This window comes from Microtus oregoni, unplaced genomic scaffold (genome assembly GCF_018167655.1).
Source record: "Microtus oregoni isolate MIOR12 unplaced genomic scaffold, Mior012 000007F_ref0000211, whole genome shotgun sequence".
NCBI classification, from domain to species: Eukaryota; Metazoa; Chordata; class Mammalia; order Rodentia; family Cricetidae; genus Microtus; species Microtus oregoni.
The window spans coordinates 29,737,194-29,881,372 of record NW_024543066.1 but is presented as its reverse complement, the minus strand read 5'-3'; positions in this window follow the sequence as shown (position 1 = coordinate 29,881,372).

Below are 144,179 nucleotides of genomic sequence, written 5' to 3'. Positions count from 1 at the left end.
AGTAAAGTTTGAAGCCAGGAAGAATGACACCTATAGGCTTGTTTGTTTTGATAGAGTCTACTTTTGCACAATTGGATAGTATATCATTATATGAATATACATTTGTACTTACTTTATTACTTTCTAAATTGATGTCTATTATCAAATAGTGGTACCTTTGACCCTTTTAATGTTTTAATTTCTAAATCTATTTTTTTTAAAAACAAGAATAGAGTCAGGTAGTCATGGTGTGTGCCTTTAATTCCAGCACTCAAGAGGCAGAAATAGGCAGATCTCTGAGTTAGAGGGCAGCTTGGTTTACAGAGCAAGTTCCAGGACAGCCAAGGCTACCCAGAGAAATAGTTTCTTGATAAGAACAAACAAACAAACAAAAACAAAAAAGAATAGGTACCTTTGATTATATATTATTTTGTCTTCATAGAATATTTTTTTCTTTCACTGTCAGGTCATGTGTTCGCATAGCTTTTAAAGTTCAGAAGCATGATTTGTCCTGGAAATTTGTATTACAAAAGCATCTATTCAGTATAAATCAATTAATAAAGACATTTACTTAAATATCTGCCTACATTATTACTTAAAGATATGTGTCGTTTTGAGCACAAATTGATTACAATGTATAGTCATTTTTACTTGTATGCCTTTTGACAAATGGTTCATCAAAATAAGAATATTTTCCTGTTACCTGAAAACATTTTTTGCAATGCGAATAATAAGAATGCTTTTCAGACTTGTATAGCAGATAATATGACAAGTGGCTAATAGATTATTTTTGAAGATTTATTTGATCCTATTAATTAAAGTTAAATCCTAGATTTGGAAAAAGATGAGATTTTAACATTTTCCTTTCAACCTTCAGATGCAGTGACAAAATATTTCATATGTAACATCCATGGTGTATTAAAAGAACAATTAAACCTCATCTTTTAAAGATTCATTTTTATTTTGAATTATGAATATGTCTCTGTATGTGTTTGCTGTGTATACAGTGATCAGAAGAATTCCATGTAGTTGGTATTGAAGGTGATTATGAACTACTCCCACTGCAAGAGAAATATCTACCTGCCATTAACTGCTGGGCCATCTCTCCAGTCTTGGAAGCACAGCTTTTAGAAATGGAGAACTTACTAAGTAGATAAAGTCTTTTTTTGCCCTTCCTAATGTACACAAACTAGATCAGAGTAAGGACACACAGAACTCCCCAATTTACGGTGATAAGCATGCCAAATGTTGACATTTGTCTCAAGCAATTTATATTAAAGTTAATAGGAACCAAATCTCTGAAAACCAACATTTGTCATTTTCTGCATTGTCTGACACATTTTCATTACTCTTAATTTTCATGCTGTTAGGTTATAGGATATTTTTTCCTTTCCAATTTGCTAGTCATACAAAGGAGAGAGGATTACCTCCACTGGAAATTTAACTGAGGGTGATTTGGCTCTCTGATATGACTGAATAACAGCCTGAAAGAAGTTAATGATTTTCAGAAAATCATAAGAGAAAGAAATCATACCTCTAAATTCAGTACAAAATAGCAAAAAAGCAATGAATCTCTGATTACTAAGCTGTATCTAAATGTAACACACTCAAAAGAAAGAAAATCGGGTGGATATATATTTATGAGTATTTTATGCAGCATTTTCTGTTTATTCACTATTTTCATTTTTGGCATTTTTTTTCCTTTCTTTTAGAGGCAGGGTCTCACTATGCTGCTAGTCCTGGCTGTCCTGGAACTGACTCTGGAGACCAGACTGACATTGAACTAACAGAGATTTGTCTGACTTGGACTTCCAGACTCCCAAATGCTGGGAATAGTCAAGGTCTGTGCCACTGTCTGTCTTACTTATGGAACTTGATGTAGATATAAGCTTCTGTCCCAACTCAGTCCTGCAGTCATTAAGTCCCAAATAAACACACTTGAGACTTATATTGAGTATGAAGTATTTGCTATATTACTCAGGATTATTAATAATGAGCTCCTACATCTTAAAGTCACCCATAATTCTTGTCGATGTTAGCCATGTGGCTTGGTACCTTTTCTCAGTAAGACAGCCTCATCTTGCTTCCTTTGTGCCTGGCTGATGACTGACTCTCTGACTTTCCTCTTCCCAGAATTCTCCTAGTCTGGTCACCCTGCCTATACTTCTTGCCTATCTACTGCTAATCAATGTTTTATTAAACCAATATTACTGAAAATATTTACAGTGTAGAAGAGCATTATCCCACAGGAACTTGGAACCTAATTTTGAAAAAAAATATTAGAAAAGAAAACATACAATCTTTTCATTTTTTGAATTTTTAAATATTTAATTACTTATGTTTGTTTATTTGTTAAATTTAGTTTTTTAGAAAGGGTTTCTTTGTGTAGCCTTGGCTTTCCTGGAACTAGCTAGACAAGAACTGTTTCAATCTCAGAGGTGGATACCTATCTCTGCCTCCTCAGTGCTGGAATTAAAGGCATGTGCCACCACCATCCAACTGAAATATACATTCTTAATATGAACTATATCGATAAGATTATTCTTATGGGACATGAGTAGATATTGGATTTAAGAAGCTGCAGCACTTTCAGAATTGACTTGAATTTAGTCAAAAGACCATGTAGCCAAGGCTGTCAAAATAAAGGGAATTCTAATGAGCAGACAGGACATACCATCATTTGCTAATTTCTAAAGCCCAGACTATTTAATGGGTTTCTATAGACCTTGAAGTAGATAATGGTGTTTCATCCCTATAATCCAAATAATCATGAGCAAGAGAATTGCCATAAGCTCCAGGATAGCCTGAGCTACACAGTGAATTTCAGCTAGACAAAACATATCACAGCAATGAAACAGAAAGTAGCTCTGTGATGTGTGATTGATAAAGAACAATTATATTACAATATTAAATTGACCTCCCTGGGTTTTTACTTTCCTAGGGTTGATTTGATACATGTCATTTATCAGCTCTTTTTATCCTCTTGTCTTTATGCCATATGCTAAGTATCAGATGCAGAGTCTCCTGACACTTGGTATGTAGATAACATTACATACAAAGCCATTTTTAGACTCTATGACAGTTGTACATTATTCAAAATATTTTTTACTTCTGAACTCTTTCTTCATTGTTTTGTTAAAGGTGATGATTGCATACGTTATATAATAGATCTTTTTCTAAGTCATTTCATCAAGTTCAATCCTTACCTCACTACCTCTACCAGGTACATCCCTCACAAATACCATATACGAATTCAGCAGTAAGAGAGGACAAGGCTTAGGGATAGGTCACATTTCATCTTTTGCTCTATTTCTCTTCTTTATACCATACCTAGAGCTAGGATGCATTTGATATTTGTCTTTATCTTTGATATCTTATATAAATGCGTTCTGTAAAAGAAAGTAAATTTTACTTTTAAAAATGATTGTTATACAAGTGTAGTTCACAACTCAGTACTGTGGAAATTGAGCTTTAAAAATTTTGAATTTGAGGTCAGCTTGTGGTGTATAGCAACACAAAGATCTTATCTAAAAATCACATAAACCCAAACCCATTTGTGTGTGTGAGTGTGTTTGTACATATGTGTATGTAAGTATGTGAGTGTGTGTTCATGTATATATGTATATATATATGTATATATGTACACAAATGCACACATAATATAAAATATCACATGAGAAGGTAGATAGTTAGCTTAGTAGTTAAAAATGCAAATATGCATTTTTCTTGCAGAAGACTAAGGTTCACTTACTAGCACCCATATCAGCTGGGCCACAGCCACTTGTTGCTCCAGTTTCAGGGGATCTGGCACTCCCCTCTGGTTCCCAAAGTCATCTAGATTCATATTAGAAAATAAAATCTTTAAGGAAAAAAATCAAAATAGTCCATGATTTTTTTCAAGTGACTTTTGTTAGTTAATAAAATGTGATGTGGAATTCCCCCTCTGTATGCTGTGAATACTATTGGTTATAAAAAAAAAAACTATCTTGAGCTTGTGATAGGGTATAGAGCTAAGTGGAGAAAACTAAACTTAATGCTGGCAAAAAGGAGGTGGAGTCAGGGTGAAGCCATGGAGCTGCCTCTAGAGACAGACACACTGGAACCTTGCCAGTACGCCACGATCCTTGTAGTAAAAGATAAAATAATGGAAATGGGTTAAATTAATATATAAGAGCTAGCCAACAAGACATTTACTGCTAATGGTCAAGCAGTGATTTAATTAATATATTTTCTGTGTGGTTATTTCAGGAACATGGGTTACCCTTCTCAGCTGTGTTGGGAGAACACTCTTCCCTTTCTGGTGGTAGTGCAATCTTGTACAGCCACTAAGAAAATCAATATGGTGGTTCCTCAGAAAATTAGGAATTGATCTATCAAGATTCAACTACACTATTTTTGGGCATTTATACCCAAAGTATGATCCGTCCTATCACAAGGACAGTTGCTCACCTGGTCTTGATTTAATTTTGGTATGTGGTACCTATTCATAAAATTGTCTATTTCTTTTGCATTTTCCAATTTTGTGGAGTACAGATTTATATAGTATGGCCTAATGAGTCTCTGGATTTCCTCAGTGTCTGTTATGTTATCCTTTTCATATCTTTTTTTTTTTAAATTTGGATGTTCTTTCTCTGCCTTTGATTAGTTTGGATAAGGGAGTGTCTATCTTGTTGATTTTTTAAAAAATAACTTCGTTTCATTGATTCTTTGTATTGTCTTCTTTGCTTCTTTTTTATTGATTTCAGCCATCAATCTGATTATTTTCTGCCATCAACTTCTCTCAGATGAGTCTGCTTCTTTTTGTTCTAGAGCTTTTAGGTGTGGGGTTAAGTCACTAATGTGAGCTTTCTCCATTTTCTTTATGTAGGCACTTAGTGCTTTGAACTATCCTCTTAACAATGTTTTCATAATTTCCATAGGTTTGAGCACATTGTGCCTTTACTTTTGTTGAATTCTAAAAGGCCTGTAATTCCTTTATTTTGTTCTTGACCAAGGGATGATTCAATTGTGCATTGTTTAATTGCAATGCATTTGTAGGTTTTTTTTGGATTTGGTGTTATTCTCAAATTCTACCTTTTAACCATGGGGATCAGATAAGATAATTTGGGTTATTCCAATTTTTTTGTATCTGTTGAGGTTTGTGTTGTTAACAACTATATGGTCAATTTTAGAGAAGGTTCCATGAAATGCCGAGGAGAAGGTTTATTATTTTGTGTTTGGGTGGAGTGTTTCGTAGATGTCTGTTAAGTCAATTTGAGCTATGACATTTGTTAATTCTCTGTTAAGTTTCTATCTGACTGATCTGTCCATTGGGGAGAGTGGGGTGTTAAAGTCTCCAACTATTAGTGTGTGCAATTTGATTTCCAATGTAAGCTCCATTTCTTTAAGAGAATTTTTCATTTCCTCTTTAAACATCCTCATAAACTTATGTTTAAAATTGTTTCCTTGTGCTCCTTCTGGGTTAGGATGATCAAGTCTTTTTGTTGTATGACCACTGGATTCTGATGTTATCATGTTACTTTTTAGGTTCTTAAATGAATTTTTACATGGGCACCTACCCATCTCTTCCTCCAGTTGGTGAAGCAGTGTCTTTGCCTCTTGCTCCAGTCCTTGCAATGGCTGTCTGTATCTTTGGGAACTATTCTTGGTTTGCTTTGTACTATCACTGTCTGTGTCTCAGACTATAGTAGTAGGGTCTCCCCTGGGAAATATGATGTCTAGCCACAGATTCTCTGGTGGAAGGCTTTTGCTGACTGGTAGAGGTTGCAGTCTTCCTATGGCCTGGCAGCTTATCTCAATAGTTCTGAAACATGGGGCCACCTCCCTTCAGCAACACTTCCTGCCTCTATTTGCCCTTCTCTGAAGAATGTCCCTGAGTCTAGATAATTGAATTTATCTGAAAGTTTTCTCTAAACATTATGCCTGATTTATCTTTAGCTTCACTTTTAACACAGATTTCTTCTAATAAGACTTGTGCTGGAGTTATGCTATAGGAACCACGTACAAAGATTGGTGACAGAAGCATGTTACTTAGTGCAAATTAGAGATTGTCCCCAGACTCCCTCATCCTATATATTCCTTATACTCTGAAATAAATGGAGCTGATTCACCAAAGTCTGTCTCCCAGAGGGCTGTCTCCATTCCCACCCACAGAAATCTTCAACATTATTCCCTGCTTCTGTTCTCTTCACTCTTGTGGACCAATGGAGTCAAATATCTGGAGGGAGAAGCAGAGCCACAGTTCTCCTCTTAAAAACACTGTTTTAGAACAAAAGTATGGGGTTATGTCTCATGAAACCAGCTTTAAATTTAAGCAGAAAGTGGATCATTACTACTTTCCATTCTAACACTATTGTAGCAGTGGGTATGGTTTGACAGTTTAGGAGTGATTGTATTTCTCAGAATGTACAACTGGGTTACTCTTCTCCTTTTTGCAATACCCATAGCAAAAAGCATTTTATAGCATTATGAAAGCTACCATGCACGGCTGACAATATTCTATGCCTCAACTACGTGATGTCTCCTTAAATGAGTCTTACCCTCAAGGTCTAAAGGATAAGTAAGAGAATTTTCAATAGCCCTCTCTGCTACGTAGTCATATGTAACAATTCATAATGAGCTAGCATTATAACCATGCATTAATATTGATTAATCTTTAATCAATCTTGATCAAAGAGTTTTGTCTATTTTAGTTATCAGTTAATAGAGACATACAACTAGGTCACAGGGCATAGCATAAGAGACTGTAGAAGACAGCCATAGATAGGATAACTGTGTCATTCCTCATCCTCCCCAGTGTTGGGATCATTGCACATGATGAAGAAGAAAAATAGTAAAAGCTAAAGGTAGTGGATCACTATAAGGATGCAGTGTTATCAGGAAAAGCAGGGAAGTAGTACATATTATCTTACAGTGGTTGCTTGTGATAGCATGAAAAAAAAACCTGTATAAGATCAAAGAAATCAGCATCTCAGCATCTATAAGGGAGTTCAATAGGAGATGAATTCTCTCCTCTTACTCAAGAGTTATTAATAAGTGATAACTTCTGGGAAACAAAACTCAGTTTTGTTTGTTGTTTTTGTTTTGTTTTAATCCATGGTGTGGCCCCTGGAATTCCACATATACAGTAGTGTTTAGCCAAGAGCAACCGGACTAGATTTTTTTTTAAATAAATAAAAGTGGGTCAAAAAGTTGCATTAATAGGTAAGGTGGGTGGATCTCAGATGAGTAGGGAAGGGGTGAATATGATCAAAATGCATTGTAAAAAATTCTCAAAGAACTAATAAAAGTTGGAAAGAATTAAGAACCAACAAAATAAATAAAAGAGCAAATGAAGTTACCTACAAGCAAACAGTAATGTGAAAAAAATCAATGGTCCATTTTTATCTTATTGATTTCTACTCTTCTCCAAATGATATCAGAGTGTTCATCTGTGCTTGTTATTCTTTCTCTCAGCAGCAATAGATTTATGCTCAGCATCAACCATGCTTGTGGGCCCACTGAGCTCCTGACACTGAAGACATTGTGGACCTAAGTGTAGTCTCCACATTGATGAGGTTTCCATGCCAACAATAGGAAGACAGATCCTGATTCATACTATGCCTTTACAGACATCATCAGTGGTCCAGACCTTAAAACCTGAATTCCTGGGTTAAACTCTTGACTCTGCCTCCTAGTTTCACTTTATGCATGTTGCTTAGATCTTCTCTTTATGATTCTTCATGTGGTATTTTGTTGCCAAAAACTGAATTATTTTACTTAAAATTCCATTGTTATTCATGACAAATGATACTTATTGAGCACATTTTTTATCTTGTTGGGAATTTGGCCAGTCCCAGTAAAACTTAATTCACCAAAATATGCGATGCAAAGCAGGTACTAGGAGCACTAATTAAATTTAGTTTTTTAATGGCAATATCATTAGAAATTAATGCTTTATTGAAACTAAAATAATTAGTGCAGTATAGGACAAAAGCCCTAAATTTATTCATTCATCTATGTAATTAGTAGAGATGCTTGGAAATGCAGTATCTGTGTGCACTCCTTTTAGTTCTGCTCACTATCTGCCACACACTCCTGAAGGCCAACAGTTTTTATAATATTAATGTAATATTTGAATTCATGCCTGTAAGTATTTTAATGTATTCTAACTATGAGGTTTAAACTTCATACTAACAAAATCTGTGCCATAATTAAAAAACAAAATTCGGACATCATTAGCCAAAATCTATATTTTGGGAGATATGTGTAGTTTCAATTAATAATAAATACAAGTCACATGGATGAAATTTGAGATTCTGATATTTTTTATAATTTGCTGCAAATAGTTTCTAAGTAACTTTTAAAATAAAAAGAGAGAGCAGAGAAAACTATATAGTGTACAAATTAAACAACAATGCTTCAAACTGGAATGCTATTTGGTAGTTTTTTTCTATCCCAAACTTTTCAAATATAGATTCCTACCAGGGAATCCCAGCTCTTCTTCTCAGATACATTTTCTTCCTAATCCAATTTATTTTACAGAGGCAATTGAACCCAGGTGTTAAAGGCATTGCTGCTATGATATGACATGATGAGTTCCTGCAACTCATGGATTTCAATTTACATAACTAAGTTAAATAATAGTGGCACTCAAATAACTTTATCTCATTTTTATAAAGAGTAATTAGCTCCGAGGAATTGCACCCATGCTGTTAGCTCTTCTTTCCATTCACTACTATTAAGTGGAAGTACTTTATGATTGATGACTACAGGCAATACATCTTCCTACCTGTGTTGGTGAGTGACGGGTGCTTAGTAGTTGTTCAGTTCATACAGTGGCAACATTTGCAGTTGTGTTATCTCCTTGCCTTATGGCCATTGACAAATGGGAATAAAATAGAATTAAAAATAAACAGAATCAAAGGATGAAATTTTCTACCAAAATTTGAAAAGACTATGCCTGTATCCAGAAGGAGTTAGTGAAGGTGAACTTAATGATATAAAGGAAGAAAGAAATTGTGATAAAAAGGCCAAAAGTTCCTCAGAGGAGTGGTTGCTGGCAGCAATGTTCCATCAAAGCCACACAGGGCTTTCACAATAAAAACTCAAACGACTAAATAATGGAAACTAAACAAAATTGGAAAATGTATACGACAATTTACTATCACATAGAAATCATGGGAGCTACATAGATGCTATATGATGCAAAGAAGGGAAGCACTGTTCAGTGTTCTTTTAATAGTATCACAAAGGAATCAAACACTAATTTTCAACATAACAGAATACAATGGTGTTCACTTTCATGGATTTCAATTGTTAAGTTGCTTTATTATATATACTTTTTATTTTCATTTCTGAAATACCTGTCTAGTCAACAGGATCTGTTTTAAACAGTCATTATAGTTTGTTTATTAGAGTTGATATGTTAATTGTTGCATTCACTATAGATTTAATATTAAGATTATTTTGAAAATTTTTGTCATATATGTAACCACACAGATAGGACTTTCTTCATAGGAATCCAATAAACTTTCTGAAATGACAAATAATGAGGGTGGGGGTGTCCAGCCATGATCACTTAACATCTGTGAAACTTTTTCCTGAAAATTCAAAAGCAAAAGTTAATATCCAGAAAACTGCCTGTCTAATTAATCTACTGTAGTCAGCATGAAGGTAGTAAAGTTCAAGTTCAATTAGAGCCAAACAAAGCCCCAAGCCAGAGTTTTAGATCTAACTGTAGTATAATTCATCTCAATTGTCTAGTGATTGTCATGTTCAGATATTGAGTCTTACTGGTCCAGATATTAATTGTCTGGTAATTTACAAAACAATGCAACTTCCACTTAATATAATATTCTATCTTACTGAACACACATGAAGCCCCAAAAAGGTTTAAAAAAGCAAATTTCCGTTTATATTATTCTAGTTGTGATATTACTAATGCTAATATTTTTTTAATTTTGATGCTCTAACTTTTATAAAGTTATAGTCTTTTGAAAATTATCTTATTCGTATATGTTTCTGTGTATGTAAACGAAAGGGAAAGAAAAAGAGACAGAAAGATTGTGTGAGAAAATAAGCTACACTACGATATTGGAGGTCAAAGAGCAACACTTGGAATTGATTTTCTCTTCTATCATGGGTTCTAGGGATCTCAATCTGGATGTCAAGCTTACACAGCACATGCTTTTATCGACTGGATTGTCTACTCAGCCTCAACACTATCTTACAACAGAGATTTCACTTGCAATATTTAGACTTTATAAACCATAGGCTATTTTTTTATAACTTCTCTGGATATAAAATGAACATGTAAAAAAGTCAACAACAAAATAAATGATTTGATTAGTGTATTCTTTCTTATTTTTCACCTTAGAAGCTTTATGCCTAGTTGTTTTATTTTTTTTAAAGATTTTATTTATTCATTATTTATGTAGTATTCTGCCTGCATGTATGCTTGCATGCCAGGAGGGGGCAACAGATATCATTATGGATCGTTGTGAGCCATCACATGGTTTCTGAGAACTGAACTCTAGAAGAATAGTCAGTGCTCTTAAACTCCGAGCCATTTCTCCAGCCCAGTCTAGCTATTTTTTCCTTAAAAGTCCTTGATGCTTTGAAGAATTACATACCCCCTTGTTTCTTTAAAGTATTTGTGTTTCTGCACTTCTTTGCAGAGTCTCAGAAGAATTCGACATATGTCCTGAAGTTGCAGCATTACCTTGCTTTTACTATTTTCCAGGGAGGGTTCAGAAGCATCACTTAATCTGGTTTGCCTCCTCTAACCCCAATCATCTAGGACTAAAAATGTGCTCTACTCTTTTCCTGGAGGTTTTCTTTTCAGCCATTGATTTTTCTTTTTTGGATTTTGGGGAATAATCATTTTGTTCACCTTTGTTTCTTACGCTAGAGAAGTTGAATAACAACAGGAGAAAATATTATTTTGAACTAAGAATTTGAGATAGTTTAGACAATGGGAACTTCACAGAGGAATCTAACTAGGTTGTGACACCCGAAGTTTGAAAGAGACTGCTCGTGTTCTTTTGCTGTGAAAACAATGCTAACATTTCTTTGACTTTTATTATTTTTGAAACAAAAATACTGGTTTAAATATTCTATTAAGATTTTTTTCATTTAAAAATTATGTTATTGAAAATATTTGTGTCTATGTGTGTGTGCACATGAAAACAGAGGTCAGCCTCTTGTGCAATTCCTCTATTTGATTTTTCTCACAGACTTACTATTCTAGTATGTTTCCTCTTTAAATTAGGCTTGCTTGTTTAAGAATGGCAGGGAAATTCCTGTCTCTTGATCCACAGTACATGTGCCACCACTCTTTATAATTATTATAGATTCTGGAAGTTGAACTCAGTTCTTTGAACTTGTAGCGCTATCTTCCTTACTGTAGTCTAACTCTAGTCAGTTTAAACTAAGTTCTTGAAGAAATAAGATGATTCTCTTATTAGAGTCTGAAAAAGCCTTTAACAAATTCCAAAACACCTTTCATGAAAAAGGTCTTAGCAAGATCATGGATACAAGGTACATACCTAAACATAATAAAGACATACATAGAAAACAAACAGCGAACATCAAATTAATTGGACAGAAACTCAAAACAATTCCACTGAAATCACGAACAAGACAAGACTGTACAGTCTCTCCCTATTTATTCAACATAGTGCTTGAATTTCTATCTAGAGCAATAAGACGGCAAGAAGAGACCAAGGGGATAGAAATTGGAAAGTAAGAAGTTAAATTTCATTATTTGTTGATACTATCATAGTATACATAAGCGATACTAAAAATTCTACCTACCAGGAAAATCCTATAGCTGATAGACACATTCAGTAATGTGGTGGGATACATGAGTAACTTTAAAAAAATCAGTAGCTCTCCTTTATACAAATGATAAAGGGATTGAAAAGAAATCAGAGAAACACCACAATAGCCACAAATAACATAAAATATCTTGGGATAACACTAACCAAAGAAGTGAAAGACCTGTTTGATAGGGAAGCCTTGTTAACCAATTATCTTTAAGTGATAGGACCAATTTAGGGTATGGCTTTCAGGGACCTGGACAAAAACGGGTGCACAGGCTAGGTGCGCTCTCACCGTTGTTCCCTTGCCACACAGCTGAGCTTGAGCTTCTTGTTCCAGTTTTATGAGTTTCCCCCTTATAATAAACAAAAATATAATTGTTTATCTTTTAGCTAGACTGGTTATTTCCCAAATTGACTTGAATTCTACAGTTGGTGCCTGATATGTGAGGCTCAGCACTCTAGAGGCTCTAGCCAACAGCTGTCAGGCTTCACACCGTTGATTTGGATATAGAATTCCCGTGCAGCAGCCCTGAGTAGTCACTAGACATGATCCTTCCTATTTTCTCATTAAACATCTCAGCTGACTTCTGGTTCCAGTTTTCTGGTACTTGTGTATGCTCAGGCATGATGCAGGCTTCCCTGATTGTCTCTGTTAGGCATTTGTGCGTGTGTGGCTGCAGACCAATCAGGGTCCTCCGAGGAGCACACAGCCTGTGATTTATAGTAAAAAACTCTTTTTTTAATCTGAGCGTATCCTTTAACACTTAACGCTAAAATTCAGATTCAAACTGGCCACACAGCTACAAGTGCACCACAACACCTACTGTTATTGCACCTACTCCAGCTCAAACTCAACCACAGGTAATATTTATAACTTAAAAGGTAAATCATAAATTTATAATTTAAAAAGGCAAGATTAGGAACAATTTAACCATTCAGGAGTTCAATAGCCTTTTTACTTACACCATTTATGATGTTATGCAAGGTTTATATAATTTCCCTCCTACATCCCTCTATTTAATTCTGGGGATTAGCTTTGTCCTTCATATTTTTTCCTTAAAAATATGGTTTAATACTAGGGCCAAGAGTGATGCACTTTTAGAAATGATACAGTCTTTACAGACTGATAATGATCAACTTAAAAGGGAAATTCAGCACTCTGGAGAAGGAAATAACTAATTTTACAAACAAAACCCAGTCAAATGAGGCACTTTTAGAAATGATACAGTCTATATAAACTGAAAATGATCAAATAAAGGGAAAATCAGCACTCCGAAGAAGGATACAGCCAATTTGACAAATAAACCCAGTCAATGACTGAGGGTGCTGAGATATTGTCTGAAAGAATTCATACTGTTGAATGTATTAATCAGACTCTGTCAAAGGGTTGTGATAGATTGACTGATAGAATGTCTCTCCAGGAAGGTAATATGCATGCTATAAAAGTTATATCCAAGGATGAGACCTCATCAATATGTAGCAAAATCTGAGATAACTTACCCAAAGTTATACCCACTTTTCTGGTGATATCATCACAAGGAACATCTGGCACTAAATATCCTATAGTAGTCAAAGAATATACATAAAAGCCCATACATATGACTTATCTAAAGGAAATTAAACAAGCAATTGTATCTTATGGAATACATTTATCCTTCATTAGGGAAATGGTCAAAATATGGACTTCAAGCAACAAAGTAACACCACAAGACTGGATTCAGTTAATCTCAGTGGACCTAGAAAATGGACCATAGTAACTTTGGATGTGTTTCAAGAGAGAAGAAGCAAAAATTTTAGAGCAACAGGGAAAAGGAAAAGGACTTGAGATTTCCCAAGATCAAATTCTGTGCAAGGGACTTTACTATGTCCTTAGGATCAGGCTATTAACCATGCCCCTATGTAGCACAACAGCTTTAAAGTCTTGGGACAGGATTCAGGAATGAAGAAAGAGAAATGAATTATATATTAGGTTTAAACAGGGTCAGAGAGAACCCTTTAGTGACTTTTTCAAAGATTAACTATGGTTGTACAAATAGACCCAGAAGCTAGACATATGCTAATTGAGTCTTTATTTTTGAGAATGCCAACTTAGAATGCAAGAAGATCCTTGAGCCTTTAAAGGCCAGATCAGCACCAATGGATGAATGGATCTTGCATACAATGAATGTTGAGACACTTAACTATAGTACTAAAACTTGGGTAGGAGAACAATTTCCAATGGTATAAGAAACATCAAAATGCCAAATGTTTTAATTGTGGTAAAATAGGACATCTGAGAAGGGATTGTAGATAAGGGATTCCTAGGAATAACGTCTCCTCTGGAAATGGCAAGAATGGGAGGACTCAGCCTTCAGGCATATGTAGGAGTTGTGGCAAAGTTTGACATTGGACCAATGAATGTGGTCAACAAAAGATAGATAAGGGAACCCAATGTCATTGGGAAACTCTTTGGGAGGCTGCTCATAAGCCCCCATTGATGAATGTGGTCCAATCATTTCCAGTTACTGTGGAGAACTAAAAAAATCCAGTGCCTACTCTAAAAAAGAAAAAGAAAAAGAAACATACTGTTCTGGATGATAGAATAGAAGTGGAGGATGAATCAGACACTCCAGTAGGATATAGAAAATGTAAATTCTGGCAGAGTTCTATGAATAATCAAAGACCAAAGCTAAAAGTGTGTATAATGACATTTTTGTTGAAGGCTTACTAGACATTCATGCAGAAGTAAGTATCATTACTCCAGAATCTTGGCATCCAAATTGGCCTCTTCAAGAAGTAAATGTTTAGTTCCTAGGAAATGGAACCATGTCTCAAGTGAAACACAGCAAATGCATAGGGTCAGAAGGACAGAGAGGTGGCTGGGGCCATATGTAGCTAATATTGCAGTGAATTTTTGCGAGGTCATGACATATAGCAGCAATGGAATATAAAGATTAACATTCCTGCAGCCTTCAATACTTTAGTTTCTAGAGAAGATATTAGAAGATATTAGAGACAAAGGTCACCAGCCCTTCAGGCTGTACAAGAACACAAAACAATTGACCAACCCCACATTTGACAAAGGAATGGTCTCCAAAATATATAAATAACTCATGAAACTGTACATCAAAATACCAAATAATCCCATTAAGAGATTGGATACAGATCTAAGCAGAGAATTCTCAACAGAAGAATTTCAAATGGCTGAAGGGCATTTAAGGAATTGCTCACATCCTTAGCCATCAGGGAAATGCAAATCAAAATGACACTGAGATACTATCTTACACCTATCAGAATGGCTGAGATCAAAACCACTGATGAACGTTTATATTGAAAAAGATATGGAGTAAAGAATTCCTGATGGGAATCCAAACTTGTTCTGACACTCTGGAAATCAGTATGGCAGTTTATCAGAAAATAAAAAATCATCCTACCTCAAGATCAAGTGATCCCACTCTTGGGAATATACCCAAAGGATGCTCAATCTTATCACAAGTTTACTTGTTCATTTCAATTATATTCATAGCAGCATTATTCATACTAGCCAGAACCTGAAAACAACCTAGAAGCCCCTCAATAGAAGAATGAATAAATATGTGGTATGTCTACAAAATGGAATTTTATTCTTTGGGGAAAAAAAGTGAGAACATGAAATTTGTAGGCAAATGGACAGAACTACAAAAAAATCATCCAGATTCAGGCAGCATAGACCCAGAAAGACAAACACATTATGTATTCACTCATAGATGAATATTAGATACAAAGCAAGGAAAACTAAGCTACAATCCACACCAGAGACGCTAGATTAGAAGGGGAATCCTGAAATCAAAACACGTGGTGGGTCTCAAAAAGGGGAAATGCTTAAGATCTCATGTTAAAATGTGAGGGGTAGTAGGGAGGAGGTGGGGGGATGGGAACATGAGGGTTTGAGATGCCCAAGTGGGTGGAGTGATGAAGAGAGAGTAATGAAAGAAATACCTTGATGGAAGAAGCCATTATGAAATTAAGAAGAAACCTGGTATTAGGGAAATTTCCAGGAACCCACAAGGGTGATGCAATCTAAGATTCCTAACAATAGTGAAGAGAGTATCTGAATTGGCCTTCCCCTATTATGAGATTAGTGACTACCCTAATTATCATCATAGAACCTACATCCAGTAACTGATGGAAGCAAATGTAATGATTCACAGCCAAGCACTGGTCTGAGCTCCTGGAGTTTAGATGAAGAGAGGGAGGAGGGATTATATAAGCAAGAGGGGTCAAGATCATGATGGAGTAAACCACAAAGATAGCTGACCTGAGCATGGGAATTCACAGGCCCTGGACTGTCAGCTGGGGAACGTGCATGAGACTGAACTAAGTCCCTCTGAATTTGGGTGACAGTTATGAGGCTTGATCTATTTGATGGGCCTTTGTAAATGGGACCAGGACTTATCCAGGGTATATGAACTGACTTTTTGCAGCCCAGTCTTTATGGTGAGACACTTTGTTTAGCTTTGATGTGTGTGTGGGGGGGGGGTGTCTTGCCTCAACTTTGTATGTCAGATTGTGTTGACTTCCCAAGGGAGACCTTACCCCCTCTGAGAAGTTGATGGGGCTGGGATGAGGGAAGGTGGGGAGGGAACAGGTGACTGGGGTTGCTTTGTAAAACGAGAAAAATAACAAAAGAAAGATGATGTTGCATTTTCATTCTAACACTTTAATTGAAAGCTATGAGACATACATTTGATGGATAACTCTAAGACACGTTTCTTTTAAATATGATGCTTAGTTTAGTATGTTTATGAAAATGTATTTAGGTGACACATTCAGAGAATTGTGTTTTAAGAATAATTGCATGTCACATATGTCTTACTGTAAGTATTTGAGTATTATTTCACGACAATCTCAACTTAATTGACTAAAATGATTAATTAAAGGCAACACAGCTGTACTAATTATTTTATATAGCTGTGACACAAGAGAATGTCTTACAGGATAGGATTATATATTTATTTGTTCATAGTTTAAATGGGTTGTCTCTACAATAACAGGCAGTTCACATTATGTCAATTAGGAGATAAAGGAAAAGGAAATGAAGGAGGGTGTCAGATACAGAACACACTTTTAGTGAGCAATCTCATCCAAATTGTCTGCATATATATCTATATGTGTGTATGGGTTTATCTACTCCTCTTTTCCCTTCAGCTTACCCCATATCCCCCATCACCACACACTTTTCTTTACTGTCTGTCTGTCATAGAGTTTTTATTGCTGTGCAGAGACAACATGACCATGGCAATTCTTATAAATGAAATCATTTAATTGGGGTGACTTGCTGACAGTTTCTGAGTTTCAGTCTATTATCATCATGGTAGGGAGCATGGTGTCCTACAGGAAGATTTGGTACTTGAGTGTCTGAGGTAACGGGGAGCTGACTGAGATACTAGGCGGTATCCAGAGAATAGGAAATCTCAAAATTCACCCCCACATTGCACAGTTACACATTTCCTCCAAAAAGGCCATACCCACTACAACATAGCCAATCCTCCTAATAGTGCCACTGCCTAAAGGAATATGAGGCTCAATTACATTCAAACTATCACATATCTATCTATCTATCATCTATCTATCTATCTATCTATCTATCTATCTATCTATCTATCTATCATCCATCTACCTACGTACCAACCCATCTTTCTACCAATTAAATCTGGTTAGTGCTGTCCTGCATAGATGTGGAGCCATCTACTTGATGATGGAAAAGTTACCAGGTTATTGTCATGTCCTCAATAAAAATTATTTTCTCTTGCCCAGCAGCTATATATTGCTAATAGTTTCTCTGTAAGAAGTGGGAACTAGAGATCATCTTCCACATCTACACTGGAATTTTGAGGGCTTGATCTATGTAGGTATTCTACAAGGAAAAAATGGCTGTTGTAATTTTATGAATATAGCAGTCCAGTCATGTTCAAAAGACAAGGTGTCACAGCATTCCTTCCCATCCTACAGCTTTTTAAATTAATCAGTTAATTAATTATTTTCAGCCTGATCACATTTTCCCTTTCCTTCCTCTTCTCCTCCTAGTCCCTTTACATAACCTCTCTCCTCAATCCACTCCTTCTCCTTGCTTTCCAGAAAATGGCAGGCCTCCCGTATATACCAGCTAGTCATAATATAACAAGTTGCAGTAAGACTAGGCACCTCTTCTCCTATTAATACTGGATGAGCCAACTGAGTATTCACTTTTATAGTCTCTCTGTCTACTCTTCAATTGCATTCCCCAAGTCTTTGTGGTGATGGAGTTACTGTAGCTTTTTTTCAAGGCTGAACACCCAATCTCTTATTTATTTTTTTTTTTAGCATTTTCAACTAGTAATACATGTCTCCATTGGTGTTGCCCACTATAAAAAAGAGGTTTCTTTAACCAAGTTTGAGAGTAGCCCATATCTGTAAGTATATACATAAATATTCAAAGAGCAATGTTGACAGCATGACTACTTAGTAAAATAACAAAAGCCAGTTCTACTTTGGAGCCTATATCCTATGCAGTCTTGGACTTTTTGACAAGAATTACAATTCCCTTCTTTTGATCACGCCTCAAGCCCAATCAGAAAATTGCTAGCTGCTTTATCTCTATACTATTGCTCCAATAGACACAACTTGCCTGTCAGGTCTTCATTGTAATATGCAGGATGGAGCATAAAATAAGAAATTAACATTGTCTCTTTTCCAGTAAAGGAATATATTATTATTGTTTTATAATATTTCCTTCCTTCCTTCCTTCTTTCCTTCCTTCCTTCCTTCCTTCCATCTTTCCTCTGTCCCCCCATCCCTCCCCTTGCCCCATCTTCTTTTTGTCTAGACAGGTAGTGGTGACACAGGTCTTTAATTTCCATCACTCAGGAGGCAGAAGCAGAAAGTTATTTGAGTTTGAGAGCAGCCTAGTCTATAAAGCAAGTTTCAGGACAGACAAGACTATACCAAAAAAACCCAGTCTTGAAAAACAAAGCAATAAAAAACAATGAAATGAAGTAAAATATATCTCTGATAACCTAAAATCAATTTTAGTTGAATTAGAATTATATCATTTTTCCTCCCTCCTAACATTCCAGTTACCCTCTCTATAACTTCTCCCATGATGCCCAACTTTCACATCGATAGTCTCTTTTCCTTTGAGTATTATTATAGTATGTGTATATTTGTATGTGCACATTTATGTGTTTATATTATGTATTTACACATACTTATTTATATAACATACAGAATCTTTTTGTTGCATGGATATTATTTCATTGTTAAGAGAAAGGAAAAACATGTTGAAAACCCTTGTTCTTAACTAGTGATTGGATGAGCAAATTGGTACAACCATACAACAGACCAAATGCAGTAATCAAAGGAAAAAAATCATTTATATAAACCACTGGATATATCTTTAATCGATAATATAATTTAAAAGATATTTAAATGCTTTATATGTTTGATAATTTCTCAAGGGCAGGACTACTGAAACATAAATCTGCTAATTGGATTTCAAGGACCAATGAGAAGGGGAATAATTTTTGTCGGGGGGTGAAATTCAGTTTTTGTTAGTTTTTTGTTCTTTTGTATGGTATCGTTCTGTGTAACCCAGGCTGGTCTAAAGTTTGAAATCTTCCTGCCTCTGTCTCCCAAGTGCAGGAATTATAGGAAAGTACCAACATACAGGGTCTCTTTTGGCTGTTTGTTTGCATATGACTTTAGGGCTCACCACTCTCCACTGAACAACAGATGAGTGGATTTACTTTTTGGAGACTAAATCCCATTAGTCAGTAATTGCCTGGCGTAAACTGTCCAGAAATGGGACCCCGATAAATTAACATATCCATTAATACCATCATTGTTCCAGTCTTATTTATATAGCCATTTCTAAGAAAGACTACAGCATATTCTCTTATATTCTGGCTATCAATACTGCTGAAAATGTGAAAGCATTCATTGTAATATTACAACAGAAAGAAAAGAAACCCACAAATGCAAAATTTGTAGTTTGACATTGGCCAAACAAAAAACACACTTAAAATAAATGAACAAACATATAAGGTGTTATGATTTTTTTTAATTTAACAAGACAAATACATATAAATTGTTATTATTTCTAAAAGGAATGTTAAGCTGCTAGTTACATCCTTTAAATATACTTTACTAAATGTTTTTGAAATTGGGCAGGGTGTTTTAAATTACACCTTAGTTCAAATTCCATGTGCTCAGACATGTTTAGTGTGTACCACAATGGGCAGATTCAGAGACATAACTTTTCCTAAATGTATAGAAACATTGCACTATTTACACATATATTTTAAAGATACTATACTATTTTTTTTGTCCCTCAATTTTATTCAGTATATGCTTAGCCAGAAAAGAAGCATAATGCTTTCTTTAGAATTGGCCACAAATCTTACTTTTGTATGTCTTGAGCACCTTGTTTTTTCTTACTTAGTATTACAAAGTAATCACATACTATTATATATCTTGAGATGTTTTTCTTAATGTTATGAATCAGAAACATATTTGATTTTCAAGGAATAAGTGAATTAAACAGGAGTAATCACATTTAAATCTATCATCAGATGATGATGAATTGGAAATGCATTACTATTGGTCACAGTTATTTAGAGAAATGGAAAAATGATTGAATATCCACAGCATCATAATGACTGTCAGTGAGTGGTTTAGAGATTTTCTTACTCTCAATTTTCTAGCCCATGTGATTTTCATACATAGTTCCAATAAACATTTTTCAATGTCACCATTGTTAGTACTGAGACAAGCTAATGCATGTCTAAGAGTATACTGTGTGTGTGTGTGTTAAAAAATACATTTGGGAGCAGGAGAGATGGCTCAGCAGTTTAGAGCACTAGCTGACCTGCAGATGACATGGGTTCAATTCCAAGTCTCTTCTCTAGTTCCAGTTCTGATACTGTCTGTCATTCTCAGGCCTCAAGAATGAATGTGGTACAGACATACAAGCAAGCAAAACTCCCAGAAACATAAAATAAAATTTAAAAAAATAGTTACATAAATACATTATAATAATTCTGACCTGTCAGTACCTGATTTAGTAGAAAATAACCAGTACAGCACTATAGATTTTTCAACGATTACAATGACAATATAAACAGAAATACTCAGAAACACATTATTGAACAAACATCATCTGACTTGAAGAAGTGAAAACAGTGAAAACAATGTGTCAAATCACAAAATCACTAGGATAATTATTTTATTAAAATTCATTTGCATGTCTAGAAAATGAAGAGAAAAGATACTTGAGGAAAAGACAGTAGATGGTGCCTAGCAGGTGGACAGGCAGGAGAAGGGGCCATAGGTACACATGTGGCAATTCCAGTTCCTTCCTCAGTACTCCGACTTTTGATAAAAGCCTGGTGGGCTTTAACTTAAACAAGCAGGGTCCCGCTTCTGTATAACATTTCCAGACTGTTCAGATGCTTCAACGCTGGTCTTGAACATGCTTAGCTGAAGTTTTCATACTCTTTAAGGAACACTTCATTTAAACTGATCAAATTAGGTGAATGTACCACATCCCATGACACCAAAAACACTGAAAACTTCACCTCATTCAAGGGAAAATAGATTTTTATTTGTGGGTCTTCTCCCTTACCTTGTGGGGAACATCATACTTTGATTATGTGTCTGTGTGTGATTCCATACATGTGCATGCTCTGTGGCATGTGGGTGCTTTGGTTTTTTCTTTAAAAAAAAAACCTTGATTTTCCTGTGTCTGAGATATTTTCTGTCTTTTAATTATCAAATTGATGAAGAGAAGGATCTTGACTAAGTCTGTTCTGGAAGGCAACATTGTTTGGTGAAGGTTTGGTTCTCAGTACTAGCACTTTGTGGAAGGAATGTAAGGCTGATGAAAATGGCCTGTAAGGAAAAGAAAATTCTAGAAGTGATGTCTGTATTGTTCTTAAGTTTATGCTCACTTTTTGACTTCTGTGTTATGAACTTAATTATGATTTAAAAGTGTTTCTAGGACAAAAGCAACTATATTCCATTTTTGCTTGGATCAGCGTTTAAAAATCAGCTTTAGAAAAAATTAAACTAAATGTCTTAAACACAATATGCCTAAATGTAGAAGACTATTATGTTTATATTATTCTTTTTGTTAGATTTATAAGGCAGTTTAAGGGGATGGGGGTAGAAAAGAAACCAGAGTCTGACCTTCAACAGATGGGATTATATTGCGAGGTGAAGCTTCTCTCACATGGGAAATTTGGAGGTCTGACTGGGGAAAGATGGTGGGAATCCTTTATAGTTATGGGGTTAAAGGCTTAGAAATGAGGATTTTGTTGTGAGAAAGCCTGTCCTTTTTAGAAATATGGAGAAAGGTCATCTGTAAACTTGTAGGCATCCCTTTGTATGACCTAAGCACTCTATCACTTATGTTACACTATACTCCTCCTGTCTCTTCAGCTGATATGAAAAGGAATTTCATATCAATGTTGCTAGATTTTGAAGGGAGCCATGCAGGGTCTCCAGATGATACTGAAAAAGTTGAGATGTCTCTTGTGGTTCTTCGTTTCAGAAAAAGAAAAGTATCAAGAATAAGTTCCAAAAGAAGATTGAGGAAAATTTTATTCAACCTTCAAAGACAATTACACAGAGCAGGAAGGCAAAAACATGGAAAGAGCTATGGCTTGAAGGTAAATTGTCTCCCCAAAGTCTTTCATGACTTTATTCCTAAATCATGTGTTACTGAATAATCTATGTTTAACCCAATTTAAACATTAGTAAGTTTCTATATATGTCATCATATAGTACTTCATAGATAGATTGTTTTTGTATTTGTGGATAATACTTAAACTAAATTTAATTTATTTTTTATTACAAGTTGTTTTTCTCTTCTTCCTCTCTTAGAAAATAATAGTTTAAAAAGAATATTTTTCACTTTATTAACTCATGGCATTTTTATATTGCAATATTTAAAATATAATATTAAGTTAAAGAGAGAATTTGATGACAAAATTTTAACTTGTTTTCTACAGTTACTATGTTTTATATTAATATTTTAAAAGTTAAATTTAGAAATTTCCAGTAACATGCTTTTGAAAAGGGAAGAATTTGACAGTATTGTTTCATTATGTTTTGTTTTGTCTATTCCTATCAGAATTTGTGCAGCCTGATTGAGAAAAGACAGGATATGAGAAAAAGTGAAAACTTTAGTTTCTCACTAAAAGATTAGAATTTTTCCATTGAGACTCCAAAAAGAGAGAAAAGAATATTCTGGGTGTTTGTTTTCGCTAAATCATTAAGTGCATCTGGCAATTCTTAGAGAGTGAAAGGAAATATCTCTCATCATAAATACACATTTTAGATTCTGCCATATACTAATGTATGGGCATAAAAATTGGCTGATGCTGAAAGAAAAGGAAAATTTTTTTTGTTATTCATGAAAGCACAAAGCCCAAGTCATTCTTCCTTTAGTGCTTGTTCCCCACGCATCCACATACCAACTGAAACATCATCCTTTCTTCATTTCTTCTAATAAGATAATTTTATGTAACTTTTACTGGATTTTGAGGGGATTCAAGTTGAACACTAAATGATACCAAGGTAATGGATGTCCTGTCTTGTGGTTCTTAGTCTCATGAGTAAAAAGAATTTAAGAGTGGACTCATACAGAATCATTAGGGGAGTTGTATTAGAATTTAAGAGAAAAATTTGCAGAGCAGTCCGGTTGTTAATAGCAGATGTCTGGAAAAGAGTGGAGGATAACAGGGAAAGTCATATCCTTCAGCCGCAGGGCAGACAAGCAGATACACAGAAGGGAAGGGAGCCTCATATCCATAGTGTTAGCATAGCCCCCATGGTCATCCACTTGGGCAAAGGCCACCATAGCAAGGTAGGCTCACCTTAACATATGCTAACAAGATAGGTGGAGTTATTAATCATTCTACAATATATTGTATTTTTCATCCAAAATATGACCTGCCATAGAGTAGCAGCTGACCTGGGATGCAAATATGGGGCTTCATAATTCTGGTTTCTGTTTTATTCATTCAGAAAAGCATGACTTTTTCTTTATTTCTCTCTATATCTTCACTAAGGCATTTCCCTAGCACTTTGACTTTCTTCAGTATCTGGAACTTCTTTACAGTTCCTATAAAGCCTCTATACCATATGCCTGCTTGGCTGCTGTGAATCTGAACTCCATGACAGCATACCTTGTTTGCTTTCCTTCCTTCTGTCCTGTAATCACCGTCCTACTCTGAGCAGCTTCTGAGCTACCAAGTTTTCATGCCCTGGGTTTTTAGTTTTTAAACTGTGATAAAACCTGAGTTGGGTTGTAAAACCTTTTTATTAAAGAAAGAACATTATTTCCCGTGTATCTTCACCCTCTCACAATTCTTAGAATACTAGATTCATGGCAATTTTTTAAGATTTCCAAAAATATTTTTTTTCTAACTATTCACTCTGTGTGTTTCTTCTCCCGTTTTATAGTTTCAAATGACTGGAACTTCCACACACAGCATACAATGTCAGAAACTATTAACTGACTGATTGGAAATTCTAGTGCTTTTCCCTGAAGTGAAAGCTAAGAAGGAATAATTAAGCAGATTGAGAGACTTCAATGCCTTTGTTTTACCTTATTTTTCTATCAAAGTGTTTTGCAACATTTAAAACATCTTCCGTAAAAAATAGTAAAGTTATTTCTTAAAGTAGCATATGTTTCTAAATAAGAGTATAAAATTTATTCTCATATTTATGATATATTAATGTTATGTGCTCAACCAGTCATGACAAATAAGATAGCACTTAGGAAAATTATTAAGGATTTACTCAAAATAATCTTAAATATTTTAAAATTTAATTGTTTATTGTTTGACTTCAATTCAATATTGTTATTTAAATGTTCAAAAATACTTTGTTAAGTTGAGATCATAGGCCCCAGGCCCTTGCATCTATCCCAGCCCCTAAGCCTTAGAGTTATATTGGTCTGGAATCCAAATCCCAGCAGGCCAGGTCCTGACCCCTCCCTGCGGGGGGGGGGGGGGGTGTCAGAGCCACTCCCTCCAACAGGCTCCAAACTCCAAAGTCACAGGGAAACCCTGTCTCGAAAAACCAAAAAAAAAAAAAAAAACGAACTCCCAAAATTTGAGACAGGATTTCTCTGTAGTCTTTGGTGCCTGTCCCGGAACTAGCTCTTGTAGACCAGGCTGGCCTCGAACTCACAGAGATCCACCTGCCTCTGCCTCCCGAGTGCTGGGATTAAAGGCGTGCACCACCACCGCCCGGCGAAAATGTGGTCTCTTTTCCTTCCTCCTAGTGGTTTCTTTTGTGGCCTCCTGTTCCCCCTCAGGGCCACACGAGAGTGCAGAATTCCCATTAAACCTGGATATATTTTTAATTTATTTTTTAAAATTGCATATGTTTCTAAATAAGAGTATAAAATTGGCTTGTTTTGATTTGGCTTCATTGGGATTTTGCATCGGCAGAGAACTCATATTAGGAAATATTCCTAACATGCTCAAGAGCAACAAATTGAGAGGATGAAATAGAAAAAATAATGCTAAACAGAAAATAGCAAGCAATATGAAAAGTCAAATTAACGATGTGTAAAATAAAGCAAAATGTGTAACAAAGATGTTTAAAATAAGTACTATGAGACATTTCTGCTTTTGATTCAGACACAATTAATAGAAAATGCTCAGGAGTATATGCTACATTTGAAGAGGTTCCAAGTTCCCATCCCAGCACACAGATCAGGAAACTCAGAACCACCTGTAATTCCACCTCCTGGCTTCTGATTTCTCTGGGTCCTTCATTCACATGTACAATCCCACACACAGATACACACATTCACACATATAATAAAAATAAAAATAAATATTTTAAATTATTTTTAAGATCACTGATCAGAAAAAGGTGCCAGATGGCCAGGAGCTGGAATTACAGGTAGTCCTGAGTCTCCTGATTCTGTGGTATAGAATCAATAATACTATCTAACATGATCCAATAGGGAAAATACAGTGCCAAATATAGGATGGATAGATCCATCTTTACCATACACAGAATGGTATATGGTATATATACCAAGACTTCCGTATTTCTGAGTCAATAAGACCAGTGCTTTGGCGAAGAGTCTATACCATTTTGTAGGTATGGAAGTATGGGATGTGAGAAGAGTGTCTTATCAAAATCTGCCTTTTATAGAGAGACTGAGACATGGGACCCACTGGGAGAAAAGATAACTTTATAAAAGCATATCTTACAGACAGGGAAAAATTTGTTTGGGTTTGAATATTGTTGTCCTTAAAGCATTGTGCCCATGTCTATTACTTTTTAACTTTGCAACTTCAAATAATTGCGGCTGATATAAGCACTGCAGAACAGGATGTGTCTGGGTCAACATTTAGTTAAGTCTGCTAAAATGCTGAACTCTATGTCTAGAAGAAGGTTATATAGGGGGTGGGAAAGCATATTTGTGGAAGCATAAAGGAGAAGAATGGCAACTTTTATAATGATCACAATGCATTTCTTAAAATATGATGAGCTTCTTAAAAGTCAAAAATAGGAGCCAATAATACAGCTGTCGTGTCAGGCTTGTAGATAAAACTCTGCTAAAGTATAAATAAAGATGGCTTGAGCTATTCAGGGCCACTTGAGTGCAATCCACTTGGTGTTCAGAATTTTTCCTTGTACTGACTCCTCTTAACTGTCTCAGAACTTGAACCTGAGCTGAGGCTGGATCCAAGCACGGAGAGGAGTGCTAACCTCAGAGAAGGCCTTCAAAGTGGTAGAGACTCTTGACCAAGACACTGACCTTATTGACTCAGAAATACTGTAGTCTTGGTATTCAGGGAAGTAGCAATGATCTACATGCAACATTTTACATGCTTATAGTTATAAAGAAATTTAATAAATAATCTTATATATTTTACAAATTTTAAATCTAATTGAAAAAATTATAAATAGAATATTAATTAATGCAATTATATTACGTAAAATAATATAGAAATCAGTTTCTTTTATCAGTGCAAAGTTTTGAAGCATTTTTCTTTTTCTTCTGATCACTGAACAACTAAATGCATGTTAACTTAAGACACTGGAGTATTTTCCTATAAAATATTTAAATATATAAGATACAGAAAACACTTCCAGTCAGGTGGTAGTGGCACATGCCTTTAATGTCAGCACTCAGGAGGCAGAGGCAGGCAGATCTCTGAGTTCGAGGTCAGCCTGTTCTACAAGTGCTAGTTTCAGAACAAGCTCCAAAGCAACAGTGAAACCCTGTCTTGAAAAACCAACCAAACAAACAAACAAAAAATCCATTTCTAGTGAAATGAAAAATATGGAAATAGATACAATTTCAAAATTTGTAAAATTATAAATAATGTTTTTGTTTATTTTCTAGTTAGTATATTGTAGTTAGCCTGAAAAGGGCCCATTTAGCCTGAAGCTTTCTAATCCTGTTACATGCCTATTTTCCCAACTACTAGACATTCATAAAACCTGTCATACACTCCTTCCTCATGCCCATTAGTTAGCCAGGACAGATTGTAATTTCAAGCTCTCATTAATGGAATGGGACAGTTACCATGTCTTTTAATGTATGATGATGGAGAAAACCCTAGACACAAGTTCTTGCTAGTTCAGTCTGGGTGTGGGCAAATCCTTTCTGCAAAACAAATTTGCTTTGTTTTGTGTATTTGCACTTTGTTCATGTCTTTCTTCATGTGATACTTTTGCAGATTCACCCCACAATTAAAATCCATCATGTTCAGATACCCTCCTTTAGGGGAGTAACATTCAAAACTTTGCTCCAATGGCTCTCATGGCCTTGGGTCAACTACAGAATTTGCTGGTTAATAATTCCAGGATAGACTGTTTATCAACAATGCAAGAAGAGCTAAGAAAGCACTCTGGCAAAAAGGTAACTCTTATGCACAGATCTGCATAAATACACAACATTGCAGGGTACTTCTTGGTGGTCTGGTCATCCTACAGGCTGGGAGAGAGTAAATAAAGAATGCTCTTGACATGAATTGAGTATTGGAAATTGATCTGTAACTTCATACGTACGTGTCTTTGATGACTTTTGCTAGGGCACCGCCCTAACAGGGAATCTTTCAGGAAGAGACAACTCAAAGGAAAGCAGTGTACAAGTTCCATTAAAAAGAATATTGTTAAGCTAAGTTTCTAATTGATTAGTATAGTGGTGCTTGTGGAAAACCCTACCTTCATCTCTCTATAATGCCGTCCTTTTAACTCATCCCCATTTCTAAGTCTCAGAATTCAGTAGCATAACGAGTGAGAGACAGACTTTCATTTGAAATTGAGGGATCTGATAGGGCAAAAAATCTGCTTGTGACCCTTTAAAAGGATGGAGGGAAGGATTTGGAATGGAAAATTGCTGCAGCCGTAGGGTCTGCCAGTGTCTTTATGGCGGGCTTTCCCTCCTGAAATTGTTTACCCAAGGTAAGACAGACTTTCTTTCTAAGATGACTGAAAATATTTGAGTAAAACTATCTGTTGGAATCACGTGTTACCATTGAGGCACTCTTAACATCCCAAGCCCTAAAAGCCATAGAAAGAGATGGAGAGCAGAGACATCAAAAACTTGGGAAATGTAGGCATCAAAGAAGTAGAGGAACAAGAGCTTTGACACTGTTCCTAGCTGAGAAGAGTCATTGTCAGTAGTTGGTAGTTCTAATTCTGCTAAGAAAGAGATTTTCTGGTCATTTAACATTAATTAAGATGGTTTTCACTTGATATATTGATTGTGATGGATCATGAGATTGCTTTCACACACTCATGGAGGAATTTTGAAAAACAATAATTAGAGGATTATAAACAGATTGTTAAATAACAGAGTAAATCTGGGAGATTGCCAGAGAAGGTGGAGGGAGGGGGCAGAGTGAGGCAGGAGAGACCATGGGCTGATGAGAGTAAGTGGTATAAAATTAATTCAGGGTGACAGTGATTAATTCCACTACCAGAGTACTGCACCAAAGTGAACTAGCAAGAACAGCTTCAAATGAAGAGAACAGGAGAAAAGAGAAGACTAATAAAAAGAATTGTATTTGGGATGAAAAGGATGATGGTCTTTTCAGAGGTTTTGGGAGATCTTACATGGAACATTTTGCTTGGATATAGTAAAAACTTCAGTAGTAAGACCTTTAAAACACATGATAAAAACATAAATATAGGTATAATAAGGAGAAAATATTTTATCAAAGAGAGGAGTGTATACACAGAAGGAGGCTTCTGTTTGAATTATTGGTCTGGCCCATGTGCCTTTGGACCCATCTCCAACCAGTTAGGACTTGTTGGCGAATAAGGAGGATGGTAAATTCCACTCTTAGGAGTATTTCAACCTAGTCTTCAATTATTACAGCAGCAAACAAATAGAGCTGGTCTTAAATGATGTTACACTGCTTTGAAATTTCTTTGAAGTTGTTGGTTTCTCCTTTTACCTTTTCTCTCTGATTTTGAGAAAGAATGAGAAAGAGAACTTAATTGGTGTGAAGAAGATTTTAATACTACTCTTTTAGTTCTGAGTCCTGAAAACAAAATTTAGGGTGACAGAAAGAGGAGTGAGTTGGTTGGTCCTTGGCTAATTAGTTCCCCTTTTAGATGTCACACAAACAGCTTACAGGACTTTATGAGAGCAGATCTCTCTTTAACTGTTTCATGAGAACAACATGGACAATGTAGAAAGGGTAGCAAAGTGCCTCATGGTAGGTTCTATCTGCAGGGCCACAATAAAATTTAACACATGGAAAAGATTCAAAACTTAAGTCAGGAGGTAATAACAACTTTGTGGGGAATATTAAGAGACAAAGTTAGTAAGAAAAATTTTTTCATGAAGATTAACTTTTGTTTAGTAACTTTACATGCAATTATATAACTGTCTGGACTATGTCCCAAAGTTTTGTAGAAAGATAAGGAAACTGTAATTAGCTATTAGTTACATCAGACACCTGCATAAATAGCACATACCTGGAAGCACTGTAAAAGAAGTGTGTTAAATTAAACATCTAATTGCCAATTAAAATTTTTTTATAGGATTGTTTAGCAAACTTATCAAAGCATTACTCTGGTATCCTGAACTCAAAAACTATAAGTATTATGACAGAGTCTCTGTAAGTCTTCTTTAATAAGAGGGTAAGGGTCTTTAAGATATGGATTCTCTAATTAGATTTACAGAATTGGAAGCCAAGATAAAGCACATAGCCAATTGCACTAGCCATGTGGTGGTTTTGGTACAAAGTTTGTCTGTTTGCAGCATCCTTATATGTCAGTTTTGGCGACATTAAGTGCAGAGTAATTGCTGTTTGCCTCTCTATTGCTTGAGATACTAGGAGTGTGAGTATAGACTCTTATTTTCACCACTGAGCAAGAGAATCTACCCCAATTTCAAGTAGGATATGACAGGAATTCATGTAATTCATCTTCCCTATAGAGAAGGAAGAGGTTTTTCTGGTTCAATCAACACAACCAGATCTGGCAAGACCTACACTACTAGAGACAAGAGGGTCTGCCTTCTAGCATGTCTTATTTTCCTATGCATCCTTATTCTCTAATGGGAAGGGGTACTATTAGATCCTGAGGATGTCCTCTCTGCAAGTGTATTATAAATTTAGTGATTATACTCAAACATTATTTTTTTAAATAATTGGTTTTAAATATACCTACTTTTACATATTATATTATATTGAACAAACTAATTTACTGTTAAGGTTTTTTTTTGAGTTATTTATTATTAACTTGACAGATGTATGGAAGACTATATAATTGGAGATATAAATTGGTCTTTTGCTTCAAGCTTGTATGTAAATTAATTATATTTGTGCTTAGCATGACTATAAGTACAATTATGAACATGTTAAAGAATTTGACCCTTTATAGACTAACTAACATATAAATTTTATCTCTTAAATATGCTTATCAGTTTCCAAAAAATAGTAAGTTTTAAAGATTGGGATTTCATATCTCTTAAGCTTGAGCCTTAAATTAGTATAATCTCTAAATTGATGATATTTTAGTATAAACCATAGCTACAGTCCATGTAGAGAGACCAAGACATTCATTTTACTGATCCTTTTATAGTATGCTTTTACAGAAGACCATAGTTTTTAAGACTCATTTTCTTCCAAAAGTAAACGTTTAACCAACTTAGAGAAGCAAGAGTAACTATACATACATCTTTAAATCAGTTTTGCAATGCATAAACATGTCACTATAACCTTACAAACTTATAAACCCTAGTCATCAAACATATGTTATTTGTAAGTCATCTTTTCCATAAACATTGTATAGACTACTCAGACTTCTACAGTTTGGCTTCAAATTTTTGTCTCTTTGTCCTCATCTGCTTTTGTTACTATTATTACTATTATTGTTATTATTATATAACAGTAGTTTTAATATTTTCATAAACAAGCATTAGGAATTTTATAGCCTTTGAAACCACATCTCCAATGGTCTTCAGATCTTACGATGAAAAATGTTTATGTTTCAATAAGAGTCTCAAAGATATCCATGACTCTATTTGAGAGAACATTTTTGTAAACAAGAATCAAGAAAGAGAGAGGTATTCAGAGAATTAGACTTCTCTAATAACATTTAGTCATTTTAATACTTATATATGAATCATTCTGATGAAATAATTAAGTACTATGGAACAAACAATAGTAAGTTCTACATGAAATAGTTTACCTCCTAGATGTTTTTAAGTACATATTGTCTCTTTTTCTGGTCTATTCTATAGTACTTCTTCTCCCTGTTACAGAGTCAGTCCAGAGGGTTTAGGAGGAAATGTTTATATAGTCATACTTTGATCTGAAATGGAGACCAAATCCCATTTCCAAAGATATCTTTTCAGCAAAACAATTTCAAAATATTATCCATACCCAAAAGAGATCTGAATCTCTGTAAGATAGAAGCCTGTGATCTATACATCCAAAACCATTTCTGTGTGCTAAGATTGGGACAGTCAATCTGGACAGATTAGTGAGTATTTTATAAGATATTTCTTTAAGGACATCAAGTTGGCAAAAATTTAACTACTTGGAACCTGGGTGCCATTATATAGAAAACTATAAATTTTTAAAATTACAAGTAGAAGTATCCAATCTTGCTTGGACAGAAACAAAGGCAAAATGTAGACAAAAAGCAAAGGAATCCCATGAGTAGAAAGAGTCCTATTTCAGTAAGGGAATTAGGCTTGAATACATCATCAAAATTCAAAGACATTCTGGCTTTGAATGTGGTTGCAAGTAGGAAATGAATGGTAGAAATGAGAAGGATAAATAAGCTGGGAGTGACATGGAGTGAGCAGTTTGGAACCATTCTCCATTCTGTTTTTGTTATTTAAATCAGTTAAACTATTAAAATAGAAAGCTCTGAATTTGGGCTACCAATGGTCATTGTTCAGTGTATATTGAGGGTGGATTTTGATTCAGGCTAGTCATCATGTCAACCCTATCATTATTCTCATATTACCTCTTTAGAGGATTCTCTTTTTCCAGGTTGGTCATCAAGATACCAACCAGTGATGTTTCAGAACTAACCACTGTTGTCTATAACGAATAGTGTCAACACAGAAGACACATTTCTTCAATGTTTCTAAGCAATGCCATGAAACAAAGATATGGTTGCAAGGTAGTCATAACAAGGTAATCATAACAAGGAGGTAAAAAAAGGTAGTCATGACAACAGTTGGTCATAATATCAAGTGGTCATAATAAACTTTTGAAATGAAATCATGGTTGTTATTTCCTAAAACAGGCAGTATAGAACCATTTTTAGTTAAGATTACATATGGGGAACAGCCCAATCCCTAGAAAACAGAGATTTCATGATAAACAGGGATGAACTTACTTGTCTTTACTTTAAGATTGCTTTCAAGCTTAAAATGGAGGTAGACTAGTTTACCAAACCCTCTCCGGGACTTGTAATGCTAATAGCTCTTGCCTTTACCTTTCCTGCACATCTCTTTCAACATACCACTTAAGGATTTCTTCTCATTCTTATACTTGCATGCTAGATAAATCAAACTACTGATACATTTTTGGTGTCTTTAAAAACCCACTGAATGGATCCCTTGATTGCCTTGCCTGACTCCCCTATGCAGCTGGCAAAGGCTAGATAAATTATAGTATAATTTCCATAAAGACACTTAGCTATAATTCTTAGTTCAAGCAAGGGGTTATTAATGAAAATGGGAAGCAAAATTGGGTAGTCAGTTTGGCATAAATAATTACAAAAAGAAAGAAAGAAAGAGAGAGAGAGAACGAAAAAAGAAAGAAAGAAAGAAAATCAGTTTCTCACTTAGCTAAAATCTAGAAATGATTTGAGGCTTCTTATAAGATTATGTATGTGAGAAGCCAGAGATCCTGAAAGTGTTTGTAACCCTAAATCTCTGATCTGTAATATAAACAATCTAGTGTTACCTCTAAAGAGGAGGAAATAGTAAAATGGCAGTAAAGATATGTTTTAAAAAGATTTCTTCTTTGAAAAGAATAGAATATCAGGCCAGAAATAAAACTTAACATTCCCATTCATTGAGGTCACTTGTTCGCTGAAGTTGTCATCACTAGAAAGACAGACTCATCTTAAACTCTGTGTAAACCATGACTTATAACAATAATTTACTGTTACTAGATATTTCAAAAAGGTATCATATGTTAGCTAAATTGGAAGGAAAAAGTACACAATAAAGACTGAGTTATTGGTAAAGGCTCCTTGTTTGTTTCTCAGCTACCTAGACCCAAAATAACCACACAGAAATGGCATTAATTAAAATCCTGCTTGGTCAATCACTTAAGCATAATGCTATCTAGCTCTTATATCTTAGATGAATCCATTTCTATTGCTATGTGCATTGCCACATTGTTGTAACCTACTGGTAAGGTTTCCATCTGGCGTCTTTCTCCTGTGGCAGCTACATGGCTTCTCTTCTGACTCTGCCTACTCTCTCTATATATATCTCTTTCAACCTGACTGTGTTCTTTTAAGCCATTGGCCAAAAGCATCCTATTTACTAACCAATGACAATAAAACATATTCATAGCATACATAGGGGAATCCCACATCACTGAGGATATTGTGATAGTGTTTTGCTGCCTTTTCTAAAAGAAGATGGCTAGGTTGACAAAGCCCTCTATTCCTTGAGTCTTCCCCATCCTTTGACATGTTTATTTGCATAACCCTGAGACATCTTTGAGTTCTAGTAACCCTTTTCTTACATGATAATCTGGTCCAGTAAGATTATCAAGTCAAGTTCCCACCAATGGGATAAGTTACAGTCAAAGACACAGGTTTCCTTACCCATATGTGCTCCATAACCTTGTTTGGCCTCAGCCATTTTCTTTGTACAAAAAGTAATATTTTCCTGGATTATTTTTACTTAGCCAGTTTATTTCTTTTTGTGACAATAAGATTGTTCTATTCCAATATAATTCTCTGCCACCTTTGAGAGCCTAATTTCCCATATTATAACAAACCAAACATTACTTAGGGGGATATTTCTGCCTCTAAAAAGCATATGTAAAAATCAGGACTGAAGGCTTATTGACCTAAAAATCTCAATAGGCAGAAAACCTATGGCAGGAAATTTGACTTGGCTGATACCAAGATGTAGAGTTCTGGTAAGAAGATCAACATAGCAACCTCCACTAGTTTTTGCCATTTTGAGACTACAGAGGACCTTGCCTACAGAGGGAATCTGTTCTCCCCTCACTAACCTTTTCTGCCCTATAAAAGTTCCAAGACCCCTGCACACCTGCACACAGTCACTACTTCTACAAATACTGCAGCCCTTCAACTATTCTGATGAAATGACAATTCTGATCCTGGAGACGTTAGTCATCTTCTGTTTACTTCCACATTGCCTCTGTCAATCCTGATATAACAAGGTCCATTTCCACATTCTAAAAACCTGGGGAAAAAAATCTGTGTCCTCTATCTTATCCTAAACTGGTAAAGAGTATTTGCATATTTTTACAAGAATCTCTTGAATTTTGTGAGATGATGACCAGGAAAAAATGAATATGTAAAATCAGCTACTCTTTGTGAGGTTACCAAGGATCCTACAAAATATTTAATAAAATTCAAGAAAGTTGGAGAATATGTTAAACACAAAGGAAGCATAAACTTAAATTATCCATTCACTTTAGATTTTAGAAGATGAGACTGAAGGAATTATCCTCTTTAATCTGAGTTTCTGGCAGGCTAAGCACATCATTTCTCTCCTTACAATGCTCAATGTAATAACTATCAGCATAAAAGATGAAAATTATTTTTTAAATGTTTGTGTCATGTACTTGTAGACACATTGTATAAGAACATTTTAAATCAGCCCCAGATGAGATGAGTCTAGGCCAAGTTCCTCTCTCCTCACCATCACCCCCACACCCCGGCTTCCTGAATCATAGGAACACTGAGAACACTAAGTACATAACACATCTGAATGGCAATAAAACAGAAAATAAAGAGCTACTGAATTTAATTCAGGCCCAGCTCTCATTTAGGCTCTATTTGACTGGCAAATTTTAAAAAAGAAAGAAAGAAAGAAAGAAAGAAAGAAAGAAAGAAAAGGCGGTGGGTGTTTACCTCAGGTTAGAAGGAGCAGTTAAATTCGGATCAACAAACTAGATGTGGGCTGAGGTTGTGAGGGGTGGCAGTTGAAGGCATTGTGACAGCATTGAAAAAGCTTAGAGATGACAGCATGACACTGAGGGATTCAGCAACTCCCAAGCATATGCAGGCATGTACTGCTGCTTTAGCAGAACAAGAGAATAGAAATTCCTAACGAGGAGATGACTCACGGAGGAAAGGCTGCATTATGCTGTGTCCTCAGGGAAGGAAGGGAAGGAAATGTACTCCAAACCAAACTGCTCAAATGAATCACTGGGAAATGATGGGATAAACTTAATGTAGCTGGAGTATTCACTGACATGAAAATGTAGCTTCGTGATAAAAAGTTTTCAAATCTCTTAAGGTCTCGTTCTAGAACAGTTTGGAACACATACAAAGACACATACACAAACAGGCACACACAAGTTCTAATCTTCAAAAAACCTGCCTTGCAATTCTAGCTTCATCCCTAATGTATGAGTCTGGGAAATGGATCTCCTGGACGCTGGGTGTTAATTTTTATAACTGCTTCAATCGCATTAGCCTCTCTTGTAGACAAGATAAGAACCTGGTAGGGAAAGTGAAGTCACAAGTAATAAACGAACAGTGATGATTTTATTGTCAGAACAGGCATTTTTAAAGTTCATCGTAAATTGTTCTTAAAGTCCAAAATTTAACACAATTTCTGACTTAAAATACATTTTAAAAGCTGTGTGTGTTTATGATTTTACACACCTGTGTGTGTCTACTTGTAGAAGTCATAAGAAGACACAAGGTCTCTTGAAACTTGAAGTTCATGGAGTTATAAGGTAGAATGGATTCTCAGCACAGAACCCATATTTTCTGAAAATGCTCTTTACTGCTAAGGCTGTTGTCTAGGCCCAAGAACAATTTTTTAAAAGGTACTTGCTTGCTTATCATGCTCTGTAAAGCACAGGTGACCTATTACTTTACATACTTATCACATAGATCATGTAAAAAAAAAGATGCAGCCAAAGAACTTAAGCACAGTAGGTTATCTGACATGAAATACCCTTAAGTTTTCACCCTGAGCCCTTCTTAGATAATAGATCCCAAATCAATTCCTTTTTTATAGGGTTGCATTTTACTGTTGTTACTGTACTGGAAAAAAAAACAAACAAACATGTAGATGGAGCTAGGGAAAGGATGTTGGTACACAGTCTTGAGAAGCTGTTGAGAGAAGCACACCGAGTAAATTAGAAAAGATTAGACACCCAGTTTCCAAGGAAGCCCTAGTTCATCATAGTCTTGAACAGTAATTTACCTGTTGACTTTGGTGAATTTCCATGTAGATAGAGCAAGGTATGGTTCAGCCTTATCTCCTCTCTTTTAACTGTTCACAGAACCATTTTGATCTAATGAAAACTGAAGACAAGATTGTGAAACAGCTGAGCGGTGGTGGCACATGCTTTTAATCCCAGCCCTTTGATGAAAGACACAGGGGGATCTCCAACTTCAAGTTCAGTCTGGCCTATATAGTGAGTTTCAGGATATCCAGTGCTACTCTGAGAAACCATGTCTGGGAAAACCAAAAACCAAAGCCTAACCAACCAACAAAAACTAACAAAAAATTAGGGAACATTGGAAACATCTATGTATAACATACAAAGACTAGTCATAATGGCTTCAGTTCACAAAGTTGGTTGACAGGCATGGCATGTTGAACTGTGCATCTAAGGGCATGCACATTGAGTATTGTAATTAATGAGAAAGATATTTCAGCTTCTCCTTGAATGCTGAACATTCTTTTTATCATTACCATCTGTTTTGTTTTTACCTATGGTGACTTTTATTCTTCTTTAAAATTTATAATATCAAGCTGGGCGGTAGTGGCACACGCCTTTAATCCCAGCACTCGGGAGGCAGAGGCAGGCGGATCTCTGTGAGTTCGAGGCCAGCCTGGTCTACAAGAGCTAGTTCCAGGACAGGAACCAAAAGCTATGGAGAAACCCTGTCTCAAAAAATCAAAAAAACAATTTATAATATCAGTGATGGTCTTGCAAAGTAAGTCTGTCTGAATATCACTGAGATGCTTAAAGGAGACTCCACTCTTCAGAAACTCGGTCAGTGATTTTGCAGAATGGTCTACTGGTTTGGGGCAACTCTGTATTCTGTCAATTACGTTTTAAATAAATGCTGATTGGTCAGTTGCTAGGCAGGACAACCAGACAGGAAGTAGTGGCAGGTCAGTAAGAACAGGAGAATTCTGGGAAAAAGGAAGCCCATTCCTCCCCAGTCTTGTAGGAACACTGAAGAAGGAAGATGTGACCTACCCTGCTGAAGAAGGTACCAAGCCATGTGGCTAACATATATTAGAATAATGGGCTAATATAACTTATAAGAGTTAATAAGAAGTCTGAGCTAATGGGCCAGTAAGTTTATAACTTAAGCAGGCCCTCATGTTACAGGTCTAAAATAATGAGGTCAAAACTGTGTGACCTATGGTGTTCACCATGGTATATGCAGCAACACAGAATTTAAAACATGGTAAGGATGATTAAGGGGTCAATTTAAAAAAAAATGATATAGTATATAGTTTAATTTCAAATAAAGTTGCTGAATGTGCTTTGTAAGTCAGGAAACAGCACACATCATTAAAGTTTTTAAATTTCAAAATCAAGTGAATAGAAAGGTTTAGGTTTAAAAACATTTAAAGTCTTAATACAAAATTCCCAGGAGAACCTGTGAAACCCTTTCTCATGTATAAATAAAAATAAAAGTGTATCAAGTTGCCATAGAATAGTCCTCCTCTTTCTGATGCTGGAAAATTAAGCTCTAATTTCAAAGCACCAGGGGAGAACTGATGCATCAGAGTTGACATTTACATAAGAGCATGACCCACCAGGGTCTTTACAATAAAAGCCTATTCTGTTTCTGTTTACGTGGAGACACACACAAAATAATTAGGAACTAAGAAAACACTTTTAATAGTAATCTTTATGGATTCAGGTAGGCAGATGGATATTGGAACAATATAACAAAAAGAAAATAAGGACATCTTTCTTCTTCCTACAAAAAGGATGCAAAAATATACATTATTGTTATTATAATAATTATTATTCTATTTTAATTTTCTTTTGAGAATTTCATAAATGAGTATTGTATTTACATCATTGCCATTCTCCTCCTCATGCCTTCATCTACAACAGTGTTCCTAAATTCATAATTACTTCTTAAAAAATCATTATTGTTACATATATTGCTTATATGGTGGTTTGAATGAAAAATGGGCCACATTGGCTCATGTAATTGAAAATTCAGTCCCCACTTGGTGGGCGTGTTTAGTGATAATTAAGAAGTAGGGCCTTAGTAGAGGATGTGTGCCACAGAAGGTGAGCTTTGTAATTTAAAAACCTCATGCTATCTCTAGTTAGTTATATCCATGCCTGTTGCCTATGGATCAGGGTGTAAGTTCTTGGCTACCCCCTCAGCATCAAGCCGGCCTGCCTCATGCAATACACCCATTGAGGATGATCATGATCTTTAGTTTTCTGGAATCATGAGATCAAATAAACTGTTTATTTTACATATTTCCTTTGTCATGCTGCTCTTCACAGAAATAGAAAAGTAAACAAGACAGTATAGAAATAATATTTAATGTTGAAAATATAGAAATCATATAGAATTTTGTTGTGCGAGACTGATTGTTCATTTCCTGAATGCCATACTCCCGAAATATTCACACAAAAAACTATATTATTTAAAACACTGCTTGGCCAATGACTTCTAGCATATTCCAAGCAAGCTCTTACATATTAAAACCTCATTTCTATTAATTTATATTTTACCATGAGGTTCGTGGTCTACTGGCAAGGTTCCAGCTGGCAGCTTTTGTCATTCCCCTCTGGCAGCTAAATGGTGTCTTTTAATTCTGCCTTCGTTTTCCCAGCATTCAGTTTAGTTTTCTCTGCCTACCTCTTCTTCTGTTTTATAGGCTCCAAACAGCTTCTTTATTAACAACTGATATTCATGGCATACAGAGGGGAATTCCACACCAAAATTTGTTATCTATAAATATAAATTATGGTTAATTTAGTTATACAAATTTATAAATTCATCAAGCCTACTAAATATATATACACATGCTATTTGTACTCTTATAATTCTTATAATTAAAGTTATTAAAATTGTAATAACAATTTTATTATCATGAAGAATTATGACAAACCCATATTGAGTATGCAACAGAACATTTAAAGAACATGTGAAGGACTGTAAAGATGCTCAGCTGATGAAGTTATGATACATAAGCATGAAGACCTGAGTTCGATTCTCTAGTGCATCTTTACAAAGCCCAGGGAGATGGCACATGCTGTAGAGGTGGAGATAGAAGATAGTCAGTTTAGCCCAATTAACTAACCTTAAGCCAGTGAATGATTCTCTTTTGGTAAAGGACATTGAAGTGTTTGAGAAACACACTGGGTTGTTTTCTGGCCTCTGAAAACGTGTGTACTTGCACATATGCATATAAGTACATTCTCTCACACATACCCATATACACATTTGCCCATGTTAACCTATAAACACATACACACACACACACACACACACACACACACACACACACAGATATACACATCGCTTGCTCTGCATCAATAATAAGGTAAATAAAGATGTGCTGGATTTGAGCAAACCATTTATTTTTGTATATTTAGTCAACACTTTTCTTATTTTGAATAACTTCTCCACCTCCTCTTGCACTTATTTTCTAAATTGTAGTGGCATTTCAATTTTGTATTTTAATACATAAAGCTTGCCTGGGGATCGGGAGAGTAAAACAGCCACAGTGGTCAGCCTTATAGCCATTCAATGGTAACACACACCGTTCGTTAATCCCAGAAGCTACACAAATTGCCATAGAGACCAGGCAGTGTAAGCCTTTAATCCAGGTGGGGCATGTCTTTAAACCCAGAACTAGAGAAGATTATAATATGGGAGGAAACAGCGTTCATACACAGTCTCATTCTGAGATTTCTGGAGACAGGATCGCCATTTTCAAACTGAGGTCCAGATAAGAGCCAGTGGCTGGCTGCTTTGCCTTTTGGAGCATTGGGATGAGCTCCAGTTTCTCTTTCTGAGGTTTTATTAATCATACTTCACTAAGTGGCTTACCATTTAATTAATTATGAGTGGTATAAACTATACTTACACAAAATATATACAGGAATAGTCATAGCTTAGTCACCATTTTTTAATCAATGCCCATTTTTTCTTAATAACTTCATTAGATCACCGAGTAAAGTCAGAATAAATGACTAACATAGTTAATTTTGATATTGTTGCTTGGTCTACTTCATAATATGTAGTCATGCAAATTAAGAGAAGATAGAGTAACTTAAGATTCTAATTTTTCAAAGTCATCACAAATACATGGTAAAATATAGAAGAAATTATAGATTGTCTTAGAAAAGAGATAAGCAGAAAATGAAAATTCAAGAGTAATACACTAAAAGTCTTGATTTGGGAAAGACTGAGTGCATGCATGGACTGGACTGAGGGATTGAGTGATAACTCTAGCATGTGACTAATTTTCTTCTTGGTGATGTTTTATGATAAGGTCTTTTTCTGACAGAAAATTCAATATACTGTGCAATTGACACAAAAGAAATACTTTGTTTAACATACTTATAAAGTAGTAAAATCATTAAGGAAGATTTTACTGTATGTCTAAAGAGTAACTTCCATTTACTCATATAAGGAAAAATGAAGAGTAAGTGTAAAAACGGTATTTTAAGCTTGTACATTGTTGAACAAGAAAATGGATTACAAGGAGGTCTATTTAGCAAAGATAATATATCACACTGAACAAAAAGTGTAAGAAGATATTCTGTACTGTTTCAATTTCCCGAGCTGTCCTCAATAATCTTCATCCTTCATTTTTTCTTTCTTTATTTTGAACAATCAATGGTTTTGTCATGTAAAATGGAAAAAGTGGTTTGAAAATAATAGATGCTTGTGTGTTGTAGATGAGTACTACTGATGGGCTACATGACTGTATCCTGAATTCTAGCATGTACTCTGGTATACAGCAAGAGTTTTAGTCATGCAAGGACATGATAAGCTTCCAGAGACTGAATAAGTCTCTGTGTATATTAATTGCAAATGGGTTATTGCAGACTTAAAGTTTTGTTATTGGGGATTATTATACACACGGGTTATTGCAGACTTAAAGTTTTGTTATTGGGGATTATTATACACACACAGACATCCCCCATATATATACATGAATATATATTCTTACATAGCTTCATATTTATATTTATACATTCATGTTTCTAACTATTCCTATTTCTAAGTTCCTTCACATCTGAGCAGCATGTACATTTATGTAATAATAATTCCAAAAGCACTGAACTAATTTAAAAGTGTGCAGATGGTGTGGTCTGGTACTTTGAATCTAGACATTTGATATACTTTTTGCATTGGAATGCATAAAAAATAGCAGCTGTTTATATGTTTAATATTGCAAGTTCAACCCCCCCCCCAAACAGCAATTCATGTTAACATTTACTTCATAAAATAATTTCAGATGCGAAAATCATGGACTGGAGACACATTAGAATGCTTTCCTAGCATGTGTGTTATCCAAAGTTCATCTCCAAAAATTAACTAAATGCATAAAAAGATTTTCTCCTCGTTTGTTTCTTAAATCTGTTTTCTTTATACATTTTATCATAAATTAGCTATTATGGTTATAGCAAATAGCCTAGAGTTAATAGAATGTTATACATAAAGACTTTAAGGACGTGAAAGAAGTCCATCAGCAAAATAACTCCAACTAAGGAAATAATAAAATGGGTGGTCTTACACATTTATTTTCTTTCACTGACATTTCCAAACATGATAATTTATTTTTTTCAGTGTTATACATTTTAAAATCATTTATAATTTTATTTTACCATATTTTGTGGTGTGTTTATGTGTGCATGCCTATGTGTGTGCATGCATGTCGTGTGGAGTGACTGTATGTGTGACGGGTGACAGTTTCTTCCAAGATTAAAACATTCTGTCATGTTTGTCGAATTTTCTTTTATGGATTTTTTTATTTCCTCTTTAAAAACCTCTATCATCTTCATAAAGTCATTTTTTGTAAGGTTATTTTCTTGTGTTTCAACTGCTCAGGATCATTTAGGTTCCGTTATTATAGGGTAGCTGGGCTCTGGTGATGCCATATTGCCCTTTCTCGTACTGATTTTTGGGACTTGGCATCACTAAATATGCCTTGCCTTTAATAAAAAAGTGTTCTGAAGTTGAAGGCTAATATATGGAGCCTGAGTGGGGGGAGCGTGAGAGAGTGGGACATAGTATGTGGTTGTTGGGCAGGCATAAAGGGATTTTGTAGGTGGTGGGAGGTGTCTTGCCTGGGGTCCATAGGTTCAGACTTGCATCTGATAAAGCTACTGGTGCTACAAAACCTAATGTGGAGCCCAGGGAGGGGCTACAGTCTAGACTTGTTGGGCAGGTATTAAGGAGTGTTAGGTGGCAGTGTGCAGTGTTTTACCTGGGGACCCTAGATATAGATGACCTCTGCTAAAACTGAAGTAATCTTCAGAAGTTGTAAACCACTATATGAAATCTAAAGGTGGGGATGCATCCTGGGCAGCCTGAAAGGTTTGAAAGCAGAGAGTGGGCAGTATCTTATGTTGGGTCTTTAAGACCAGCCTGGCTTCCAGTAAGGCTATTGGGGGCTGTGGGCACTATTAAGGAGGCTCAGGGAGAGGGCTCAGTCTGGAGTTGTTGGGTGGATTTTAAGAAATATTAGTGGAATGGGTTGCTAGTTTTTACTTTGCGTGCCTAGAACTGCTCTGGGCTCTGATAAAATTGCAGGGGCTGTTGACCCTAGTGTGGAGTGAGGGAAGGGGGTTTGTCTATATACTTTTGAAAGGTACATTTTTATCAGTAATATATTTATTCTTCCAATCATTATGTTCATGATAAACATATAAAATTCTATAAATTAAAAATAAATTTCCAAGAGAAATGCAGCTTAAAAGTAAATAAAAACAGATAAACATTTACAGAAGTATAAACAGAGTTCTACCCCCTCCTTTGCATTGTTGCCATGAATGGATTCCACTATGAGGCTCTGAAATTCCCATTCCATATCTTTAATGTTTCTAAAGAAAGTCATGTAGCAAAATCAATGGTATATTACAGTAGAATTGGCTACTTAATTCTGTAAAGTTGATATGCTAAGAAACTCAACAGCAGAATACATAACTGTTATCTTCTATATGTTGGCAAGTCAAGGTAATGTTTAACCAGTTCTGTAGAAATGAAAGAATTTAGCTGTGTTCACACTTTGCCAAGTTCAATGAGTAAGTGAATGAATTGAGTAATACTGGAAGCTGCACTTAAAGTTCCCAATGTTTCATAAATTAAAATTTTATTTCTGGGCTCTAAATTTGGTACTGATTATAAATTATGGATAGTTAAATAACACACTTTTATGCAGGTAAGCAGAGAAAGATTTTTATGTGTATCCAAAACAGAAAATGGAGTTAAAGAACACCACACAGAGAATGTGCACCTGTTGACAAAGGTAACAAATCTGCTAGAAAAGAGAATTCACTAATCTGCTCTTACATTTTTGTCATTTAATATGACCTTAGTTTAAGTTTAGCAAAAGGGTCACAGATAGAGCCTTTGTTAATGTAATTGAAAATTTTCTGTTTTTATGCTTACAAATGTTGTTTGGACAGCATCTTCTGCTATGGAATTATGTGAAAAAATATTGGTAGTTTTTGATGGAATAGAATTTCAAAGAAACTCAAATTCTGACCCCTTCAATTTCTTCATTTTCAATGCTGAAAAGAATAGAGTTCCTAAAATATCATCTTTCAAGGTTAGATCACTTATATCTTGCAGAAACTCAGTATGTGTACTTATCTTTGCTTCTTTGGGGTCATAAAGGATCAAAGGCAGGAACAACCTCAAGAGCATCCCTAATATAGCATCAGTATTCACTGGAATATTTAGATATTGAAAAGATCCAAGCACTGTCAGGGGCCCAGGAGGCCAATTAGTTTGAGAAGCTGATAACCTAATGATGGATCTTTATCTTTCCTTCCTCTTCCCCAAATCCTAACCCAAGTCTCACTCTCAAGTCTGTAGCAGCCTACCTGCTGCAGCATCCTCTATTTCCTGTGGATCATGCAGATCTCCTCTAATATTCCTCTCCACTTTTCCTTTTATTCTAGAAGGGTTTCTCGAGTATTATGTCAGCCAAACCAGGCAGAGAAACAGTTAGGCCAAGAGAGCAGGAAGAAAAACTTCTGATCTTGACTCATTCTCTTCTCCTTCACATCCAATCCCCAGACTTATCCCCAACTCTGTGGCTGACTGCTTGTTGTCTCCTCTTCTCAGTCGCTGCCCCTATTCTTGGGAGACAAAGCAGATCATTAAGGAACACCGAGTTTCCTTTGTTGTGTGGACCGTCCATTGCCCCCCACCCCGAATATCCCATCCCAATCTTAAGTGTCAACCCCCAGTATCTTAAAACATATTTTACATGAAACTCCAAGTGGATGAACATATCAGTCAGGACCTCAGAAGAATTTCCACCCATGCATCACATAACTACCACACTCTCTTAAGACCAGAAATGGCAAGAGAAACTAAGGAGCAAAGCAGCCATTCAACAAAGACAGACTAGATATCAGTATGTAGAATTATAATCTTGCCAAGCCTAGAAGCCTAGATTCCAGCATAAAAACACAATCATAACAGCCAGTAGTCTCTGAAAATTGCAACATAGCTGAAGCACGAGGAAAAGACCTTAAAAATTGTCTTTATGAATATAATAGAGATCCTTAAAGAGGAAGTGAATAAATTCCTTAAAGATTTCCACACAGTGAAGAAAATGAATAAAACACTTCAAGATCTGAATGTGGAGATAGAATCAATAACAAAAACCCACACTGAGGAAAATATAGAAGTGAAAACTTTAGCAAATCAGACAGGAACCACTGAGTCAAGCCTCAACAACATAATATTAGACATAGGAGACACGTGATAAGAGAAACAATTCCTCTGTCAAAGAAAATGTTAAATCTACAAACAATCATGGTACAAAGCATCCAAGAAATTTGAAGCAATATAAAAAGACCAAATCTAAAAATGATAAGAATAGAGGAAGGAGAAGAAACCTAGGGCAAAGACAATAAAATATTTTTTAAAGTTATTGAAGAACTTTCCCTAATCTAAAGAAGAAGGTATGAGTGGTATACAGATCACCAAATTGACTACACCAGAAAATAAATTCCACTCAGAGAATAATAATAAAAATTTAAGCATATAAGACAAAGAAATAATATTAAAAATATCAAAGTAAAAAGACCAAGCAACAAATAAAGTCAGACCTATATAATCGTACCTGACTTCTTAGTGGAGATTCTAAAAGCCAGGAGAACCTAGAGAGATGTATTGCAGGCTCTAAGAGATCACAGCTGGCAGCACAAACCATTAAGCCCAGCAAAGTTTTTTCAAGCAACATAGATGGAGAAAATTAGACAGTCCATGTTAAAATCATATTAGAAAAAAAACTGTCTACAAATAGACTCCAGAAGAAGTTGGAAAGGAAAACACCAACATAAAGAAATTTACCACACTGAGAAAAACAAAATAAATAGTAATTCCTTAACCCACAAAAAAAAAATTCTGAAGGACAACATATGCATACATGTACACACACAAGAACAAAAAAAAAAAACGTTGTTAACTGATATCTCTCAACATCAGTTCCATCCCAAAAGATAGAATAGATGCAGAACAAGATCCATCCTTCAGTTTCTTCAAAAAGAAACTCCTTAACATCAATGTTTATCATTACTTCAGGGTTAAAAATAGAAAAAAAGATATAACAAGCGAATGGACCTAAGAAGCAAGCTGGTGTAGCCATTTCTATATTTGAAAAAAAAAAAAAGACTTCAAACCAAAACTAGTATCAGAAGAAGTAGGCTAAATTCTCATTAAAGGAAAACTTTATCAAAAGACATTGAAATTGTTAACATCTATTCATTAAACAGAAGGGCATTGAACTTCATAAAAAAAAACACTACTCCAGCTCAAATCACAATTTGACCTTCACACACTGCATTTGGAGACTTCAATAGCTGAGTCCCATCCATCTATATTTATAGAACACTTTTCCTAAACAAAAAAAAGAATATACTTTCTACTTAAAATCTAATGAAATTTTATTTTATAATTGATCACATACTTGGACACAAAGCAGGTCTCAACAGATACAACAAAATGAAAATAACACCCTGCGTTCTATCTGACCACCACAGATTAAAGCTGGATATTAATAACCTAGGAAACAAAAGATACCTTAAAATTAGGGAAACAGAACAATTCACTACTGAAAGAAATATTGATCAAGAAAAAATTAAAGATTTTATGGATTAGAATGAAAATGAGTACATTACATACTCAAACACTGAAGGCAGTTCTAAAGGCAAATTCATATCACTGAGTACATTTTCAAAAATATAAAATAAAATGAAGAGATCCATTAACTTACTAGTTAGCTAGTAACTTAATAGCCTGCCTGAAAGCTCAGAAGACAAAAAAGAAAAAACTCAAAGATGGAATAGATGTCATAAACTAACCAAACTCAGTGATAAAATCAATAAAATAGGAACCAGCAACACCAAATAATACAAATAATCAATGAAACAAAACATTGTTTCTTTGAGAAAATCGGTATGATTGAAAATCCCTTGGTCAAATTAACTAAATACCACAACAAGAATATCTAAGCTAAACTAACAAAATTAGAGATGAAAATGAGGGCATGACAAAAGACATTGTGGAAAACTAGAGAAAATTAAAGACATACTTGAAAAACCACTACTCCAACAAATTTGAAAAAAATAAAAAAGTATAATTTCCTTGATACATGCCACTTGCCAAAGTTAAATAACAATCAAATAAACAATTTAAACAGACATAAAACTACTAGTAAAGAAATGCAATAATTAAATGTCTCCCTAACAAATAAATAAACCAAAAGCCCAGTGCAAGATAATTTTGGTACAGAATTCTACCAGATTTTTAAAAGAAGAGTTAAGGTTCACAGTCCTAAAATTATTCCACAAAAAGTAACAGGAAGAATATTTTCCAATTAGTTCTATGAGGCCATCGTTACCGGGATTTCCAAAACATATAAAGATCAAATGAAGAAGCAATTATAGACAAATCTTCCTTATGAAAATAGATGTGAAATGTTTAAACAAAATACATGCAAAACAAATTCAAGGTCATATCAGGAAGATCATCTACTATGATGAAGTAGACTTTATCACACAGATGCAGGGATAAATGTAATTTTCATTAAAGTGAACTAAAAGATAAAAATCACACAAACCTCTCATTAGATTTAGAAAAGGCCTTTGACAAAATACAATATTTCTCTATGGTAAAATTTCTAGAGATGCTAGAAAATAGATCGCTGCTGCTCACCACCACCCCCACTCCCGGTGTCTACGCTCTGTGCGCTGGCTCCCAGTTCGTGAGCTTCAGGCAAGGGAGCTGGAGGTTAAAATACACAAACAGTTTTATCGCCGAGAGGTACTCTAATGTGTATATATTCCACCCTTTCTTTATCCATCTTGAATTTTGCATGCAAATGGATGGAAATAGAAAACACTATCCCGAGTGAGGGAACCCAGATGCAAAAAGATGAATATGGTATGTACTCACTCATAAGTGGATTCTAGCCATAAATAAAGGACATTGAGCCTATAATCCGTGATCCTAAAGAAGCTAAATGAGAAGGTGAACCCAAAGAAAAACATATAGTTATTCTCCTGGATATTGGAAGTAGACAAGATTGCCAGGCAAAATTCGGGAGCTTGGGAGTGGGGGTGGAGTGGGAGTAAGGGGAAATGGAGAAAGGTGAGAAGGGGAGGATGGGGAGAGCTTGGGGGAATGGGGCGGTTGAGGTGGAGGAAGGGTGGATATGGGAGCAGGGAAGTATATATCTTAAGTAAGGGAACCATTTTAGGGTTGGCAAGAGAATTGACTCTAGAGGTGTTTCCAGGTGTCCATGGAGATGTCCCCAGCTAGTTCCTTGGGCAGCTGAGGAGGGGAAGCCTGAAATGGCGCTACCCTTTAGCCATACTGATGAATATCTTGCATATTAACAAAGAACCTTCATCTGGCGATGGATAGAGATAGAGACAGAGACCCACACTGGAGCACTGGACTGAGCTACCAAGGCCCAAATGAGGAGCAGAAGGAGGAAGAACATGAGCAAGGAAGTCAGGACTGCGAGGGGTGCGTCCACCCACTGAGACAGTGGGGCTAATCTAATGGGAGCTCACCAAGGCCAGCTGGACTGGGACTGAATGAGCATGTGATCAGACAGGACTCTCTGAACGTGGCTGACGATGAGGGCTGAAAGAGAAGTCAAGGACAATGGCACTGGGTTTTGATCCTACTGCATGTACTGTCTTTGTGGGAGCCTAGTCCGTTTTGATGCTCACCTTCCTAGACCTGGATGGGGGGGGGGCTTTGGACTTCCCACAGGGCAGGGAAACCTGACTGCTCTTTGGACTATAGAGAAAGGGAGGGGGAGGGGGAGTGAAGAGAGGGGGAGGAAAATGGAAGGAGGGGAGGAGGTAGAAATTTTTAATAATAATAATAATAAATAAAATACACAAACACACACAGACAGAGAGACAGCGACACGGGTCATGACAGCAACACGGATCATCCTTGAATTCCCCAAGAATGCTCCCTTTATTGTGTTAAGGGGCAAATTATATAGAGATAGCCATGCCCCAGCCAAACCCACCAGAAACCACTCTCCTGCCATCAGGAACTTCTGAAGGTCTTGTGCTCAGAGCAGCTGTAGGCACTCAGATCAGCGGATTACAAGAAATTCGGGATCTGGGGTCTCACTGCTCCCAACAGATCACATAGATCACAATAAAAAAAAAGCAGTTTTCAGGAGGCCCATGCCAAACAGCAATTTAAATCGTGAAAAACTCAAAACAATTTCACTAAAATGATGCACAAGATAAGGTTATCCATACTCCCCATACATATTTATATAGTACTTGAAACATTAAGGAAATAAGATAACTGAAGAAGATTCAGAAGATATAAATTGGAAAGGAATAAGGCAAAGTATTCTTTTTTGCAGAATAGGTAAGAATATATATGAATAATCCTAAAAATTCTACTAGGAAATTCTTTAATCTAATAAACATTTTCAACAAAGTAGCTCAATATGAAATTAACTCAGAAAAACAAGTAACCCTGCTTTATCCAAATGATACATGCACTGAAAAAGAAATCAGCAAAGCAAAATCTTTCATAATATTCTCAAACAATATAAATGTCTTGGCATATCTCTTACCAATAAAGTAAAAGAGTTTTAGGATAAAACATTATGACCCTGAATAAAGAAAATGAAAAAGGAATCTAAGTTGGAAATATCTCCTGTGCTCATGGATCAATAGGGTTGATAGATGAAAAATGACTCTACTATCAAAAGCAATACACAGATTTAATGAAATACCTATCAAAATTCCAACGCAATTCTTCACGGATTTTGAAAGGACATTTTTAAACCCTAAATAGAAAAACATCAAACGAGATAGCTAAAACTATCCTTAATAATAAAAGAAATGCTGGCATTACCATCTTCTGTGATTTTAAGATGTATTAGAATACTATAGGAATAAAAATCAGCCTGGTTCTGGCACACATATGCAGAAAGAATATATAGAGAGATCTATGGAATTAGACTGAAAATTAAGTCATAAATCTACACACATATGCACACCAGAATTTTGAGGAAAATAATCTAGCAATACATACTGTAAAGGAGACAACATCTTTAACAAATAGTTCTAGTCAAACTTGATGGCCACCTGTAGAAGAATACAAATAGATCCATATTTACTCTTCTGCACAAAAACAAATGGATCAAAGCCCTCAACAGAAGATCAGATATACTTAATCTGATAGAAGAGAAAGTGCAGAATGGTCTTGAAGTCATTGGCACATGAATAGACTTTCTTAATAGAACAGTGGTAAAACTGACACTACAATCAACAATTAATAAATGGTACCTCACAAAACTAACATGTATATGTATGGCAAAGAACACCAATATTCAAAAGCGTAGCAGCCTAAAGAATGAGAAAAGATTTTTAAGAACTATTTATCTGATGGAGGGGTAATATCCCAATTTTATATATATATATATATATATATATATATATATATGAACTCAAAAAACCAACAGCAACTAGATTATCATGAAAAATTACCCAATTAAAATAGGGAGTACAGATATAAGTAGAGAATTTTCAAAAGACTAATCATAAATGGATGAAAACCATTTAAAGATATGTTCAATATTCTTCATCAGGTATTGCAAATTAAAATTACTTTGTGATTTTTCTCTTTTGTAGCTGTTCAAACTGCTATGCCTATGGTCAATAAGACAAGTGACAGCACAAGCTGACATAAATGTTGTGTAAGGAGAACACTTGCCCATTGCATTTCGGAGTGAAAACTTGTACAGGGAATGGGGACATCAGTGTGGCACTCTTCAAAAGATGAGAATTGATCATCCTCAAGATTCAGCTATTTCAGTATTTACCCAAGGGGTGCTTCAACCTTTACCATGTTCATTGCTAACCTGTTGACAATAGCAAGAAATTGTAAACAACTTAGATGTCCTTCAACAGATGAACAGATAAAAAAAAGTGTCAACTTTCAAAATGGAATAGTATTCAGGGATTAATAAAATGAAGTTATAAAATTCACAGTTAAATGGAAATGTCCTGAGTGATATAGCCCAGACCCCAAAAGACAAACATGGTATATATTAACATATATGTGAATGTTAGCTGTTAAGTCAATGATAACCAAGCTAAAGTTCAAATAACCACAGGGGTTAGATATAGAGCAAAGGACTAGGAGGTAGAGAAGATCTCTCTAGGAAAGAGAACTAGAATAGATAATTATGGATGGGTTGGAATGACTGGATCAGAAGGATCAGTTTGAGAGGGAAAGGGAAAATGTGGATGAATAGGCAGGGGAGTTGGGGAGAACCAATTAAAATTAAGAGCCATTTGAGTGATAGTATGAAATCATTATAAAGTAGAAGCTTCCAAAAATATTTACATATATGAAGGTAGTCTAAAGGAAATCACCAAATAATAAGGGGGAGAAAGCATTGACTGGGTGTCTCATGTATCCAAACTAAGCTTTTAGTGTTGGGACTGGGTTACAAATAATTGATATATTGTACAAATGAGTCCCCTATGAACCACCAAACTTTTGCCAAGACTATAGTTTTCTCACTACAAACTGATCGCAAAGGTCCATTACTAAAGACAACACCTATACAACTCTTTGAACATGGAGAGGTCAGGCTGGCACCTGCATAGAAATTTCATCTCTATGTACTAGTGTATTGAGTACAGGAATGAACTCTACATTCTACCAAAGCAGAAACATGAACAACAACCCAGCCATAAACCTAGCATATCTCTAATGGTGCACCATATGTAATATATAGTGCAATAGTTGCAAAAAGCTTGTGGGAGCCGGGCAGTGGTGGCGCATGCCTTTAATCCCAGCACTCAGGAGGCAGAGGCAGGCGGATCTCTGTGAGTTCGAGGCCAGCCTGGTCTACAAGAGCTAGTTCCAGGACAGGAACCAAAAAGCTACAGAGAAATCCTGTCTCGAAAATCAAAAAAAAAAAAAGCTTGTGGGAGTAACTAACAAATATTTGATAAAACTTAAACTTAAATCTCTTTCCCATACCCAACATTGTGTGGATGACCAAGAATCAGAGACTAGATATCCAAGGAAGCTAAGATGAAACCAAATACTGCTGTCCTAGAGAAAAAAAGGCGAGCAGATAGAGAGATCCACAACCGTACTTTATGCAGACAGAGAGAGCTTGGAATGAGATGTCTCTATCTTACACCTCCCCTCAGGACTCAGGAAAGAACGTCCTTGGTGTAGATATACTGCCTTCCAGTTTTGTGTTTTTGTGAGATTTCAGAGTCCACATTCTTGTAGGTGTGTTTCTAAATCTGTTTGATTTGTGATCCTTGGAATCTTTTCATTGTGTTTTCTCCATACTCTGATGTATTAATTTCCTTTTTATTTTATTGTTATCCCTTAGAAACCTGTTTATTTTCTAATGAGAGACAGAAAGGGGCTTGATCTGGATGGGAGGGGATGAAAGGAGGAACTTGGGGTAGTAGAAGGAGCATTTACCCTTTTTAGGATTTAATATATAAGGGAAATGGCTTTTTTCAAAAAAGGAAAAAGAGAGAAAACAGATACTTGCTATTAAGGAAACTAGCCAGGGGTTCTGGTCTACTGAGGGGAAAGAGGACAATGCTACCCAGAAAAAGCTGCATGGAAGTTATTATATCCCCTTTTTGGAATTAGATGTTTTCTTTATAGTATCCCTTGGCATCTTTACATTATATATACCAGTTACCACGTATGTTTAATATAAATAAGTTCATTATTAAGAATCCTTGAACTTGAAGAATATAAATAAATAATTAACTTATAGTGAATTTGTATGTGTCTCTTTTATGGGATCAACCTACCCCTGGACCCAGCAATACCACTCCTGGGAATATACCCAAGAGAGGCCCTATCATATGACAAGAGCACTTGTTCAACTATGTTCATAGCAGTATTATTTGTAATAGACAGAACCTGGAAACAACCTAGATGCCCTTCAATGGAAGAATGGATGAAGAAAGTGTGGAATATCTACACATTAGAGTACTACGCTGCGGTAAAAAAACAATGACTTCTCAAATTTTGCATGCAAATGGATGGAAATAGAAAACACTATCCTGAGTGAGGTAACCCAGACCCAAAAAGATGAACATGGGATGTACTCACTCATAATTGGTTTCTAGCCATAAACAAGGGTCACGGAGTCTACAATTGGTGATCCCAAAGAAGCTAAGTAAGAAGGTGAACCAAAGGAAAAACATATAGTGGTCCTCTTGGCTATGGGATGTAGACAAAATTGCCGGGGAGAAAATTGAGATCTTGGGGGTGGGGTGGGAGGGGGGTAAGGGGAGATGGGGAGAGAAAAGGGAGAAGGGGAGAAGGGGAGAATGGGGGGAACTTGGGGAAAAGGAGGATTGGGATAAAGGAAGGTTAGATAGGGGAGCACAGGAGCACAATTCTTCGTTAAGGGAGCCACCTTAGAGATGGCAAGAGACTTGAACCTAGAGTGGCTCCCAGATGCCCAAGCCGAGGTCCCCAGTTAGTTCCTTGAGCAGCTGAGGATAGGGAACCTGAAATGACCCTATCCTAGAGCAATACTGACGAATATCTTGCATATCATCATAGAACCTTCATCTGGTGATGGATGGAGATAGAGACAGAAATCCACACTGGAGCATTGGACTGAGCTCCCAAGGTCCCAATGAGGAGCAGAAGGAGAGAGAACATGAGCAAAGAAGTCGGGACCACGAGGGGTGCACCCACCCACTGAGACAGTGGAGCTGATCTATTGGGAGCTCACCAAGGCCAGCTGAACTGTGACTGAAAAAGCATGGGATAAAACTGGACTCTCTGAGCATGGCGAACAATGAGGGCTGATGAGAAGCCAAGGACAATGGCACGGGGTTTTGATCCTACTTAATGTGCTGGCTTTGTGGGAGCCTAGCCAGTTTGGATGTTCACCTTCCTAGGAATGGACGGAGATGGGAGGACCTAGGACTTACCACAGGGCAGGGAACCCTGACTGTTGTTTCGACTGGAGAGGGAGGGGGAGAGGAGTGGGGGGAGGGGGAGAAGGGTGGGAGGAGGGGGAGGGAAATGGGAGGCTGGGAGGAGGTGGAAACTTTTTTTTTTCTCCTTTTCTCAATAAAAAAAATAAAGATTTTGAAAATAATGTACTTCATACGTAAAAGATGGAAATTGACTTTTGGATTGCTGAGGAATGGACATTTGAAAGAAACAAAGTAAATCTGTGTAACCTTTATTACTATAATAATTAAAACATACCCGGTTTCATGAAACATCACCTAGGCTCTTGGCTCCCAAATGTATCCATGCTCTGTAAGTCACTGTGTAAGTGGAATCCTGTGTGTATGTTCTAGGAACTGAATATCTGGAAATGGAGTCTTTATCAAATTTACACCCTTCTTTCTTTCTTCATTTTGCCAGGGATTCATAAAAGTTTCGCATCTTTCTTTTTAAATCTTGATGATAAAATCCAAGCTCTAAATTCCCAACCAAGGCAATACCTCCAACGTTCTCAGACAAGTTACCGAGGCTAATTTTTGTCATGGACTTCTAGGCCTGTTGAATTATGAAAGTCAAGTGAACCTTGGCTACATCTAAGGCATTACTCTCATCCACTATTACCAAAAAGAGATTTATCCTTACTCATTCTATGATATAAAAATAATTAAATAATAAAACAATGATAATAAAATAAATGCATAAATAAAATGACTTCACATAGGACTAATAGGCTTGTGGAATAGATAATAATTAGTAATATTTAAGACTCATTGGGGAGGCAAAAATCTGACCTAGAAATAAACTACAGAACAGGTTGTGTGAAGGAGTACAGGAGAAAAGTAATGTTTTGAGCACAGGAGAAGCAAAAACAAAAGTCTGAGTCCAGGAGGATTTATGAATAATTGGAAGTTTGGAAACATAGAGACATGTATGTGTTAAAGAGAGAAGTAGGAAATTATTAGAAAGTTGGCGTATACCTAGTCATGCAGAGTTATGCAATTTTTATCATTGAGACTGGAAGCTACTGGGATATTTTATGTATAGTGATAACATAATCTGATTTAAAATTATCACTTTCAGTTCTCTATACAAAATGAATTTCAGGTGCTTAATAATTGTGACTCAGACAATTAAGGGACACAGTAGGAGTTCAAAAGAGAAACAATAACATTTCGTTATTTTGTTTGCCTTCTCTCTTGGTAGAAATAAAAGAAATGTTAAAAAAAACAGTCAAATCATGATACCTTCTGAAAACTAAAGAATTTAGCAGCTAGGGAGATGGCTCAGGAGGTAAGAGCACTTGTTAGTTTTATATAGTATTTAAGTACTCCAGAATCGAGTGAGGCAGCTAACGCCTACCTGCAACTCCATCTCCAAGGGATCCAGTCCCCTTGTTTGTATTTTCAGGGTACCTTCACACTCTCAGTACACACAAACACACAAAATAGAAATAAATGTTTAAAAGAGAAATTAGAGAGTTTGATTAGTAGAATGTGAAACTGTGTTGGGGTACAACATTGACTAGGGTATTCTGCCTTTCTTTCCACTGTCATGTGAGGAATTTAATTATGATAGCTAGCATTAAAAGTTAGTCTCTAGCATATAGTCTCACTAGATTTGACCCTCATAATGAATTTTTTGATTTAAAAAAAATAAACATCTTAAAATATAACGAGTATGAAGGGTTTATATGTGAGACTCAAACATTTTCCATATGAAAATTTATATTTAAAACCACAAAGTGAATAAATAGAGCTTAGTCTCAGGAATTTCCCAAACTCTATAATCTGCACATAAGGTGCCCAATTTTCTGATTTATTTCACTATAAATTAAACTTATCTTCTATTGTATTACTAAGACACATAAACTACATTAGATATGTGTAATTTTATTTGAACTCTTGATTTTAGCCAAGTTTTATTTATTTATTTAATATTATGTGTAATAATTCATAATTTTACTAGTATCAGTGTTTGCTCATAAAAGTTTGATATTTCTTTGTCTATTGAGCACACATGCTTCATACAAACATAGTTTATTTTCATGTATTATTCTTTTTATTTATGTGTCTGTATACAGGCATAGGCACAGGAATGAAGTGCCCACAGAGACCATAGGGCACTCTATTTTCCCAGGGTTGCAGTTACTAGTATTGGTAATCTACTTGATATGTGTGATGAGAAACACACTCTAGTCTGGAAGAGCAGCAAGTGCTCTCTTATCTTCTGAGCCTTTCTCCATCCTTATACTAACATAATTTCTGGTCACTACCTCTTTATCTATGTCAATTTTCTTGTAAAATATATCAATAATATTTTTCTAATTATGATACTTTACTATTGTTTTTAGATGTTATTATATATTAAATGTTATAAATGCATGGAAGACTACTTGCTATTATTTATTTTCGTCTTTCAACTTGCAACCTAGTATATTCAACTTCTTGCAACCTTAAATTTAAATCTTCCATATTGACCTTGAAATGTACTTTTCCTACCTAAAATCAGTGGGGCTTTACATGTACTGGCTGCTTACATAAAATGTGAGTTATTGATTCAGAAGTAGATATGCTTAATAAACGAATCACATCTTACAATCTCATTTTATTTATTATATATTTATATCATTGTGTATATATGGCACATATGCAGGAATGCTTGCTTGTGTGTTTACTTGCATCCCCACATAAATGATAATGTGTATGTGTATGTCTGTGCATATGTGTGGTATATATACAGGTGATAGGAGTACTTTTCTGTGTGTGTGATATTCTCTCTGCTACGTGTGTATATTTGTATGTTTACATGTGTGTATGTGTGTGTATGGGCAGACATATGTTTTCCATAGTTCACATATGATGTTTATGGACAACACTGATGTTTAATCCTTTCCTTCTACACTATTTAAGAAATGGTTCACTGATACATACACCAAGAACTAGCCCCTAAACTAATTTCCTATATCTGCTTCTCTTCTCACCAGAGAAATACTGAGGTCACAGATAAATGGTACTGTGCTGGTTTTGCATGGGTTATGGGACTGTGAATTCTAGTGGTGATGTTTGTGCAACAAGCTCATTACACATAGAGTCATCTTCCTAACCCTTAGTTGTCTTCTATAAAATGAATTAGATAAAGGCATTTAAAAATTGTAAGTATAATTATTTTCAGAATTCGAAAGTTAATGTTTATTTAATGGTAGACACTATTCTCTTGATACGGGGACAAACAGACACATGGCCCACAATTAGTAAATTATATGGAAGACATTTAGAAGTTTCTACAACAGCTCTGTATCCATATACTTTCAAGTTATTCACAAAATACAGTAAGTGTTTTCTGTGACATGGTTTCCTAATAATGTGTAATTCCTAATGAATACTGCTTACTAAGTTTTAATGTCACTTATTATTATTACTATTATTACTATGTTTTAGAATTTCTTGTTAAGCATTGGTTCATGACTCCTTTCCAGTACGTAAACAGTCACTATACATTTGTCAGTCTCTTATAAAAACTCCTTCTTATATCAAAAGTATCTTCCTATGCTTGCATTTCTTTATCAGTATGATCCTAGCAATTGCAAAATGCTGAAATTGGAAATATTTTTATGCATTTATATCCTTCTTCCATAAACAAGCAACAGGTCAAAAATTTATTTGTTGATTTTTAACTGCAAATACCATGAGAGTCCAGCTCCCAGTATCCATAAATACTTCTTAATGCCATGAGATTCAGTTGGGAAGGATGTTTCTTTATGTATTTATCACATAATGCTCAATCAAGTTCCTATATTTTCAAGACCTATAACTTGATAATATGTGTACATTCTTGCATTTATATTTTATGGCATGATTATACATTATGGCTGTTCAGTGATTATTAAGATTATGTTATAGTTACTCTATGAAAAACATTTCTAATTACTGTCGCCACAGAGTCAGAATGCCACACATTTCACTTCGATTTTCTGTGAGTAAATCTGAATAAAATATCATAATTAGAGGCCTATTGGTTCTTTTATTACTGACATTCCTTTTGACCAATTTGCAATGTACTCAACTCATTTTCTTTTTAAAATTTAAAATAATTAGAATAATCTATCAAAGGGTCATATTTCAATTTGATGCCACTCTAAGTACATAAAAGGTGAACTTAAGTAAAAAAAAAATGAAACAACACAGCTCTGCCTGACAATGAATAAATTATACTTTGTCATTCACAGATCAATGTTCTTTTTATTTTAATTTCTGCCTCTGTCTCTGTCTCTGTCTCTCTCTCTTTCTCTCTCTCTCTCTCTCTCTCTCTCTCTCTGTGTGTGTGTGTGTGTGTGTGTGTGTGTGTGTGAGAGAGAGAGAGAGAGAGAGAGAGAGAGAGAGAGAGAGAGGGGTATACATGGTCAATGGTGAAAAGGGGGAAGGGAAACGTATGGAAATCCTGCAACTGAAATTACTAATGGCTGTGAGCTTCCATGAAATTGCTGGAAACTGAACCTGTGTCCTTTGCTAGAGCAACAAGTGCTCTTAACTTCTGACTCAGCTCTCTAGATCAGAAATATGCTTATACTCTTATCCACTGGACCATCTGTCTAGCCCCAGAAAAATATTCCTTTAAAAATGCATGAAGTTCCAGATTCTGTACGTATTATTCTTTAAAGGCTCATGCCAAAATCCTGGTCCACTTAGCCACATGCCATGTAGGATCTTTCTCTCTAGTCTTAACAGACAGTTATATTGAACAGGAAAGAAAACAAAACTGAAAAGACTGTTGTTGCAGCTGTCTAAATAAATCGCATGTTTTGCTTGTAATAATGAAGGTACAAATATGTGGCATGGACTGAACCCTCTGGTGAGTCCTGCCAGATGCAAATGCAATTCACTAGTTTGTTCAACAACATCCTGAGGCATATTTGCCAGCAGCACATGCATCCATAGTTACCTGTATTCATTGCAAGACTGGGAAACACATTTCAGCATCATTTTAATAAGGACTAACTCTTTTAACACACCCTCGAGGCATGAGTTGATTTTTATTGGTTTTTTGCTACCAGGACAAAAGTATAACATTTGGTGCCAACACTCGATGACATTCCTAATTCTATGTGGGAAAGAAGGATCATTGAGCTATATTTATATGCTCTAATAAAAGTTTCCTTGGAGATAAAAAATAACAAAACATTTAAATTTTACTGGAAAGCAACAAGACCTAATGCCTTTATGATCATGTTGGTAGGAAGATAATGTCCAAAGAAACTTAGAAAATTAGTACAGAAACCTAGATCCTGTTTCTTAGGGTGCTTAACACAGAAAATTGACTAAAGGGATTGATAAGACTCATATCTGATTTTTTTAAAAAATTAAAGGAAGGATTTGTATTAAATATATGATGCAACATCAATTGGTGTGTTAAAGTAAAAGGGGGAAAATTTCATGAGGTCCTGCCCTTTCAAAGAGCTACAGACAAAAAATGTCTGCTGTTGTCCAATGGAGAGTAGTCAGTCCTGATTTGTTATATACACACAAACATCAAAATTGAGTCAACAATATATTTTTATACACATTTATGCATGCATTTGCATAGGTATCTATATGTACACATGTAATGATATTAAAGAAAAAGAGGCTATTAACTTAAGAATTTGAGTATATGGTATATGGGAGTGATGAAGGGAGGACATCTGAGATGGTTTTGAATAAGAAAAGGCATATAATTCTGTTTGAATTATAAATATTAAAAATATTACCCAGGAAATGCAGCAATCTAAGAAAAAGATAATAAGAATGGTTATAGAAAGATGAACTGTCACTAGATTCCAAGAGATTCACTGTATTTTGGGAACAATTGCATCTTCCACACACTTGTGTTCCTAGATGCAGTATTAAAGTCAGCCTTCTATTTTCCAAATTGAGACTGCTCCTCTTAAAGCCATTTCGTCATGTATAAACACATTTGACAACATCATCAGCTACTACACTCAATTAGTGTTTCATGTGAATCTGTTTAATATAAAGATAATTGATATCCTTTCAGAATTTTATATCTTAACCTTTGTCAACCAATCCCAACTGTGCTAAATAAAAATCTGGGCTTTTGAATTTTAAGACCTTCACTGCCGTTTCTTCATTGTTTGTGTGGTGTGCTTCCATACAAAGGTAAAAGGGCATGCTCTGTGTGACTTTGCAAAATATCCAGCTGAGTCCTTGTCCACCTAGAGAGCAGAAGCTTTTGTTTTCATTGGAAAAACTGTAGGGGAATGTTCAATTGGGCACCTAAGAGTCTCACTGCATAACAGAATCTGACTTATCTGCACTGATGTGTTTTCCTTCCTACCCCCTAAACTGATGGCCTCGGGTATAAAGCCATAACTTGGAACAAAGGTCACCTTGAATTAAGGTGGAATGCTTCCCAGATCTTCTTTTCTTTCTTTTTTTTTTGTAGTGACATCATCATTTTATATTCCAATATTTATTGTAAGGAAAAAGTAATTTTCAAAGCTAAACAATGATATCATTAAATTGGCAGCACTGGAGATAACAAAAATATCTTTCCATACCATGACCTTTTTAAAAGTTGTGAGATACAAACATAAATTTTAAAAGGTGGATTTAATAGTCAAACTTGGTTTATTATATTCAGTAGAACATTTTTTTAAGAAAGGTTTTCTTGAACTGAAGACCATGAATGTTGTTATACCTCAAATGCGAATTATTGGGTTTCCAAAGTGAGCTTATTTTATACTAAAAGAGCAAATTCTGTGTTTAAAATGTGTCATATATATTTATTGAGGGTGTCTCCATAGATATTTCCAAAGAGAATGGCAACACCAACACCCTCTGTCCTCCTTGCCAGGCTGTGGTTGGTCTGTTAAGTTTGTATTCCATATGATTAAATAGAAAAAAGCCTAAAAATATGAGGTTAGTCTGTTTCTTTAATCTAGTAAATAAAATAAATTTGCAATAAATTAATCAAAAGAGAAAGAACTATACACAACATTGAGGGTCACAAGACTGTGTTGATCAAAGTAAGACCCATGCTTTAGATTTTTTCACTGAGGAATAATTAAATCTGGTATGCAGTAATTAAATTGTACATCATGATCTTGTCATATGAAATATAAAAGTAGAAGCCCAGTCCCTTGGAAGTAAAGTGCTCAATTGTATTGAAGACATACTTTGGAGCTTCTTCATTGGAAGTGCGTAAATGACATTTTTTTAAAATTTGTCTCCTTAGACTATTTAGACATACAAATATATGTATATATATGTGTGTGTGTGTGTGTGTGTGTGTGTGTGTCTGTCTGTCTGTGTATAAGCACGTGTGTATATATATATATATATATATATATATATATATATGAAATTTTCATTTTTAATCACAGTTGTATTCAATTAATAGAGATTTAAAACTATACCCTTTGCTTGCTTGTTACCCTTCTATCTAGCACAGCAATGCAAGTTATAAATGTTTACTGACGAAACACAATGTAGTTGAATTGTAGCAGATATCATTGGTTATTGGTGATTTGCTTAAAGGCACTGGAAGTTTCAGGAATGCACCTTATGACCTCTCTCCAAATTATACCCATCTTGGAGGTAAATAGACCAAAGATATTCTAATATCCTATGGTATATAAGCCCACTAGATTCTATCAAATGGTCATTTATACTGTGCTGTAGAGGGATGTGACCCACAAGGGGATAGAGAGAGAGGGGACAGATAAGATATCACAATATAGTTTCAGGTCTTGAGGCACATAGTCACATCATTAAAATATCTTAAATTGATAAAGCTGGTGGAGAGATTAAGAAAGACAAATAGCTATTAAAGGACAAGAGACTCCAAAAGAAGAATATTCTGGATACTGGAAGCCTTCAAGGCACATTTCTGTTTACACAGATGTGCACATGCTCTGTCTGCATAATGGGTTGCAGCATAGATTTTATACTCTGTGCAATTCAAGAAACAGAATAACTTCAATTATTCTGATGAGGTCACCAAAGACGAAACCATCCCAGAAACTCAATATTATTAATGAAGAAAAGCAAGAATTACTAAGACTTATTAGGCTTCATGATTTAATTCTATAGACCAGATAATTCAATCATACAACATCTTTATTTGCTAAGCAATACAGAAATAAAAAATATCCAAACACTTCTTTATTTGTGTTTTTTATTTGCTTTTTTGCCACTATTTAACCATAGACTTCATCTGTGTTAAATTATTAGAGTGCCTTTGACTCAATCTTACAGACTTCAGGTCAAATTCTGTAAATCAGTTAAAGGAATGTAAATTTAAATATGCAAATCACACAATGTGCTGGGTTGCCATTGGATCTCTTCTATCATCTCTTATTAATAAGCCCATCATCTATTCCGTAAGCACTGTACAAAGTGAAACTTGAATTAAGAATACTCAAATGAAGAGATTTCTGATCCATTCACAGTCTAAGAGTACTTTGAGAATATAATTATTTTATTTTGCCTGACATTCTTGTAATAGTTTGCTCTTCATCCTTTATTGAATGAGTTTGATATCAATCTGTAGCATTTATGACTCAATGTACTTAGATTACCAAGATGCCTTTTTTTAAAAGTTACAAGAAACAATGTCTAAAAATTTAGTTGAGGGTTAAATCAACATGTTTAACATTTATATTTTAGCTAATGGTCAGTTTAATGAACATAAAATTGTTTAGCATATGCCAAGAAATAACAGTTAAAATTATGGCACTTTCAGTTGAAGGCTGCAAATATTTACTGAGGAATTACAATGTACTAACAACTGCAATGTATTCAGAAAATATAAAAGAGATGATCTTTGCCCTACATTCAGTGAAGAACAAGGTATCTTTGGAATCAGCAGGAGGAATGTTTCTTGAGTTGTAGATATAGTTTTCAAGTCATAAACTCTATTTTTCCTTAGTATTATTGTCTTCTTTTTTCACCAAGAAAAGCAATTATCAGAATAGGTTCAATAACCCAATGTGATGGTTGTCTTAAGGAAAAATATATCTTGGGAAAGTTATTAAAAAGAAGACTTGAAAAACTAGATAGCCATACTTGCATTTTCATAGGTTTCCCTTTTTTTATTTGTTGTTTATATATTCTCTTCTTCTAAATAAAAACATAGAATACCAGTGCTCTAGCCATAATGAGAGGCCATTGGGGAAAATGTTTACTTGGGAATAATTGAATAGATCTCAGTGAAGATGGGCAATATGGGAGAAGACAAATGTGATTAGAGCTATTTCCAGTGAAGAAAAAGGAAGAAAAAGCAGCAAACAGCAGAAATACCCTTTCTGTTAGGAAGCATGGTGAAGGGATAACAGTTCTCTTTAGAGCATTTATTTCCTGTACTGTGTTTTGGCAAGTTGAGTCAGCCCCTCAGTGAGGAACTGGGCATGATTATACTGTGTCTTAGCTTTGTTAAATACCTTAAGTATCCAAATGAGAAAAATTTAAAGGATGAGGGAACGGTGTTTTTAAGTTTGTTAATGTGTATTATACTGCACCACTATTATTATTACTTAAGACAGGGTTTCTCTGTAGCTTTGTAGCCTGTCCTGGAACTAGTTCTTGTAGACCAGGCTGGTCTCGAACTTACAAAGATCTGCCTGCCTCTGCCTCCCAAGTACTGGGATTAAAGGCTTGTGCCACGGTTGCCTCATTCTTACATACCCCTAATGATGTTTATTCTACAACAAAGCAGTACCTTCAAAGAAACATAATCAAAAAATAGATTTTATATCATATTAGTTTCCTATAGTTGTCAAAATAAAGTGCCTATAATGAGTGGATTAAATAAAAACAGTATGTTTCTTTAGAATTCTGAGGACTTGATTTCAGAGATCTACTTATCAGCAAGACTGTTTTCTGAGATCCGTTTCCTTTGTTGGTAGATTTTGGTCCTCTACCTGTACTTTTGCATATTTTTGTCAATGAATGTCTCTGAATTATTTCTATGTATATTATAGAAGTCATAGAAGACTGACAATTCAGTATCAAACCCAACATGGGAGGTGCTCATAATCTCCTGTGATTCTGACTTAAGGGATCTGATTTCCCCTTTTGGCCTCTACAAGGTAACTGCATACACACACACACACACACACACACACACACACTCACAAGAAACCTTAGCATCCAGTCCTAATTCTAATTTTAAGTTAGCAGAAAATGAAGTGAAATAAACTAACAATAAGAACAACAAAAGAAAATTTACATGAGCCGGGCGATGGTGGCGCACACCTTTAATCCCAGCACTCGGGAGGCAGAGGCAGGCGGATCTCTGTGAGTTCGAGACCAGCCTGGTCTACAGAGCTAGTTCCAGGACAGGCTCCAAAGCCACAGAGAAACCCTGTCTCGAAAAAACCAAAAAAAAAAAAAAATTACATGAGACAAGTAATTAGCAAATGTAAAAACAATAATATCATAATCTACAGAATGAGGCATAGAGATACAGGCTAATTATTTTGTTCTTCATTTAACTAAAGTCTTGAAGGATACTTATGCTTTAGGGAAATAGATCTGGTTCATATATTTAAGTCCTGAATAGGTTTGCCCCCATGAGATTACAGCATCTTTAGAATGTTAAGTCATTTCTGCAGCTTTGATCTCAGTTTTATGTCCTAAGAGCCAATTCTGGGAAACAAGAAAATAATACATTACACAACACAAGCTTATATTACATGCTAGGATAAACAGTTATACATTTTTAAAAAAATCCATTTATAATACTGTCAAAAATAAAAGTAACTGTTGAAAATAATACAGAGCATGTAGAGGCTTGCTACTGTCCCACTTTTGAAAATGTTACAAAGTATCAGTCCTGTCAAAAGGATGAAGAAATATATTGAAAATATAATTGTAATTATCTAACTATTTCTTGCAATTGGTAACATTGATTTGTGAGTTGAAAAGGAACAATACATTACTAAGCAATACAATTGAGTTTTGAGAAAAAAATCCCCAAGTCTATAATTTTAAAAAAAAGCATAGTAGTGAAACCAATTAATAGGGTAATTAAAATAAATAAGCAGAATTGAAAAATAGCAAACAATGGAAGAGTAGTGTGAAACTGTGCTTTGCTGATTTAGCCACAATTGGTTAAATGGTAGAAAAATATCCAAGAGATACTGTTCCAACACACCATTTATACAAATATAATTTCTGTTCAATGTTAGTTAGTTTTTAATAAAATTAACTCATATCTATATTTTAAGGAACTAGAATTTGTTAATATTCAAGAAAGCCTGATAAAATAAGATAATAAATATACAATTATCTATTTTTTTAAAAAAATATTTTAGGGAAACCTATGCATCTCTCTTTGAGTCCACTTTGTTTGTAACCTTTCCCCAAGCAGGATTACCTAGTGTAGCCTTGATGTAAGCGGGAGGAGCTGGGTCCAAGCTCAACTAGATGTGCCATGCTTTGTTCAAGCCCCTGGGATGCCTGACCCTTTCTGAATGGAGACAGAGAAGGAGGGCATGGGGATAGGGGTATATGGAATCTGGGGGTTAAGCTTGGTGGGAAACAGGAGGAAAGGAGGGAGGGAAAACTGTGATTTGTATGTAAAATAAGTTAGAAAAAATGTTAAATAAAATAAAAATTTTGAAATATACATGTTTCTAAATGGAAGTGTTACCAGAAGAACAATAATCATGGTTAGTCACAGATGTCTCCAGGTTAAAGGAACTAAAGAGGCAAGCACAGATAGCCAAGTAATAAGTGATTTTATTCAAAGAAAAAGCTAAGAAAAGATTTGCTCTAATGGATCTGCAGGCTTGAGTAGTATTTACTCATGATCCCTCAGTTACTTCTTAGTGATTATTTTTGGGATTTCAGGTGAAGAAGGAGGAACTGGTTGCTAGAGATGATGTAACTGACTCTAGGCATGTTAGCCTTTGTTCATCCTACATATGTCCTTTCCCATGAGGCATCTGATTTTAATTATATACATGCTTACTCATAAATTTGTGTAAGATGGTAAATAGAAGAATTTTCCCAAGTTTAATCAGAAGACACAATTTGCTTCACTTAGCATGCATGAGAACCAACCAAGACTAGTCTAATACATTTGAATTCTAGGATGTCCTAGACCACAAAAACGGGAGTCAAGAGACCTGTTAAGTAGTTATAACTTTGGGTAAACATAGTTTTATATAGATATAGAAGTGCAATCAACACCAAACAAGAGAGGAATCCCAGGCTCTAAGTGATGTGCTGGGGAACTCTCTCTCTCTCTCTCTCTCTCTCTCTCTCTCTCTCTCTCTCTCTCTCTGTATGTGTGTGTGTGTGAATGTACATCAGGCTAAGATTACTATTAAGTTCCTAACTTACCCTTCTTATTTACTACCTTACAAGGATATCACATTGTCTTAGAAGATGTTGAGAATAATAAGTCAATAGAACGTAGCATTAATAATAAAGTATAAAGCTAGGTATAGTAGAACATGCTTTAAATCTCAGCATTCAGGAGCTAGAGACTGGAAGATCTTTGTTTTCAAAGTCAGCCAGAACTACAAAATGACTTACAGGCTGTCAGGACTACATAGTGAACCCTGTCTCAAAAGAAAACAAACAAAAACCAAAAAAAGATAGCATAAAAATTTACCAATATAATACATAGTAAAAAATGTAGAAGAGCCGGGCGGTGGTGGCGCACGCCTTTAATCCCAGCACTCGGGAGGCAGAGGCAGGCGGATCTCTGTGATTTCAAGATCAGCCTGGTCTACAAGAGGATAGGTAGAACAGAGAAATTGTGACTCGAAAAACAAAACAAACAAGCGAAAAAAAAATATTACAAATGTTCTTCAGTAGCATGGGCAATAAAAACCCAGAGACAGATATTGGGATTCAAGCTGAAGATTAGAAAAGCAAAGCAGTCAAGCCACTAGAGACCTGTTACCTCTATGAAATCTTCAGACTGAAAAGAGAGCGAGTTCCTATCTCACCCTACTTTATATTCCTCTCCAGTGCTGAGATTAAAGGCGTGCACCAACACTGCTTGACCTGTATGACTGACTAATGTGGCTAGCTTTGCACTCTGATCTTCTGGCAAGCTTTATTTATTAAAACACAAAAAATATGACTACATATTCCTTTTTTGTCTAAAATAAAAAAGAAAGTTATAACTGATATAAGAAAAACTATATACAATCAGTATAATATTATTACTACAATTAGTACAAAACTACATACAATATATACAGATAACAAATATATCAACAATGTCTAGTCCATTTGCATTTGACAAATTTAGAGAAAATAGTCCATCATCTATCCTATTTTGGTGAGTCTAAATGCTTGTAACTAATTTAATTTCCATCATTACTTGCATTACCATTCAAAACTATCTTGTGATATCTTTTGATATCTCTCAGTCTTATACAGTTTGTACATCTTTAGTGAATTTCTTTTCTGAGTCTTTTTAACAAGGAAAACTATAACCACTTAGTCTTCAACTCCCTCAGAGACGTGAGAAGGAAATAATAATAAATGAGTAAGTCTTTTCAGTTTAAAGATTTCACAGAGGTAAGAACTTTTGAGTGGCTTGGATGTTTTGCTTTTCTGATCTTCAGTTTAAATTCCAATATCAATCTCTGGGTTCATGCTACAATTATCAAATTTTATGTTATTTATTTCGTTTGTATACTAGTTGAGTAAATTATGAATGATTACTGAATCAATTGCTTCTTTATCTGTCATGTATTTTTTGCTCCATTCCTTATTATATTTAAAAAAATATTAATCTCATAAGTCATATTTATGTGCATATGAATGTCTGAATACATGTATGCAGGTGCCAAACGGGCCAGAAGTTATGTCAGATCCCTTGGCGCTTGATTAATGATATTTGTAAGCCACATGACTTGGATGCTTTGAAGAGAACTTAATACCTCTGAAACTTCTCACTCCCTACAAAAGTCATTGTTAGCCACTCAATGCATATGCAATTATATTTAGCAAATATGCAAAAGCAATTCTAATCTCTAAAATACAGATTGTATTCCTTATTAGATTACAGTGTAAACCCAGACTTTTCCTGCTCCTTTGACAAAAATACCCTAACAAAGCAACTTAAGAAACAAGGATTCGATTTTACTCAGAGTTCTAAGATTCAGTCCATCTGAATGCTGGCATTCACTTCATTATTTCTATCTGTGCTGTCAAGGTTTCCAACCCATGGACGGGTACTTCTCACACCTAAGTTTTATCTTCCCATCTCAAATAACCTAGTCAAGAAAATCCCTCACAGGCATTTATTCATCTAAAGAATCCCTTACTATTGTGCCTGTGGCCTTGTCTACTAGGTAAAAGTAGACAGTGTTATGCTCATAATGTCTCTTAGTAACCACAAAGGATGACCCAGAAACAATTCTTGATGAAATATGGAACATATATAGATAAAATCAGAATATGTACAACACTGTCAAGTGCTATTTTTTATATTGCAAGGTCAGTCCATTTGTACCAAATACAGCCACTTGATCTGTTGCACTGTGTCATCATTCTTTAGAGCACAATTACCTCAATAGAAACAAGGTACTTACAGCTTTGTAATAATATTTTCAATTATAGTCTTCCTCCAAGACGAAATGAAGATACCTAGCATATATAATCCATCATTACTACATAAAGCATTTTTCTTTAACAAAATACTCAATTTCTTTCTTTTTTATTTATTTGTCTGTCTATCTATCTACCTATCTACCTATCTATCTATCTATGAGTCAGAGTCTTATTTTGTTGTTCTGCTTTGTCTGGAACATACCATGTAGACCAGACCCAATTCAAATACGTCTATTAATATTTCATTTGTGTGTTTGTGTACTTAAATAGAAAATTCCTTTAGTAGAAACTTATTATGTTAAATATGGACCATGAATCCTTTGAAATATCATCAAAATTTTAAAAATATAACTATTTACTGATAATAACTTTTATTAAAATATAATCTCATCAATTAAACACAAGGTGGTAGTCACACTCTATAATGAGAACATAGTTTATTAAAATCATGGAAACCAGAAGACATAATTTAAAAACTGTGTCATCATATGTTTATAAATAACACCCCAAAATGTATTGGGAAAACTCACACAATGGTTCAGCATTTAGGAGCACTGGCTGATCCTCCAGGGGACCAGGGTTCTGGTTCCTTCTGTTTGTATATTTCTTTAATTGGTTAATGAATAAAGTAGCTGCCTTGGCATAGTTGATAGGGTGGAACTTAGGTAGGTGGAGAAAACAAAACTGAATGCCGGTAGAAAGAAGGGCAGAGTCAGAGAAGCCATGGATCCTCTGCCTTAGATGGATGCCAGTAAGACTACCAGTAAGCCACAGTTACATGGTGATATACAGATTAATGGAGATGGGTTAAACTAATATGTAAAAGTTAGCCAAATTTAAAAAATAAAAAAAAATAAAAATGAATTCCAGAAACATTGTTTAAACCCCAAAATAAGAAAAAAAAAAGAAAAACAAAAAACAAAACATACGTATGTGTGTGTGTGTGTGTGTGTGTGTGAGAGAGAGAGAGAGAGAGAGAGAGAGAGAGAGAGAGAGGGTTCAAGCCTTCTGAGATTGAAGACTGAACTATCTCTTGATAATAGATCACATAAATGTACAAACATGAAACTTTATTTAGCAAGTAAAGATGTTAAGATTAAAAAAAAAGAGTTAGCCAATAAGAAACTAGAGCTAATGGGCCAAGCAGTGTTTCAATTAATAGGATTTCTGTGTGGTTATTTTGGGTGTAAGCTAGCTGGGCAGCCGTGACAATAAGCGGCTCCCTCTTCCTTACAACAGGGTTCCCAGCACAGCACTCACAACATGAAAAATAAACATCTATAACTCCAGTACCAGGTGATTTGACGTTCTCTTTTAGCCTTTGTGGACAATGCATGCACATTACACATGAACATTCATGTAGGCAAAACAACCATGTATATAAAATAAAGTGAAATAAATTATATCTGCTTTAGGGGTGATTAAGGAGCATTAAGTCTGACAGAAAACAATCTTTAAATATTTTATATTATTTGATTTGTTAAAAATCTTATTATTTTACAAAATATAATCAATGTCAAATATGTCAGACAATCATCAGATGACAAATAGTAGAAAGACTATAATTTCAAATTCTGTTGTAAATAACTCTGAATTTGCACACAATCACTGTCTTTACTGGCTCCCATTTTGATGTAACAATGACTGAATATTTCCTCTTAGCAATTATTTGTTCAATTATTGGCTCCTGTAAGAAGGTTTCAAGACTTGCAGTTCAGCAAGAAACTCTTTTTCTATATGATTTTTTTCATTGCACTATTTTGGCTTGTCTCTCATAACATTTTCTGTGTGTGTATGTGTGTGTGTGTGTGTGTTTCTTTACACCCACATGTACTACATGTCTTTCTCCATAATGTGGATTCCAGGAATTGAATTCAGACATGCCAGTAATCTTTTTTACCTACTGAAACATCTTGCTGAACTATTCAAACGTACATTAAACCACTTTAAAATTCAAGCAAAAATGATACTAAAAAAGTACATACAAGCAATGATAAGACAAAGACCTTACAGCTGAGTGAGGTTCAGAAGTGATAAAGCCTTCCTTTATTCCAGTGATTAACTAATGACTGACCAGTGTGGGCAAAGACAAAGGCTTCCTCCACCAGAATGTTTAAAGCCTGTGACTGTTCCTCAATAAAGACCTCCTACAGAATCTGGCTAATTCTTCCCTACTTATGCACTAGGGGGCAGGTAGATTACTTGTGCGAGTTTGGGACACTGTATCAGAGTACATATGTCATACCTGACACCAGCATTTCTGTTTCTTTTTCACAGTTGACCTAAGTTTGTGTCCAAACTAACTGGCAAAGAGGGTAAATGTTGGCAACCAGAAACCTTTCAGTCGTAAACAGAGGGGCATGATGTTTAGGTAGAAGCTTCACCTCAGCCTCTGGCATCCATATAACCAAAAATTCTAGAATCTGGAATATTAAAGTGGAAGTTCCATCTCAAGCTCACTCCCCTAGGTGTAGCCTCAGTCCAGACTTCAACTCCGAGTTATCGTTTTTATACAAAATAATATATAATGCATATCTGTATTTACTTCCAATTATTAACTAAACTATTCTTTCAACTTGGCTTTCTTACCTAATATACCTTTTATTTATTGTTTGTTTTAACTTTTATTTAACTATCGATCTCATCCTGCCTAGAGAGGTAAACTGAACCCTATTCCCACAGAAAAATCTGCTAGGCCTCTTCTAAGACTGGTACTCACCAAAAGACTGCGGAGACACTTGAAATTGCCTGCATAGTTTAAAAAAAGCTGTCTCACTTCTGCTCATTTACTTATCCCTCTTAGATCTTTCTGATGGCATTTGATGTCTTGTGGTACGGGTAGCTCATTATTTCATTCATTAAGTTTCCTCCTAAAATTACTGGCACGTGTGTCTCTTTTACAGGCTTCATAGCCCAAAATTAACAGGTTTCAGATGTATCTTCAGAGGTTCAGAGTTTCCAATTTCCTTTAATTTTCTTCTAAAATGTTCATGCCTTTTAACCTAAGGCCATGATCTTTTGCTATGACACCAAGATGTAAATCTGTTCCAACTGTCTTACGGATACCTACAGGCTCCTGGGGAAAACTCTTCTGATGTTCAAAAGAAGAAAAAAACTGGTGTGGTAAAAACTAATAGTCTCCAGAGCCTATTTTGACCCCCACTCATTTTTGAGCATATTTTACAGGTCACTTCTGCTGTCTGGACTAAGAACCCACAGAGGGTTCTTAAAATAACACCAGCAGCTAAACCAGTTCACCAGCTCCTGGGACTTACCACCTCTCCAGGCTCAAATAGGCACCTACCCAGCAAGTGAAATCTGTTTTTAAAGGGATAATCTGCTCTCATCTCACTCATTCACCCTTGCCTCTCCCGGGCAAACAGGGCACTCCTCTGTCCTATTCTTTCTGGCAGTTAATCACCATTCCCATAGCAAGATCCTATCCAAAGAATCTGGAATGTTTGGGAGGAAGTTCCATCCCAATTCCCTTTGCCTGGAAGCTGCCTCAGTCCAGACTCTACCTTTGAGAAAGCCTGACAAAATGACCCCTTTCCAGAGATGCTCAAGACCACTACCACATGGTACTTAAATTGTTCAAAGAGAATAAACATGTGGTATTGTGGTCTTCCTTTCCTGTCTTCTCTCTGAGGGGCTGGATGGCCACCCAGGAGTATTGGTATCCATTAAACCTGGTATTTTTATAATTCAGGTTTATTTGGTTTGATTTGGATTATTGTATCAGCAGAGATGTTTATCAGGGGCAGAAACTTTTCACATGAGACAGGAAAATGGTGGTGAAATATCTAAAATTCATAATATACGTGTTTGAAACTATTGAGGACAAACAAGATGAAAATTGCCGGTTAACAAAAAGATAATTGTTCAAAATTTTAAACAGTGAAAACTATAGCCTTATTAAAACAAACAAATTCACAAAGAAACAGAAAACCCAGGATACCAGAATACTCCAGCAATATAATTGCATTAGATTTATTTTCACAGCTAGTATATTTACATGTTACTTGACACTTAAAATTTCTAGGTGCTGTAGCAGGGTCAGTTGGCAAATGTTGTTGGGCACAGTATTCCATATCTGCAAACCCACAATTTGAGAGATGAAAACAAGTGGTTATCAAGAATTCATCTTCTGCAATATTGTGAGTCTGAGGCCATCCTGAATTACATTTGTTGTGTCTCAACAAAGTAGAAACAAACAACCCCAGCAAAAACAGCTCTCTGAACTTATGATAAATTTTAGAGTACAGTCTCTTCTCTCCAAAACATTGAAAGAATTCAGTACATCTCAGGTTTTGTTGTCAAGAAATGTTCTCAAAGAGCAGTGTTATACAGTCATCTCAGAGGAGTTTGTATTATTAATTATTCAACAAGTACTTTATTTGGTTTTTCCTCATGAAATTATTAAAAGTGTACAAAATATGAGAAGAAACCCCATGAATGACTTTAGAAAGTAATTCTACAGACAACAGAATAAATGACTTTCCATGACAACTATTTTATTTAGAATCATATCAAGAACAATAGTAAAAGTGACAATTGCAATATCTATATGTGTATGTGCACATCTGTGTGGATTGTACGTGTGTACATACAGTGTGTAGAGGGTGTATGTTACCATGAATAGTTAGTATTCATCAGTTTTTACTTTATGATTTAAGAAAGGGTCTTTCACTGAAGCTAGAGATAACTGATACAGGTTGACTGGCTGACCAATAAATTACAGGGATTTATCTAACTTTTTTTTTCCCCACTTCTGGGGTTAAGGATGACTACCACTATGGCCAGCTTTTATGTGTGGTAAAGATCCAAACTCAGGTTTCCTTATTTGTACACATGGCAATTTAGTGGCTGGGTCATCTTGCTAGTCCTTAAATCATCTGTTGTCTTCTCTCTACTTTCTGGTGCAAATTTTGCCACTCTTGGCAACAACAGGACAGTAATGTTTATTAACTAAAGGCAATCATATTTTATGAAGCATTGAACTTACTGCTATTATGTTCAAGAGCACTATTAATATCATAAAAATCAATGCTCCCAGGACCATTTCCAAAACATATCTGAAACAAATGAAGGAATTTAAAATCAATGTGAGTCAAGCCTTAGAATTATATACTTAGTCTGGAATTTGAACTAAGTAGTTTGTAGATACCAGATAATTACAATAATAATGTTAAACATATACCTTTAAAGTTATGAGTAGATATCCAAACTATTTTTTTTCTTATTGTTGTGTTTGGAATCTCCAGCTCAGCCCATTCTGAATCCTGTTGTCTAAAGGCTGAGCAGCATCTTCTCTGATGCTGCCTTCTCCAAACCCCATCCTCAGTGTCAAATGGACCCTCTCCTGGAACTGTCCTCTTCAAACTCTGCCCCTGAGAAAGCCTGTCAAAATTCACCACCTCCTTGGGACTGCTCAAAACAACACCTACTGGCCATAGAAGGCCTGGTAGCAATATTTGCCTGTGATTTCCCCCTGCCCTCCTGAATGCTTTGCTCTCTCCGTTACACTTGAATGTAATAATTTGGCTTGATAGACTTATAACATCAGTGGCAGTGGATTTTCAATAACCAAGGATTCAAAACTTAACATGTGGAGCCATCATCAAGAGAGCTGTAATTGTTGTAGACATGATGAAAAGTTATTATTTTTAACCCATTTTGGTTGTGTATGATTTGTTTGTATACATATGCCTACTTGTGCTCACCTATAATGCTGTGTGTACACACCTGTCCTGGTATGCATGTAAAGGAAATCTTGGTGGAGTCAGTTCTTTCTTTTCATCATTATTTGGAATTATGGGAATGAACTTGGGTGCTTTTTATAAATATTTTAATGAACAAAACTCCTTTTCTTTTGTTCAATCCTTTGTTATTCCTTCATTTCAATTTTTATTTATGGTGATAATATATAATCTGTTTTATAATATTTTATCTTATATTTTACTCTAGTCTTTTTTAGTAATTTCTTTCCTTGTATACTAGTATGATGTCCAGTAATATTTCTTTACTTTCTATAATAGTATATACAATAACATATATGTATTAAATAAGGAGTGAATAAAAATTTTTCTGGTAATGGATCCATTTCACCTTGACTAAAGGTCCAAGAGGTCAGATGTAGTTTTTTCTTTCAAAGTTACTGACAGGATATTTGACTTAAGGTGTAGCTGCTGAACTAGGTGTAGTTACTTGGTGTTGTTGGCACGAAGATGGTAATTACTTTGTTCCTTGTTTGTATTATGGTAAAGGATTCTTGCTTTCTATACCCCTTTTGGTTTTGAGTATTTAAAAATCATGAGAAATAAACAATGGTGCATTCAGTATTCAAAAACAATTCTGGATAAAAATATAAGAAAAAATCATTTTATCTCATATTTCCAGTGATAATTTTGCTAAGAGATATAAACCAAATCAACAGCACATGTATGTGTATTTGTATGTGTGTATAAACATACCTATGTATGTATGAGACATCAATGCACATAACATAATCATGTAATTACTAGATGTCACTTCCACAAAATTTTAGTAAAACACAAAATATTTGAAAAACATAAAACATTTCTTTGTATATTAAATCAGTTTTAGAGGCAGGTGTAAATTAGTGGAAAATATTTCAAGAGGTTCTGTGACTGAGTCATTTTAGATTCATGAATACAAAGACTCTCCAAAGTATAGGTACCTGAAGCCAGAATGACATACACACTGTCATGCACTGAATTATTTAAAAACCACAGAGAATGTGTCACATTGATCTATTTCTTTATAAAATTACATTAATTGTTTAAGAGCAATATCATTAAGATCTCTGATTCATCTCAAAGAAAGCCCAAGTGATGCATTGGTTAAAAAATAATTCGAACGGAGTGCACAATTTCATCTTTCTTGTATTATCAGACATGAAATAGAGAAAATTTTGTGTTACTCAGATGTTTGTTTGTATATGGATAGTGCTATCCTTCAATTTTGATGACTAATCTTCACAAAGGAGACTTCTTAAAAGAGAAATTAAAATAAAAATATCTCTAATTTTAGTGAAAAAAAGGAAAAGGAGAAAATATCTAGGTTACTGAGCTGGTAAGTTCTGGAGATGAATTAATTATTGCAGTTATGGATGTAACGTTAAGAGTAATTACCTTCAGGGATATAGTTGGAAGATATTGTCTCCTAGAAGTAAATAGCTATGGGACTGGAGAAAGGTTCATTGTGTAAAGTGCTTGCAATTCAAGTATAAAGACACACATTTTTTTTTCTCAATCAAAAGTTTTGTATAATGCTTTCCATTGTAATCCCAGTCCTGGTGAAGAAGAGCTCAGAAGACCCTTGATGTTTGCCGCCCAGACAGTTTAGTTCATCAGTGAACCCCAGACTTCAGCAAGAGACCTTGATTACAAAACAGGGTGTATCTCATGTGAGCAGGAAAAATGAAGTTGACCTTTGTTCTGATACATATGCATATGTAAGCCATACATATGAACCTGCTCTCTGATACACACTATCTGGATACCTCCCTTTAGAATGTATAATGTGTGACTACTTTAATTTAGATGTTATTCACAAAGATAGTTATGTAAACTCTCTTGAAGCTAATTCTCTCTTTGGTTAAGTGTTCATATCAATTCTGTATTATATAATAACAGTGCACAACCCTTTCAGATTCTGTCTGAAACCGTGAAACTAAGGGTCTTCTCTGTGAGACTGGGGGGGGATAAGATGTTCAAGAATTATGTACATTTTTCCCAAGGAGAGAATACATCACATGGAGAGGTCACAAGAGGAAGTGATCGTAACACACAAGAGAGTAAATGACAAACTTAGTGAAAGAGAAGCTGTCACATTAGACAGAAATCTGCACTTTAAGTGTTTCAAATGCCATGCAAATGAGATTTTGCTTCTTCTCTCTCTTTCTCTCTCTCCCTCTTACAACTACACACACACACACACACACACACACACACACACAGAGAGAGAGAGAGAGAGAGAGAGAGAGAGAGAGAGAGAGAGAGAGAGAGAATAAGATAGAGAGAGAGAGAAAAGTCAGGATGTCCTTAAACAGTTTGTGTCAAAAAAGGTCCAACAAAAAATAATTTGTGGTTACGCAGATGAGCATAGTGGATGAAATGGTAATACCTGCTCAAAGTTATAATATGGTTTAGACTGGAAGTAATTTAAATTGTGACATTTGCTAACTGACATAAAATTTGATTTTTTAAAAAAAGAATTTAATTTTTTTATTGAGAAAAAGAAAAAAGTTTCCGCCTCCTCCCAGCCTCTCATTCTTCCCCCCTCCTCCCACACTTCTTCCCCTCCCCTCACTCCTCTCAACCTCCCTCTCCAGTCCAAAGAACAGTCAGGGTTCCCTGCCCTGTGGAAAGTCCAAGGTCCTCCCCCCTCCATCCATGTCTAGGAAGGCGAACATCCAAACTGGCTAGGCTCCCACAAAACCAGAACATTAAGTAGGATCAAAACCCCGTGCCATTGTCCCTGGCTTCTCATCAGCCCTCATTGTTCGCCATGTTCAGAGAGTCCGGTTTTATCCCATGTTTTTTCAGTCACAGTCCAGCTGGCCTTGGTGAGCTCCCAATAGATCAGCTCTACTGTCGCAGTGGGTGGGTGCACCTCTCATGGTCCTGACTTCCTTGCTCATATTCTCCCTCCTTCTGCTCCTCATTGGGATCTTGGGAGCTCAGTCCAGTGCTCCAGTGTGGGTCTCTGTCTCTATCTCCATCCATCACCAGATGAAGATTCTATGGTGATATGAAAGATATTCGTCAGTATTGCTATAGGATAGGGTCATTTCAGGTTTCCTATCCTCAGCTGCCCAAGGAACTAACTGGGAACATCGCCATGGGCTCTTGGGAGCCACTCTAGGTTCAAGTCCCTTGCCAACCCTATGGTGGCTCCCTTAACTAAGATTTGTGCGTCCCTGCTCCTCTATCCAGCCTTCCTTTATACCAATCATCCTGTTTCCCCAAGTTCCCCCCATCATCCCCTTCTCATTTTTCTCTCCCCATCTCTCCTTACCCCCATCCCACCCCACCCCCAAGATCCCAATTTTTTCCCCGGCAACTTTGTCTACTTCCCATAGCCAGGAGGATAACTATATGTTTTTCTTTGTGTTCACCTTCTTATTTAGCTTCTCTAGGATCACCAATTATAGACTCCGTGACCTTTATTGATGGCTAGAAACCAATTATGAGTGAGAACATCCCATGCTCATCTTTTTGGGTCTGGGTTACCTCACTCAGGATAGTGTTTTCTATTTCCATCCATTTGCATGCAAAATTTGAGAATTCATTGTTTTTTACCGCAGCATAGTACTCTAATGTGTATATATTCTAAATTTCTTCATCCATTCTTCCATTGAAGGACATCTCGGTTGTTTCCAGGTTCTGGCTATTACAAATAATACTGCGATGAACATAGTTGAACAAATGCTTTTGTAATACGATAGGGCATCTCTTGGGTATATTCCCAAGAGTGGTATAGCTGGGTCCGGGGGTAAGTTGATCCCGAATTTTCTGAGAAACAGTAACACTGCTTTCCAAAGTGGTTGCACAAGTTTGCATTCCCACCAGCAATGGAAGAGTGTACCCCTTTCTCCACAAACTCTCCAGCAAAGGCTATCATTGGTGTTTTTTATTTTAGCCATTCTGACAGGTGTAAGATGGTATCTTAAAGTTGTCTTGATTTGCATTTCCCTGATCGCTAAGGAACTGAGCATGACCTTAAGTGTCTTTTGGCCATTTGAACTTTTTCTGTTGAAAATTCTCTGTTAAGTTCATTGCCCCATTTTTTAATTGGGTTAATTAGCATTTTAAAGTCTACTTTCTTGGGTTCTCCACATATTTTGGAGATCAGACCTTTGTCTGTTGCGGGGTTGGTGAAGATCTTCTCCCAGTCAGTAGGTTGCCTTTTTGTCTTAGTGACACTGTCCTTTGCTTTACAGAAGCTTCTCAGTTTTAGTAGGTCCCATTTATTCAATATTGCCCTTAATGTCTGTGCTGTTGGGGTTATACATAGGAAGCGATCTCCTGTGCCCATCTGTTGCAGGGTACTTCCGACTTTCTCTTCTATCAAGTTCAGTGTGTTTGGACTGATATTGAGGTCTTTGATCCATTTGGACTTGAGTTTTGTGCATGGTGATAGATATGGGTCTATTTTCATTCTTCTACAGGTTGACATCCTGTTGTGCCAGCAGCATTTGTTGAAGATGCTCTCTTTCTTCCATTGTATACTTTTAGCTCCTTTATTGAAAATGAGGTGTTCATAAGTTTGTGGGTTAAAATCCGGGTCTTCTATACAATGCCATTGGTCGACTTCTCTGTTTTTATGCCAGTACCACACTGTTTTCATTACTGTAGCTCTGTAATAGAGTTTGAAGTCAGGGATGGCAATGCCTCCAGAAGATCCTTTATTATATAAGATTGTTTTGGCTATCCTGGGGTTTTGTTTTTCCATATAAAGTTGATTATTGTCCTCTCAAGATCTGTGAAGAAATTTGAAGGGACCTTGATGGGGATTGCATTGAATCTATAAATTGCCTTTTTTAGAATTTCTATTTTTACTTTGTTGATGCTCCCAATCCAAGAGCAAGGGAGGCCCTTCCATTTTCTGGTATCCTCTTCAATTTCTTTCTTCAATGCCTTAATGTTCTTGTCAAATAGATGTTTCACTTCCTTGGTTTGAGTTACCCCAAGATATTTTATGCTGTTTGTGGCTATTGTGAAAGTTGAAACTTCTCTGATTTCCCTCTCTGTTTACATATCCTTTGTGTATAAGAGGGCGACTGATTTTTTGGAGTTGATCTTGTATCCTGCCACGTTTCTAAAGGTGTTTATTAGCTGTAAAAGTTCTTTGGTGGAGTTTTTGGGGTCGCTTATGTACACTATCATATCATCTGCAAATAATGAAAGTTTATCTTATTCCTTTCCAATTCGAATCCCCTTGATCCCCTTATGTTGTCTTATTGCTATTGCTAGAACTTAAAGCACTATATTGAAGAGGTATGGAGAGAGTGGACAGCCTTGTCGTCTTCCTGATTTTAGTGGGATGGCTTTGAGTTTCTCTCCTTTTAATTTGATGATATTTATTGGCTTGTTGTAAATAGTTTTTATTATATTTAGGTATGACCCTTGTATCCCTAATCTCTCCAAGACTTTTATCATAAAGGGATGTTGAATTTTGTCAAATGCTTTTTCAGCCTCTAATGAAATGATCATATGTTTTTTTTTTCTTTCAGTTTATTTATATGATGGATTACATTGATAGATTTTCATATGTTGAACCAGCCCTGCATCTCTGGGATGAAGCCTACTTGATCATAATGGATAATTTTTCTATATGTTCTTGCATTTGGTTTGCCAGTATTTTGTTGAGGATTTTTGCGTCGATGTTCATGAGTGAGATTGACCTGTAATTCTCTTTCTTGGTTGAGTCTTTGTGTGGTTTAGGTATCAGAGTAACTGTAGCTTCATAAAAGGAATTTGGTAATGAGTCTTCTGTTTCTATATTGTGAAACACATTAAGGAGTATAGGTATTAGGTCTTCTTGGAAGTTCTGGTAGAATTCTGCATTGAAACCATCTGGTCCTGGGCTTTTTTGGTAGGGAGGTTTTTAATAACAGCTTCTAATTCTTTGTGACTAACAGCTCTATTTAGATTGTTCACCTAGTCCTTGTTTAACTTTGGTATATGATATTTATCTTAAAAAGTGTCCATTTCTTTTACATTTTCCAGTTTTGTGGCATACAAGCTTTTGTAGTAAGATCTAATGATTCTCTGAATTTGCCCTGTGTCTGTGGTTATGTCCCCCTTTTCATTTCTGATCTTATTAATTTGCATATTCTCTCTCTGCTGTTTGAATAGTTTGAATAGGGGTTTATCAATCTTGTTGATTTTCTCCAGGAACCAGCTTTTTGTTTCATTAATTCTTTGGATTGTTTTCTGTGTTTCTATTTTGTTGATTTCAGCCCTCAGTTTGATTATTTCCAGGCTTCTACTCCTCCTAGGTGAGTCTGCTTCTTCTTTTTTTTTTTCTAGAGCTTTCAGGTGGGCTGTTAAGTCTCCAATGTGTGCTTTCTCTGTTTTCATTAAGTGGGCACTTAGTGCTATGAACTTTCCACTTAGAACTGCTTTCATAGTGTCCCATAAGTTTGAGTATGTTGTTTTATTTTCATTGAATTCAAAAAAGACTTTAAGTTCATTTTTATTTCTTCCTTAATCCAGGTATGGTTCAGTAGTTGACTGTTCAGTTTCCATGACTTTGTAGGCTTTCTGGGGGTAGCATTGTTGTTGAATTCTAACTTTAATCCATGGTGATCTGATAAGACACAGGTGGTTACTAATATTTTTTTGTAACTGTGGAAGTTCGCTTTTTTACCGAGAAGGTTCCATGATCTGCAGAGAAGAAGGTATATTCTTTCCTATTTGGGTGGAATATTCTATAGATGTCTCTTAAGTCCAATTGATTCATTACCTCCATTAATTATCTAATTTCTCTGTTCTGTTTCTGTCTGATCGACCTGTCCATTGATGAGAGAGGAGTGTTGAAGTCTCCTACTATTAGTGTGTATGGTTTAATGGCTGCCTTGAGTTTTAGTAATGTTTCTTTTATGTACGTGGGTGCTTTTATATTAGGGGCATAGATATTCAGGACTGAGACTTCATCCTGATGAATTGTTCCTGTTATGAGTATAAAATGTCCCTCTCCATCTCTTCTGATTGATTTAAGTTTGAAGTCAACTTTGTTTGAAATTAGTATGGCGACACCTGCTTGTTTCTTAGGTCCATTTGCTTGATAGGCCTTTTCCCAGCCCTTTACTCTGAGTAGGTGCCTGTCTTTGTGGTTGAAGAGTGTTTCTTGTAAACAGCAGAATGTTGGATCCTGTTTTCGTATCCAATCTCTTAGCCTTAGCCTCTTTATAGGTGAGTTGAGCCCATTGACTTTAAGTGATATTAATGACCAGTGGTTGTTAACTCCGGTCACTTTTTTAGTAGTAGGGTTTGTGTGTTTCCATTCTTTGAGTTGCGCTGGTGAAAGTTCTCTAGATGTCTGAGTTATTATGGTCATTGTTGGACTCCTTGGTTAGTAATTTTCCTTCTATTACTTTCTGTAAGGCTGGATTTGTGGCTATGTATTGTTTAAATTTGTTTTTATCCTGGAAAATTTTGCTTTCTCCATTTATAGTGAACGAAAGGATGGCTGGGTATAGTAGTCTGGTCTTTCATCCATGGTCTCATAGTTTTTGCAGTACATCTATCCAAGACCTTCTGGCTTTCATAGTTTCCATAGAGAAGTCTTGTGTATGTCTGATGGGTTTACCTTTATAAGTAACTTGGCCTTTTTCCTTTGCGGCTCTTAATATTCTTTCTTTATTCTGTATGCTTTGTGTTTTGATTATTATATGGTGAGGAGATTTTTTTTTTTGATCCAGCCTATTCGATGTTCTGTATGCTTCTTTAACCTTCATAGGTACATCTTTCTTTAGGTTGGGAAAGTTTTCTTCTATAATTTTATTAAATATATTTTTTGGACTGTTGAGCTGCACTTCTTCTCCTTCTTCTACTCCTATTATTCTTAGGTTTGGTCTTTTTATTGTGTCCTATATATCCTGAATGTTTTGTGATGAGAGTTTGTTGGACTCGCTGTTTTCTTTGATCAGTGCGTTTATTTTCTCTATGTTATCTTCAGAATCTGAGATTCTTTCTTCTATCTCTTGTATTCAGCTGGTTATGCTTGTTTCTGTAGTCTCTATTCATTTACCTAGATGTTCCATGTCCATCCGGCCCTCTGTTTGTGTTTTCTTCTTTGCCTCCATTTCAGTTTTCAAGTCTTGAACTGTTTCCATTATCTGTTTGATTGTTTTTCCTTGGTTTCCTAGGGTATCATTCACCAATTTATTCAATTCTTCAAACTTTCTTTTATATTTCTCATCCATATCTATAAGGGCATTTTTTACATGCTGCTTAAGGGCATCAATCACTTTCATAAAGTCAATTTTTTCTACTTCTTCTTGAATAAGGTTTTCATGTCCTCCGGTTGTGATGTCGCTGGGTTCTGGTGGTTTCATGTTGTTTTTCAGATTGTTGGGTGAATTCTTGCATTGAGGCCTGCCCATCTCTTTCTCCGAATGCTTCCTTATGGAACTTCTTTTACAGGATCAGGTCTCCTTGCCTACTGATGTCCCACCCAGTGATGGCACTCCCCAGTGATGGCTCTCCTGGTGCTCCAGTGATGTCTCTCCTGGTGCCAAGATTAAATCTCCCTGCTGGTTGGGTAGCTCGTAAACAAAGCGCCTAAATTTCTTGCTGCAGGCAGGCTATGGAAACAAAGGAGCTCCCACCTGCTAGGTTGCCCTCTCAAGAATTTAATTTTTAAAAAGTTTTAGGCTCGAAACCAATTATGAGCGAGTACATCCCATGTTCATCTTTTTGGGTCTGGGACACCTCACTCAGGATAGTGTTTTCTATTTCCATCCATTTGCCTGCAAAATTCGAGAAGTCATTGTTTTTTACCGCAGCGTAGTACTCTAGCGTGTATATATTCCATACTTTCTTCATCCATTCTTCCATTGAAGGGCATCTAGGTTGTTTCCAGGTTCTGGCTATTACAAATAATACAGCTATGAACATAGTTGAACAAATGCTTTTGTCATATGATAGAGCATCTCTTGGGTATATTCCCAGGAGTGGTATTGCTGGGTCCAGGGGTAAGTTGATCCCGAATTTCCTGAGAAACCGAAACACTGACTTCCACAGTGGTTGCACAAGATGGCATTCCCACCAGCAATGGATGAGGGTACCCGTTCCTCCACAGCCTCTCCAGCAAAGGTTATCCTTGGTGTTTTTGACTTTAGCCATTCTGACAGGTGTAAGATGATATCTCAAAGTTGTTTTGATTTGCATTTCCCTGATTGCTAAGGAAGTTGAGCACGACTTTAAGTGTCTTTTGGCCATTTGAACTTCCTCTGCTGAGAATTCTCTGTTCAGTTCAGTGCCCCATTTTTTAATTGGGTTAATTAGCATTTTAAAGTCTAGTTTCTTGAGTTCCTTATATATTTTGGAGATCAGACCTTTGTCTGTTGTGGGGTTGGTGAAGATCTTCTCCCAATCAGTAGGTTGCCTTTGTGTCTTATTGACTATGTCCTTTGCTTTACAGAAGCTTCTCAGTTTAAGTAGGTCCCAATTATTCAATGTTGCCCTTAATGTCTGTGCTTCTGGGGTTATACATAGGAAGCGATCTCCTGTGCCCAGCTCCTGTAGGGTACTTCCCACTTTCTTAGCGCCACGGAGTCTACAATAGGTGAACCTAAAGAAGCTAAGTAAGAAGGTGAACCCAAGGAAAAACATATAGTTATCCTCTTGGCTAAGGGAAGTAGACCCAATTGCCGGGGAGAAAATTAGGATCTTGGGGGTGGGGTGGGATGGGGGTAAGGGGAGATGGGGAGAGAAAAGGTAGAAGGGAAGGAGGGGGGATTTGGGGAATCAGGAGAATTGGGATAAAGGAAAGGTGGATAGGGGAGCACGGAACCACAATTCTTAGTTAAGGGAACCACTTTAGGGTGAGCAAGAGATTTGACCCTAGAGGGGCTCCCAAGTGCCCAACATGAGGTTCCCAGTTAGTTCCTTGGGTAGCTGAGGATTGGGAACCTGAAATGACCCTATCCGAGAGCAATACTGACGAATATCTTGCATATCATCATAGAACCTTCATCTGGTGATGGATGGAGACAGAGACAGACCCACACTGGAGCACTGGACTGAGCTCCCAAGGTCCCAATGAGGAGCAGAAGGAGGGAGAACATGAGCAAAGAAGTCGGGACCACGAGGCGTGCACCCACCCACTGAGACAGTGGAGCTGATCTACTGGGAGCTCACCAAGGCCAGCTGGACTGTGACCGAAAAAGCATGGGATAAAACCGGACTCTCTGAACATGGCGAACAATGAGGGCTGATGAGACGCCAAGGACAATGGCACGGGGTTTTGATCCTACTTAATGTGCTGGCTTTGTGGAAGCCTAGCCAGTTTGGATGTTCACCTTCCTAGATATGGACGGAGGGGGGAGGACCTAGGACTTACCACAGGGCAGGGAACCTGGACTGCTCTGTGGACTGGAGAGGGAGGGGGAGAGGAGTGGGGGGAGGGGTAGAAGGGTGGGAGGAGGGGGAGAAGGGTGGGAGGAGGGGGAGGGAAATGGGAGGCTGGGAGGAGGTGGAAACTTGTTTTTTGTTTATGTTTTTTTCTCTTCTTTTCTTAATAAAAAAAATTATTTAAAAAAAAAAAGTTTTAGGCTCATAGCAAAATTCAGCAGAAAGAACATTCAGAGATATCCTACCTCATCCCCACAGCTCCCTACAGAATGATACATTTGTGATAGATGTTGCAACTACACTTATGTCATCATCATTACACAAAATCATTGTTTATTTGGGATTTGTGCAAGTATAAAATGGCCTGTAACTGCCATTGTAGTACCATGGTAATTTCACAATCCTAATAATTGCCGTCAGGGCTGGAGAGATGGGTCAGCAGTCAGGAGCAGTCATTCTTGCAGAAGAGCCATTTCCACTCTTACCATCCACATAAAAGCTTACGACCCTACCTAATTCCAAAATCCAATGCTCTTTTTTACTTCTGGAGGCACCAAGCATGAGTGCAGCACACATGCATACACATTTATAAGATACTCATGCATATAAGTATTAAGTAGTCTTTCATACACACATATTAAATATTTCTTTGTCCTTCATCATTCATCTTTGCTTCTCCTCTCTTTTTACTACCTTCTTAGCTTTTTTTAGTGTTTCCAGAATATCGTATATTTGAAATCACAGTACAGCTTTTGAACAATAATTTATTTTGTGTACAAATAAGAATTAGCGAATCAATATAATCATGAAAACCTCCATGAGGTACATTACCATGGATACAATGAATGCTAGTAAAAATTACTGAAAAAAGAAGTGAATATCTTCTGAAATTGTTGTGAAAATATAGGTTGATATAAAAATTGAAATCAATGCAGTATAAAAGAAGTAAACACCCAACATCCATTTCTTGCATTTCCAAGCCAGAAGAGTAAGAATCCAATTCCAGGAATACAAACCAAAAGAATCCTCTCCATGACACCAAGGCTATGACTCCATGTCAGCATAAACAGATCACAAGACTTTTTTATTCTCTATAGCTATATTTTGTAGCCCTGTACAAATTCCAGGTGTTTTAAGGCTTACTTCTTCTGAGACAGGCTGCAATAGGGAGATCTATTTCAGAAGCAGCACAGAAGAATAATGGACATTCATTTATAAGAGAGGGGTTTTGGTATGGAATATGGCTTATGCAAGAGAACAGAAGCTGCCGGGCGGTGGTGGCGCACACCTTTAATCCCAGCACTCGGGAGGCAGAGGCAGGCGGATCTCTGTGATTTCGAGACCAGCCTGATCTACAGAGCTAGTTCCAGGACAGGCTCCAAAGACACAGAGAAACCCTGTCTCGAAAAACCAAAAAAAAAAAAAAAAAAAGAGAGAGAGAGAGAGAGAGAGAGAGAACAGAAGCTAATGTCTCCTATCACTCTTTTCCTTAGAAGGTGGCACTCAGAAAGAAGCAGTTACTGCCATATACGTTGCACTAGAATTTTTGATATATTTACCCTGACTTTGAGATTTATTATAAAAGCATATTTTTGTATCCACCTAAGAAAATTACTTTATTTGAAATCATGAGAAAAATTAAAATTAAAAATTACAGTAAAGAAAATGTGGATCTCTGGCAAAAAGAAAATTAATAAAGTTAATGTCTATATTGGTGTGAAACCTAACTCAATAGATTCAACAGAGAGCAGATAAATATTGACAAGTAAGACTTTTATATTCATAAGATTTTGAAATCTGTAAAAAAAAACCAAATTCAATTAGGAAAACATGAAAACTATGTGTGACCAGAGAAAGTGGGTGTCAGAATATGCCTAATTAACTATAACTTTCCCAATGGAAACTATAACTCAAAAATGAAGTATTGAAGGTGCATTAGCTCAGTCTCTGCAGAGGAAAATGAACTTAACTAAAATACACCAGCCAGTCTATATACAAGCAAACAATACTAACACGTACTGGAGTGATGGGGAGTTATTATTCAGAGCAGCTGTGATAAAACACCTACTCACTTGCCACACAAGTACACACACAAATACAGGACAAATAGGTTATTAATGAAAGTTCATGTCCAATTCAAAGATAGCCATTTCAAAGGAGCCTATTATAAATATTTTGACAGAATTAAAATAAGCTATGATTAACAAAGTAGAAGTTACTATAACAATGTTGTCGCAAGTAAAAATAACTGCAATAATAAACCATAGAAATTCTTTGGTTAAAATTTTAATGAATTAGATGACAATTGGCTAAAAGGTAAAAATTTGCTGAAAGTATTCAGTACATTTGGATTGACAGAGTTACTATCAGTGATCTAACAAACAGATCAGTAAAGATTAAAAGAGAAGGCAAATATAAGAAAAAATAAGTATTGTAGTTAGAATTGAGTGTAAACTTCTTTATTGTGTTTAGATGTTGACCTCTAAACTGTCTTCATAATTGTAACAGCAATAACAGCAATTCTCCCTAGGGTTTTTCATCCTCCCTTGAAGATTTACTATAACTGAACGTTCACTAATATACAATTGAAACACGCACGCGCACACACACACACAAACATTCATGTACACATAGTATTCAGTTGATTCTGTATTTTCCAGAGTGTATATATATTCCATTCTGGAAAAAAGCAGGCCAAGAGAATATGAGGGCTCACTGACTACTTAGAGCAGAAGCTCAAATATAATAGCTTAATATGAAGGACTGCTTATTAGCAAGTTCTTCCAAGTTCAAAGATGCGTAACTGGATGAACACTCATTAAGCATATGAATAAATAGAATACACAGAATATAAACTACACAGAACTCTCATGAAGTTTCTGACATCTATTAGTCCAAGGATATGTAAACACTGTGGTCAAGTGAGAATAGTAGATTCTTCAACCTGTTCAGCTAAACTCAAACCATGCAAAGAAGTTCTAAAGCTCTGAACTTCATGAATTATCAGCAATGTGACTGTTTTTGAGCCCTCCAGTCTCCTGTAACTTCTTCTTCCATAGTAATTCAGGTTACCCCAATAGACTCTTTGTTTCAACAAGTATGATTTTGGTCGTATATTTAATTACATATGTCAGCCTTTTCCTAGTGAGTAGATACTACTTCATATCACTTCCAAATACTGTAACATGACAGAAGAAACATTAAGAACACTGAAACTGTAGTGAAAGACTTCAGAAGCTTTTTGAGGACGAGATACAGAAATGGAAATTCAAGTGTTGCAAAAACAGAAAAACAGCAGATTTGCTAGGAATGCCTCTTTGATCTCAGTTCTTTATCAAAATGCTTCATGGGAGAGCATCAATAAATATAAGCTACAGATCTATTATCTTTCTGAAAATCTTAGAGAACATCAAAACTAATAGCAAAAAATATGAAGATAGTCCTTTCATTATTGTGTCATATTTATATTATATAAAAACACAGAAGAAAATCTAATACCATGAAAGAAATAAGAGGAAGACAAATCATCTAAAAAAGTAAAGAAAAAGGAACTCTGTCAGCATTCCTTTAGAGGCTATGTAAACAAGAACATGGGAATATTAAATATGTTGAGAGAAAAACTAAACAATTAAAATTACAACAGCAATATGGAACTTCGTAATGAGCAAAATTATTATTCAAAAGTTTAGGACGAATAAAGGTTCTACTATAATGGCAAATGTAGATAAATTTTCTTACCTGTAGCCCTATCTCTATTTGTTATTATACTATTGCTGTGAGAAAACACCTGCCAAAGAAGAAGTAGATTTTGATTCAGAGTTTGAAGTTGCACTCCCTGATATTATGGGAACCATGACAACAGAAGAAGAAGTTGGTTGCATTGCATAAAAGTGTCAATAATATTTTTTCTTTTGTATTGTATAAAACAATTTTATATCCACAAAATAGTTATGGCATTAAAATTTAACACATAAAAAATAAGCACCATTAACACAAGCAATTTTACACAATCTCAGGTAACGCAATGAGCGTTTACCAACTCATTATTCTTTATTTACAATATTTTTTAATTTAAATTTTTATTTTTAGAATTTTTTCCATGAGTATCACTCTTGTCTTCTTCTTTCTCAAACTCCTGCCATGTACTCTCAACTTCTCAAATCGATAACGTTTTACTTATCTTTGTTACAAGCACACATATTGAATCTATTTAATATTATTGTACTTATTTATGTTTGTTGGAGATCTCAAGGTAGGAGCCGTTTTCTGCCCTCCGATCTCACTCCTCCCATTCCAAAATCCACCCCTGGAAAAGCCTGCCAAAAGTCAACTCCTCCCTGGGGTTGGCCAAGACTAAGCTTACAGTCTATATAAGACCTAGTAGCCATATTTGCCATGTGATTTCTCCCCTGCCTTCCCAAGGGTCACCCACGAGTTGCTTTCCTCTGTTCAGATTAAACCTGGACTTCATAATTAAGCCTGATCTGACTTTTTACATCAGCAGTTTCATTACTACCTGATGATTTAACTTTTCAATGTTTAGTGCTGATAAGTGGGACTGGAAAACACACCAGGAGCTGCTTCCCAATAGAATAGGGACTTTCTCTCAATAGCGGTAGTTGCCTTTAACTTTTCGTCTAGGGCTGGGGCTTTAGAGGTTTCCCTTATCTGTACTGTAATAGCAAGTGGTGTTGTCATTAGGCAGGTTTTATTTAGGGAAATATAACTTTCACAGTTAAAATTCACTACCTCTCAGCAGACATCTGATCATGTGACTTCTACAATCTTTCCACCCCATTTTTTACTATGTTCCCCGAGTTTTAGGTGTATGGGTTAAATTGAAAATGTATCAGTTTGTTTTGGAAATCTGTGGTCTATTGTTTTCTGCATTTTGGCCTGTTACAAATTTTTGTGATAGTCTCTGTGTGCTACAGAAAGATGTTTGGTCAGGACTGACAATATTTTCCTGTAAATACACTTTTCTGTAAATATAAGAATAATTATTTAAATGCACTTACAAAATTATCCTGGTCTAAGAAAGTGGATGTAGGATGTTTACATCTAATGTCCATGATCTCACCAATTGGGCTAGATTTATAAAGCAGGCATGAACAAATATGATGACCTGTCTCATGCATATCCGTCAAGAAGGCATAAAATATCCTATCATAGTAAAAAAAGGCAATTTAAATCATAGAAGGTGAAATGATATGGAACTTAAATCTATTTCTTTCTGTTGTTTATGTAAAGGCAAAGCTTTAAAATTACATAATGGAAATTTTCATTGATTTTAAGATATTTCTTTGAGACATAACCAAAACAAACAAGATAAATTACATTATAACATTTGGTGCAATGAAAACATTATGAATCAATGATGAAAGAACATTATCCTTTTCATATTAAAATTGCATAATTAAAATGAAGTATCCAATTTTTTAGTTCTCATATTGGGAACATGTTCTTCAAAATACATTGTGCACATGTATTGAGAAAGAAGGTTTGCACCTGTTTATTATAAGCTTTTAGAAAGTAAAATAAGTGACTGAATTTTTTTTGGTGTTATGAACATTTGTGCCTCTGTGATACTATTGAAGGAAAACTGGGACTGGCCTTAATGGTTTACTACAAATCATGAGAAATACTGAAGCGAGATTAATAATAACTCAGAGACAGAAACTGGGGTTGAAACTGAAGGTCAGAAAAGCAAAATAGCCATCCACTGGCTCTTATATTGACCTCAGTCTGAAATGTCAATCCTGCTTCCAGGAATCTCAGAATGAGATGGAGACTGAGTTCTTTCTCCTCCCATTTTATAATTCTTTCCAGTTCTGGTGTTATAGTGTGCACCACTACCGCCTGGTTTCTATGGCAGTCTAGTGTGGCTACTGGGATTAAAGGTTTGTCTCATTGCTGCCTGGTCTGTAAGGCTGGCCAGTGTGGCCGTTTTTCTTTTCTGATTTTCAGGCAAGTTTTATTTATTAAAATATAAATTAAATGCTACTACAAAAGCCATTAGAAATATATAATTTAAATAATAAGTAAGAAGAGAAGGAAGAATGAGGGAAGTATTCATTTGAAACCAATTAACGTACAAAATGGGAATAAAGAACAAAAGGAAATGTGTATAATAAAACATTTGATATTATTATAAATTTAGAAAATTACAATCCAGCTATTAAAGATTTTCCACATTCTGAGTATGAAAGTGATGTTTAAAAGAATAAAAGTCTAAAAAATGCTACAAGGTTTAGCATCTCGATGAAATGAAAATTTAAAAAAGACACATTTTCAAGTAGCAAATAAATATTTAACTTCTAAGTTGACCATGTACTAACAAGGGGAAAGTAAGTATCAACAATAATTTAAAACTTTTTTGAGACCAGAGAGAAGACTTAGTGTGTAAGGTTACAGCTCTTCAAGACTCACAAACTGAATCTAATCTACAGATACATGTAATGGAAGAGAGAACCAACTCCTCGGGGTTGTCTTTTGACCTCAAGTGTGCCATGTCATGTGTACAATTTGAAAAATGTAAATTTAAAAAAAGATCACACAAGTATTTTGAAATGGATGCAAGTAATAAACCCTTCTCTTAACATCTGAGGGATGTAAGCAAAGGGAAGACTGAGAGCATGTACTACTGAAGACTTGCAGGAGAGTAAGGAACATCTAAAGTCAGCCTTTAATTTAGGAAATCCCAAAGACACTTCCAGAGGGCAGAAGGGAATTAAAAAACTAGAGCAAAAATCAGTGGGGCAGGCAGTTCCTACCCTATCCTCCCATAAAGAGAACACAGAAAAGTCACCAAGGTATTATTAAATGAAAGGAGGTATGTACACTAGGTAAGAGACATTAAGGTTCTTTCACACATGACAGTGATTATGCAGACCATCCAGGTGATCTGAGAAATAGATAAAATTCTAGAATTAAAAATAATTATTCCAAAGGCACTAGAAGCCACTAGACATAACCAGATATTTAAATGTATGTTTGTTCTTGGCGAAAGAAAACTTAACACAATTTGAAATTTAAAACACAAAAGGGTTTACATCAGCACAATATATGTATATATACAGAATGCAAATGTATACAAAGTCTTATGAGAAAAACCAAAGTTTCTGATAAAAATATTCTGGGAAGTATAAGTAAATGAGATTTATCCCACATGCATTAATGGGAAATGTCTATATTGTTCCACCTTGAGTTACAGTTATTTATTTATTTATTTATTTATTTATTTACTTATTTTTATTTTGGAGGGGAAGGGATAGAACTTTGGCAGACTACCACTAATTTTATGAGCACAAACAAAAACCTATCCGCAGTCAAAATAATATGAAAGTATATATGAAAAATATACAACATCTGCAATCTAATTACAAAAGTATTAGTCATACTAATATAAAGTAATAAGAATGGTTTTGATTTAGGTAGCATATGTTCATATTGATCAAGAGAATAAAATAACAATCCTGACTGTAAATTGTAGATTTTTGAAAACAAAGACAGTCTAATGGGCAGAGGAGAGTCTTTATTAGCAAATGAATTCAAGAAACTTCAATATCTGTATGAAAAAAAATATTTGATTAGATAAACTTCATCTTTAACAAATGTTTGTTTCATGAGGGAAAATAAATCTAAATAAATATTATACATGAAAATAACTACAGAATAAACTAATTTATATATGAAAAATAGCAATGTTATCTTGTGTTTATTAATGAATTTTTAGAAATAAGAAATGTATAATTTGTGAAGGAAAAATAAGATGTTAAATTTTATTAAAGATAATATGATTTTTCACAAAGGACATAATAAAGTTGGCAGAAATTACTATGAAATGTAATGAAAGGGTGGAAAACCCAAGAGCTCAAAGTTATTAATTTTCAACTGCTGATAGGTGAGTTCTGTGTCCCATCAGCTTTTTCATTGTTCTCATGAGACAACTCTAAGCTGAGGCAGTATTTGGTTCTGAATGCTAAGACTTGGGAAGTTAAACTCATATGTCGTAGGAGACCTGTATAATCCACCGGCCACAGAGCTGCTGAGGTAAGCTGGGATGCCTGCCACACAAAGAAAGACAGCTAGTGAGTGCTTTCCCAAGGTTTACAACAGACCCCAACTATCATGGCTTTCAGTCTTCAGAGAGTGTTGGTCTGAGAATTCACTCAGTTTAGAAATACCAAAACCATGAAGAAGTTCAGTAACATGACTCACTCACTCACCACAGTAGGCAGATTTGAAGAGCAGAAGAGTCAGAATAAGGTAGCTTTGGTTATGTCATTGTTTCAATTGTTTTTATATTTTCTTTTTCTGTTGCTTAACATTATCTCAATTTTAAACACATTCTATTTGTATTTATTTCTCTTGTTTTATCTAATTTTATATTCAAAATTATATGATGTCTTTTGTTTTCATTCTTATTCCCCATAATATTTTTTCACCCTTTTTTTTAGCATTGCTTCTTCTCTTTTCTCCTTTTCTCAACCCCTTTTTTATTTCATTGGTAATGCAAAAGTCATAGCTCTAATCTTAAAGGTAGTAAGAACTGTTTATTATAGAATGACTATGTATAGTCACGACCCAGGAACAGAGATTTAGGTTTCTCCAAATTCCATATTCTGATGTGGAAGCAGGCTCTAGCAGTTTATAATTCTACATAACAAAGAAAGTCATGTCAAGTGAGTTTAAAATATATTCGTGAGTACATCAAAGAGGAAAGGAAAGTGAGATGGGAATGTGTTTTATAAGCCCAAGATGCTGTCTAATGACATTCTTAGCTTTAGGATTGGTGGAAAATAGTGGGCTGTTATATTTATAGATTCTAAAAGGTTTTTAATCTATTAGTCAAACAATGTTACAAAAAGGTAGCTAAGGAATGGCTGTTCCTGAAAGTAAAAATTGGACTTTCAACATTCCAGTCTCTCTACAGAACTTAAATTCCAAGCAGCTAATTCATCTAAGCAGACACATACTCTTTTTAGAAGTTTCATTACCATTACTAATTTATTAATATTAACATAATTCATTTAAACTTTATAGGTTTCTGTCACTTTTTGTTGATATTGGTATAGGTGTTTGCCTTGATTCTATAAACACACATGAAATATTCAGAAGACCCCTAAATGAAACCAGAAGAAATATTTATCCCATATAGTTTATAAACATGAAAAATGAGGCCAATTAACATGAACTCTCCAAAATTCACAATTCTTCAAATATGTAATCAAAATATTGAAATGTTTGAAATGTCAGAAAAATAATTTAAGCATACATATTGAACATGATTAGAATCGAGAGTCATATACAGAAACAATTTAGAATGTTTCAAAAAAGAATATTAGACTTTACATGGCTGTGATTTTATAACTAGTGCATGGATGCTATATCATTTTGGGCTTTGAATTTTGAATTTTCTGGGGCTCCTTGTGTTCAGTGAGATTCTGTACTAGGAAGCTGATGCCATATGCGAACAGCACTCTATAATGTTACAAGTTGCAGAATCTCAGATATAGACACCCAGTAAACACCACAGGATCTTTCCATTAAGATAAAGTAGGATTTATATCAAATGATTCAGTCCAACTGAGATCTAAGGTATATTTATTAACTGGAAATTTTTAAGGAAAGCTGTGTTAAGATACGGTGTTTAGGAGAGTAGGCTTATCCAATATATTTTAACTTCACAATGTTTTCAAAATGAGATGGGTTTGTCAGGACATTATTCCATGTGGATGCTGGTAAACTGCCCATGTGCTAGTGGATGATCTCACACCCATGGACATATGGGCATAACTAATTAGATTTGTGTTTTTTAACTACAAAAGCAAAAAAGGAAAAACTAGCATGAGGTGAGGAAGGAGACAAGTTGGGAATCATGAGAATTGGGGAAAGGTACTGGTAGACAAATGGACATGATTAGTATGCCATTTATAAACGTATGAAACATTCAATGAATAAAAACTATTGTTTTTAAAAGATATACTACATCAATCAAGTAGCTTCAGCCCTATTCTATTATGACAATATAAAATTGATAGTCACATAATTTAATTTGGTACTTACTTATTTCGAATTTTATTTGTGCTATAACTTATCTAATTCACACCAAATATTATTTGCTATGTTATAATATTTTGTATTAATATTGTTAGGTAAATTCATCATCATATGTTTTTAAGCACAATAAAAGCCAATTCGGACTCCTTCCTTTAACTGGGAATGAAAGTTTGAGTCAATCATGGTAGCACATGCCAGTAAGATTTGCTGAGGGAAGCAGAGGCAGGCAGATCATTAGTTTGAGGACAGACTAGAATACACATTTTAAAAACAAGAGCAACAAAAATCTGGCATTGGTGGTGCATGCCTTTAATCCCAGCAGGTACCAGGCAAAGTTCAAGGCCAGCTGGTGTACAAAGCTAGTTTTAGGACAACCAGATATATTACACAGAGAAATCCTATCTCAGAAAAAAAAAGAGAGAAAAGAAGGAAAAAAGAAAACAAGAAAGAATAAAAGAAAGAACAAACGGATTGAAGAAAGAAAGCTCGTTATTAAACTATAAGGTTTTCTTTGTGATTGCTATTATTCAATAGTACTCTTTTCATTTTGTCTTACTCCATTTCTTTTTTCTTGCAAATCTTGACTTACTCTGGATGTATACACAGTTATGCCTCAATAAATCATATTTATTTCCTTTATTCTGTAATCATTTCAGTGATCTGAATGCTGTTCAAATATCACCAATATATCTTAACAGATTAAATAAAAATTCAAAATAAAACGTGATTACATAAACAATGCCACTGTAATTTGGAGATTTATTATATTATATTATTAACTGAATTATTTTTAATGTATAAAAACTTACAGAATGCATTATACAAACTATTTGTCACATCTGTTTTCTTTTTCTAAACAATCATTTATGCACATATATTACCTTTAAAAATATCCATCACTATTAAACAAATATTACTACAAAGCAGCATGCTTTTAATTTGTGAATTCTCACATGGGTATTATACTCAATACTAGCTATTTTTGAGATTGAGATATTGTAATTGATTGGCCATCTGTTTTTCCTGAATATTCAAGTTCTTCTTTTGCTCTTGAGAATTCTTAACATCTGTTTTTAAACTTTTAAGTAGATTAAAAAGTAAATGAAAGGCTATTACCTACCTAGTTATAATAATGAGAAAGTTATTGTTTTTAGACTATTACAGTTTTCTCATGATTTGTAATGAAAATAACTTTAACAAATCCATCAAAAATGACTTTTTATCTCTAAATTATTAAATGATAAGTGCTAATTTCCAATTGTTTGCTTTATAAATGTGTAATAGAATTTATTGTATGACTAATTTATGTGGACTGTTCTAAATGTATTTATACTGTCAAAAATTTTCTAAACTGTTAAAGTATGCTGGCACATACTCATAATCTTAATACTATAGAGGCTGCATTGCTGTTTCCAATGCTGGGTGCCACCATAAGGAGCTATAGGACAACATTAGACAAAAAAAAAGAAAAAAAAGAAAAAGATACTGTGCTTTGAACAAGAGGTGTCCTAAGAAGATATAGAAGTTAAGCATAAGAAACTAAAAGAAGTTGGTCAAAATTAAGTTCAAGCTAGGTATGACAATATGTAGCTGAAATCCCGAAACTTAGAAGACCGTGGTAGCAAGACCATGAATTCTAAGCCAGCCTGTCCTATAGAGCAGGTGCATATGTTTTTAAATCAAATTTCAGACCTAAATGGAATTAGAACAGTCAGAAAGCATAAAATACTACCAAGTTGCTAAGGTAGAGTGACTTTACCAGAAAAATTGTGTCTTGTTACAACTTAATCTGTGTTTAAAGTGTCTACGATGGTTAGAAAATGAACAGAATTCCATTTAGCAAGGGTCCACTGAGTATTAGATATTTGCCTCTGGCAAATGAAATTAGCAGGAAAATAGATGTTGTTGCTGCTCTCACAAGTCATCTACTCTACTGGAGTTATGTGATCAGAGTTCCACCAGCTCCTGGGTGAGAACAAAGATGCTGAAGCACTTAGCCATACAAGTATTTTTATATATTATAAATGATAGGGCATCTCAATTGAAATATCCAGGACACCGAGGAAGAGAGATGTATGTACAGAAGAAACATAAAGGCTACAGTGGAAAAGAATTTAAGAAAAGACTCTGTGTTGCTAAAGATCCAGTAACCAGGTGAACAGGTAGAATGGAAGAGAGAAATTTTTGATTTGTTTCTAAAACAGGTATGACCAAACAATTTACAGTCTTTATTGTATTAATTGTCCTTTGCATTTTAACAAGGAAGATCAATGAGAATTATCAAGTTTACCCCTATAAAAGATATATTAAGTTATTGTAAAATTATTGGCAATTTAGTTAAGATCAAAAGTTGTATCAATAAGTTAAAGATACATGTTTGGTGACCCAGATAACAAAACTATATATGAACAATAAAAGCTATAGGTTTAATGTGCATTCATAGAAGTAGAGAAATTACTGTTATACTTTCCTTGAAAAGAGAAAATAACACAAAAATAGTTTAGCTAATAAACTTGAGAAAATTAAGGTACTTTGTAAAGTGCTTCAAAATATCACCTGAGAAACCTAGAAATAGCTTAATAGCCAATTTAAAAATGATAAAAGACGTTGAAAAGGTTAAATGTCTTCTCAATTGTCTCAGCAGCAGCAAAGTTGGAAGAGTCAAAATACTTATTTCTCTCATGCAGATGCATGTTGCTATCTACTATGATAGTATAAAGACTTGGCTCTTTAGTTCCATTCTGCTTTCCGTTTTCAATATATGTATATCACTGAATGAATTGCCTGGGAATGACATGAATTAAAATGAAGTCGGCTATGTTTTAGTCTTTAAAAATAGTTTCTGAATGCTAAGAAATCACAGATGAGTGATTTGAGAATGAAAGTACAGAGGCAGACCTGTCTTCATCATTCCATGGAAACAGAATCTAGGCTAGTAATTGAATGACAGTTGTTAATATAAAGAGAACACAGCAGAACAGAATTGGATACATCGAACAGGCAGGAGCAGTAGCCAACAGAATGACAGCTATCCCTATAGCTGAATGAAAGAAGGTTAGTATTACTTTGTGAAATTTGCAGTGACAAATAGAGCTAAGCAGATAAATGGAAGGATGCATAACATAATATCATAACATGAAAAGCATTTTGCACAAGAATAAAATAGATTAAGGATGTAGAGTACCCAAGATAATTCTCCATAATGATAAAAAGGCTCTCCTACTAGTGAGACAAATGAACTATATTTCACATTACAGTTTAAAGAAATGTAGCCATGTTGGAATAGTGGCTACAGATGCAGGAGAATAGGGCAAAGTGAAGTCAGAAATATCTTTCTCAGTCCAAAGGCTTATGAAATTATCATATGAAAGAAAAAAAATGGCAACTAAAATGTCTGAAGCTTCCTTCTAACCCCAGACAAGTCTAACTAAATCTCTCTGGCATACCTGGTTCAGGGGCAGTGGTACTCAGGAATGTCTTTTAATATAAATACTCAGTCTTTGTTGGAGATGTAAGATGCTGCTGAAAAACACAACACATACAGTTTTAAGTAGAACTACATGGAACATATGAAGCAAGTTCAGTAAAGCCTTCACTGTATAAATGTGCCCAAATATCCAAGCACCAATCTACTTCAAGAGGAAGATGGGCATCGAAGAGGCTCGTTATGGAGTTTGATAGCCATTTGGCAAGAAACTGCTCTTGCCTGGACTATTGCATAAACTGGACACAGAGAACCCACAGAGAGAGGACTACTGAACTTGCCTAAGGTGAGACGATCTTTCAGGGTTCCTGATTCATGAAAGAGTCTGCGAGACATTCTGCAGGACACAACAGATAGTGACTGAACTGACTTTGAATTTTCCTGCTTTTTGGAAATGTCTGCTGGATATCATGGGCCTGAAGGCTGAAGATGGATTCCCCAATTGTACAGAGGAACTTTGGGTGACTGTCCAGGCAGCGAGATGTCTCTGTCACTTCTAGAGTTTTAAAAGTTGCTTTTTTCTTGTTTGCTTAGGTAGCATTGTAACTTTCTGGAGTCATTGATGGAGTTAAGAATAGTCAGTTATAGTTTTCCTTAGTTATGATAAAGATTATTGTAACTTTTACTTGATAACAGTTTCGTTATATGTAATTTTGCTATGTTAATGTTAAAGCCTTTTTTTTTTGTTTAAACCAAAAAAAAAAAAGGGAAATGATGGAGGAAGGTCATTGGTAAAATAAAAAGAAACTGCTTGGTCCTCATTGATTAGAAGATAGGTGGGAGGAGTAAACAGAACAGAACGCTGGGAGGAAGAGGAAGTGAGCTCAGACTCCACAGCTCTCCTCTCGGGAGCGGATGCCTCAGAGAGATGCCATGCTTCCGGCTCCTAAGCAGACGCATGCAATGAAGCTCTGACCCAGGATGGACATAGGCTAGAATCTTCCCAGTAAGCGCACCTAGGGGCACAACACAGATGATTAGAAATGGGCTAAATTAATATGTGAGAATTAGCCTAGAAGAGGCTAGATAGAAATGGGCCAAGCAGTGATTAAATGAATACAGTTTGTGTGTTGTTATTTCGGGCATAAGCTAGCCAGACAGCCGGGGTGCTGGGGACGCAGCCCCGCAGCCCCTATTTACTACAAATGGCGCCCAACTTTGGATGTTTGGAAAAGTTAAAGTTTCTTCCTGTTCTGGCTACGTTGTCCTCTGGAGGTGTATCTTTTTAGAAATAAATTCCTGTGTGTCTCTGTTTTTTTTTGCTCTGAGACACAGAACATGAAAGACACGGAATAAGAAGTGCCTTATTAGATGCCCATTTTCTTCGAGAACCTACATGCAGATAATAGTTAGTAAGTAAGGAAGAGACAAATTCTTCAATGGTTTAAACACTGGTAAGGTACACATGCCCTTTGAACAAATAGCTGATCGAACACTCCTGTATTCAATTCTAATGAAGCACATTATTTCTCAGTAACAACAAGAAAGCATAACTCAAAATCATTATGTAAGCCATCTTCATTCCATTGAATTCATAAAGTTTCCTTTGTCCAATTGCCAATATGTGGGAGCCACTGCTGAACGTGTTCAAGTACTCCAGTATCTATGAATCTATCTACAAGTGTCTCTGCTGTTTGCAACATAGGCTATCATTATCATCATTATATGTTTTTAGTTTGGAAGAACCTACTAAATAGCCTCATCCCAGTAAAAGTATGAGTTGACCTCCCCAGGAGCTCCCCAATAAGTAAGGATCAGGAGATCTCAAGCTATTCCTTATGCTAGTATTTTGGTTAGTTTGATCTTTGGCAGATGTCTAAAGATGTGAAGTTATGAGGGGGCTAGCCATGTCATGTCTAGAAGATGACATCATTTCACAGCAAACCTCGCCATACTGTGATTCATTCAGTCTTCCCCCCTCCTCTTCTGTGATGTACTCTTAACCTTGGCAAGGAGTTTGATAAAGATGTTTCACAAATATTTATTTTAAGAACTTTGACTAATTATATTGATGACTTACTACTGCCTTAAGATGTGGTCCTGATTAAGATTGTGAGCAGCACAGGTCTATGGGTATTAACATAGACATTTACAAGGAACTTGACATGACTCTAAAGAAAAATACCCAAAATATGTTCTACCATGAACTTCCTGGCCATGGACTTTTGACCATGTTTTAGTGACCATGTTTAGTGTACTAGACATTAATTGTCTCCTGTGGTGTCACCCTCACCTCCAAAGAGAAAAAGATTCTTTACCCTTCAACAATTGCTCTACTACTATATCAGGGAGCACATCTTGCCTGACAGGTCTATATTATAGCACACAGGGGCCCATGCTGGGTGAGACTGTCAAGTTCTTTTCTCCTCTTGGAGGCTGCATAGCACTTTTTGGTTCTATGAAAGCTAGATAGCAGCGAAGTTTGCTGGTCAGTTTGAGATTGATTTCTCTAAGTCCTACAGGAAACTCTACGCTATCTTCAGCAATAGAAAAATAGCATGCCTTTAGTTACCTTTGGTAACCAAAGAAAACACTGATAATTTGTTTTATTTTTTTCAGATCATTGTGGGATTAGTCATAAACAGAACAAAAAACAACAACAGCAACAACAAAAGCAATAAAAAGTAAATAAAATAAACCAAGCAAAAACTTATAGGAAGAAAATCTACATGTCATAAGTAAACTTTGTCTTTGAGCCCTTTTTTAGATGCAGTAGTACTTTTCACCAATACAGGTTACATCTATTCAAACTTGATTTTCTTAGTTAATCATATTTTAATTTTAGTTAATGAACTAATGCATTTGCATATCACACTTTTTCATACATCCTTAGCTTTGTTTGATCCACTTGCTACCTCCTCCTCTCCATCATCTTTATTTAATTCTTTAATATTCAGGATCTCTCATCTTCTGTAATATCTGTAATACTATCGCTTTAATTGACTTCTTAATTGTGATGCAAGATAATATGTTTTCCCATGACTTTCTGATATGCTCTTCCTTCAGGATCATTGTTTATCCCAATGATTTACTCCTTCTTGTTGAATCTCTTCAGATTTAAGCCTTTCCATCTCTAGTACTTTTCCTTTCTACTTTCATGTTACTTAAAATCTGCTATCCATTCACTCTTAATGTCTATCCAGGTTTCTCACTTCTTATTTCCTGGCTTCTGATTGTGTTCTGAATTTAATACACAAAGAAAAATATTTGAAATTAGATTAACTACATGAAATAAAACATACATCTTTTTAAATGGATCAGAATGTTCTCATATTCCTTTTATTCAGGTTCATTCTTCTATCTATCTGAAATTTTCATGATTTCATATTTCTTTAGAGCTCGGTAATATCCCTTCATGTGTAGGCATCATATTTCCCTTTCCCATTAATGGCTGAGTAGATATCTAGACTAATTCAATTTTCTAGCTGTTGTGAATAAAATCAATGGTGAGCAAGAATATACAAGTGTCTCTATAATAAGTTATAAGAGTTTTGGATGTGCACCTAGAAATGATGTAATTGGGTCATACGATAATTACACTTCTAATGTTTTAAGAAACCCCAAGATTGATTTCCAAAGTGGTTGCTTGTTTTTGCACTCCCACCAAGAGCATGAAAAAATTCCCGGTTTATCATTTCCACTACAGCATTTGCTATTTCTTGTATTTCTGGTGAAGGCCATTCTGAATTGAATGAGAAAGAATGGTCAAGTAACTTTAATCTGTATTTCACTGCTGTCTAAGAAAGTTGATCACTTTTTTCCACATTTTTGAGGCATTTATATTTTTTGTTTTTGAGAATTTTCTGTTTATTTCCATAGACTATTTTGATTGGCTTATTTACTTTGGTAATATTTAGGTTGTGTTCTTTTTTTATATATGCTCTAGACATCAAACTACAGTTGACAAACTATCAGGAATGATTACTCTCATTATTTTCGCTTCTTCTTTACCAATAGGTAGCTTCCTTTGATGTATAGAACTTTTTAGTTTCATGAGGCAAACAGAGCATGATAGTTCATGTATTGGCTAAAACTGTTTTTAAAATCAATCTTAAGCTACAAATTGCTTCTGAAGATTCATTTTTAGTAAACTCCCCACACTTTCTCCCATAATGCCAATAATGTTAGAGAACTATTGATTTGTTTTCTTACATAATGAATTTCCTATTTCTAGATTAAAACATAGATGGAAATATGTGGTATTTTAATTTCTCTAATTTAAGTGAATGTGTTTTAGGCATTAAAATATTACATTTTCTACTCAATTGATATATAACACTTTGACAAATTTTTTTTGAATATTTTTGTTTTTGGTGACAGGGTTTCTCTGTGTGTTTGCAGTGTGTCCTGAATCTCTCTGTAGACCAAGCTGGTCTTGAACTCACAGGAATCTTCCTGCCTCTGGCCCCTAAATGCTGGGATTAAATCATGCACCACCACCACCCAGCAGATTAACTTTTAAGTCATTATGCTAACAATATTTATTTCCACATTTTCTTCCATTGTGTATTCTTTCATTTTTAATAATGGATAAAGATATTTTGGATAGCAGGGTTTTCTTTGGTCTTCATTTGTATATTACAATAAATTCTATAGGAGTAAGCACTCAAAAATGTTGGTGTTTATAGAAACTAAATTAATATTTAAATGTTTTTGTTGTTTAGTCTTAGAGTTATTAGGTATAATTTCTCCCACAAGTCATCATTTAAATCAATATGAAGAAAATCTTTAAGTGGGATTGTAAAATTTTCAAGTAATCCATAAGTGTTAATAAATGAATCTTAGAGGAAAAAGAAGAAAACAATAAATTGGGAGAATAATGTTTGACATATCAACAATATAAAATATGAATGTTATCTATGTAACATTAGAGATACAAGCAGTTAACCTAAGAAACTAATTTCTATTACTACAAATTTTGAATGCAATTATGCATCATTTAGCAGAATACTAGTATAAGAAATAAATCATTAGGCATTTTATTATTGAACAAATATCATAGCATTTGATTACAAAAATCTACATTATATGCCCCCTTCATAACTAGGATATATGACTTATTTGCAGTAATTCACCAGTGAACTTTGTTTGCTTAAAAAGGACAAAGGATCACAGTGTATGAGATTAAATCATGTACAAAGGAAAATGTGTAATTGCTAAACATAATGCACAGATGTTTGAAATTTGCTGAAGATGCATCGGGCCATAGTTTTTTTATAGTTAATTTCTTTAAAAGTATAAAGCATACATACTGAAGTAATGACAAAATGTAGTACACATGTAATGAGCACAGCTTTTTATTACAGATGTCAAAATTAAAATATTGGAATACTTATATTTTGAATTTTCATGTGACTACAGTGCAGGAGGATGTGTTTACATCAGGCTCATACAGACAGGTGAGTCATGCATTACATTATGATTTAAGCCTGGTAGCAATGTCACTACAGAGTAGGAAATTTTTAACTCCATTAGCTTTTTAAGGGACCACTCTTGTGATTTGAAGTCTGTTATTGAAAGGAATTGTATATAACATAAAGAAATTAAAGTGAAAACAGAGGACAAGATTGACTATACAAACATTATTCTAAAAACGTAGTAGCTATTGTATTTTGTTTTGTTTTGTTTTGTTTTGCTTTGTTTTCATTTGTTTGTTTGTTTCAAGACAGGATTTCTCTGTAGCTTTGGTGTCTGTCCTGGAACTCCCTATGTATACCAGACTGGCCTCGAACTCAGAGATCTGCCTGCCTCTGCCTCGCAAGGGCTGGGATTAAAGACGTGAACCATCATAACCTTGCCCGGACTTTTTTTTTTTTTAATAATTGGCCAAAAAGTCTGGGTACAATTCTTCTGGGTCCTTTCAAATGTCAGCAGCAAGATTCTCTACCATCCACAGAAAAATTCCTTCCATATCTTTAAGACTTTGTCAATTTAATAGTAAGTTTGTAAAAGATCATGCAATTGTCTGCTGGTCACTTCATATGGAGCAAAGTCTATGAGGCTACATTTCTCTGGGTTCAAAGTTGACAGAGTTTGGCCTTTGTGAAGAAGCAGCATCGGATCACTGGGCTCACACATAAGGTTCTATAAATTAAATGTATAAATGGGAATATATTTGGGTCCTTCAACCATGTTTCTATACATAATTTTTTCTTCTTTTTTTTTTTCCAAATAGCCAAATTTCCCATCCTCTTCTCTGGAAACCAAGGGCGTGTCTACTGGACTACTAAGAACTGATGAAGAATAATGTTTTACCTTCTTACTTCTGCACTTCTCAAAATATCCTTCATACATACGTATCCTTTACGTATCAACATACATACCAATACCTATCCCTAGACTTCTCATGGCCAAATTTTTATACCTATGCACAGAAATATGCTTGTAGCAACCTTTAACTGTGTTCTCTTATTTCTCTGTCTGAACAGACGTGAGCTCACCACTGTCAGGGTTCTGGATCCAGCACCACATGACATGACTTGCATAATTTAGAGATTGAACTAACTAATGCTATGAATAATGAAGAAACAACAGACATATATGGAGAATATCTGGTTAAGGGGGGCTGAATCTTGATGAAGAATCACCAACAGCAACCTCAAGACTTGGCAGTTTGCTTTATACAGCAAAAACAAGGAGGAGGATTAGCTAATTTTGTTTTGAATCTTTGTGGGTAGCAAACTCAGCTCCCAGTCATCCTGGAAGCTGCAGTTGAAACCTTGTTCACACACTGATTTTTAGCTGAAGGTCAAATATTAGTCAACAACCACGTTCGGACCAACAGAAATCGTTCTGATTTGGGAAAGGCTAGCCTACATGAGTCTGAGTCACTGGGGTCCTTGATACAGTTATGCTTATGTCAATGATACACATTCACTGAGGACTTCATCTACTCTCCACAGCTGATTTTGAATATGTGCAAATAAATTAAAGAAGAGAATTAGTACCTGGTTAAGACCATAGTTTAATGACACAAGGAAAATAATATAAAATTTAAAGGAATAATTCAACAAATTTATAAAAATACTAAAGAAAAAAGACAATTTGAAATGCTGGGAATGAAAAATAGTAAGTCAAATAGAAAACTCTTGGGATATTCTGATTAAGGTGTGGAATATTTGAGCTTGAAGAAAATGTAATGGACTGGAATAATCAAACAAGAACAAAGTGGAAATCAAAAGAAAATACTCATGAGAATACAAATATACAAGCCAGACTCTGAAAATATCCAATACATAGACTTTGAGGACAGAGAAGACTAAAGTTCTAAAAGGCATAGAAAACATATTTCAAGAATAATTACAGAAAATTTCCCAGTTAGGAATAATGATACCAAACTAGATAAAGGAGCAAGTTAGGACACCCACAGAAAGATCCCCTATCATATTATTATATCATAATCACCACTCTACCCTCTTATCCTGCCCTTTCGTACCAAATACAACCCTCAACAAGACTCACTTCCACTATTGTGTGTTTTGGGGTTTTGTTTCTTTGTTTTGTAAACTGCTGAGCATGACCAGAGATTTCTTCATAGACATCAACTTTATTCTATCCACTAGAGTACTTGAAACTCACAAGTATCACAAAAGACAACTTTCTCTTCCCCAGAAGTTCATGCCTCTGAGCCTATGCTTGTCTCTTCAATCACCTGGTGTGGATCCTCTATATTTCATATCTGCACTGGAGTTTGGTTCACCTCTGGAATGGTCCTTGCCTATAACCACTCTTTGGTGTGATACAATTATAAATAGTATTTTCATAATAATAAACAAAACACAATACCTTTATACAATGACCATAGCAACAAAGCTATTCAGTATATCACATTAAAGGCTAAATTCATAAAATTTCATTTTTAAACATTATCACAGGAGCTTACTCTGTATAAAAGTAGTGGTTCCCCCAAACAAGATGAAGGTCTTTATAAGAGCATTTTGCAAATGTAGATTCAGGAAGTGGTGGCCCTGTTTATTATGCTAACACTATACTCCAAATTAGGAATGATTAGGGCCTGCAGGAAAATAATGAATGACAATTAAAAGTCAAGCAGAGAATATAAATTAACATAAGAAATATTATTGAGGTAGAATTTTGATAAAGTATTAGCTATGTGAAGCAGAATTTAAACGCTATCCCTGGATGATTCCAAATGCACAAGAATAAAATTAAATAGTAAAGAGAACCAAGAACCACTAAAAGCCATGGGATTACAAAGTCTGCAGAGAGGAAGAGGAAAAGCATGAGATGGCATCATTTTAGATATGTAGCTGTTAAATAATGTCTGTGTCAGTGAGTGGTGTTTAAGTTCCATTTAAGACTAATGAAGTCTGTTATTTTGTGCGCCATGGATAGTTGTGGCTTTCTGTGTCAATTATCATCTACAGCAAGTAGAAGCTTCTCTGAGGAAGGATGAGATTTGCACTACACTCTAAATATATTGATGAGTTATTAGGAGTAGGTTAAATACTATGTCCCTTTATCAGACGAATAGAAGTAGGTTCTCTTCTACGGACTGTACCCATCTAGCTATAGGCTTTTGGTTTGATACTATTTCTAAATATGGCTTGCATTTTATTCAATGCTTTGAAAAGTCCATCAAAAAGTGACTGACTACTCTCATGATGCTTACGCCACTTTTGAAGCTGTGAGCATGTTTTGCCAAACCAGATATTATTATAGCTTACAAAGCTCTCAGATGGACAAGATTGATGATTGCTTGTCTACTTCAGTAGTGCTGAAATCAGTCTCCGTGCAAGCAATAAATGATGCACAGAAAATGTTGAAAGCAACATGTGGGCATACCTCAATCACATGTGTTTATGATTTTGCTTGCAGTTCCAGGTCAGTGAGGTCAGAAAAACAAACCTTTTTATATGAGTAGAAGATTAAGATAAAAATATTAATTTCTTTTCCATATAATGATTAATGTGCCATCCAACAAATACAAATTAATATCCTTTATTAGAGATGTATCTTTTAAATGACTCTTGGAGTAAGTTTCTCTTATGTGGCACTGATTGCCACAGTGCACATTTCTAATTAAGAATTTTGCATATTAATCAGAAGTTCTAGCTAAGAAAATGATTTTTGGATAGTATTCTGTTTACAGATTTATTATTCTTTGATTACTTCAGAAATTTTAAGTAATTTTAAATTTTTTTTGTGCTGAAAAATCTAGAGTAACAAATAGCATTTTATTTATTTAGTTCATGTGTGTGTATATATATACATATATATATACATATGTATATATACACACACACAAACACACACACACGCACATATATATATATATATATATATATATATATATATATGCTCATACTAATGTGTACATATGGACATTGTGTTGCATGTACCCTGTACAAACATTATCAAGAATGTCTGAGCCAGTTTAGTAGTAGTTAAGCTGAATTTGGGATTTCTTATTTGCATAACAATGACTCACCCCAATAAAATTTATTTGTGTGTTTTCTATTTTTCAACATGAGGACTGCTAATACTCTATCAACTAATGAACCTATGTCACTGAAGTTATCTGTTCCATGTTTTTTTTTGGCCTGCATAACTTTGCAGTCTGTACATGTTTATGCTGGAAATGGTATTCTTATTTTAGAGATGGTAGTCTTATTGTAGACTCTTCATGCACATATAGCTACTGCCTACTCTTCACCCTCAGAATTTTTGTAAGGTTCAAGGATATATTTGTTTTCCTAGTCTGTCTAATATAAGATTCTATTGCAGTCTGGCATATGGCTAGAGTGTCTGTAGGATACTACCCTTTTCTACCTGGAACAGCCAGATGCAGTCCTTTGTGATATTTGTGTATGAAACAGTTTTCTATTCCCTTCTTACCTGCAGGAAAACCTCTGTTTTGAATGAATGCAAAGCCTTGGTTGCAGAAGTGTTCTCTTTTCCATAGTAAGTAAAAATAGGTCTGCTTTATGGCTCCTCAGTCATATTTCTTTATTTAAGCCTAATGTTGCTGCTGCAAACGTAAGGCTTTGTATCAAAAGAATATCCCAGAAGTTTGAACTGATTTCACTTTATGAATTTCCAATCATGGGTTGGAGAATTCCTTTTGGTTTCTTGACCTAACCTCAATTGTTCTTAAGTTCAAGCAGGCTTCCTCCATATCTTGAGCTAAGCCATAACCTAATAACTTTTATTCCTAGACCAAGAATTATATGAGCTAATACCTTTTAACTGGCTTTGATCATGATATGCCCCTTTCCCCTAAGTTCAGAGAAACTCTAAATAAAACTCATATGTCATTCCCTGTCATGGGAAAATGGTCTGTATTCTGTCAATTATATTTTAAATAAATGCTGATTGGCTAGTAGCCAGGCAGGAAGTATAGGTGGCATAACCAGACAGAAAGTAGAAGAGGGTCAATGAGAAAAGGAAATTCTGAGAAGAAAGAAGTCTTAGTCTGCAGTTGTGACCCAGCCACAAAAGAAGTAAGATGTGACTATCTAGCTAAATAAGGACTGGGAAAAACAGACACCGCAGACTACAATCCATAATGTATTCAAAAAGCCTTATCACTCCTTGAAATTTAAGTTACCTGCTTGGCTTAGGCACTCAGCTCTCGGCTACTCTGACAAAGTTTTATTTTATGGTTATCTTTTCTCTGTCATTGCTAAATGAGGAATGACATTTTCTTACACTTTGAAACAATCTGCAGGAAGTAGAAGACCTCAGATGTGTTCTAACTGTAAAACATTATTGAGCTGCAGAATTATGATTTATTAACCTTTCAGTACATATGCTGTTTCAATTAAACTATTTACCAACATATGTTCTAACACACTAGGTGACTCTCAACATATCATCTTTATTCTGAACAAGATTCTTTTATATTCTACCAAGAAACTCAAACAATATAAAATTCATTCTTTCAGTGTCTTTTTATACTTTAGCATATGAAGGTACATATATTCTATCTAGTTATACAATTAAACAAGACTCCTCTCTCATCTCTACATATGCATAATAATATAGTCATATGTAGATTGTGTTTGTGGGTTTCTGTATTTATTTTTTTGCAATTTCAACTTTTTTTTTCTCCCTGTTCACTTGTTTTCATGTTGATTGCAAATCTTCATAAGGCATATATAACTGGTTCTTCTTTGTCTTTTAATTTAGAATGAGATTGTTGCAGGAAAAAGGCAAGAGGGGAATAACTAAATTGCTTCACTGTGACAAAGAAACAGTGTGGAAAAAGTTTGGTTGTCATAGTCATTTCCTATTTCCAGAAGAATTGAAAGTATAATAAATATTTAAATAGATACAGATTTTCTCAGCTCAGTATATTAATAGAGTGTGATAAGTCAGTTTAGTCAGAATTTATCTGAAGGCGGGTTATCTTATTGGCATCGTTACCTTTAGATATTCAAAAGACATGTTTAACCAAGTGTCTAACCATTTTAAGAAAAAAGTAGAACATAAATTAGAAGAAGGTATGAGGTTGGTATTGAGGCATATCTATCAAAAAGTAGATGATAAATGTGTTATTTTGATGACTATATTTATATTCTCTTGAATGAACTGGTATATCATCTTGAAAATATAAAGTAGTTCCCAGTTACTGAAGGCATTTCCTGGAGACAGGCTTGGGATAAAGCTTTGTCATGAGTCTTTGAAGCATTTTATGTACTCTACAAAGAAGAGTTCACTCAAAAATATAATATCCAAACACTTTTAAATCATCATCTAAGAAGTATATTGTAATGTCTTACTTTTTTAAATTGAGGACATGCTAATGTAGTATGATTTAAAGACCATATTTACTGCATAAATAAAAACATGGTAACATTCACTCATTCATGAATTAAGGATTTATTAATATTTTTCATGTATTTTTCTAGAAATCTGATGCCAGCTGTATTATAGTTGATAATTCTTGAAAATGCATATCAAGAGCTGGAGAGATGGTGCAAATGGAGGTCTCCCTGTCTTGTGTCCTCAGCCACTTTTCAGTAATCATTCAGAGGTTTAATACTAATTGTAAATTACTTGGTCTATAGTTCAAGCTCATTATTATCTAGTTCTTACATTTACTTTAAGCCATTTCTATTCATCTATATTTTGCCATGGGGTTTGCAGCTTTACCTGTGCTCTAGCACTTCTTGTGCCTCCAGCAGCTGGCTCAGGTCTTTTGCTCACTCCTCCATTCCTTCTCCCTGTTTCTTTCTCTGGCTTTACTGCCCAGCCTTATTCTATCTGACTATAGGCAGACTCAGCTGTTAATATCAACCAATGAGAACAACATATATTCGCAGCTCACAGAAGAGTTATCCGACAGCAAGATAGCTCAACAGTTAAGGGCACTGGCTGCTCTCCCAAAGAACATGGATTCAAATACCGAAACCCACATGTCAGATCACTACCAATTGTAATTCCAGTTTTAAGGAATTTGATGCCTTCTTCTTTCCTTTGAAGAAATTTCATGCAAACTGTACATTGATGTAAGCAAAAACTCCCATACACATAAAACAAAAATGGCAATCTGAAAAGAAAATTAAAAAAAAACTCCCGTGTCTTCCAAAATCTCCCATCATTTTTTTACGTTATGTAAACATTTTTATTTTTCTTTTCTTGAAAAGACTATATCTGGCTCTTTTTTCCAGGTTTTCTGGAAAATCATGGTCCCCCTGCATCATCCTACTAAGAGCTAAGATTAAACATGTATATTACCATAGCAGGCCATTACTTACAAATTTCAAGATTAAATTTAGTTTTCTTTTCTTTTAACTTAAAGAACATTTTGATAACTTAGTTGTTTGTTCCACTTTTGTTGAATATCTTGTAGGTAGTGAGAGGACATAAAATTCTTTGAGTATTTTATATTTTAACAGAGTTTCAATAAATGTCATCATCAAAGATATTAAGATTTAACTACTATAGATGTAGCTAATTTTTATTATAAAATTTTATTTATATTTGGTGATTTAAAATTTAGAAGTATAAGAGAATGTTGTGGTATATTAAATGACTATTTTTTGCATATGTGTGTGTTCTGCACAAATTATAATGCTTTCTTTCCTAAGTTGTCTTTATCTTCTTCCTTGACCCTGTTCCAAATATCAGAAATACTGAAAGTTGTATTTCTGTCTTTGTTATTTCATACTCTAGTGAACATTTATGCAGTTATTTTATTATTAGTTGCTGTAACCTTTCTCAGAAAAATATATGAATAGAATTTCAAGGTCCTAATACATGAACATTCTGATTTTGTAATGACGAAAATTGTACAAATATTTAATTCCGCACTTATGTGTTCATTGTCTTTCTGTGTTTTCTGAACTTTTAAAATACACATAGATTTCATTGCTGTAACATATTTTTGAAAATGTATTGTATTAGTTAATATCTCCTGTTAAATATCTACTTTGTGACTTTGAAAGCCTGTGTGAACTCCATAGGAATGTAAGTCTATCTGCAGGTATTTTTTGTCTAACATAATCTACTGGTCCTTTCATGCAAATAAGTATTCTTAACTCAAATGTTCTCCTTAACTCTCACTACCAGTTTCCTTAGTAGTATTGTTTCCTACAAAACTGCTCTTTTCACAAAATGCTGTACCACTGATAATCCTGCCATTAAGCAGTTGAAGCACTCTGCTCACAAAACCCATCTGAATGTTGTGCCTCCTGAAAGAGCCAGAGCTCATACTGGCAGCAAAGCCCAGAAGCCGGCATTTCAAATATAGTGGCTTTTTCTTTTTTCTATTTTATTTTATTTTATTTATTTTTTTTTTTTTTGCTACTGCTGAATCAGGAAAATCTCTCTTACAGGAGCTGAGGTATAATAACAGCAAACATCAAGAAACGCTGTTAAACTCTGTATTTTTGTGTCTAGAATTCCTTTTCAAGCCCTCTCAGGTTTTAAGTGGAATTGAGTTGGCCAAATGGCGCCAATTTTTTCAAAGGAAGCAGTTTGTTGGTTCCCGGCTGCTCAGCCCAGAAATAGTCACACAGATGGATCCTGAGGTAGATTGGTTTCTAATTTTCTGAAAAGTCACCATACTGATTTCCCAAAAAGCTGGGCAAGTTTGTATCCCCACCAGCAAGGGAGGAGTTTTCCACTTATTCCATGTTCACTCCAGCATAAGCTGTCGTTGGTGTAACCCTGGTGCGTGAACTGGTATTTAAGAACACATTATTTTGGAGGGATACCTTTCTCAACCTAAATATAGGGATGAGGACCTTTGTCTTGCCTCAAAGTGAAGTTTCATACTTTGTTCATTCCTCATGGGAAATCTTACCCTTTCTGAAGAGTGGATTGGGGTGGGGGAAAGGTAGAGAAAGTGAGAGGAAAAAAAGGGAGTGGGAACATGGATAGTGATGTAAAGTTAGAAAAGTTTGTATTAAAAAAAATCTTAATTAAAAAAAGAACAAATCTGAGTATGGTTCTTAGAGAATATCCATGTAGTAGGATTTCAATTTTATTTTAATAAATGAAGCTCGCCTGAAGATCTGGGAGTAAAACAGCACCATTGGTCGGCTCTACGGACCAGGTAATGGTAACACACACATTTAATCCCATCAGCCACACTAATTTTCCATAGAGATCGGGCACTGCTTGCCTTAATCCCAGTGGTGCACGCCTTTAATCTCAGCCAGAGAGAGGCTTATTAAATGGGAGGAGACAGCACTCAGACAGACTCATTCTGAGATTCCTGGAGGCAGGATCACCATTTCAGACAGGGGTCCTTGCTTCATGCCTTTATTTCTTCCTTCCCCTAAGCATTGTTTCCCCTTTTAATTCCAGTGTGCTTTTCTGACCTTTGTCTTGACTATCTAGTGTTTACGGGCCAGTTTCACCCTTAAGTGAACTAATCAGCTTCCATGTTAGAAACATCAGCAGTTCTTAGTCATTTTCTGTATATTGTCTTTGAAAATTCATCCTTCTTACTAATAAATAATACAACCACAAGAGTTTATTTTTTTTTATTTTCTACACCTCAGCAATCCTGTAAGAATGCTTTTGTCTATTCATTTTTCCTTAAGCCTTCTTTCTCCACAAGTGGCTTTTATTATTGTAAGTATCGATTCTGTCCCCATTACCTGAAATTATCCAACAATATTCTGACCAGTTTTTTGCTTACTAGACTATATACCTACAAATAAACATTTTCCAATTGATTTTTAAGAGCTATTTTTCTTTTCAGAAAAAAAAAAAACTCAAGCTGTGTGCCCTTAGATTGGAGTTGATAGCTTTTACCTTTTTGCTTTAGGCTTTGAGATAATCAGTAGCAACCATATAGAAAATATTGCTCTTGAAATTATGTTCCCTAATCAACTTTGGTTCAAATTTTAGTACTTCTCAGTACCTAAAACAATATCACATAATTTGTGTTCAACATATATTTATAGTGTTCAAGATAGAATCAATTAAGGGATGAAGTATTATTATAGGGATGCTTATTAAACGACTTAAATCTCAATTTCTAATCTTATAATGGTAGTTAATACTGGCAGTTACATATTAACTCCCAGTGTGTTGAAACAAAGTTTTGAAAGCTTAAGAGGCATATATTTGATGCAAAAGTGAGTTACTTATGTTATAAAGTAGTCTTATGGTTTGATGCAGAGAGGCTGTCTCTGGATCAGCACATATTTTTTCACTTCAACTCCTATGACACCTCTTTTTTTTTTTTTTTAACCAAGCCCTACAGAAAGTCCTGACAACTCATCTATATTAGGGAAGAATATAGATGTCAAAAAATTGAGAGTGAAAAAACATTTACTTTATATCAGGAAAAAAATGAATGTTCAGAATGTTTTGTGTATTAGTCAGTGTTCTTTTTTATTACTTTATAATTAACACCATTCAAAATTTCCATTTCTTCCCCTCGTCCCACTTCCATCCCACTCTCCCCCTCCCCCTCTCTCTCTCCCTCTTTCCCCCTCCACTCCTAAGAGAGGGCAGGGCACCCTGCCCTGTGGGAAGTACAAGGCCCTCCCCACTCTATCCATGCTTAGGAAGATATGCATCCAAATAGACTAGGGTCCCAAAAGGCCAGTACATGCAGTAGAGACAAATCCCAGTTGGCTTCTCAGTTGGCCTCAATTGTGAGCCACAGTCAGATGGTCCAGTTTGATCCCATTCTCGTACAGTCCCAGTCCAGCTGGATTTGGTAAGCTCCCCTTATATCAGGCACACTGTCTTGGTGTACCAACTCCTCGTGGTCCTGACTTCCTTGCTCATATTCTCCCTCCTTCTGTTCTTCAACTGGACCTTGGGAGCTCAGTCCAGTGCTCCCATGTGGGTCTCTGTCTCTATCTCCATCTGTTGCCGGAAGAAGGTTATATGGTGATATACAAAAAAGTCATCAGTCTGACTATGGGACAAGGACAGTTCAGGTACCCTCTCCTCCACTTCCCAGGGTCCTATCTGGGGACATCCCTGTGGATACCTGGGAACCCCTCTAGAGCCGAGCCTCTTGCTAACCCCAAAATGGCTCTCTTAATTAAAATATCTTCTTCCCTGCTCCCATATCCGTCCTTACTCCTCTCAAGCATCCCACTCCTGCAAGCTCTCCGAAACCCTCCCCTTCTCCCTTCTCTCTCCCCCACTCCCCTTCCCCCTACCCCATCCCCACCTCAATGCTCCCAACTTTTGCCTAGCCATCTTGTCTGGTAAAGATGACAATGATTAGATCATTCTTTCTATTTTAGGAATCAGTTGACTTGTACACATAAAAGTATTCTTTTTCCTTATATGGAGGCAAATGTCAATTCATGAGGCCACTGTAAGTTCCTTAAGGTTCAACATAGCTCTTGTACTGGCTTTTTTAGCATGGTTGCATACCCTAGCCAGACTCACATCAAGAAGCCCTAGAGTAGGTTATGATATGGAGGATTTGCTTAATGTGATTCAATGTTATAAAGTAATGATGTACATCAACTTTTTAATCATCTAATTTTTAAGAATAAGGAACAAATCTTAACCAACATTCAGGGAAGATAATATTGCCTTTGACAGTGTCATTAGGATAATAGTAATTACAGAGGGTAGTCTAGTTGGCCACATAACATAACTTATTTTTAGATACTTAATTTGATGATTGTAATTTATAAATACTTTATTTGCATCACTTATTTAATATATCATTATTATAGCTATCAAGCAATACTCTATTGCTTTATTTTTATATCTAGGTAGTCTTTGTCTCCCATTTTTTTCTCACCTGTGTTGAATTGTTCTCTTTTAAATTGTAATTTTCCATCATATTATTGTTGCATATTATTTTATCAGTATATTAACTAGTGTCTCATATGAATTATGATTTTATTACTTAATAGAAAAAGTTATGACCTTAAAACAGCAAATGTTTTTTTTACGAGACCCTATTGTTGTGGTACTGGTATCAAATAATTTGTGTCTATATATTTTGTGTATCATGAAAAGTCAATAATATATAAATATTTGCACATATATCAGTAGATACCCTATTTGTCTTTGCTAAACTTATTTAAAATCCATTCCAACATTAAGGTAATCTCATGTGGCATTATTTTTTTTTCTCTATTTAAAATTATTCAGTAGTACACTTATTTTTGATGAAATAAAATTTTAATTTATTCTTGAAAAGCATAAAATATCTGTGTGACAATCAGGTATAAATATAGGTGGTTCCAAATAGAGAAAATAGCAATGATAAACATCATGCTGAGTGGGAGTACCCGTGCCTTAATTTAATAAAAAGATGTGTCATTCAAATGAGTCTTTGGTCCAAAAATAAAGTGATAGATATGTGTTTGGAAATATATTTTAATTAAAAGCTTGTTTTCAAGTGTTTTATTCTTTTTGATTTAAATATATGCATAAAATATGGAAACATGAACTTTGATTTTAACAAAAAGTTACTATGACAAGTTTATATTGTGAAATGTCCTGATACTTCTTAAAAATATTATATTTTGATATTAGTTTCCTTTAGTGCAAAAGTAGCCATGTAAAACTTTTATTTCATTTGATTTTTTTCTGATAGTCCATTTTTATTTTAAATGTAAAATTTTGTCAATGAAGAGTCATAAAAAAGAGTTGAGTTGGAAACTTAAGGCTATGGTATTTACTTAAAATGAATTTGGAAATTCGTGCACTACACAGGAAACCCCTAAAAATCCATTTCACAGAAAAGGTATTAAGCTAATCCTTTTAAAGATAGTCACACTTTCTATTACAAAACAATGATAAATTTGTGATAAATGAAATGGGATTAGGATTATACATCTAAAAGTATCATGTTATAGTCATTATTAAATGTAGATATCACAATTTAATTTCATACTAGCTCCTATGGAAATATGACTTACATTAACATAGATTTTAAGTGGTCATAGTACTATATGTAAATTTATCCCTATGACTATCTTGAGAGTAAGAAAACTTCTCATGCATCATTTCTCAAACAAAATTAATAAATTTAGCAGTGTTATTTTGAAAATATGGTCAACTTTACAAGGATAACTTTATAACTGCTATTATAAAAATAATTACTATTGAAATAAGTAATAACTGGTTGTTTCCATCTTGGAAATGGATCTTTAAATTAATTGAATTACTAATTTTTGGTGAAGTTCCCTAATGATTATGATTTAGTATTTCCTATTGAAATGTGTGTGATGAATGCAGAGACAAAAACTTTTTAGGAATCTCATGGGTAGCATATTTGCAAGTGTTTGATACTTAAGTAATCCGACACTAGAACCTTGAAATAATTACAAAGATGATATCTTAGAAGCTAAATTGTATGCAAATTTGTTACAATAGATTAGAAAAATGAACACAACAGTTAAAATTTCTTCAGAATGTATACTGATAATTGGATAAAGCCATTTCACAGACATACAGATCCATATAGTAAAATGCCTGCATTAAACAAAATAACTGCACTATCCACAAAAAGAAAGAAATGGATTCATAATTTGAAGTAATACTGATATTAAAAGGTAAAATATAATCTTGGCAGCCAAGAGTATTTTCTAGATGTCACAAATGACCTACAAAATGCACCACTTTTCTTCTTTTTGAAAAGTTTTGGAAAGTTGAAAAAATAATTGTATTGTAGAATGAATGTTCAAGATTAACTGTAAAATAGCAGAACTTGGCGTGTGACTAGCATAAAGAGACTAAGTTAGGTGTTACAAGCCAAAAATTTATTCCATTAGGTTGTAAATGATGTCATGTGACTTATGTTTAGACTAAGACTTCTATTAATTCTACAATATATAACTGCTCAATAAATTTTCTCATTAGTTGATGCCACTTTTCTGCCACAGTACAATACGTGTTACACATTTAACTCAGATTCATTGATTAGGCTTCATTCTTTACCATGGTAAATTAAGAATACTCTTAAAGACCTAGATGTGAACACTTGCATATTTTCCTATTAGAAACTAAAAATGTCACATTTAGGATTTTTGAAACCTTACTTTATTTCAGAGAAATGCTATGTCTAAGTGCTACACTGGACAAAGCATTAATTGAGCACCACCAAAATGGTACTAAAAGTATCAAGTATAATATGTATAAATGTTGCATATGCATATATATATGCAAATATATGCTTATATATGTAAATATAATACACATATTAAGATACTTTCAGATTTAATAAGGATTTTGAGGTTTTTGATATTGCTAATGTTTCAGTTTGGAATTATAAGGAAAGAAATCATTGATTTCGTATCTTAAGCCTCTTTTGAACAGTGTCACAATGAAGACGGCTGGAGTAAGGCTTATTGACACAATGACTTCTAACAACATTCACAGAAGAATTCTTTCTTAGGCTTATTCAGAAAACCGTTTAATATTTTTTCTATGTTAGTTTCTTGAGAACTCATGGCAACATCTCACTTGCACCCACACACCAGTATTGAACAACATCCTCGAAATAGGAAAGAAACAAAACACAGGGTTGGTTCTTCTTTGTTTCCAAGGAATTCTCATAAGCAGTTGTATTGGTTTAAAGAAGTCCTGATCATTTAGGTTGAGATTCTAAAAACCGTTTTCTAGAAACAGCCAGGAAAGGACAAAGAAAAGTTAGCATCTGTTAATGGTAAACACCAAAGAGGTGCAAAATCAGAAAATATAAATATTTTGACTCAGAGCACATTTCATACCTAGATCCAGAAAAACATGGAAGTGCAACACATTTCTTGGGTGATAAATTCATTCTGCCCACAACATCTCAATAAATGCATATGTTTTAGATAGGGTTTCATTCTGTCCCTAAAATTATAGAAATTACAGGTTCTTTTTTTTAAATCCAGACATATTATTTTAATACGCAGTCAAGGAAAAATATAGCAATCAAGTTTTATTTTATTTTTTGAAAAAAATTTGTTTTGCTTTTTTTAACCTTCATATTTTGGTAATTTAAAGAAATTATTATCATAAATTTGTAGGCAAAGGATAGAACTTTGTAATGTGATAGTGAACAGAAAGTCACATTATTACAAATAAAATTCTTTCTAGCATTATGATGTAAATTTAATTTACCATTCTATGCAACTCTTTATTTTTAATTACTATTTTACTGTGTATGTGCTTAAGAAGTTCTGAGAAACCTAAATGCTCTCATTTATTTATCATTTACATTAGACATTTGTTCATTTATCACTTACATTTCCATAGTAGGTTGATTTCTAATTCTTCAAAATTTTACAATTTTAGAAAAAGAGTTATTCCTCAAAATATCCATTAATTAGTCAGGGCAGACTGTAGCTACTAAAAGGAAAAAGGAACATTTACCGCTAATTGTATTGGTGCATCGACAATTTATGGCATGTATTGTGGTAATATATAGCAGTTAAATTTGTGAAACATGAAGACAATGGAAACATTTCATTTTCAATCCTCCCACTTCTACCTATAGCAGCAATGGATTCCCTTGCATTGACCTGTGTGTAAAGGGGGAATATAGTATCGATGAAGACACATCATTGATAATAAATCATTGTTTGACTTCTTTGTATTCTTAGAATACTTCTTTAAAAACACATCACATTTCCACAGTCACAATGTAAAAGACCCAGGAAGAATTTAAAGTTTGCACTTAATGTTCTGGTGAAGAATGACTTAGCATTTGTTTTTCAGCATTTAATTAGTGAAAGGGCTTTTTGGTTGTTTAAAGGTTATTTTTATTATCTTAAAGTGTGTGTGTGTGTGTGTGTGTGTGTGTGTGTGTGTGTGTGTGTGTGGAGAGAGAGAGAGAGAGAGAGAGAGAGAGAGAGAGAGAGAGAGAACCCTTAAATAAGAGGTATAGGATCCCCTAGAGATAGTTGTGATCCATCAGACACAGGTCCTGGGTACCAAATTCTGGTTATCTACAAGAGTAGTTTGTACTCGTAACTGCTGGGCCACCCTTTCAGCCTTTAAAAAAACATTTCAACAGGGCCAAAGACTCATTATAGGATTAGTTCCCTTTGGGAATGCAGAATTCTTACACCTAGTAAATTTTAAGATGACTCATATTATAAAATGGTGCTTTTTTCTATGTTTTAATTCACTAGTTTAGTCAATAAACATTTTTTGAATATATATTTAGGCCACTAGCAGGTGTATCTTGAAATTACTTCTCAGTTTCTGATTTATAGTAGATAACAAAATGAAATGCTTTTCTTCCTAAACCTCTGTAAACCAAACTCAGAAGGTACTTGTTTGAATATTCATGCATGCACACTCTGATCATGATAAAGGTGGTACCAGATGCTGTGTCTCCTCTCAGACCCCCCTTCTTTTAGTGTGGATACTCTTTTGTTATAAAATCAAAACAGTAGTATCTCTTTGTTGCAGACCATGATTAAGGAATGTTTATTAAGACCATGTACTCTTCTATTATCTATCCAATATCTACCAGGGAATTTCTGTAAGTTTGCTGAAACTCTTTACAAGTACAGTATACACATTAATAATACAAATTCTTTCAACAATTTCTTTTTCAATTTAGTAAAATCATTTTGCCCAAATTTTATTATGGCTTTGGGGTCAGAAACTGTAATTAAACTTTGAGAGTAAATTAAAAGTTCTATTTATCCTGTGTTGAGTGAAGAGTTTCTCAGTGCCTGCTGCCATATACTAACGAGGGTCTGTTACCTTGCATCAAGTTAAACTGAAAGTTAATTTATGAAACCAATAGCAAATACTTCACTAGGTAAGGAGTACTGACATTGGTGATCATGTGACATGTTTTTAACCCTACTTTAATCTTTTCACCTCATCAGACAACTATTTGTTAATCACTTTTCATATAAATATCTTTACAGAAACTAAATATATGTAGATAATCTGTAAATTAATTAAAGATAACACAAGCAAATGAAGACTAGAATGAAGCCTTTACTAGAGAGATTTGTGATATGATACCCTCAAAAAAGAATGTTTTCCCTTCTGTGACAGTTATCAATTACCACAATAAAAGATTGGGTCAGGATCATCTCTCCCATCTAAGTCAGAGTTTGGCTGGTTTGACCTTGTACAGGTCTTATGCAAATAACCACAGTTAACCAGAACTGATGAATCCAAGACCATGTCATGTTCAGAAGATGACTTTTCACAACACAGCTTCACACCTTCTGACTCTTATTTTGTTCCCCGAGCCTTGGCTTTAAGTAAAGATGTCCTGTTTACTTATAGCTGAGTACTAGTTTTGTTTTCTTTTAGCACTTTAACTATGTCTGTATCTCTCCAGTGACTGTAGTTCAATGTGAAAAGAAGCTTCTCTGATCAAAATTGATTACAGCTAGGGTCTATAGGTATAAACCTCCGTATTTAGAAGGCAATTTGATAAAATGACAATCTAGAAAGTAACAATAATGATGTCTTCTAACCAACTTATTTTAATGGAAACAGACAAACACAAAAACTTATAAAGAATTTTAAGGTCATAAATTCTGAAGATTTTTTTTTTCAAGACAGGGTTTCTCTGTGGTTTTGGAGCCTGTCCTGGAACTAGTTCTTGTATACCAGGCTGGTCTCGAACTCACAAAGATCTGCCTGCCTCTGCCTCCCAAGTGCTGGGATTAAAGGCGTGTGCCACCTCTGCCCGGTTTAATCCTAAAGATTTTGAAAGAAAAAAAAATTAATTCAAAATGACAAAGCATTAACAAACTAGATTTTCTCTCATAAAAATGATAAAAAATAAATTATTAGTTCATTTTGAGACATAATTCATAAGAATAAATATGGATATTTTTTAGTTGATAGATTTCTTTCTTTATTTTATTTTATTTATTTATTTATTTGTTTTTTTGAAACAGGGTTTCTCTGTGTAGCTTTAAAGCCTGTCCTGCAACTAGCTCAAGTAGACCAGGCTGGCCTTGAACTCACAAAGATCTGCCTGCCTCTGCCTCCCAAGTGCTGGAATTAAAGGCATGCACCACCACAGTCCAGCTAAGATTTCTGATTTAAAGTAGAATGTATTAGGTTAGAATAACATTATTCTTCCCCAAAGTGGGGAATTATGAACTATAAATCTTGCTTATGTGGGAAGCATCTCTCTTCAGGTATTATGAGTAGAGAGCTTTATTTATTGGTGACAGTGCTTTCTAGTTGGGTCATGGATCCTAGCTGTCTCCTCCCACATAGCATCTGGTTTTCTCTGAGCATGAGAAAGATGAAGTTTGGCCCCAGAAGGCACCTCTATTGGAGAAAACTCACCGTCAGTGTTTGGGTACCCATTCAGTGCTAATGAAACAGATTGGAAGCTAGAAGGACCCCAAACACAACACTGACTTTTACTACTGGACATCTGCTCATGTTTATAAAATTGCCAAGTAGTGGGTGGCTGGCCAGGGAATCAGAAGGGAATGTCTTGCAGCCACACCACGATATTGCAGTAAGCACAGTGAATAGTTGCTTTACCAGGAATTTGTCAGGTTTTGAAATCAAGAGGCATTGAAGGATAGAAAAAAAGCAGCTTAAAAATCCCCAAAGAACAAAATTGTCATGGCCAAAGTAAAAGACATATATGCAAAGAAGTTCAGGTGTAAGTGCTAGTGTAAATATATTTGAGTACTATAGAATAAAATTTGACATGGGAAAGAAATAAACTGAAACTCAATCAGATTTTAGTTGAAAGTGACTGTGTTTTTTTTTTTTTTTAAATTAAATTCATCCATTGTGAGACTGGAGTGGTTAACTTAACGGTTGAGGCTGCATAATACTGTTCTTTTTTGTTTGTTTGTTTTTTGTTTTTTGAGACAGTTTCTCTGTAGCTTTGTAGCCTGTCTGGGAATTAGCTCTTGTAGACCAGGCTGGCCTCAAACTCACAGAGATCCACCATCTTTTGCCTCCTGTGCGCTGGGATTAAAGTCACTGCATCATCATAGCCAGACTGAGAGTGTATAGCACTCTTACCGAGAACCCCAGTTAGGTTCCCAGCATCCATTTCATGGTGCTTACAACTGCCTATACCTCCAGAATCTAGGAATTCACACCCTCTTCAGTAGTTAAAATTTCATATTAATCTTTCAAAGAACCCTAGTTAGGTTCCCAGCACCGATGTCAGGAGGTTTACAACCTCCAGTCACAGGAGGCACATACGTACATACCCATATATAGACACAAATTTATACACATAGTAAAAAAATTTTTAAAAACATAAAAATTATCATGGAAATAATTTAACGATATTATTGAACACAGGCAGAACAATAATTTCGAATAGAAACCTTTTTTATGGTGTTCACCTCAGGACTATCACCAGCTGTTAAATGAATACCAGAAATATGAATACAGGCACTTTAATCCAAAATGTGATTATGCTAAAACATTATTTTATATTATTTTTTAGCCATCAAGGTATCAGAGGGAGTTAAAGAAAAGACCAGTCACTCTACAGCTCAAGAGCCAAGTATTCTGCATACAATTGTCTCATTTGAGCCTCATATCCACCTGAGTGTTAACAGTGAATATTGTTCAACAGCTGTTAATGATCAGTAAAAGCCAGCAGCAAGTCTATTTTGTAGTTTCAATAAAAGTAATCATCGCTATCATTTATTGAGCCCTCATTGCCTGCCAGGCAATCTGCTTAGCATTTCACTTACATTATGTTGCTTAAGCGTCACGACAACTCAATGTTCTCAGTACAAAGTGAGAAAAAAAAAACACTCAAAATGGGTAAGTAACTCTATGAAATCAAAATCTTGGATCCCTGGCTAGTTACTCTTGACTCTAGAGATTGCAGTAAATTTCTATAAGCAATCTTGTTGAAGTTGGTTGTAGCTATGGTGACAAAAGATTATTGCTAGCTTACTTCAAGTGTTCTGCACCTACAAATACTTTTGTTTTACATGGCATGTGCTAGGCTAACCGTGCTCTACTTCTATCTCCCTTGTTGCTCCATCCATCCCTCTTTCTACCTGCCTTCTATTTCCCACTCAGTCTCTCTGTGATGCACACGTGTCTAGGGAGGAGTGATGCATTTTTTAAACTAAACACTATGAGTGTTAAGACTAAGCATTTACCAAATAGCTTTAAATAAATAGCAGATGGATATTCTTATGTTTCTATGGAAGTTGTCTCAGTTGAAGTAGTTGAAAAATAATTTTGTGGCTATGTTGTATGTAATTGTCTCTTGTTACATTTCATGTGCACACGAAAGACTTCAATAGTCTGCAACCTGAAAACCAAGATCAAAATTTTCATAGTCTCATGTTAGGGGGATATTTTATTTGGGAAAGAAGACAAGTTGTTATGAATGATAATATGCTATTTGGAAGATAGTTACTATAGAATAAAAATACAGAAGACAATGGAGAAAATACAATTTTATTAAAAACAGCCTCTGTAGATGTAATGTTGGAAGCTATCAGGTCCATTATCTCTTCTTTGCACAAAATTATGTAAAACTCTAGAAGTTCTGGTTAAAACTCACAGAATTGGGCTAGTTTATCCCTCCATTCACACTTTCCTACTTATTTTTAAAAGGTGTATGGATATTCTTATCTGTTTCTAAAAATTTTCCTAGGACAGAAGTGTCTTGAAGATTTGTGAACTAAGTGAACTCAGGGATGTGCCTGCCCACAATAAGGACACAATCTGTATTACTGAGACTCATGATGCTAACAGATTGAACATATCATCTGTCAGAGAAATGATCTGTAACACATAACTCTCAGTATAGAATTAAACCTTTGTTGGACCTATTATTGTCTTTTTCTCATATAAGTTTTTATGCTAGATTCCTTTTTGGGTAATAATTGAGAGCAGCTTGAGATTTATTTTTAAAACACTTTATTTCCTGATATACATTGGAACAAGTACTGAAAACTTGCAATCAGAAACTGGTTAAGAAATGTATGGAGAATGAGTCTCTTATTCTCATTATGTTGAAAAGCTATGCATCTCTTTATTGACTGCTTTCCATTAAAGAAGATACTTCTCTGACCAAGTGGAAAAGTAACACAGTCCATGGATATAATAAGGATAAACATTTGACAAGATTCTTGGCAGCATGACCATTGAGCCAAGTAACAACAACAGGTGGTACCCTCCACTATAGGACCTCTTAATCACTGACTTTGGCTATTGATTACAATACCATTATCGAATTTTCTTTTGTGGAGCAAACCTCAAGTCTAATCAAAAAACAGTTTCACCATTGCTCCTATAGTCACATCTGACCTGACAGTTTAGTTTTACAACATGCAGAGGCAGAGAAAAGCCTTGTAGACCAGCGGGAGACAGAGACTGAAACTTTACTTGGTAAGCCACTATCACGTGGAAATACACAGATTAACAGAGATGGTTTAAATTAATATGTAAGAGTTAGTCAATAAGAAGATAGAGCTAATGGGCCAAGCAGTGATTTAAATAATATAGTTTCTGTGTGGTTAATATGGAACTGAGATGCTGGGAACTAACTAGTGGCCTCCCTCCAACATGAAATGTCTAAGAATTAGAATGAAGGAATTGATGAAAACCTGATTATTTTCATATTGATTCCAGACTGCATTCAATCATAACAAATAGCAATACCGTGTAAACAAGAGGAAAGATAAAGAGAAGCTGAAAGATAGGCTTAAACTAACCTCGTAGAAAAGAAACAGAAAAATCATAAAATATAATTAGATTCAGAGTCATCAGCTGCTTTGCCTAAATGTCAAAAACAAATTATTTTAAACAAATTCTTTATGTACTCATAATAAATTGCTAATTTCCCCAGAAGGTGCTAGATGTTTCCAGGGAAGGATACAATGTGAATAAGTCTAGCCATTCATTCTATGTATTCCATATGCCTGGCAATCAATATTCTTGTCATTAAAATTTTGATTTGAAAGTACTACATGCTGACTGAATTAATATGAACCATGTTTTATCTTCTTTTTCTTTAACATGCAAACAGATACATGATTTGGAATATTTAGCACCACATTATATTTTCCATTCAAAATATGTGTGTAAACAAAGAGAAATAGAATGAAATATGTTGAATACACTGACTATTGAACTAATAGAATGGATATTTGTTAATTGTATCATGTTAACAGTATATTAAGACTATATCTTTAAAACATCAAAAATCAAGTAAACTTCATAAATTAACCTAATTCTAGATTTAGTTTAACTAATGTTACCAATGGAAACAGATATTTTATTTACTTAGATAGTTTATAAAGATTTTATTTGTTTAGGTATGTTTGTAGTTACATTGTTATTGCTTTAATGGCAGTTTCTACTATTGTTTGATTTACTGTACTAAAATTATTGATCATAGCTAGGCCTAGCTCAACATCTTAGTGCATGCCTGTGAGTTTAGTATCTGAAATTATCAACACATTATTCAAACAGGCTATATGTTCAATATCATGTGTTACTTCACTACTTTAGAAAACATTAAATTGTCTGCATGAGGAAATTTACAAACCACTCTCAAATTCGCAATATATTTTAATATTTATTCATTTCTTCTTTTATTTGTTTTCCATAAATATTTCCTAGAACACAAATTATAAATTAAACTTAAGGTGAGGATAAGAGAATTGGGAAATTCTGTAATTATTTTTAATTAAAATAAATATTAATAAAAGTTAAATTTTTACCAATATTAAAGTATATTAATATATGTATATATATATATATATGTGTGTGTGTGTATCTGTGTTTGTCTCTGTGTACATGTATGTATGTGGTCCTAAATGTGCCATGGCACATGCCTATAAGAAGATGACATGCAAGGATTGGGATGGGAATCAAACTCAGGTAGTCAGATTCAGGGTCAAGAGTCATGACCACCTGAGCCACATTACTGAACCTATTATAATGCTTCAGTATTAATACTTTTATTACAGAGTGCAGAACAATATAGCTATATAACTAAAAGTACAACTTTTTGTTTTGTTAGGAGAAATAGTGTCATGTGCCTTCCAGATGAGGCAAATAAATTATAACATATTTTTAAATAAAATTTATGAAAATTTTAATCCAGTAGAGAAATTAAAGTAAAACATCTTTGCATGTTCTTCCTGTCTTTCAACATTAAAAGCTATAGGGTAGGGGCTAGAAAGATTGCTCACCAGCTGAGATCACTGATTGTTCTTACAGAGGACCCATTTTCAATTCCTTGCACACATATAGGAGTTCACAACAGTCTTTAACTCCAATTCTAGGGGATCTGACACCCTCACACAGACATACGTGAAGGCAAGACATTAATGCACATAAGAAAACAGAAATAAATCATTAAGAAAAAATAGAGTAAAAATTTTAAATTATCTCTTTAGATGTCATTTTATTAAAAACTAAGAACATGATTATAACTAAAACAGGTGTTTTATAATAGTGGCATTCTGTTTCCCATTCTATTAATGTAAAATTAATTAGCATCCAAATTCACTTTATATTAACTAATTTTTTACAGTGTCCTTTGTGATATAAAACATTAACAACCCTAAGCTTATACTTCAGAGAATCTACAGTATTAATTATAGTCTTACAATAACATTAATATTAAATTCAAATAAATTTGTTTACACCTGTGGCCTACTGGAATCCTCTCCTTCCAGAAAGCATTAGCCCAGTGGTGTACAAATTTAAAATACATAAAGGAGAATAGATGAAGAAAATATTTAAAGGAACATCAGTCAGAAAAAAATTAAGTCAAAATGTGCATCAGCAGTGAAGCCAGAATTATTCCGTACAACAACACCCATGGGTTTAGTTCCTAAGTAAATGAGCTTTCAATGGAGAAACAACAACCAGAAATGCATTGCTCACTGTGCCTGTGTCCTTCATGAACAGGCTGGATTCAGGCTGAATATAAACTGTCTCAGATGAAGATTTGGCATCTTTCCAGGGCTTCTGGTTATGTCCATATTTCATAACATCTTTAGACAAAATATAACCAAAGTTTGGATTTTATACTCTAACTCTTAAGGTTCAGTGTCGTCTTGGGCAATCACTTAATAGCTTCCCATTAATACAACAGAAATAATAGAGATGATTTCTTACTATTGATTTTAAGATATGGCACGTAACTCACTCTGTGAAGAAGATCTTAAGTCCTGAACCTCTTGTCTGGAATTAAAGATTTGTGCTACCATATCCAAAAGCTACCATATTAAAAATTGTAACTTTTAAAAGGAAAATACAAAGGACAATCATGGTTACAAGAGCTAGAGAGAAAAACAAAGCCACTAATAATAGTTTTCATATTGTATGTTCTTTCTCTAACAGGGAGTCTTAACTATGCTGGCCACTTTAAGTTCCTTGATTAGTACCAGCTAAGATCAGAATTCCCCCTCTACATGAAAATTCACTCTTCACACAGTATAATTCTAATATGTCTGGTTCCCATTACTGTTAAGAAATAGTAACATCAAGTTTCTTTGGCTCATCTTTGAAATAGGCGCCTTGTTGGGAGCAGTGAGACCCCAGATCCGGTATTTCTTGTAATCCCCTGATCTGAGTGCCTACAGCTGCTCTGAGCATGAGACCTTCAGGAGTTCCTGAAGGCAGGAGAGTGGTTTCTGGTGGGTTTGTCTGGGCCGTGGCTATCTCTATAGAATCTGCCCCTGAACACAATAAAGGGGGCATTCTTGGGGAATTCAAGGATGACCCGTGTCGCTATTTCTCTGTGTGTGTCTGTGTATTTGAACTTCCAGCCACCTTTCCCGATACTCGCAAACTGGGTGCCAGTGCACAGAGCGCAGACACAGGGGTGCGGTGTGCAGCAGTACCTAATATCACAATTCTTTCTCTTAATTATTTTTCCTCTGTATATTTTATTTATATGTATGTTCATTTAATATATTTTGTTCACAGTTTCCTGTCCTTGTTCTATCTTCCTCCTCTTCTAAATAGTAAGTGTGGGTCTTGTCGAGTGAAAACATGCTGATGACCGCCCTGTGGCTCCTTTTGATTCCCTGGAGATGAAGGATTGAGCACAACATTGTCCCTGTGACTTTTTACTGTAAAGATTATGTGTAGGTAACCACGACTGCATTAGTGCAAAATCCATGCTGTTTCCAGCAGGAAAGTTTCATAGCACTTCTCCCATCTTCTGACTTACTTTTTCTTTACACTCTTCTGCTCTCTGAGGAAGTAAGTATAGATAACATACTTTTAGCAGATGAGTATTCAAGAGTTAACTATAAACAAAGGTGATTAAGATGCTTTTTTTATTAGACTAATATGCTCTGAGGACATGCTGAAAAGTTATGAGTACCAACATTCCCTTGTCCATATATAAGAGAAGTAACTAGAAGATGAGAGGGCAATAACTCGGGACCATGGCAAAAACAAACAGTGCAAACACTACCAGTATGATTTGGCTTCCAGATGAAGGGACAACAGCTCAATGTATAGCACTACACCAGGAACTGCTAACTTTATATAAATCATTGCAAGAAATGGAATTAATCACATGTTTTTTTCTAAGTAACCATGACAACAGTTGATCTACTAATGCGATGACGGAAGTTGGCCAAGTCTATATTTTGAGTGGTACAGAATAAAACTCAATAAAAGTGACAAATGTATTTATAACAATGTCAAGTTGTTTCTGCAAACCTGTCAGCAAACTGTCCTGGAACTGTGTTCATTCAAACCACTGCTTAATTGAACCAAGAACTGCTTAAAGGACAGCAGCCCTCTGACTTCCGGTACAGAAATGTCAAAAAGTTGGACTACCCAAGAGAAGTTATGTATTGGAAAAGTGAAATGAAAACTGACACCATGTAACTGAAGAGGAGACAGAGTAGACTGTGGGCTGAGTTAAAAGCAGCAGGAATACAAATAACTTATGAGATTTGGTTGTGGCAATCATACTAACAACTGGCTGGCATTCCGAAGCCTAGTTTTACTTATTCTCCAGAGAGGAAATCAAACCTGGCAGGTTTTAGTTCAACCACTGTTGCATCAGCCATTGTGGAGAAGAGAAAGGTGGAAAGTATTTATGAAAAATTCCACAGGAGTCAGAGCCTCTGGTAGATTTCCACATGGCATTCCATAACATGATAAGATCTAAAAATCAAGAAACAGATGTATTTACCAAAAACATAAACATTCGTCCTTTGGTACTACTAATAGCGTATGTCCAACCACCGTGATGAATTCTATGCCTCGTATTTTATTCATCAGATTCATCAGGGATTTCTAGATGGATGTTCGTACCCTATCCAAACAAAAGAGTTCAACACATTGATTTCTAATTTATGTTTAATTTTGTGGTTTTTGTTGATATTATAATGGTTAAAACTTGAGGAAAATGTTGAACAGTAACACTAAGAAACATCATTTTTCATAATGCTTAGTAATAATGGAAATAATATCCCAAGGCTTTTCAAAATTCATGTAAATGTATGTTATTAAAACATAGATTTATTCACTCTACTATTAGTATGGAACAGATGATAATTTTATGACAATTAAAGGCCATTTTTTGTCTATTTTTCAACAATTTATTTTTATTTACATTGTCTCAATATTTATATTTCACTTACTTTCATAAACTGTGGACAATTGTTTTCTTATTATAGAACAAGTTTTACTTACCTCATTGACCTTGTTATTCTCTTAATTCCACCCTCTTATTTTTCTTCTGAAAAACGGTGATTTCATTTATAATCAACTAACCTGTACAGATTTTACTTATTAATGGGATTCATTTTCAACTTTTGTCAGTTACATATCTTTCAATTGTTAATTATTATTTGATTTGATGTATTTCCCTGTGGTGTTCTGCACAAATCCTTGCTTTTTTGTTTTATATTCTCTTATTTGCTTCAGTCAGATTTCTGAAGAATTGTGAGTATACTATATGTCTTTTAGCTCCATTGACATTTTTCCATCAGATGAAGCCCCTCTCTGTGGCTAATCAACCTAATCTCCTAGCTGTGTCTTGACTCCAGCTCTGTGTGAATTTCCAACTGCAGGTTTAAATCACCTAGAAGTAGTCATACCTCCAAATTTCAGAGTTTCTGCCTCTTTACAGTCTTCAAAACTAACTGATTGGGACTGAGTCCATGGTTGAGATCTCTCTTGTATTCTTATACATGTATTATAAATTTATAATACAATTTGAAGTTGAAGAGAAGGATAGAAGATCATTACATTTCCCCCAATAGCAAGATCCTTAGATTAATGTCTCTCTAGCTTTCTAAAAAATTTATAGGTTTATTCCTTTGCCCTCTCTCTTCCAAGTAAGGTTATCATTCACTGAGACAGAGCTGTCATTAGTTCTCCAGGTTATACAGTGTGTGTATATCCTATGCAAACTATTTTTTTTTAGTAACTCACATACTTCAGTTCTCCTTAATCACACAAGATCTCTGTTTATTTTTCGTGTATTATATGGATCTGTTTTGTATACATATATACCCCCTAGAGTGAGAACATCTGTGCCTAGTTCTTATTTATAACACCACGGTTGTAAATAGTTTACATTCTCAACTATTGTTAATAGAGTTACATGTTCATAAACATAAGACATTTAGCTACATTAAGTAACATGGTAGATTCTATCTATCACTAAGACAATATTGTGTTTAAGTGAAAAAAAAAAAAACCAAACAAACAATTAAGTGAAAAAAAAAAACAAGTGCTTGAGAAGGAAATTATAGAAATTTGATTGAAATAGATTTCCAAGTGGTTAGCGCTGGAATTTGTGTGTGTGTGTGTGTGTGTGTGTGTGTGTGTGTTTGTGTGTGTGTGTGTGTGTTATATGGATGGAGATGGTTGCATTTAAATAAATAGAAGTGTCTCTCAGTGTGTGTGTAACAGTTAAAGAAACAGAGACTTTGGGTTTCAGAAAGAACAAGGGTCAAAAGGTAGTGCATGGAAAGTGTTAGAGGGAGGCAAGAGAAAGGAAATGATGTAATTATATTTTAATTTCAAAAATTAAAATAGTATACATTAATAATTGAGACGATATCCCATGGTAGCTTTGTGCTAGACAGTCCCTATGACGTTCAACAGAAAATAGTATATTAAAAATGAAAAATTATAGGGACTACTGATAAAAGGAGGATATTATGCAGATGTCATGTAATTAAACCCCTGTGGCAGAAATTTAAAAGTAGTTAACACAGCAAAGCTATATGTATGTTCCTTATGAATACGAAGTTCAAAAAAGGCATGTGAAGTATGTATAAAATATTTCTCATTGTCTTTTTAAATTTTGAGAAATTTATGGATGAGATAAAATTTATTAAGGGTATAAAGAAGATGATCATATACTTTCATATCCTAACCAGTGTATCTCTTAAGAGCTACAAAATGTGTAAAGTAGAAATGAAAACAATACTTTAATTCCTCTGCTTTCTTTCTCCTTGTGACTTTTCCTGAAAATACACTCTTTGCTCATGAGTGAAATTGCTTACAACTCTTGGATTTTCCTTCACAGTTTTCAATATTTGTAGCGAAATAGCCAAATACATAAAATGTAGAATAGAGAATGAAAATTATATATAATGGTATGCATTGATTTATTTGTTTCCAAAATAAAATAACCATTAGACATCATTGTACTGTGTAGTTTATTTAATTGTATCTGTATTATGTCAATAGAAATCCTGTGTGTATATGTATTAATATTCTCATATACTTATAAATTTGAGTTTTCTACAGTCATGATCAGAGGATATTCCTCTGGCATCAGAGGGAAGTGAGCGCAGAGACCCACAATCAGACATTGTTTATAAAGAAAGAGTCTAAAGTTGGAGGTCTCACTTGGGTCCCTCTCCACAGAGATGTGAGAACTAAACAGAAAGAGGGGAGCAAAAATTGTAGTAGTTAGAGAGGATAGAGGACCCCAGGAATACATGGCTTACTGACTCAAATAAGCAGCACACAAAAGGTCTCATAGAAACTGAAACAGCAAGTACAGGGCCTGGATGGTTCTACACCAAGTTCTCTGATTGAATGTTATAGTGTTAGCTTGCTGTTATTGTGAGACTCCTAATAGTGGGATTCTTTCCTCCTGTTGGATGGCCTTGTCCATCATTGATATGAGGTCTTTTTGCTTGTCTTACTGTATCTTGTTTTATTCTGTGAGGCTGTTGGCTCTTGTTTATCTGATCAATTCTGAAGTGGAAACAAAGTGGAAGTGAATCGAGGGGGAGGGGAGGTGGGGAACTAGTAGGAGTTGAAGGAGAGGAAACTGCTTGGGATATATTGTATGAGAGAAGAATCTATTTTCAATTGAAAGAATTTCACAAAAAGCATAACAATAAACAGAAGAGAAATCATTACTCTAACCTAATGTTTATAGACTAATAAATCATATATATATATAAATTATAATGCATTCAATTTTCTTACTATTTTCAATAAAATATCAATAAATAAAAAGGGATGTTTGAGTATGTTTGAGATATTCTATAGTGTACTGGTGCTTTTTCAGAATCATATTGAACTTCTACTTGTAAATGTCTTAAAGGTATTGGATACTATCATATCATTTTTAGGAAGGTTAGAGAAAATATGTAGGAGTTCATTCTCTCCTTTTATATATGGAATTGAGGACAAGACATCAGGTAATGAGGGTTGATAGCAGATACTCCACGAGTCATCTCACCAGCCTTATAGTTAAAAAATTTTAAGAAACTCCCATGCAGATTTCCATAATGTCTGTGCTAATTTACACTGTCATCAACAGTAATTATATATTACTTTCTACTGTTATAGAAATAAAAAGAATATAGGAAAGTTAGTATAACTCACCACTGTGTGTAAGGTTCAGAAATGTGGTTCTATCCAGAGAGATTAGAAAGTTAGGTGAAGATCAACTAAAAGGAAAGTTGATTATGAATTTTATGTATTATTTCATCTAGATAATGTTTCTTTAATTGTATTTGTACAATGTTGTTATATAGCTAATATGATTGATAACGGAAAACAATAACATTATGTCAGGCTAAAGCCACAGAGACATATTTAATATCATAACATCAATGTGGTTTTTGCAACAGTCAATATTCACTTTGTCTCCATAATATAAGATATAATCATGTAAAACAGATCAGGATAGCTAGAATACATCATTCAGATGGTTATTTTAGTAACTTAATCCTGTAGAAAGATGAAGTTCAGAATATTCCCAAGAAAAGGCATAGGTAATTGAAAAGCCTGTGTTTATAATAAGTATTAGAGCATACCTACTGAGATGTCAGTCATTTGGCTTTTGCTTTAAGTTAAAGAAACAAAAGATTACACCAGTATTTCTTGCTCTTTCTGCATCTTTTTTTGCATTTTGCCTCAAAAGAATATGTAATCCTGTTGTCAACATTATTTCTTTCATATTTCTTGACTCTTTATTTGACTCTGTATTTCATTACAGAGAAATAAATACATTTATTTTTCTATAATCATATGTTCATATTATTATATTTGTGAAACACATAAACATTTTGGGATATATAAATGTTAACTTATGCACTTTATGCTGTAAATATTCAGCAATATAAAAATTCTCTTTTCTATATGAAGGGCATCAAAGTTGAGTGCTACTATTTTGGTGCAATTTCTATTAAAAGAAACAAATAATTAGGAAAGAAAGTGACAATGGTTAGTTATATTTGTTGAGTTGACCGAATCTAGAATTATCTGGGAAGTGTCTTGGTAAAAGATTGGGTAGATTTGGTTGGGATGTGTGCATATCTGTGGGATATTGTCTTTATTATAGTGATTAAGCAGGGAAGATCTGCCCATGGCTGGTAACAATATTTTGGGGCCAATAGATGTTGGATTGCATGCACAGAAAAGGCAATTGAGCACAGGCATGCATTCATTAAGTGACTGAAGTTTATTCTTGGATATGGAAATAATGTGAAAGCTGTTTAGATTCCTGCTGCTTTGACATCCATATGAGGATGGAATGTACCTTGTAGTATATCCTCATTATATTGCTTACATCATTTATATTATCACAATGGAAGGAAAGAAAATCAGGGCTTTTCATTTTTGCAAATCTTCCCTTAACCAGAAAGGTTGAAGTCGAAAGTTTTAGACACATCTTCTAACCCTACCTATTTATATGTAATCATTTCATCTCCTAAAGTACGGGGGTTGTCTCTTAAATTACTCATCATTGAATGAAAATATGAATAAGAACCTTGAATGAATCAAATTATCAAACAATGAGTGCTTTCATGAGTAATGCAACTTTATTTAAATAGATCACCCTGGTCTGCATATCTGCCAATATGTAAAGCAGTGTAATAGGTAAATTGTGCATTTACCTTTTTTCTTCATTTGATCCAATCTTGAGTGAAAACTTTCTGTGTGACCTGACCAACTAGGCTGCCCTCAGGGCCCAGATCCAGAGTTTTCAATGAGTCAGCCCCCAACGCCTAATCCATCCACGAGCTGCTTGACTGTTAGGAGGGTCCAAGCTCTAGGGCCAGATCTTGGAGCACTTCATTGCCACCAAAGAAGCAAACCTAAAACATGCTGGAGAAACATGTAGTGCATATACTGAGGAGAGAAGCTGAAAATGTCATGTTCAAGGTCTGAGTCGCTGCTGGAGACCATTGCTACCTGAGGCAATGTTGATGTCTGTGGGGTCATGCTGCCACTTGGGGTCTGTTGCAGGGAAGTCATGTCTGGGTTCATAGCCAATGTGGCCTGTGTTACCAGCAAAGGGCATGTGGATATCTGTGCTCTTGTTATGGCTGATATGCTTTTAATATCTCCCTGTAATATGGAAGGAACTTCAGGCAATACATTTTTTTATGATGCAATATATTTATTTATGGTTCTTATACACATTAAATTTATGAATTTATTCTTTCAGAACTTTATACCATTGTGTAGTTACTTTGGATTTATTTTAGTACAAAGTTATTTTATGTAGACAAACATTAGAATTACTTTACACATCACATAAAGAGTTTGACATCAATGCTCCATATCACTTAGAAATGTCAGTCCATGTACAATGAGCTTCTACTTTATTCTCGTTTAGTCGAGAAAGATTATATCTTCTTTTATAATTTTCTGGTAATGTATATAATTAAATATTATCCCTTTATCTGTAATATTTTAAATGGGCTTTATTAAATATAAATGTCTAAGATTTTGTTTTAAAAACATTAACTTTATCGGGCTTTTAAATTATTCTAAGCATGAGATGCAGGTTACAGAAAGTTTGGCTCTTACATACAACTTAACTTCTCACTGTCACTCATATTAAGGAAGGAGAAACATGGTAGTAACAGAAGATAAATGTTCCTTATGAAACACTAATTCCATTACGACATCCTCAATCTCATGACAGCCTCAAAACAGCTTCCTCCCATAAACTCCACCTTCAAATGTCATCGCACTGGAATTCATTCTCGTTTCAGCATATAAATATTGTGGGACATAGCAGATTACAATTTTTCACTTTGGAGCTCAGTCAGTGATGATTGTCTCAAAAAGAAAAGGACTGAAGAGCGGCCTTCGTCTTCACAAATAATAATAAAAAATCTGACCTTGACTCAGGCCCTTCCCTGACCTCATAGAGATTTGTGCTCTCTCTTCTTCTGTTTCTTTGTGTTTTGTTTCATCTGTTGGCTTGTTTGTTTAATGTTCTGCCTGGATTATATGCTTTTCATCTCAAGACACTTATATCATTGTACCTAATTTAGTCCCCTATGCGTTTCTTTCTTCCTCTTTCATGTTTCTTATCTTTTAATCTTCTGAGCTTTATTAATATTATAACATTGATTTTGTTACATCTTGTTGTTTCTCTTAGTGCTTTCTTTTTTCTTGTTAAAAATATACTTTGATATCTCCTTCAAATTCTACACCTTTTAAGAATGCAGAGAAATACATTTATTCATAGCGTTTTCAGTTTTTAAAAACATTTACATGAGATTCAATTTGTGGAACTAAGCTACAGTTTATGTGTCCCCCAGAGGTTTAAGTGGTAAAGGTTTGATTTTCAGGGATGGCTTTTTACAGATGTTGGAGACTTTAAAGAAGACCCCGTGTCTCCAGGAGCTAGAATTTGATTGAGAAAATGGCAAATGATGCTTTATTTCAGCCTTTATATCTACCATTATCGCTTGAAGTCACAAAATAAGAAGTGTCTCCTGAACAAAGTCTTCTGCTATGACCTGCTATCTGGTCTATATTCAATGTCTAAAAAGCCTCCAGTAAAATAGAAGTAAAATTGTCTTTATGAAGATGATTTTGTCGGGTATTTTTTATAATAACGGGAAGATAAAAGGGCAAAAAAAATATACGATATATTCCCTCAATTGAAAATAGACAATTTTCAAAGCTTAGTAAACAAGTGGACATGTTTTAAATAAAGAGTAGGTGCTTCATTAAATATGCAATGATAGACTATTGAGTCAGCCAAAGCCTGAAACAGATTACATTCAAAAATGAAGAAGAAAGAATTTCTAGTGAAAAACCATACTGGATTAAAAAAAGTAAACTACACAAAGGATTCAAATAAGAAGTGGAGAATAGGAATGTGGAGAGAAATGGAACTATGTAGACAATAGAGGAAATAAAATTATCAAATATTTGAAAGGTTTGCGAGTGGGTACAGTAGATTGACAAGAGCTGGCTTGTGTTTGAGTACAGCAGCGTGTGACTAGATTTAGGGAAGAATTACTTAATGCACAAGCTTACCTGATCTGTATTCCTCTTGGAGTTTGACACAGGATGATTTTGATCTAATTTATGTAAGAAAAAAAAATAATTCAATAATGTTTGTTGAATTTTTTCAGTCATATTAAGTTAAATTGCATTACAATATTAAAGTAGACAGGTCCAATGGGTAAATAAGTGTATCACCCTTGCCGGTGCAGGTCTGCGCTTATGATATATGTTTAATATTCATTACTCTATTTAGTCTATTTTTAATTAACCTTGAACTCTCACCCCAAAATGCTTGTTATAACAATGCACAAACATGAGGAGATTTCAGGAAAATCAACATTATGGTCTGCTGTCTATATCATAAACTGGCAAATTTAACTGTCAGCCAAAAAATCTGTTAAATTTATTTGCTCCTTCAAGATCTAATGACCTTCCCTTCTGGTTATTACTTAAGAAAAGTTTCATACATTTTACTATTTATGAGATCATGGTAGATATTTATCTATCTATTTACTTATTCATTTAGTTCAAATCCAAATACTCTATAATTGTTAATAAATTTATTCCCATGTACATCTAATTAACTTTCCTCTCTCCTCTTTCCTCTCCTACTTCTGTCATCCCCTTTTTCTTTAAAAATCTCTGTCCAAATTTAGTAGTTTGTGTTTGTTTAATGTTCTAGACTTAAACTAGGATCATTTCGTTGCCATGGGTTTGTTACTAATCACCAGTGCCTACTGGACTGACAACTGGGTACTCAGTAGGATAATATTACCACCTATCTCCCAGAATCTGCTAATTGCTAATGGATCAGCAGTCTGTTGTTGGGAACTGTGAGCCTCTTCTTTCTTCATAGTTGGCTCTTTTGAGGTTCAAACTATATAGGACCAACACTGATAGGTACAAATATTTGGAGTTCATAATTCCCATCACCATGTCTTGCTTAGAAAATGGTATTTCACTACCCCTTTCTCTAACTTCCTGCTCTTACGTTTTTTTTTTTTTTCCCACACAATCTTCTACAAGATACCTTGAATTTTAAGGAGTGGTTTAAGTGCTTTGTTTAAGTCTCTGCCCTCAACTGCTCTTTATTCTCAGCATATTATATATTTAGGATATTTCTTTTCTTTCATCTTGTTCACTGCAATGAGAGACATATCTTTTAACAATGAAAGTAACTTTTGTCAAGATAAAAACATAAGCAATTTAGAAGATAGTTTAGTGCTATGTCAAATTAAGGAAACCAAAGTCTTAAACTCCCTGATAGAAACTAAGAACTCTTAAGTTATAGGTTTGGGACTATATTTCCAGTATTAGGTATGGGTTCATCCTTGTAGATCAAGCCTTAGATCCAATGGCTGTGGTTTGTTTACCCCTGTAACATTCAGGCTATTATTATACCAATAAAAGCATTTCTCGAAGATTGTTATTAGAGTTCATAGAGTTAAAAGTTGGGGGAGATTGTTGATGCCTGTTGAACTTTCACTCCAACAGCCACCTATATAGTCCCATGCTATGAGAGCTAGCCTGAATAAAGTGAGAATCAAAATGAGTTCCTGTTTTATTTCTCTATATATTGCAGGCAAGTTGTGCTGTGTTTGACAAGAGAGTTTTAGAAACTGGTTCTGTTGGGTAGCCAAGAAGAGTGGGAAACATCATATTGTTTGTGAGTCTTTGGGTTCAACCTAATCAAAAACTCTTATAGATATGTATTATACTCGGCAGTAGGGTCTGCATTTGGTGATAACTTGTTGCTCCAGCTTTGTCTAGCCTTTTATGGTTTCTGTTTCTTTTTTTTTTTTCTGTCATTGTATTCTTTCTTTTTTTTATTTTATTGAAAAAAAGGGAAAAAAAAGTTTCTGCCTCCTCCCAGCCTCCCATTTCCCTCCCCCTCCTCCCACCCTTCTCCCTCTCTCCCCACTCCTCTCCCCCTCCCTCTCCAGTCCAAAGAGCAGTCAGGGTTCCCTGCCCTGTGGAAAGTCCAAGGTCCTCCCCCCTCCGTCCATATCTAGGAAGGTGAACATCCAAACTGGCTAGGCTCCCACAAAGCCAGCACATTAAGTAGGATCAAAACCCCATGTCATTGTCCTTGGCTTCTCATCAGCCCTCATTGTTCGCCATGTTCAGAGAGTCCGGTTTTATCCCATGCTTTTTCAGTCACAGTCCTGCTGGCCTTGGTGAGCTCCCAATAGATCAACCCCACTGTCTCAGTGGGTGGGTGCACCTCTCGTGTTCCTGACTTCCTTGCTCATCTTCTCCCTCCTTCTGCTCCTCATTGGGACGTTGGGAGCTCAGTCCAGTGCTCCAGTGTGGGTCTCTGTCTCTATCTCCATCCATCGCCAGATGAAGGTTCTATGGTGATATGCAAGATATTCATCAGTATTGCTATAGGATAGGATCATTTCAGGTTCCCTATCCTCAGCTGCCCAAGGAACTAACTGTCAACATCGCCTTTGGCTCCTGGGAGACACTCTAGGTTCAAGTCTCTTGCCAACCCTAAGGTGGCTCCCTTAACTAAAAATTGTGCTCCCGTGTTCCCCTATTCAACCTTCCTTTATCCCAGTCATCGTTTTCCCCCAAGTTCCCCCTATCCTCCCCTTCTCCCTTTTCTCTCCCCATCTCCCCTTACCCCCATCCCAACCCACCCCCAAGATCCCAATTTTCTCCACGGCAATTTTGTCTACTTCCCATAGCCAAGAGGAAAACTATATGTTTTTCCTTGGGTTCATCTTCTTACTTAGCTTCTTTAGGTTCACCAATTGTAGACTCCGTGACCCTTATTTGTGGCTAGAAACCAATTATGACTGAGTACATCCCATGTTCATCTTTTTGGGTATGGGTTACCTCACTCGGGATAGTGTTTTCTATTTCCATCCATTTGCATGCAAAATTCGAGAAGTCGAATTGTTTTTTTACCGCAACGTAGTACTCTACTGAGTATATATTCCACACTTTCTTCATCCATTCTTCCATTGAAGGGCATTTAGGTTGTTTCCAGGTTCTGGCTATTACAAATAGTACTGCTATGAATATAGTTGAACAAATGCTCTTGTCATATGATCGGGCATCTCTTGGGTATATTCCCAAGAGTGGTATTGCTGGGTCCAGGGGTAGGTTGATCCCGAATTTCTTGAGAAACCGAAACACTGCTTTCCAAAGTGGTTGCACAAGATTGCAATCCCACCAGGAATGGATGAGGGTATCCCTTCCTCCACAGCCTCTCCAGCAAAGGCTATCATTGGAGTTTTTGATTTTAGCCATTCTGAGAGCTGAAATCAACAAAATAGAAACACAGAAAACAATGCAAAGAATCAATGAAACAAAAAGCTGGTTCCTGGAGAAAATCAACAAGATTGACAAACCCCTATCCAAACTAATCAAACGGCAGAGAGAGAATTTGCAAATTAATAAGATCAGAAATGAAAAGGGGGACATAACCACAGTCACAGAGGAAATTCAGAGAATCATTAGATCTTACTACAAAAGCCTGTATGCCACAAAACTGGAAAATGTAAAGGAAGTGGACACATTTTTAGATAAATATCATATGGTTTCTGTTTCTAAACTCTCTTTTATGCTTTTTAATTGGCTTACTAGATAATAAATTTTCACCTGGTCGATTCATAATCCCTACCATTTTATATAAATTTTCATCTATTTTTCTCTTTGCCACAATATTCATACCCCTCTCCCTGAAAATACAAAAATAAGCAATATCATTATGAAATCTTATTTATGTTTTGATAATTGTAGCCTATTGTTATATTTATGTCACATTTATCTATTGATATTTACTATATATATATATGTGTATTTATATATTTGCTAAACTTTATAGCTCTTTTGTATAAAAATGGATTTATTTCCTGTCCAGTAACTAAAAGAATTCTGGTGACACGTCAGTCTAAGGAGCAATCAGAGAACAAGTAGTCAAACTAATAAAAATTAACTGGTGAAAATATAACCAAGGATTTCTAAAATTAAGGGCATCAGTCAACAATGCTGATACATTAGTAGAGGAACTAAATGAAATAAGTCTCTGATTTAGCATATTAGAATTGACTAAATTAGTGTCTCTATTGTTAATAGCAAAGCCAAGGGGTAGCAACTCTAAGTGCAATGGCACAAGACAATAAATATCTTTATAAATATGTCAGTTTTGTAACAAACTTACTCATATGTGTAAAGGTCAGAATACCTGAATTAGGAGACTAAGAAATAAAGTTTTAAACATGTATTCAAGATACCCCTCCCCGGACTCACTGAATGTGGCTGACAATGGGGGCTGACTGAGAAGCCAAGGACAATGGCACTGGATTTTGATCCTACTGCATGTACTGGCTTTGTGGGAGCCTAGTCTGTTTGGATGCTCACCTTCCCAGACCTGGATGGAGTGGGGAGGACATTGGATTTCCCACAGGGCAGGAAACCCTGACTGCTCTTAAGACTGGAGAGGGAGGGGAGGCATATGGGGGAGGGGAAGGTAAATGGGAGGAGGAGAGGAGGTGGAAATTTTTAATTAAAAAAAAAAAGATACCCCTTCGACAGGTCTCCGGAACTGTTGTAGAAGAGAGTAAAAGAATTGAAGAGTTAGAAGCAGTAAATAAACAGACAAAGAGCTGCTGCACATACAGAGCTACAACAATTGCAACAGGCATAAAACTGTTGCAATTCCAAGCTGCATCAAATCCTAGTATAGACCGGAGCGTTGGACACATGTAATCCTTACCCTAGTCATGGAGCCATTGCCAACTGTTTGTTGCTCCTAAGAGAGACAGTTTTCTCTAAGAGGGTATCCCTTGACCAGTCAGTTACTCTCAAAGACAAAATGTTCAAGAATATATTGGCAGCATAAATTGGTCTTGAATGATTTAAGAACAAAACAAAAAATGACGGAAAGTCGAGTGGGTTGTAAAGAACATCTTATTCCTGGAAGAACTGGAGGGGGTAGGTAAATGTGATCAAAGCATGTTTGATAGAACTCTCAAAGAGCTAAAATTCCTAAAGCTTAAATTTTGCTTATATCTCCTTTAATTTAGTGAATTCATTTATTTGTTCTCTTAGAGATAATAAACAAGATGATACTTGACTATACAATGTGGAGTTGCTGAAGGTTAACAACAGAGATATATCATTTTTTGTTATGTGTTAATTTTGTTAGTTTCTTAGGCTGATTTTATCTGTTGATATAAACAGAAATCTAATGTTTTCAAACACACATCATCAATATTAACTGTCTTTCCTCTAAAGCAATCACACTTCTGTGAAAAAGAATTGCTGAAGTTCCTTTGAGCAGGGGTTTCCTAGACATTCTACATAATTATATCCAGTTTCAAAGTGCATGCGTAACATGCATATGTGCAAAGTCTGAATGCTAATATGCATCTGTCTATAATATACACTTGTGATTCAAACAACAATATTAAATATAAGTGTTTTGAAATGTTTACAATGGAGGAAAATGATGACTAGTCAATTTGAATGCTTTTTTAAGAACATTATTAGATTAGGATGGCTTTGGAATACAACTTCTGACAGAAATGCAGCAATTGAATGTGATGCATAGCAATGTTTCCTTATTAGGCATTGTACTGTTTATATAGAACATGTTGAAATGTGGCTAATTAAAATGATCTTGCTTCTTTGATAGAGATCTACTGATTAGTACTCATGTTCAAATTCCAAGTGCTCATCATTATTGCATTACATGATGAACACAGATTTGAAATGCAAAGTGATAGATAGTTCATTTAAAATGATGAAATGAGACAGTCACTTGTATTCATATTTATAAATATGGCTTTGAGTATTATGCAATAAATCTCATAATGAATTTTGCTATTTTTACACTTTGTCAGGAGCTTTTTGAAGGTTTTATGTGGCTACAAATAGTCTAGGAAATGGTACAATTAATTTTGTGAATTTTGGTAAATCTACTTACTATTATAGTAACAATCAGTTACAATTACATTTGAAAAGTGCCATACCCCTTCTACTTATGGTTGCAAACAATTACTCAATAAACACTGACGGAGACCTGGGGATAATCAAAAGAAAGAGCATATGCTCCCTGCTCTAGAAATATTTGGATTATTAGAAGAGACAGATCTGTGAATCAGTAATTGCTGCTCTACATTGTTGTGAACAAAGTGCTATGAAAGCCCAAACAAGTGGAAAATTCTGTCTGCATCAGAATGGGATGAATCTGTGTGAAAAAGATTTGTAAATCAGGAATATCCAAATGGGATGCACATAAATTAATAATAAGTATCAGTTTAGCATGCTGAATTGACTATTAGGCATGTACAGGTAAATATTGATGCTTAACAAAATATAAATACAAAACTAAACTTTATAGAATGCCTGATATGCTTTACATTTTATTCTATTTCCAAAAAATGTTATAAACAAATATGCATAGCATTGCCTATTCTACATAAACATTTTATAATTTCCACAACAGGAACCTTATCCATGATTACTTAATGGACTGAAGGTTCTTCTATGGTCTATATTAACATTTACTAGATTGATACACTAGCTGTTAGAGATATTTTCACTCTAATGCAAGCAGTTAAGGAATTAAGTTACGTTCTTTTGGCTTTTAAGGTCACATTCTGAACTATTATGAAGGTATATTTGTAACAGTGTGTATACAGAAAACATGTTATATAGCTATTAGAATATATGTTTAATTTTTTAAGTATAATAA